General features: G+C 35.1%; 1 protein-coding gene and 1 pseudogene across 4 annotated transcripts; both read right to left on the bottom strand.

Moving 5' to 3' along the window:
• The window catches only part of LOC150110423 (neural-cadherin pseudogene), a 3,242-nt pseudogene extending 2,705 nt beyond the window's left edge, over positions 1-537 (bottom strand).
• An 83,026-nt stretch (positions 538-83,563) lies between these two features.
• Positions 83,564-143,365, bottom strand: PolZ2 (DNA polymerase zeta subunit 2). 4 transcript variants are annotated; one of them, XM_090393699.1, is made up of 8 exons: positions 143,247-143,365; positions 132,184-132,275; positions 124,880-124,998; positions 114,699-114,871; positions 110,114-110,208; positions 98,759-98,838; positions 96,158-96,250; positions 83,564-83,857 (listed from the first exon to the last, which is right to left on the bottom strand). In XM_090393699.1, the coding sequence occupies exons 2-8, from the start codon at positions 132,197-132,199 to the stop codon at positions 83,822-83,824; spliced, it is 612 nt and encodes a 203-aa protein (XP_090249825.1). In that variant the 5' UTR covers positions 132,200-132,275; positions 143,247-143,365; the 3' UTR covers positions 83,564-83,821. The 4 variants fall into 4 exon arrangements, with proteins under 4 accessions (XP_090249825.1, XP_090249832.1, XP_090249842.1 ...); XM_090393706.1 differs by having other exon boundaries at positions 143,159-143,254; XM_090393716.1 differs by lacking the exon at positions 143,247-143,365 and adding an exon at positions 142,479-142,910.
• Between the last annotated feature and the right edge of the window lie 814 nt (positions 143,366-144,179).

Below are 144,179 nucleotides of genomic sequence, written 5' to 3'. Positions count from 1 at the left end.
GTCGTTAATATTTGTTATTTCCACTTTGAAAGAGCATGCTTCTTCTAAAGGTGGGGTGCCTCTATCTCATAAACTATCCGTCGATGAGTCTTGACTGAAGAAGGGGGTTGTAATAATAATAATAGTAATAATTTGTTAACTTTACTATGTATTTGTTACTGTAAAAGTAACGCCAGCAAACAAATCATCCATCATCTTATTCACGATCAAATACCTTATTGGTTTTCATTCCTTCAGTTACTTCAACTAGAAATTTTGTTCCTTTTTATTATGCTATTGGACAATAGAATATCATACTTATCCATTGTGACCTTTATCTTAATCTGTTGCTTAAACCTTATTCCACTCGAAGACCCCTCTTCTACTTGAGGTGCACTCTTCAAACACGGGTTTATTATCATTGACATCAGTTATGACCACCAATGCTGTACTAAGAGCTGTGATCATTCCATTTCTGCTTAATGCTTCATCAGGAGCACTCACATTCAGTTCATATTTATCTTTGTCAAGTTGAACAGGGCCGCATATTAAATTCAAAACATTTCAGACTCAGTTCCAGCCAAAAAAATAAACAATAAATAAAATAAAATAAAAATAAAAATAAAAATTGTTTCCATCTTTACCACTAGAAATTACCGTTGCTACTAAATTCTAAAAATAACACTATCCCTCGATAAGTCTTGACTCAAGGAGGGGATTGAAATAATAATAATAATTTGTTAACTTTCTTACATCTATACACTCTTTATCTTATTTATAAATGCAGTTGTAACAAATAATTTAAATTAAATATTGAGTACATTGCGTTTATTTATATAATCTCCATTACTAAAGTTATTATAAACTTATAACTTAAATTATTATTTTAAAGCAGTCATTATTAGGCAGAGAGGCATTAATGTTAAAATTAACATTAATACTAATGCAGAGATTTAATCATTATTAAATATAATATAATATTATTAACAATTAAGGATTAATTATATTTAATAATTATTATATAGAAGATGAAATTAGTAAAGTTTAATTACTAATTATATTTCCAGAAACCTACTCACTTTATGTCGCATTACGATAGGCTAAAACCAGCTTCTCCTTTTGAACTCCTGCTTTGGTGTATTCGAACATAAGCATTACTAATGGTCAACAATGCTATTAATAGGGAACAAATACACTTATTTTTTTATCTGAAAGATTAAAGAAACAACTGATTGTTTTATAACAATACATTTTAATCCTATGTAATAATCAATGCTGTCAGTGAAAAATCTGTAATAGCTGAAAAATTATATTCGAACAGAACAGCCCCTTAATTGCAAATATTATTTTTACTTTCGTATTTTCAACATTTACAAGCAATAACGTTTCGTTTCACCTGCATTTTTTTTCTATTTCATCCCCTAGCCGAAATTTCTCAACTGTAATCTACCCAATTGTATTAATCATGAAAAAATATATATATAATGATATTCTTTATTTGCTAAAAAATCACCTAATATGAACCTAAAGTCTATAATTTCCTTGAAAAAAAAAACATTTATTTTTTTTTCAATTTAAGAGGTCTGAATTGGCTTCTTGAACATATCTGATCTCTACAGAAGGGTTTCGAATTTTATAAGTAAATAATAATAAGTAATATTATTTAATAAGTAAATAAATAAATAAAGTACTAAAATCTCTTAGACCGTCCAAGATATAAATGTATTATGGTGGGATGCAATTAACCTGTAATGGTGAGAGCTAAAATTTTATTTATTTATTTAAAAAAAAAAAACATATTGGTTCTGCTCGAATCAAAGTTTACACTGCTAATTCAGGACAATAAATATTTTATATACGACAGTGACCTTTAAAGTACTGCATCTGGTGGAAGAGCTGAAAGAATGTTGCAAACACGTTAGGACGTCGGCAAAAGTATTAGTAGTAGTACCTCAGGCGTGTGTGTGTGTGTGTGTGTGTGTGGTTCATAAGCCTGGTGCAATTACAAATGACTGAAGGAAGACAAGATAGTCTTATGGTTGCACGTGGATAGTACTGAAATAAAGACTGCAAATTGCAATTCAAAAAATGGTTAAGACCAGAATTCGGAAGTGGGGAGAAATAATTGTCATTATAGACATTCTGAACATTGCAGAGACATTTGACAAAATTTTGCACGTAGATTAGGGTGGTCGGAAGTGAGCAATAAGATAGTAGCATGGATAACAGGATAGCATTCTTACGGAAAGTGGAGTAGTTACCATAGTTTGAAATCACAGAGTAGAAGTTAAAGAAACTATTTGTGTTCACCATTTCTTAGTTTGCAGTTTAAATATTTTTTTTTTTATTTGTTATGGTGCCGTAGCCATCCCTGCTATCAAGGCCTCACCTAGCATCCAATGACTCAATACCTCAACACCTAGCATCGCCCCACTCCATGTTATTTTAAAAAAAGGTTTTAATTAAGCCTCTCAGACACAGGATAATTAAGGCGTCTCAACGGTGGTAACTTTGGTAGCTCAGTCGTTATCGACAATGCTCTTTGGTTAGAAAGATCTGTTTGCGAATACCGTGTAGGATGCGAAAAGCCTTTATAAGGTTTCTTCATTGAGAGGTGAGTTAGTCAGTTAAGTGAGGAGACGGAATTTTATTCTCTTAGATACTTGGATTTTTTCACTTGCGAAACAAGCAAAGGAGCTAGTAAAACACAAAATTAACAGATATAATACGCTGCTCTCATAACTCTAGTTTATTCGGCCAATTTCAGACATAACAATGTCTGGAATCTCGTTGAACTTTTACAACACATTAAAATAGCGAAATGGATCGATTAGCTTGTATATACAGAAGTCTGACAAGTTTATTACAGGGAAAAGTTACAGCAGTTTGTTTTCCAAACGAACTTTCGAATGCGAAGGACATTTGCTGATTTGACAAAAACTAGAGCCTACAAAGGAGTAGCACATATTTTAGTTACATAATGAACATTAAACTTATTATATACTTTTGATTAATTAAATATTTTACATATAAAATCACAAATTATATACCCCTATTTATATATTTGATTATATGCAGTTAGTTCTATATGTCATCGTAGAATATTTTGATTTACATTTATATTTTAATACAAATTAAAAATTATAGATGTTTTAGCAAAAAGTAAATTCTATTAATAAAACAAAAAAAAATTAATAAACATTTCTCAATTGTTTCCTAGAAATCTCAGTCACCGTCTAATATTTGTTCAAATACTAATTCAAAAGAAAAAAAAAATTCTGCATCCGCTGATGAGTCTAAAACACGGGAAGGAGGACAAAGTACGGCTCCCTTGGCCGGATTCGACTCACGACCTATTATTATATTGTCCGTGAGCTAAGAATAGTTTTTAAGTTAATGTCGTGACAGAATCGTGAAATTATCATTTCCATAGCGTTAATGTGACACAAATCATGTTTATTTGCTCGCATACGTCGCGCTCTCGTTACCGCGTGCAGCCACCGATGCTGCTCGCACTCACTTTGTACGTATCACGGGTTTAGGTCGGTGAATATTAGTACACGTCAAAAAAAAAAAAAAAAAAATCGCCAACGCCTTGTATTCTGTTATAGGTGTAGGCAAGCTACATCATGTTTGTACCAATATTCGTCGTGTTGAAAGTCATTTTCGAAAACGAAATATTATAATCACGTGACACCTCCAAGGACTCATCGCGGGAGGACACTCTACTCCTCTGCTACACACATCTCACTGTCATTCCTACTACTTAATTCTTCAAATACACACAATGCTGCTACTACTACTATCAACACCATCTGCCATAACAATAAACCAAAATTGCGTGTGTTCTCATAGCCACTTTGCCTGTATGCAGATCTTCATTGGAATGAAAAAAATCCCGTTTTTCATTCCAGTTGTGCTATGGAGGCGGTATGTAGATATGTAAAATCTCGTTACAGATCAGCCTTATCTCAGGAGTATTTGCAGTCAATAATCACGGAGAAAATATATAACTTCTACATTTCTGCAATTTAAGCGCCTCCTTAGAACAATTGCCGCGCGTCTGCACCGAATGACGCTAGTGGCGGCTCTAACAGGACTAAGGAGTGTTTTTGTTTTTCTCAGACTTCATTCCTGTTCTTATGTTCTCCCATTCTTGACAAGAACTTTATGTGGGCTTTTTCATTTGAAGAAGAGTTAGCCGATCTCATGCATAGTTTTTTCTCCCGGAAACTCGAGTTTTTCATCCCGCGTACAAGCAGGAAAATCGGCCTTCAGAACACACGCAATTTACAGACAAAAAATACTGTTGGTGGTGGTGATGGGCTGTTGATGGTAGTTATGTGTAGTATGATAATTAATTAGCATAGGAGACGGTTAAATTTGTGTGTAGCGGAGTGCAGCAGAGTTGCCCCACGCGAAGAGCCCTTGGACTCTTTGGAGGTGTTACGTAATAATAATAATAATAATAATAATAATAATAATAATAATAATATTATTATTATTATTATTATTATTATTATTATTATTATTATTATTAGTCTTCACCATTAGAAAGTCTTCACCATTAGAAATATGCTGTACAAAAATAAGAAAAGGTTTCAGCGCCATTTTGTCCGAAATAATTGCAAACAATGCGGGCACGCACACGAGGCAAATACAGTCATCCCTCGATTTACGACCATTCCAGTTACGTCCTTTCGAAGATACGTCCGTGATCCCATACGGGAATAAATAACATTTTCGGCTATACTTTTGAACAAGACGCAAGCGAGCCTAAGGTAATCCCTCGGCAGTCGGAATGTATCTTCATCAGTTCCTCTATTGATTTTCTGTTTGAGAAATGGGTTATTTGTGTATTTATCGTTAAATATTTCTGGATGTTTTGTGAAACATGGCTCCTACACGCACAATCAAAAAACCTAGTGAAGAATCACAGAAAAAGGGGCGAGCAGTTAATTTTCAAACGAAGTTGCAAAATATGGAAAAGCCACTTGCATCAAGGATAGAGGACCTGAACCAAAAGCGCATACCTTAGTGCCTTAGTGGTTATGTCCATAACCACTAAGGCACTAATTGTTGAAGGAGAAAGCAGGGCCCGATTGCGACGTCGAATTCAACGCGTCTTCTGGTTGATTCATGAGATTCGATAAGAGTTTTGCGCTGCACAGTGTGAAAATGGATGGTGAATCTGCTAGTGCAGATGAGAAGCCTGCCAAAGAGTTTGTGGAGAAATTGGATAAAATTATCACGGAGGAAAATTATTTGTCACAGCAAATATTTAATATGGATGGACCTCCTTCATTTTTTCGTAAAAAAATTCCCTAGCGGACATTCATTCGCAAAAAGCGAAAATCTATGCCTGGTTTTAAAGCTCTTAAAGCCCGTATTACGATTCTCTTAGGGGGGGGGGGGGTAATGTGGCTGGATATAAACTGAAACCATTTGTGAAACGGCACAGTGAGAATTCACGAGCCTTCACAAACATTAGGAAGCATATTCTTCCAGTTAATTATCGGAAAAATAAGAAGTCGTGGGTGACTCAAAAATTGTTTGAGGATGCTTGAGAATTTTCCATTTCACTCACATAACAACTGTTATGTGAGTGAAATGGAAAGCTATTGTATGAAAGAAAATGCAATTCTGGAAAAGATTCAATATTTATCATGCTATTAAAAATATTATTGTGGTTTGGGACGAAGTGACCTCAATGTATGAGTGGCATATGGAAAAAGACATTAAAATAGTTTGGGCACGATTTTGGAAGTTTGTAATTGTGGTCCTAGCAAACAATCTGAATGTCGAAGTTATGACGACATAATTCAACTCATAGAAAGTTTCCCTGAAGAGTTGAAACGAAAAATTGGGGGAACAACCTGTTGAAAAGAAGAAAAATGAGAAAATGAAGAGAAAAAAGGGAAAAGAGAAACAGGAAGAGGTAGTTAACACTTTCATTGCCAAGCTGAAAATTGGAATTTCGTGTGGTGGCCAAATTTTTTTTAATTTTTTAATTTAGTTAGCGATGTCCACGCGATAACGCGTGATCGGCCGTTTGGTGAGAGCTCGCGTCGCGCGATATCGCGTGATTGGCGATGAACGTGTTAAACAATTCACAGTGAAGGGTCTTGCAGAAATGTTCTCTGCAGTTACCGATGTTCTCAAATGGTTGAAGACATGGACCCCAATGTTGAATGCTACTTATTAATAGATGTATTTGCTTGCTATAAACAAATTGATGATGAAAAGACGAAGAGGAATAAGCAAAGCACATTGGGCATTTTCATCAAAAAACAAAGGTTACACCAGAAGACTAACAGCCTTATTGTTCACACAGGGAAGGTAATGAAGATATGATTGTGGAGGAAGATTTGGGTGATTATTCTCCTGTTTTATAGAGACAGTAACACACAGTACAATTTTATAATAAGGTTTAAAAATTAAAATGACAGTATACTTATTACTGCTAAGTCCCTAACCCCTATAACTCTGTTGATTTAATGTATCAACTTACGTCCGACTCGACTTACATCCTGCCGGATGGAACGGAACCAGGACGTAAGTCGAGGGATGACTGTACACTATAAAGCAATAAAGAAATTACAGCAAATTAAGAAATTATAATTTGAATTATAATCAGAGCTATTTTAGTGTATTTTCATGACAATGGTAACCAAAATACCTAACAAATCCATTCTGGATTAGAATAAAATTTCTTTGATCAATAAACGCTATTCTAGCCATCAAAAAGTGTAAAAAAAAATAGTATGTTGGTATGAATTATGAAAATCCACCAGTCATACCTGTCAGTACAAGAGACTAACAATGATACAATTAACACATTATGTAATGGTTTACTGCGCATGCGCATACCAAACTCATTATTAAAATAGATGAATCTATACATTTGATTAGAACAATACATTGACTTCTCGGCGAAATAGTTCAACAACAACAACAATAATAATAATAATAATCACTGGTCATAGCAGTTGCATATGATACAAGTGTGGATGGAGTTAATGCTTCAACTTTTCTTTCTGTTTCCGTAGGTGCGCTGCTGTAAAAAATAAGTTCGATGTTCTAAAGGAAACCTAACTCCAAAACAATAGCTGGTAGCCGACTAACTCAGTTTGTATGTTTAAAATAATAATAATAAAAAAATAAAATAAAAACATCAGCTTGTGAGTCATATACTAACTATCTCTGGGACCAGATAGAAGCGATAAATGTAACAAAAAATTCTAATTCCATCCCATCTCCAACAGATCCGCTTGTACTTATTCATATTCAAAGTTTTTTGCATGTTAATTCCACATACGAAAGGGTAAATACCTATAGCAGATTAGTGATCGAAAAGTGAGTTAAGCGGTAGGTAACCTGGAAGCCGTGCTCAAGAGATTTTTTTTCTCTTTTCTAGGGACTGTCTCAAGATGCGTCATGCTTACAATAATCACTCCTCTCTCTCTCTCTCTCTTTCTCTCTCTCTCTTACTTTCTTTTCCTTTTACTATCATTACTACTACCACTACTACTACTAATAATAATTTTTTGATTGCTAATATTTATATTGATTGCTAAAATATTTTCACATACAATAAACATCTTGTGTGACATTGCAATTTATAATTTTACAGAATTCAGCACAAAATGCTACATTTTCTACATTGGATTTCAATTAAAATTTTTAATAATACTTTTTGCCTCTATATTATGTATTTACAACACATGTTCTTTTCTTCTAATATTAACAATAAAGATTACACAGAATTTTTGAATACAGAATATACAGAATGATAATAATAATAATAATTTTTTAACATTTTATTGTCTCAGATAAATTGCATACATGGATACAGTAATAATTATATATACACTTGTATATATATATAATATTTATAACACATTTTACAATTGTGAATAATAGATGCAAGTTCAAGTTAATAATATTTTTAAATAATAATTTTTTTTTCATTTTATTGTCTCAGATAAATTGCATACATGGATACAGTAATAATTATATATACACTTGTATATATATATAATATTTATAACACATTTTACAATTGTGAATAATAGATGCAAGTTCAAGTTAATAATATTTTTAAATAATAATTTTTTTTTCTTTTTTTAATTCAATCCTTTTTTTTTCCTTTTTTTCTGTATATTCTTTCTTTGGGAGGCATTTCTGATTTCTTCCTCGAAGCTTAGCGGAGCTTATCTGAGGACGGTGGTTTCATGGTTATGTTTCTATACTGGTCGCAAGCCAGGTGTTGATTTTACTGTTTGTTGGTACGTGCTTGGAAGACTTCGACTGCTATTACAGTTTAACTTTTTTTTTCTTTTCTTTTGCAAGTAGGGTTGGATTTAGACTTGCATGATGTGTTTGTTTGTTTGTGTTCTTGTAGTGATGGTTTTTGAGACGGGGGTTTGTCATAGTGTGTGTGTGTGTGTGTGTGTGTGTGTGTGTGTGTGTGTGTGTGTGTGTGTGTGTGTGTGTGTGTGTGTGTGTGTGTGTGTGTGTGTGTGTGTGTGTGTGTGTGTGTGTGTGTGTGTGTGTGTGTGTGAGAGAGAGAGAGAGAGAGAGAGAGAGAGAGAGAGAGAGAAACAGGATTTGCTCTAATTTTCATTCTCGCTATAATATTTATATAGCGCCTGTTTCAGCTCTCTGTATGTTCCTAGGTTGCTGTCGTCGAACGGCAGTTTGTTTATCATGTCAGGTACGTAGAAGTTTTAGTTGGCTTTGCCGTAGTGATTGTTGTACTTCTATGTTATGTAGTTTGTTGACTGTGGTCTAGTTATGTGATATGTTGTTCTGGTTACTTTATAGGTTGGGCTGTAGTAATGCTTTAACGTGACTGTAGCGGCATAAGTGTTTCACCTTAAATATTTTGTGTTGTGTCTGTGCTTCCTGCATAAGTGTGGGTTGTTCCCAGAATATCAGTTTTACCATTTTATCTCGCAACCATTGTAACCTGTTAAGTCTGTAGTCTGCGCAGAATGCGTATGATGTGATTGCATATCTTAAAATGTTTTCACATAATGCTTTATAGATTAGTATTTTTATGTGGGTTGGGGCAATGTATTTTAAGCTGTATAGTTTGCTTGCTATTATCCTAAGCTTGGTATGTAGGTAGTTTGTATGGCTATTCCAACTTTGATCAGCATCGAAGTGAAGTCCGAGATAGCGTGTTGTTTTCACCTGTGTGATGGTTGTGATTTTAGGTTCTGCGCTTTGAGTATAGGAGGATGAATGTCGGATATTGAGATATTTAGTTTCTATGGGCTGGGTTTGGGGTTTTTTGAATATCATTAGCTTTGTTTTTTTACAGGGTTTATATATATGCCGTTTTCGGTTAACCAATTAGTGATTTGAGTGATGTTGTGTTGCATATTTGTGTAAGCGATATTTGCGTTGTTGTGAATGGGTGTCGTATGCATACTGGAAGATTTTACTTTTTAGAGGAAGGTGGCTTATATCGTGTGTGTGTGTATGTTAAATAGAATGAGAGATAGGACAGGTCCTTGCGGTACTCCACAGGTTACCTGTACCTCTTTGCTGTACGCTGATCCTATACGTGTGGTGTGCTTTCTGTTTTTCATGTAGGCTTTAAACCACTGGAGTAGATGACCTCCAATTCCGATATGCGTTAGTTTCATTAACAAGGTTTTATGTGTTAGTGTGTCAAATGCTTTTGTTAGATCAATGAATACCACTGATGTTATTCTGGTGAGACCAATAATAATAATAATAATAATAATAATAATAATAATAATAATAATAATAGGCGCACTTTTCTCTTCACGAAAGATAAGGATAAGGGTGCAGACCCAAGTAACTATCGTCCAATAACATGCCTACCAACTATGCTTAAGCTGTTCACTGCAATCATAGCAAATTTCATATACCACTACTTATCAGATAATCAGATTTATCCGATTGAACAAAAAGGCAATTTTCAAAAATCTAGAGGAACAAAAGACCAGATCCTTATTAATAAAATGATTCTCAGAAACTCAAAAAGAAGAAAAACTAATTTAAACATGGCATGGATAGACTACCAGAAAGCACTCGATTCCCTCCCACACTCCTGGATCCTAAAATTACTAAAAACATTTGCAATTAGCAAAAACATATGTTCTTTTCTGGCTACTGCTATGAAATCATGGAAAACAACATTGATAGTAAATAATGAAGGATTCGGAGATATCAACATTAAACGTGGAATTTTCCAAGGTGATTCCTTGTCACCATTGCTCTTCAACATTTCTTTGATACCTTTGTCTATGATTCTGAAGAAAACAAAACTTGGATATGAAATTCCCAAATGTAATATTAAAATTTCCCATCTGTTGTATATGAATGACTTGAAGCTACATGGAAAATCGGCCCAGCAAATAGATTCTTTATTGAACCAGTTCGTATTTTCAGTCAGGACATCAAAATGGAATTTGGTTTAGATAAATGCGTAATTTTATCTATTAAACGAGGAAAAATTAATGACACTAGCAATTTTAATTTTGATCAAGAGAAATATATAAAAGCAATTTCAGCTGACGCACACTATAAATACCTAGGAATATTAGAAGCCAATGATATTCTCCACTGGAAAGTTAAACAACAGGCAGCATCAGAATACATTAAAAGAGTTAGAAATATTCTGAAAACAAAACTAAATGGAATAAACACAATTAGAGCAATGAATTCTTGGCCTATACCATAGATCCGATACACAGATGGCATAATAAATTGGAAAAAAGAAGATCCAGACAAACTAGACCGCAAAACTAGAAAACTAATGACTATGCATCATGCATTGCATTCACGAAGTGATGTTGACCGGTTGTACCTACCAAGGAGAATAGGTGGACGGGGTCTGCTGCATGTGAATCAGAGTGTGGAAGAAGAAGAAATTGGTTTAAGAAATTACATCGACAATAGCTCTGAGCCAATTCTTCAAGCAATTACACAAGAGGGCCTTATAAAAGCAACAGGAAACAAATCCGATTACAAAAAGGAACAACAAAATATCCGATATATGCGCTGGAAAAATAAACCCTTGCATGGCCAATTTCTTCGAGATACAGAGGACAAAAATTGATGTGAACAAGACATGACAATGGCTACAACACGAATACATTAAAAAAGAAACAGAAGGATTTATTCTAGCAGCTCAAGAACAGGCATTAAGAAGCTCAAGAACTAATGCAATCAAAGCAAAAATTTTCGACATCAATAATGACAGCAAATGCAGATTATGCGATCAGAAAGATGATACTGTAGAACATCTAATCAGTGCCTCCAGCAAAATAGCTCACACGAAGTATAAATACCGCCATGATCAAGTGGCCAAAATAGTTCATTGGCATGTATGCAAAAAATATGGCTTTCCTACTTCTGATAACTGGTGGCAGCATAAAATAGAGACTGTATTGGAAAACGAAACAGCAAAAATTCTCTGGGACTTTAGAATACAAACTGATCGGCATTTGGAACACAATTATCGAACATCGACAGGTTTGGATTATCGATATTGCAGTACCCAATGATTACAACATTAACAACAAAGAACTGGAAAAAATTACTAAATATCGAGATCTGGCAATCTAAGTTGGCCGACTGTGACTTAAACACACCAAAGTCATCCCAATAGTTATCGGTGCACTTGGTGCCACTTCAAAGAAGCTGTCCAACTATTTACAGCAATTAAACATCAATGACCTCATATGACCTACAAAAACAGCATTACTTAGAACAGCCCATATTTTAAGACGCTACCTGACGGACTATTCTTAGATTCTTGGGTAGAATCTGAATGGTTCTGTATCACCAGTCAAATTTTTATTTATATGATATCTTGTTTTGACTGTGTATCAATTATGTGAATAAAATAATAATAATAATAATCGCTTGTTATGATCCAAATCATCCACTGACACCACATAATCAATGTCACAGCTGAACAGTACCCAATCAAAGACTGCCATAATTTCTGCATCTGTGTCATCCGGTAGCCATTTCCAATTTTGTTTCACTGCCCACCATTCGAAAGAGACAGAAGGTTTATACGGCTTATACTTATCACATACCTCAGAACGAAGATCCTTAAGGAAGTCTTATATTATTTCGTTGAAAGTGATGCGGAAACGAAATAAGTCCGTGTGTAGAGAAGATGGGGAAAGTTCGAACCCTTCTGCACATCCTTAGAAATTAACGGAGACAACGCAAATCTAAAGTACGACAGGGGGACAAATGAGAAGGGGGGGGAAGAATACGCTTAATAATTGCTGCCACATTCCCTGGTGAACTTGGTGGTAGAAGACCCAGGTGGAAAAGAACAAATTGCTTGGCCCGCACGTCTGCTCCGAACGACGCTAGCGGCGGCTCTAATAGGACTTAAGGAGTGTTTTTGTTTTTCTCCAAGACTTCATTTCCTGTTCTTATGTTCTCCCATGATAATTCTCTCTCCTCCAGCCAAAGCCTGATTCTGCCTTCCAAACATAGTTTGCGGGAATAAGAGAAAAGCGCATTAAAATTCAGCCTTAAATTGGTCGCTATCAACAAATGTAAGATCGCAGGTTTTACGCCTAACCCGAATAATCAGCAGTCTAGCACACACTTTAAATCGCTCACTTCCTCCAGGTAGAGGTCCCGCATGGAACATTAGCGGATCAGGGAGGTGACGAGGCGGTAATTGAAACTCTTTTGTGAAATGATAAAAAAAAAGAAGAAGCAATAAGAAAAGAACTATCGAACAATCTTGGCAACCTTTCAGCATTTCCAGATGTGTCCTGCATGTCTGGTGAGACCAAACGAACGATCATCGCATGATTGATATTGCTGGCCATCTTAATGGGCAAAAGCGTACAGAAAGAAAAATAAGCCAGGCGTGTAGTGGTGGTGTAATTTTACATATAAAAACAATGGGATTTTTTTTCTTTTTTCCTTTTCATACATATTAAATTCTTGTCGTCATATATTTGACTGGATTAAGTCAAGACAGCAGTTATGAATCGCTCTTCTTGTAGAGAAAGCAAGATGAGTATCGATTTCAATATAAATATACAACGCGCGGTAACATACACCCCGCCCCCCCACTGCGCACGAGAGGCAGCAAGATCTATAGCAAATAAACGCCGCGTGTGGTATCAGTAATATACAAGTATGACTTCGCTTGTAGTTTAAGCAATAATTTTCTATATTATTTATGAATCGTCGCTTTAATATTACAATTAGATCACAGTAGAATTAGTAGTAGTGTTTAACCCTTCAATGCTGGAGTACGTTTTTTTTTTTTTTTTTTTTTTTTTTTTTTTTAATGAAGAATGAGTATGATTATGTGTGATGTATTTATACTTAAACTTGTAGGTGATTGATGTTTACCATCTTATCTATTATGTTAAATACGCAGTGGGTCAGCAATGTTCTTTTTTTATTCTAAAAAAAGTATCCCTCCCGAAAACAACTCTTTAAAATAAGAAATATGTTTAGAATTTACAGTTAAATCTTTAAAGAGTAGTGAATAATTGTGCTTTATTATCGATGAATATACAGTATAACAGACTTGGAAATTAAACACTTCATTTGTGTAGCCAACCTTGTTGCCAGAGCTAATAGCATCTCCTCTCCACAGCCGACAGGTGGTAGGTTCGAATCACACTGTGGATTGGATGTTCGTGAAATTCTTCGACCAGTGTCGAAGACTTTTGTCAGTGTGCTTAAGACTACTGGTCTGCTTACTAGAAGTCGGAAGAGCTTAAAAAAAACGTTATTTGGTCTCGAGAGCAGGATCCCGGATTATCTTACCCTTACTCCATCCACGGTACTAAATAACTACTCCTATGCTATAGAAGTAACTATTGGTTTTATGCCAACCGCAATCAGTCAGTGCTAAGACGATGGTGGTTTCCCATTAATGATAAAAAAAAATGAACAGAAATGCCGTTATGTTTTTAATCAGAGTCTAGCTGATGTAAAGGTGGGATCTATTACATCATCCCACTGGATTCATGAGCAGTACGCGGATCATTTGAAATGATCCTTGTACATTCCCGTATTTGACCTTTTATAGACATGACAATACTACCATAATTTTACACTTTTTACCGTTAGTGTCTACTTGGATTTGTTACCGAAACTTTTATTTTATTTTATTTTATTTTACAAGCAGGATATTAATGATGGTGAGACATTATGAAAACATTAAAACCGTTTCATTAGTACTGAACACGAACGAATTTCTGATATAAAAAGACATAGCAGAAGCTAAAATACAAAAGCTTAATTCTTTTCGGTTGCTACTTATCATCATATGAAGTAATTTTTCATCCCTAAACGTGACAACTCTCAAAAGAGATAATTCGAATTGCTGAATCATATATGGGCTACCATACAGAATTCTGTTACGTCGTTAAACATGACTAGTTATTCAGCTGAACATATGTTATTGTTCATCACTGATATTTAAAAGGTCATCTAATAGAATTAAACTATCCGAGGTATAAGTAATCTATTCGCATCTCGAGCGATAGCGATAACAGAGGAGGTTAGGGATCATTTGGAAAAGTTGCATATCCTTGTATACCCGTATTTAAGAAATACGGTAAATTACAATATTCACGTAATGCAGTTCGCTATTTAATATTTAATAAATAATGCAAACTACTACATTATCAGAAGAGAAATCTGTGTAGCTCAGTGAAGACAGGTGATGAGCTTTACCGCTCCAAAAAGCATGAAAGATATGGTAAATTTAGTAATATCCTATAATATTCATGGATTATAAGACCTCTTTAGAACCAAGATGAGAATAAGAATTAAGCGTGTGACGTGATAATTGCTTTTGGTGACTAAAAGGGTAATCACGGCAATCGGTTGATGATGCACTTGATGCGTTACTATTTAAAATATTCTCCCTTTAAAATATTTGCGTTTTCCGCTCTTGCCAACGCTGACTGCTCTGCTTCAGAAGGTTCTGCAATTAAGGAATTCCCGTGAGAGATTTTCTCGAGGTCTCGTCCGTCGAAACACGTGTAATACTTAGCTCCGAAAATCGTTAACAACCCCAAGTCAAAAAGCGACACCACGAGAAATACAAGCAAACGCTTGTGGTGAAACGCCTACCTACACACACATATAAAAGTCTCTTGGTTGTCGTCGTTGTTTTAATCCTAAATATATGTATCATGTTTACGTTCTATCTGCTACGAAAGCACCATGGGAAAATGCAATCAGATCGCAACAACATCGCCTACTTACCGACCCAAGAGAATCAAAACGTTTCATAAAATTAAGAGCAAATTGCCCCGATATCGGCGCTTACACTGCGATCAGCTAAATGCATCCGCTGTATAAGCAGCATTTACTTCCCACTAGGGAGTGCTTTATTTATTTATTGACGTGTTTCTAGTAAACAAAGTTGAAACAGCTCATAGCAGTGAAAGCATCATAAAAGTCGCGAATGCAATAGCACAACTGAAAATATATTTAATTCGCGAGTTGTATAATGGCGAACACCCTCTACTTGCTTGTTGCGCTTGCATAAAGTTCCATCTATCGAACTCTATGCAAGATTCATAGCTACAGCGCCTCCTTAGGACATGCCTAAGGAGACGCTAAGTTAAAAATCACTGGATTTCAGAATCTAGATTCAAATCCAGTTTTTTTTTTGTTGTTGTTAAAAAAATGAAATATTACAAACATAAGTAGGGAGTATAATACTCATATGACAGTGAAGCAATGGTAAGTCAAATTCCACCGTAGTAGTGAGTTTGAAGATAATCCACGATTCTTTAATATTAGATAGATGATAAAGCATTCGGTACATTTCCAGTGTTGTTGGTGAGAAGTTGTTAATCACATTGTAGTCAACGTACTGGAAATGTACAAATTCTCGCGCCTTATTCTGGGGACCGTAGCTTTAATGTTATCGAATATCACCCTCACTTGATCGTGTTCCTCAAACTATCGATTGGTTGGTATCCCTTCTGCCTCGGATAATGACATCTGCACCGGAAAATTTAACTGACATGCAGGATGCTCGCTTCTTCCCCGAACAGGCAATCATTCAGTGATTTCAATGTAATCATTTATATAAGATACAAACCTTCATTCACTCCTCATATTGTGCGTTGGCTGATGGCCTTAGTTTTCTTTATCTTAAAAATAAACAGTCAGTCCTGAGCAATAGATAGCAAGGGGGGTACTACACAAAATGGTTAAATACAATATTGATTTATTACCGTATCTGGATTCTCCAACTTAAAGAATCATTGAAAAAAGATCTTGAACATCACTTCTGCTGTTTATTCTTGTTCCTCCCTTCTGGAAGTTTTTCATATTTCTAAAATATGAAAAACAACCGCTCAGAAAATGACAACCAGTCATGGATAAATAAATGAAATACCTTCATATCGTCATAGTCTCTCTGTTGTGTAGGAATTTTTCAAGGAATTTTTTTGACTTTTACACAACGTGTTTTTGTTTCATGACATAAAAATCAAAGGTAATATAATGACCACTACAATTTCATTATTATTTTATAATTTAATAACATCGATTTATTGATTGATTTTTGTTTGGTGTGTTAACTGATAGTTATTTTAATTTCGGAATACATAATAGCGAAAGATTTGAAACATGGAGGACCATGCTTGATCACCAGATCTTATTTCATCCTATATTTTTTCTCTGGGACATTCTAAAGAATGCAGTTTACGCTGTCGGACAATGCAGCAACCGAAACAGAAAACTGTTCATACTTGTTCAAGAATTACTGCGGATTTGCGTCTAAAGATATGCTATTCTGTGGTGAGAAGAGTTGATAATGTGCATTAATATGAATGGACAGCACTTGGAACAATTTTTAATCAGCCTTTGGTTTGTTGTGTGTATAGCTTGGCATATATATCAATATTCTGCTAATAAACCTTTTCTGCTTGAATGTCGATTCTCTGACTTATGCTTCTGGATCACCCTGTTTACATTTATTATTATTATTATTATTATTATTATTATTATTATTATTATTATTATTATTATTATTATTTTCATCATCATCATTGTGGAGTGACCTCTTGCGATGGTACAACGAAGGACTCATCATCACCACACAACTCAGCTTTCATACTATTCAATCGCCATCTGTTATACTATTTGATACCATACATACATACATACATACATAACAGTCCAAAATAATAATACCAATATTAGTATTTTCGGATGTTTTTGGTGTGTTTTTTCTCCGATTTGTTTAGGTTACTATGAAATGGCATAATCTCAACTCAAATGGTTTTGAAAAAAACAGACAGTCAAGTAGAAAATTCTCTAACAAAATGTAGAAATATTTCGCAACTAAAAGAATGGTTACGAAATGTGGCTGTGAATGAATAAATTAGGACTTCTGTCCGCAAATAAAAAATAAGGGGAGTGGGGGGGGGGATTGTAATTTAAGTCGAAGTTAAAAATAATTTATTATTATTATTATGTGTTCAGTTTGTATGTCGGGTAAAAAAAAGAGCAGTTTGTAAACTACAAGACATTCCGTTATTTAGAAATCTGGTTTATAAACTTGGATTCGGTTCTATTTTCATTCGTGTTTTGTCTTTGGTTTCAACTATCATAGAAATCAATAATCGCTCGTGCTGCCTAAGACAAGGGAGAGCTAATTTAAATTAAACTAATGTACATAAAGCAGCAGTCAAATTTGTGGGAAAGTAATTATTTAGTTTTAAAAAATCGCGTCCAACTTAAGTGGCCGGAAAATAAATTCTCAAAAAGAGCAAAATGAAAACGATAAGGGAAGAAGAACGAAAGACAAATCAAATATAAAATACCTTCCGGAAGAAATAAGGAATCATCGCTAGTGCTGCTTTGGACTAAGAAGAGATGAAAGAAACCGCATAAAGTCATAAAAAGAGTAATCATGAACTAATGAGATTCATATCAGACATCACAAGGTAAAGAAAGAATAAAAAAAAAGGAAAGAAACACCGATTTAATCCGTGAAATCGTACGGAAGATGGGAAGTCGGAGAGAGAAATATGCTTACTGGTGAGGAATATGGCAGGCATGTTTTCTTTCGTGTAGAATAAATTAAAAGACGGTACACACAGGACTGTAATGCAAACAGGAGATCTTTAACTACATTGAAAATATGGAACTGAAGAAATATTTCTCAGAAGCGTAAGACAAAAACACGTTAAACTCGGAAAGATTCCAAAATTCGGGTTGTTTAACACGAAAAACTCCACTGAATAAATAACGTAAATAAATGCCTACTTAGAATTCATAAAATATGGAGCAGACGAAATTAAAACTCGACTAGTAGATATATGGGATGTTTGCTGTGAAGGTAAAAAGGCAAACGTTCACATTAGCTAAAGCAATAAAATGCTAATTTTTTAAAAATAAATAAAGGAAAAAATTTTCAGAATGTAGCGTTATGAATCCAGGATGTGGATATTGGGTTAGTGCTGAGATTGAACTAATGTTTTTTCCTAATTTTCTAAGCTAACTTAGTTAGCCTTTGGCTTGAATCATGGATATGTTTATCATCATATGTGACTGAAAAAAAATGTGGAATATAAATTAAAGCATATGTTTGCTCGCTTCATACGGGAAAAGCGGAAGAATATATTAAAGAGCTATGAGAATTGTGGGAGGAAAAAAGTTGAACATGCAATCACATCTCAGAAAATTTAATTACATTCTCCTTCAGAAATATGTCAAACGGTTAAGGTAGAAGTTGGATAATCTGTAAACTTGCTCACATATAAAACAAAACAGGAAATAAATATTATCATAGGACTGCCTAATTCTAGATACGATGCAGTTATGATTCCAACTGCATTGTGAATCTTTCACAGTGTATTAGGTTAAAAACGTTATTAACAGAAACCTTTCAAAAGGACTTTTTTCTCTCGAAAACGCGGGTTTTTCATCCTGCCTATAGGCAACTCGGTCACAGAATTCACACAATTTACAGACAAAAAAAAAAACTATTGGTGGTCAGTAGGTGGCGTTGTGTGTTGTTGATAGCAATTAGTGCGTAGAAAATTATTAAGAACTAGAGATGGTGGGTTGTGGAGCGTTGTGTTCTTCCGCGATGAATAATTGGACATTATGGAGATGTTACGTAATAATAACAATAATAATAAACAAGTAATTGAAAACATAATCTACTTAAGCATTCGTGTCGAATATCTGAAATTCATCGAATGAATAAAAATTAAAATAAAAATCGATTGCAAACAAAAGAAATATCGCGAAAATAAAATGTTTAAATAATAAGGGAGATAAAGCAGGCGTTAAAAAAATCTACTTGATTGGTGGACTTCAATAAAAGTAAGAAAACAGCAAAGAGGAACGCGATTTAAGACTTTTGATTCCAAAGATGCCAATAAAATCATCTCTGTCCTTGTTCATAAGCGTATTTAATTTAATTATGATAAGGATTCCACCAGATGTTCCTTCCCATGACGTATTCTCCACCGCTTGTTTCATACTTTTTGCTTTTTACGTACATCATCACGTATATCGCATGCCTACTTCTATCGCTTTTTTGTTGTTGCTTACATAGTATTATTGGAAATATGATTTTTATTTCCAGTTTCCATCCAACAACATATCGGAAAACCTACTCTCTGAAAGCCGATAAGTAATCATTTGTTATTTTTATTTTATTATTATTTTTTGTCTTTGTTTTTCTCCTTTATGTGACAATCAGTTCTAAAATACAAGGAAAACATTCGAAAATTGAAAAGATCATTCTCCCTTTTTGTAAGATCCCAAACTCCCTGCACTGCAAGTATAAACTGACGAGTAATAAAATGTAACGCGTCATCTGCCAATGTTTCTTTATTGTACAACGCTCTCGCCCATAGAGTCATAATTAATTTGCCACGTGTCTTTCATTTGACACTTAGACGCCGATACTATAAGCAAGAGTTAAAAGCCTGCTATTCAACAAGATGAACACGTGGTAACACGTGGCACTATAGCAACCACTGATGAAATATGCAACGAAACTTTGTATTAAGCTAATGACAAACTGTAGTAGCACATAGGAAAAAATTGCACGTATGATTTAGCAACAGCTGTAGAAAACTAAACTGGGCAAACAAAGTCTGCTGAAAAAAACATAATAATGTCATCAACATACTGCAGACTGGAACAGTATATGATCGCTTTAATTAGTTCTGGGTTATGTCTGAATTTTAAAGCATGTTAATTCAGTCTTTAGGTGTAGCGAATGACAGTGTTCTCTCAAAAACGAATATTAATTATTAGTGTTCGCTAGGTGTTTATGTTTTATTATTAACTAAATAATGAACGTTGCTGTCAAACAAACCTGGCCGATGCAGAGAAATGTAAATCCTTTTTTTTTTTTTTTTGCGATGGCATGTTAGACATTTCCCGATCAGTATAGGAGGAGCTAACGCGCTGTTCCAATACGCCTCGACCTAGGTCACTTTAGCCGTTAAAGAAGAGCAAACACAGAGGAGATATTCTGCGACGTAGCTAATGAACCTAATCACCTATAATGAAGCTGTCTTATCTTGAAGAGGCTCTCGAAAGAGAGACAGACAGACAGACAGATGAGGATGCGTAGCGGAGGGCAGAAACACTGACCCACACCTCCTTAACTTGTTGCTGAATGCTGTAGGCAACAGATGTTGTCCTTCGATGCGCGTTTGCTACATCTGCCGTAATTACAACAGCGGGGGAGAAGACAGGAAAGGCGCAAGGGGGAGGAATGGCCTCCCTCTCTCTCTCTCTCTCTCTCTCTCTCTCTCTCTCTCTCTGTCATTCCCTTAACGGCTCATAATTAAACAGTTGTTGAAGATCGATTTGCTATTAGGCACATGCACGCCCCCTGCGGGGGGCCCTTTTGTGTCAATTTAATATGAACTGCGAATTAGCATTTTTCTAGCCGTTTATTGATTCCATCTGTGACGATGGTGCCTGCAAACTTAATTAAAATCCACTTGAAAAGTTTCAGAGTGACGCTTGAATTTTTAATTCGGACTGAAACTCTTCGATTAGTAGAATTAGAGTTTTGATGATTAAGTAAACGGGACTTTAATGCTTCAGAATGTATAAATGGGAAGGTAGTTGAGGATACATTACACAGCGTATACGTAACTAATCGTATTCGTACATTGTTTGAGGTATTTGCATAAATTAGGATGCGGTCAACCTGAATGTAACAATGTCTTTGATAATTACTGTCTAATTAAACCATTTTCTCGAGAGATTGTCTCAAAAGTATCTCCATTAACGAACAATAGATCAATTAAATCAATCCGATCCCTTCATTGAGTTCATATTCGTTCACCATGAACCCACTACAAAATAGAATTCTTGTCAGATATGCACGCAAACTCGCTGAACTCCAAGCTAAATTTCGTACAGTTATCGAACAAAAGATCGAGATACGTTTTGGTTGATAAGACCCGGGATCGAATCCGTAGTAATGAGGATTCGAATCCAGATCTGTATAATTAAACAGGAATAAGAAGGATATTTCAAACGAAAGTGAATTGGCTAGTCTAGTATATAAGTGCCAGTTTTTCTCCTCCTTGAAACTCGTGTTTCCGACGTTCATAAAACAGACAAACCAACCACAGAACACTTCACAGACATAATACACTCCTCTCATAGTATATGATGCTTTGGTATTCCTAAGCAATCTAACCAATCAACAGGACGAAGAAATGTTTATTGGGTTTGTAGTCATGTATATATGATTTATTCATAATCTTTGGATGATATTTAGAAGATAAGTCTTTGAAAATATTTTCACTTTATTTTCCTTTCAATTAGTTGATCTCCTTAATGTTTACTTGACAAAAGTGTAGATGAACATTTGTAACAATCATTAATAATAGAGAAATCAAAATATCAAAATCACTGTTGTTCTGATTTAAAAAAATCGAAATATGTGCTAGAAGAAATGCAAAACTTTTGTTTTCGTTGACGCCTCTGTGATTTTCTTATTATTTTATTTTATGTTATCTCCAGGAGATAAAGAGCTAATAAAGTTTGTTCCCCGGCAACTCAAATCGTATTTTTTTCTCCACAGACTAGCCTGTAAACGCAGGAAAAACAGAAGAATGTAGGTCATGCTATGATAGGATTACGTGTCCTAATCTTTACACACTTAGTTAAAAAAAATCCTTAAATCCTTAGTCAAAAAATGAGATATTTAACTAAGAACTAAGAAGATTTTTTTTTACTATTATAAGCGCGTTAAGTGAAAAATAATGCTGGTGTTGAAGATTTATCTAAAAACAGTAAGTTTACTTAAGCGAACGTTAAATGGAAAAAGCAATGCACGGAGCTCCATTTGATCAAAGTAATAAGACACGTGGGTTAATCTATGACTGAGTAAAATGTTCAGATGAAGATCGGAAGAGGGCACGCGTTTGTCCTCTCTTCTCTGATTTCTCAATATATTGTCAACATATTGTCCACGAATACTGGAGCACAGTGATATTCTTGCGATTCCCAGTATTCTGGTGTGCTCCATTCTTCAAGGAGAATTGAGTTGTTTAGCATGAAGGCTGATAAATGCGTAATTCTTACAGAGCAGTTTGGAGATGGTTCAAATTTCGAATCTTCTTAATTTTGAGATTAACGTATAGCGATTGGGTTGATGTATGGTGTGTCCGTGAAACACAATTAGTTGGTTGGCTGTTCTGGAAGTATTTTTGCACGCGTAGAGTCCGGCTTATACTGTCACTAGTTTATCTCCTGTATTCGTTTTGGCACACTGCTTCGATGAGATCCTACATTTGAAATTAACATAGACTTCACGATTTTCCGTTTGACTAATGAGATAATGAAGTTATCAATGGAAAGATAGAATCTTTAAGGAAACCAATATAGCGTAAATAATGGCACTTGCGGCATAATAGCAAACACATTGACACAAACAGTTAATAGCACTTTGTGAAACAAGACATTTCAAACGGAATCTAAAAGATCATCTTCAGCGAAATGAAAGTTCAAATAGGTAAAATAATAACAAACAGTTTCAAATAATACGCAATATTTGAAACAAACTCAAACGAAAAGATTCTATGTTTCGTTGCACCTACCATTGACTTCCAGGGTGGCTAAAGATGAAAGCATTTCTATCATCCTCTTTGGTCAGTAGTAAGAAATGTAAGAGCCCTTCGACTAAGCTATTTGTTAAAGTAATAATTAAAAGCACGCTAAGGCAACAATGGTAGATCAGCAAAAGTTACTAAGGCAGAACTTTGGCAAAGGCATCAATAAAAAAGCTAACAATGCAATAAAACTCTATTATTAATGCCTAAAGTTAACAATCTCAGATCGATACACCGGTGGGCTATTATTAATGCGTAAAGTCACTTGAAGTCAACAATGAACCAAACGTTAAATAATTTTATAAATTATCCAGACAACAATTACCCTTTTTCACGCGGAGGGGAGTGGACTGTCAACCTAACGCGCCAGCTACGTAATTAGGCTGAACACTATAGTAAGGTTGGAGATAAATGGGATTTTTTTCCATTGCTTAGTCGAAAAATCATCTTGCCCGAGGAGGTTTTCTGGTGCATCTAGAATGGAAGGCAGGACAGTCGTTAATTTTATAAATAGTAAAGGTGTCAGGATATATCACGGCTACTGATTAACATTTAATTACAAAACATTTTTTTTTCTTCTACAATTAATCATTGGGACACATTTATAACATCGATATGCAGAAACACGAAAATAACGAAGTTGGGAACAAAAGAACGCGTTCTAGTGAGCTTTCATGCCTTTTTTTCCTCGTCTTTTCTATCATTTTCTCAGTCACTTGGGGCTGCCAGCTGTATTGTTTGACGCATCTCTGGACAAAGTGTTACTTCCAGTAAGCGGACACGACAATTGTCGATAATCGAAACTACAAAAGAGTTAAAAAGGTCAAAATGGTTATCGGCATCGGAGAAAAAAAAAAAGAAAACTTTTGAAAGGTTAAACATAGCGTAAATTCTAATTGCAGAACTGCTTATGGTAATACACAATATAAAATGTTTAATCTGTCCAGAACTGATACACCGACAATTGTAAAACAAGCAATCTCATCTCCCTTCGAAAATAATTTCAATAATCTGTCAGAATAATTTAAATCGAATTATTCAAATTTGGAAAAGCAAAAAAGCAAATGAATTAGAGAGGTACGTGTGTTCGTTTAACGGATATTGAAATCTGAAGTTGAGTTCGTTTAAGTTGAAATCATTTGGTGTTAAGTATAGAGAATTGAATAACTTATTTAAAATAAAATTAATTATAAAAATAAACCCCTATTACATAAAATGGTTGCTCAAATCAATGGAAACAAACCTACAAACCTACAATAGAAGAGTTTAGTTTTCTTAGTCTTCTAAATTCAGGTGAAATATCGTCCTGTATTTAGAAACACTGATCACGTAAATTTAGGGAAGCACATGATTTGCTTATCGAAGTATCTTTTACGCTACTGTTACAGGATGGAGCATTAATTTTGCGTAGAATATGGCTAAGTTTCATGCAGAACTAAGGGATGGTGAACATTAAATTCTCCGAATACTAGTAAACACTAATGCTTGGAGATTTGATGTGAATTAGTAAGCAAGCCTGCATCTACCAGAGGGACAATATACACAAATCCACTGGCCTCTTCGGTGCATTACCTAATATACAAACCACTTAAGCGTTGACGAGAGAGTTTAGAAGGCTTCGTTTTCTAATGCTCTTTGGCTAACGAAAGAGTAATGGATATTTGATATCATCTCTTTGAATATACAAATCACTTAATTTTATAATGAAAAATTGTAGCGAATTGTTTATTCTGTTAGATATCCATATGCATCCTTAGAAAAGGCCTGAGTTCGATTCTCGTCATGATGAGAAGAATCTTGGACTGGTTTTCTCTTTCAGTCGTTTCCGACAGCAAATGACTTTGTAGGCTTTGCCCACAAAGTATTCCTGGTGAGATTTTTACAGGATAGTTCACCATTGCTTTTCCAACCCCCTCAATTTTATCCGGACTCGGAACCGGCATATGGCTGGGACGTATTCATGACTGTAATCTATGTGTGTTCATGGGGCCGGTTTACCTGTTCTGGAGGGATGAAAAACCCGAGTTTCCGGTTGAAAAACCCTCTACCCCCGTATGAGATGACTAGTTAACTCATCTTTAGTTGAAAGAGACCAAATAAAGATTACTCACGTCACTGACGGGAATCGAACCCAGGTCTTTCCGAGCAAAGGGCTTCGTCTGTACTGACTGAGCTACGGAGGCTCTAAGAAGAATCTTTATAAAAGTTTTTTTCAAATGAAGGTGAATTAGCCAACTCATAAGGAAGCAGCAGGATTTCTTTTTCCTAAAACTCGGGCATTTTTGTCAACAAAATCGGCAAGAGAAGCATGCAACGAACAGACAAAAAATACTATGTAAGTTGGTAGATGGAGATGGTGGATCGTGTAGTGTGGAGTGTGGACTGTGAAGTAGGATTCATTTAAGCAATGAATCCTACTTCATAGAGGCGTGAGTATAATGAAAATAATAACTGCAAAATCGAGCGAGATTCATGGGAAAGAAATTTTTCTTTCCCATGAATCTTTGAATTCATGAATGAATTTTGAATTTATTTTTGAAAATAAGTTTTGAGTCTATTTCGAAATAATAATATTAAAAATATTTAAAGTCATTAGTTACTAATTGTAAACGTTATAGTAAAAACCACGTACAGGAAATGGTGTAGATGAATTAATATATATCGTTATCTGTAAGAAGGAAAACCTGTAAAAAAGGAATCATACATGACATACAATGTCATGTATGATTGCCAAGTAGATAAAAAGAAAAAAATAGAAGCTACAGGACATCCCGAAAGAAAAGAATACGATGAAGGGCGTTCCAAACAAAACGGACAAATGAAATGAAATAGGAATAAGTGAAGAAGCTAATTCGTGAAGTAAGCGGGAATGTCTGAGTGTTGACGAGTATGCGATCTGCTTCTGCTGGATTACAGGGAAGAAGAGAAATTATGGTGGCTACCAGTTAAGTAGATTAGATTACATGAGAATTTCTGTTTAATAAAAAGCATAAGGCAGGAACAGAACATTTGTGAAAAAGTGTTTGGATTTTGATCTGTGAAAGAGAAGTCATTTATTAATCGGACTGCGTATTAAATTAAAAGCATTTTTAAGGTTTTGAGTACGTCATCCCAAATGTGATAATAGGACGATTTGGGATTTCCGTGAGACGATTTGGTGGAAACTGTGCAGGTGTGAAGCTCGGTTATGAACAAAAGAGAACATGTTCTTTGAAGTCTAAGGAAGAAATGATTCACGTTATGTGTGTTTGTGCTAGGAAAGGAAAAATTGCAAGTCAGTCAAATAGTACCATAACAAGAATGATGAAGGATTCTATATTTTATTTGTTTAACATATTTTTGTATAGCTGAAGAGATTTGTTTTCTGTGGGAGAAGTGGAAAATATTCACAGAGGATTAGGCTACTACTTTTTAAATCGTTCGGTATATGAAAAACATTTCTTCAATACATTAAGCACAAAGTGAGGAAGTTTATTAAAACACAAAGATCTAATTTTATGTGAGAATGAAACTTAATTGAAAAATGAAAATTAAGTGTATCTTATTATTCACAACATTTACAAGCTATTTTTAGAGCAGATATATATCAGATATTTCTCCTCTGTTATAGAAAAATGTATCAAATACTCATAAGAGACTGGCGATTAAATGTGAGCATAAAACATTTCCCAGACGTGGCATCATCTGCTAATCAATTAGCAACTTACTACATATATACATACGAAAATATAGATCACCTTCTTCTAGTCAAATGCTGAATCGTCATGTATTTTATACTGGAATAAATAAATATAGGTGAGTGAAATGATGACCGGTGGCTGTCAGACGTCAATGAATAGCGGCATATCGCCTTAGAACGAAAACTTGATTTTTAAGTTACTATAAAAGAATCCATCATATTTCACACTACGACTCGTTTATATAAAGTGGAGAGATTTCTTGTCGCAGCGTGTTTTCCACAGTCAAACCGAATTCTGATGCGTGTCAGCACCTTAAAATCCGGATATATTCCTTTATCTTCTTATTTTATACATCGTATATCTTATAAATTACTATGTGCATTTCCTCACAACAACAAATTCATATTAATTTCTAAGTAATCGAGTTCTTCCCCTTCCCCCCCCCACACACACATACAAAAGAAGGAACTTGTTTTGATAAATAAGAAGAGATAAAATCGCTGACATGTAACTGTAGCGATTTTTTTACAATTAATAGTCTTTTTTGTGTACATGTGTATTGATATACAAATGGAAAGAAGCGAGAGTTTTTACAGTTCTTTGCCAACCCTTCTACGGACTTCATATTCACTTGTCTACAAATCTTTGGCTGTCACATCTTCAAAAGCAAAGAAAACGGGAAACCATTGAAGACGTCCAAAATACACATATAAAAGAGTTCTCCTTTCTACGAAGTCCCCAACTAGAAAGTGACAAATCCTTTAGAAGATATCCACAGGATCCATTATGGATTACTCCAACCAACTGTAAGTCAAACATTCCGAGCACAGGTAAGTTACAACTTCTCAAAGCACATTTCCAACGCATACAATACGTCAATGGTGTGCGTTACTTAGGTCTGTCAATATGTAGGAAGTTTGTTAGACCTAACTGATCGGGGAGAAAACGATCTCCTGTAAAACAAGATTAATTCCTTTAGCATCGTTGAAATTCGGGAGCATTAGTGAAATAAACTATTTTCATTTCCAAATTGTTATTTTAAATTGTAGTTTAAATTGTTGCCATCAAAGTGAAGGAAGAATTATCCGTAAATTAGAAAGGAAAATATCAAAATAATTAACAAATTACTATTTATATAGAAACTAGGACATAAACCTTGAATATCACAGAATTTATCTGTCGATACACGCATTTCATGATATGAATTCTACTTAATGTAAGTAAGGAAATGATTCTAATAGAATTCATAAAATGGTCAGTTCCCAATAGCATTCTTTTATGGGAACCTCACTCGTTATGACAGTAATTGAACCTAGAGCCGTGTTTGGAATAATCTACTGTATATAGTTGATTTGTATACATCAACTATATATAATATAGTTGATGTAATATATAATTTTATGCCGTTTCAAAATTAATTTTTACCACTCAAAACTTTATCTAGTCTAGAGTGGAATTGTCGGAGTTTTAATGGTGGGCTGAGAATTCTTTGAGGATAAGATGAAAAATATAATTTTTTTTTTTTTGGAAAAGGAGGATAGAATATGATGGAACGATATTAGGGGTGGGAGTAACGGGGTGTGAGCTGTTTCGACAGTGCGTTGTCTTCGGAGCGCGTGGGAAAAGTGGAGGCTATGTCATGTCGGCTTGATGTTTTTGTCTTGGATGTATCTGTGCTGTTTGAGAAAAGCTCTGATATTATTAAAAAAAGAACCCGAATATAACGATCACAAAAGCAGACAAAGGCGACAAAGTAGTCATCGTAAACCAAACGGATTACCACAACAAAATAACAGCTATTTTAAATAACCAAAACACTTACCAAAAAGTCCTAAATGACCTCACCATAAAACAAATTAACAACACCCTACACGTTGTAAAAAACTAAAACAAGATAAATAAAAAAAAATGAAAAACATAACAGCCCGCGCCACACGTACTCCATACATATTCGGACAAATTAAAACCCACAAAGAGGGTTACGCCCAATAGAAAAACATCACCACATCACCCTTATCGAAATTCGTAATAAAACTACTTAAACCTTTACTAACCAAGTCAAAATCAATGATAAAAAACACTAACGATCTATTTCAAAAAATAAAAAAACTAACTCTATCCCACGATGATGTCTTCGCTTCACTGGAAGCAAAGTCGCTATACACCAACGTAGACGTCCCCAGAACTTTAGACATCGTACACATATTACTCACAGAAGACCACACCCTAGGATCACGAACAAAACTAACACCCAAGCAATCTCGTAATCCTGATAAAACTAATAATCTCGGCAAACTTCTTTAAATTTAACAATAACATTCATATACAGATTTTCGGACTCCCTATTGGCCAAAATATTAGCGAACAACTAGCTGAATTATTTCTGTCACATATAGAATCACACCTACTCAACCGTTCCTTCCCAATCCCTCGAAATCACCTTTTATGGCCGATACGTGGACGATATCCTATGCATTGGAGAACCAACATGCATCACCACTTTACAAGCGTCCCTTAACGACTTCAGCAACAGACTAAAGTTCACTATAGAAAGAAATCATGAAAAATCCATAAATTTCCTTAAAACCCTGACGTAAATTTATAAATGCATACAAATTTTCGACTACACATAATTATCTCAACATAGACATAAAGAAATTAATACAGATTTTTAAAAACCGAAATTACTCAACACAGCTAATAAATTACGCCAACAAAACAGCAAAAAACCCGTCAAAACAATTCAACAACCAAAACAAGCTTCCCAGCACAAAAAAATCATCAAACTGCCATACATCCAGAACACATACAAAGCCTAAACATACATTTTTAAACACACTGACTATAAGTTGGTGTTCACCACGAACCAAGAATTGGCAACACTTCTGAAACCTACAAAATCTCACACATACAAAGAAATACTACAATACCACAATGTAGTTTACAAATTTCCGTGTCAACAAGACTGTGATGTCACCTACACAGATTCCACGATCAGATCTTAAGTAGCAAGACTACAAGAATACTTCCGTGACTGCAACATAGCATTCCAGAACCTTTTAACAATAAGAAACGTAATAACCAAAAAAAAAAAAAAAAAACAGAATACAAAATACAGGAAAAGCAGAAATAGCGTTCCACGCCCTTGAACAGAAACATACCCCACAAATCGACAAAGCCGTAATAATAGACATAACGAAACAATGATTAGAATATCGGAAACGACAGCCATAAAATGCGACAAAAACTCAATAAACGTTCACCGATCCTCTGACAGCTGGAAACTCCAAAACATGAAAATTAGGTCACGACTCTGACCAATAGAAAACAAGACATACACCCAAGACAAAAACACCAAGCCAACATGACATAGCCTCCACTTTTCCCATGAGTTCCGAAGACGACGCACTGTCGAAACGGCTCACACCCCGTTACTCCCACCCTAATCTTGTTCCATCATATTCTATCCTTCTCCTTTCCCAAAAAAATTTATATTTTTCACTTTCTTCCCAAAGAATTCTCAGCCACCCTTAAAACCCTGATTTTAAAATTCGCATACCTCTTGCCTCACCCGCAATTCTCCCACATCTCTCTATCTCCACCCCCCCCCATTTCCTTTCAGTCATAACTCAGCAGTAATACAAATATATATTGCCATACGCCGCTTAATAAGACAACCAGGAACATCCTTCTAAGTATCTAAGATATATCCAAAATTATTCTTCCCATATATTCTTCAAGTATTAAAAAGCCAATGACATTATAAAAAAGGAGTACTCCTAAACAAAAATAGGCAAAAAAACCATAAAAATTAATATTTATTTAGAGGATTAACATGGGAATTTTTCCGAAAAATAATACCTATAGTAACAGTTTAATATTATCAGTGAGAGACTTCTCTGGTCATTGAACGGTCGAAAAAATGCTACAGTTTTTTTGTTTTACATGGTGAGATTTCAGTTTAATACGATTTAAGAACAAAAAATAAATGTGTGTTGTATTAAAAAGCTATGCAAGTGTCTACTGTCCATTGTTAGGTTTTTTTTTTATCCATTGGTAGCGTACAGCTTTTTTTTATCCATTGGTAGCGTACAGCTTTTTTTTATCCATTGGTAGCGTACAGCTATTGAGTATGTCAAGCCAGTTGTTATTCGACTGTTACGGTTCGCAATTTACAGACACAGGCAATACACTGGCCTCACAGGTTGAGTTGCTTTGACCGTAAATACAAAACTATCTGAGGTACGGTACACGCAGTGGTATCAGTCTACCAGACATGTGCGTGCAAGATTCACAGCAGTAAATTTTCGATTTACAGTAGTAAATTCGTACTAAAATCTTCGATTTAGAGTAATAAGTTCTACCGCATTATTTATTAACATAAACTGTTTGAAAACAAATATAAAACAATTGCTCAAACATCGCTATACTGTACGGTATCTGTAATTAATTGTTGGTATAAAAGTATTTGTTTTGTTTTAAAGCACGTTTTAATGTCCTTAAATGTTTGCTGTGTATCTATAAAAATGAAGTGTTATTTTAAAAAAAACGAATTAAATAGTTAATTTGTTACAGAACCTATCCCCTCATTTTCTATACAAAAACAGTCTCGATTTACACGATTGTCATTAACACGGTACTCCTTTGCAGATCCAATCTAACGTATAAATCGAGGGCTGTATGTATATATATAATATAACTTTCTTGTTAAGAAAACATCAAAGAACTAATCTAGATGACTTCAATATAATATCCACAATGAAAAATCATTTTGAAAGCAGATCCGGCTTATATAACACTTATCACTTATTCTAAACATCCTTTGTATTTAATCTGAAATAATCAAAAAAAAAAAACAGTAGAGTACCCTTCTTCACTCTGGCCAATCAAGTCGTTCAGTTGTGTAATATTTACGTTGAATTCCATCAGAAAGGTTTCCCATCTCAACACTGAAGTCACCTTATAGAGAGAATCCATGAGGAATCTGGAAAAATGGCTTCACATCTTTTGTCCATGAACTTCATGTTGAAAATAACGATCCAAATGAAATAAAAATGAACCAGAATTTCAATATGATTTAAAATCATTGCAACAAATGTTTATATCCCTCGTTGAAGGTCTCATATGTGCAGTAACCTCGTATATTATCCTAACAAATAGGGCCAACAATACATTTCTGGTCCGTGCGATTAGCCTAGTGGCTATGTGCTTCGCAACCATATGCCTGGGGGAAGGAGTGTCCTAGGTTCAATTCCCGTCAACGACGTCAGGAGCTTAAGGATCTTCCTCAGCCATAGCCAAGTTAGCCTGTATTGTGCGTGGACAGCAGGGTTTTTCCACCAGTATATTTGGGTTTTTCATCCTTAAAGCAGGCAACGGGAAACTACCTTGCTCATAGTCATTTCCCTGGATGGTGGCGTATATATATAGCTTCCCCTAAACAGCCGACAAGCTATAACCACAACAATAACAACAATACATTTCTGAGTAATTAATTACAATTTGTCTCTCTACAAGTGGATGTATCCATTGAGGGTTAAATCACAGAAATATACGTAGACAACAAATCATCATCATGAGAAACCTGTATGGAATAGTCAAGTATGTGAATTTGTCATAAAGTTTTCCAGTAACGAACCGACGAATAACGTATTTCCATAACGAACTTTTCATTTCCCCGAATATATAATGAGTTTATAAGTATTACAAATAAGTTTTCAATAGAGCAAAATAAATTCGCTTAATTGTGAGAGCTCCATGAAGCTGAGCAACACTTCACATCATCAGGCTTATATAATCATCATGCTGAAAGATCCCCCTTCACTTTCACTGATAATTCCCGTGTTGCCAGCCTGTTATCTTCACGAGGGAACTATTACAAATTATACTAATGATTGTTATCGGACTACACTTAGCAATCTTTAGGGAAATGATTTTCATGTTAAATGTCTTACGTAGGAGCTGTGAGATTTCAACAGCTTTAAGATAGACTCCTATGGTAATAAATGGAGCTCAAATTATATAAAATTTACATTTTTAGTATTCAAAAAAGGAGGGTTTTTTAATAGAAATAGGAGATAGTATGAATCCATCCCCTTTTTTTTTCATGAGTATTTTTACGCGACACTAATTTGTTGTTATTGTTAGCGTATATCGACTTGCATATATCAATTCCAATCGGACAAAGCATTGATTGTGATTCTGTGTTGATTACGCAAATGAAGTGATAATACGACCTCTAGTGGCAGGATATTCATAAAAACATAAAATATTAATAAAATATATTTTCATTTCATAAATCTTTTCGCAGATTCAGAAACGATTTGGAAAGACGTAGAATATAGACAGACCAATAATTGTATGCAAAATTTCCTTAAGAAAACGAAACTAAAATAAAACGTTTGGTCGGCTGTTTTCGTCGAAACTTGAATTCGGTGTTGTAAATCACATAGATGTAAACCTTATACGCATAAACTGTTTCTTTAACATAATATAATGGGGAAAAGATACAACAGAGTGATGCGCTAAGACTGAAATCAACGATGCTAGTTGATAGGAACTTATCTTTAAAATCACGCGTAAATATTTACTCGTAGTTTGCAGTCATTCTACGTCAATCCCTAATATCCTTGACCTGTCTGAACTCATTCCGTATCTCCATCATCTTACTTTCTAGAGACAAGAGTGATAAACGATTTGTAGCTGCCTCACCAGAAACACAGAAATCACTCAACTCACCATTGAGCACTATTCACACACACACACACACACACACACACACACACACACACACACACACACACACACACACACACACACACACACACACACACACACACACACACACACACACACAGTCTTCTTCTCTTGTCATAATATATTTGTAAATAAACTAGAGCAGTCCTTTCATATAACGCGCGCATGCGTGATTGTAATGAAAAGTAACTTATGACAGCTTACTTTTTTTTTTAAATATAACCCTGGTAAGGTCCGCTTTAATTTTAACGCCATTGTTCCTTCTCGTTTCTTGCCTTGCGGTTATCCCTTGCGAAGGATTACCTATCATGACAACTGGACTTTTATCCTCTTACTACAAATGAAGCAGCAAAACAAAGATTTTCCCTCCCATCACCTGGCACTCGGAAATAAATGCAACAGCCAAGGACACAATAAACAGGAGATATTTTATTTCTACGTTAATGTGGTAGCTCAATGAAATATCCCATCTTCCCCAGAACTGCTCTCGCACAAAAGTAGACTAATTAACGCTTCAGTAATCAATACCATCATTTCCCAAGAAAAATAAACTGCCATATTCGCGACAAAAGAAACACAATGCCCTTCTGGGAGAATATTTGATAGCATTTGCCAAAATTATGCACTCAAAAATATCAATGATATCTCCTGGTAGCAGGAACCGTACGATTGTATTTCATCCACTCCTCATAGCCATAGATAGTGCTGCAGAAGCGAACTGACATCGGTCCTTATCACTCCCATGTAGCTCCAATAGTACTTACACCAACTAAATTAACGATATCAAACGATTCCCTTGAAATCCTTCATCAATTTCTAGGATTCTTGACAAAATACTTCTCGGTTACTAGAAACAGACGCACGCTGTATCAGCAGCCACGAAACAGCGTGAATTTGCGCACATCAGAAGTGTCCGAAGACGAGCATTAATGCACTTTCCAAACAATGATGAGCTAAATTGCATTGCCAAAGATCATCAGTACCAACATAAATGGAATAATCCACACCTTCTGCTTATCTCTTTTATCACGGTGCTTTCACTGTCATGAAGAGGATCGCATCAGAAAGAACTATCCCGATATTTCCATTGACACAAGATCATCCACTTCAATCCAGAGGACATTCATCAGAAACAGACCGGCCGGTAGGGAAAATCAAGGCAATGTTGCTTTTGAGAGAAATCAAATTATAGGGGCAAATGAACCAAACGCGCTATCAAAATCGGAAACATTCAAACCTCTACAAGAAAAGTAAGTACGACTGCACTGATAGATGCCATTAAATGAAGAAAGAAGCATCTATATGAATGAAACCGTACAATACAATACAACAAAATGAATTCTGTACACTACATGCAAATGGCAATCCTCCAAACGAGGATGAACTTGAACACTAAAAATGGGAAAATTCCCAGAAACAACAATTACACTCGTCAACCAAAACTCTTATTAACTCAGGTTGCTGCCGAAGCAAAATAATTTATAATATCAGCTGACTTCATCAGTGAAGGAAATTGTGAGGAGGAAATAATACATGTCATGACAACCTAGAAGATGAAGATAAACCAGAACTCCCCTCCCCCTCCCTACTGAGGACCTTTTTTACCACCAAACAACTATCGTCCCTCATACAGAAAGCACAGGGTTCTAATCATAAATTAGTAATAGCCGTCAAATACACCACAAGAATCTCCGAACTCGTATTGCAGTTCTAGGGCATACACTCACTTACACTAAACTAAAAACTGGCGGACTGGAAACAAAATGCCAGGATCAATGTTAAAATCCAAATCAAAAATTTCCAAATCCCTTTAATCCATGTTGTTTTTGCATTTCAGTTCTATTCAAAGCGGATGTTCCTCTATCCTCTGCAATAAGCTCGTTCTTCATCTGGTACATGGCATCATGATCTATTCTTTCTGCAGGAAACAAACATCAATGCAGCACACAAACTGGCAGCAAAGTTGACAACTTACTTTGCGATTTCCATCATTCAGCACAACGATACGATGAAACAGAAGTCAACTTAAGACTATCAGTTTCCCCCTTTCTCTAAACACGAACTCATCGCAGACGTTCTTGGACATGCACTATACTCGTACGTCTTCTTTGAGACACCAGACTAGAATACTCTTCGTGGATTTAATATCTAAGTACTAGCCTAACTGGATAATCTGGCATTAGAAATGTTGGAATTCATACAATTCTGGCTTTACAAATTGATTAAGAAGCAGTGTCGGCTTATGGCTTGAAATCGTGAGGGTGCTGCAACTTTCGAAATATACAAACACACTGTAAGTACAATGTATACATGTTGGGATAAAATATCAAAATTATGGTAAAAATTTTTAAAAAAATTAAACAAAAAAATATTTTTTATTGTCGATAAAATTATACAGTTTAGTATAATTCAAAATTACTTAAAAATAAAACCCATTAGCATAACCCCAATAATGTTCTAAAATAAAAAATATAACAAATATTTTGTCTTTAATTGTAATGTCCAAATATTTAAAGAGACTAAGTAAACACGATAAGCACTAGGAACACTCTACTACTGGCGCAAACTGCATATAAACAACAGTGGAACTGCGGGAGGGATAGTGCCAGATTACGCTAATAGCTCGTATCTCAATATGACGTGCATATGCTTGCGCGCGTAGCAATATGACACTGTGGTAAACACAATGCTGATGGCGTCCTTCGCCCTCCTGAGTGCTACAAGATGGATTTTTATTATTTTTTATACAAAATAAAAGAATTGCATAGGATTGTTGATGATAAAATTAAATATTACAAGCAAATATAAATAAATTAATAAATATATTTATATATCAAGAAAAATCAGGGTGCTGCAGTTTCGCAGTGCCTATGCACGAGCCGCCCCTGTTAAGAAGTTAAAATCATGTTCGAACACTTCAGCTACACTCTTTTGATCCAAAATTATACAAGATAAATTGTATTGAACACTGCACTCCTTAATGAAACAATTAAAGAAATAAATAATAAAGAACTTATTGATATCTTTCAGTGTTAATAACCAGAACAAAAGTCCTACACCTAGAGTTCAGCTAGTACAGCAGCTAAATTGGCATCTCTATTCATCAGGACTGGACAGATATTACATCTCTAAATACGCTGTTCCTCTGGTCAGAAACATATCCCTTCTTACATCTCAGATCATGACATCATTAAACTACATCTCTTATTATCCCTTTAATGCATCCAAACCAGAAATCGCTAATTGGATCTTCACTAACTCCCTTCAGAAAAATCAAGAATATGTAGTAAATGTTCAGAATTTTGATAACTAATAGCACTCAATCAAAAGAAACAAATAACAGAACCATTGAAAATATAATATTCCAACCTGAAATCTGAACTGAAAACGTTCACACACACACACACACACACACACACACACACACACACACACACACACACACACACACACACACACACACACACACACACAGTGTCGGGTGAGGTCAAGGAACGTCTACCCACAGCAGTCCAGGACCTCATGGACCTCATTACATGCCTACAGGAAGACTGGTTTGAATTTTCCATTGATCGTATCCCATATCATATGCTTGTGTAAAGTATGCCCATAGGAATGCTGCAGTCATCGCAGGGAAAGGAGGTTCTACATCTTATTAAGGTGGGCTCTATGGCTGGTTGTTTCTCACACTATGATGTCCGTTGACTTCTTTCCAAGAAGTATATATATATATATATATATACGCAAGGGCCTATGAGTTGTGGAAATATTTTCTGAAAATGAAAGCTGTGCCGAACAAAGCGGCCTTTTGCAGCTGCCCAATTTTTAATAAATCTAACTCGAGTGCTTCTAGATGTTTTTTCAATGTTTGAGGGATGGCGCCTAAAGCACCTATTTTATGGGAACAACTTTTGTTTTCTTTTGCCAGATTCGTTCAACTTCGATTTGCAAATCGCGATATTTTGTAATTTTTTCATTTTCTTTGTTGTCAATCCGACTATCTCCTGGTACTGATATTTCGATAAACGTAACACCCTTGTTTTCACTTTTTTCAACCACTGTGATATCGGGTGTGTTGCATTCCAAGCTTTTGTCAGTCTGGATTTTGAAATCCCAGAGTATTTTAGCTTTTTCATTCTCAACCACTTTCTGGTGAACTTTATGCTTCCAATAGTCTTTAGATACTTCAAACCCATACTTTTAACATAAATGCCAGTGGATTATCTTAGCTACGTTATCATGCCTTTTACGGTACTCAATTTGTACGATTTTGCTGCATCCACTTATAATGTTCTTTGCACAATCTACATTTACTGATATATATATATATATATATATATATATATATATATATATATATATATATATATATATATATATATATATATATATATATATATATATATATATATATATATATATATATAGTATACATACAGGTTGTTCGGGATAAATTTGACAGTTTCGTAAGGAAAAAGAAAATCTTTGTATCTATTAAATTTAATGAATTGACAAAAAAACATTACAGGCAGAGTTAATTACAATACTATCAACAAGATTTACTCAAAATAACCACCATTAGCATCGATCACAGCTTCAATTCTGCTTCGGAACCTCGAACAAGCTGATGCTACAGTCTCCCTGGGAAGGGCCGCAAAAACTGTTTTAATTTTATCCATTAACTGGGCTTTTGTATTACTGGAAGTGCGATTGGTGTCTTTTTCAACTGCGCCCCATACAAAATAATCCATGGGGTTAAGGTCTGGGGAGTTTGGAGGCCAAACATTTGGACTGGTGAAGTCGTAGAAATTTTCAGACAACCATTTTTGACTTTTCCCAGAGGTGTGGCAAGGGGCCGAATCCTGCTGCCATACATACGGCCTACCATTGGCTACCCTTGTTATCCAGGGCTTGACTACAGTTAGCAACTCCACGAACAAAGCCCGAATTCCAATGCCAGGGTTCTTCAACACCTGTTCCTGCAGATTTGCGAGGAATTCTGCTGTACGAACGCAATCAGATCGTCTGCTAGGGATCTTTCTTCTTGCTACATCCTCGTAGTCACCATTGCAAGTCTCTAGTTCATGCCTGATTGTTTTTACTGTATTCAGGGAGCATTGGGCAGCAGTCGTAATATCCTTATTTTGATGGCGGGCACGAATTATCATGATACAAGTTATTCTCTTCCATGATTCAGGTGGGTTCCAGCTATCCATCCTTTCTGACATCTTGTATATGAATGAAGAAAGGTCCAAACTTTTAAATGAAGAGAAGTGTGTGTTAATACATGTAACTTACGGAAAAATATAATTAATTATAAATATGTCAAATTTATCCCGAACACCCTGTATATACATACAATATCTACCAATAATTGTCCGGACACTTTAGCGATTTACAATTGATACCTTGCTGGTATCAATGGTCCACCAATGGATGGACATACTTGATGCTGATATCGGGTATGTCCATGTTTGGCTTTGATCATCTCCTACACCCTATGAAAGAGGCTTTCCACTAATGTGCTGGAGACATCAGGTGGAATTTGTCTCCATTCCTCCATCCAAGCAGTACTGAGTTCAGCGACAGATCAAGGAGGTGCTGCTCTGGACCTCAATCGCCACTCCAATTCGTCCCACAGGTGTTCGATGAGATCGAGATCAGGACTCTGCGCAGATTAGGGCAGTCGTCTAACACCCATCTCTTCATACCATTCCATAACAGCTGCAGCTTTGTGACATAGGGCATTGTCGTCTTGATAGTAACACCGGTCCGTTCCATAAAAACTCCGCAGTGTAGGCAGCACCTGATTATGAAAAATATCAAGGTACTGAGCTGCTTTCATGGAACCATGGACAACGACCAGCGGTCCTTCTCCAAACCAGCTGAATGCACCCTCACACCATTACTCCTCCACCACCAAACTTTATTGTGGGTACAACACACTTTGGTAACAAGCGTTCATCAGGCTGCCCCCCCCCTCCTCCCCCCCAAACACACACCCTGCCATCAGACTGGAAACAGGTGAACCTTAATTCATCGCTCCAGACTACCGTTTTCCTCTGGTCAATTGTCCAGTTCACACGCTCTTTGACCAGGCCGGAAGAGCCGCCTTGTTCGTTTTTGTGATTTTCGGCTTGTGTGCCGTTGCTCTTCCGTGGAAACTCAGTAAATGGAATTCTTTTCGTACAGTATTAGTGCTTGGCATGGTGTTACTGACGCTCTGAAACTTATCATGGATGGTCTGTGCCTATTGTAGCCGGTTTTTGCTTGCCACCCGGTTTAAAATCCTCTTGTTCATCGCAGTCATTTTCGGCGGCCGCCCTGGATGTTTTTCCTGTAATGATAACAGAATGTCTCCATTTGTTGATCACGTCGCCAACTGTTCATTTTGGATGCTCCAGTTGAGCGGCGATGGCACATAGGAACGTGCCACCAACATGAGCACGTTCCATGTTCCTACAGCCTACGACGACACCTCTCTCGATGTCACTGAGTTCACGTCGTGTTGCTATACCACCTGTATTCAACTGCTACGATGAAATACTGCTTCCTGCTATCTGTAACACCGGTTTTTATGTTATTAACAAACCTGGAATGCCCCATAACTTCAAATAACAGGGTTGTCCGGACAATTATCAGTAGATTGTGTGTGTATGTGTGTGTGGGGGGGGGGGGGGATCCTTATATAGAACAGACGTAGCCCATGCACGAGAAGTCGAAATTTGATTTTAGAGCAAAAGCAACAAGTAGCTCCTCAAATAGTTGTCAAAAAAAAAAAAAAAACTGTGAGCAGATGCTCATAAAACTAGAAAACTCTTTCATAAACACTAAAATACTATAACAGAAGAATATAATAATTGCATTTTCTACATTTGATATACTTCTATTATACAGAATACATCATTGCTAACAAATCCTTAATATTTACTGCTTTTTGAAGTTACTGAGATCAGTTTCTGAATTTCAACACGAATATATTTGGATTAATAAGTCTCTGTAATAGCACTTCCCATTGGAAGAAAGCTGATAAGAGTTTCTTTAGTTTCTTTAGATCTTTAGTTTCCTTGTGCGACAATACACAAGATCGCAATATAACGACAGCAACGCCATCTCACGCCAAAATACAGCAACTAAAATAGGAGCTGGACAGACATCATCAGATATCCCCGTGCAAGTTATCGATCTGTCACCTTCGATTGCAAGCGGTGTCCAGTTCAACGGCCGGGTGTATTTCCTTTCCCCCAGGAGTAAAGTGAAGCCAACGTCGAGAAATTGTTAATTGGTCATTATCTCCTTTAAAGAGGGAGCCTCTGTTGCTTGCCGTAAAATATGACAGTGCAGAGAGGACAAAGTTTTAATGAAAAACCCACTCACTGAGAGAAAGAAAGAAAAAACAACAAAAAGACCAAAGCTGGGATAAAAAATCTTAGAACTCTGTCGATGCACTGGATAAATGAACTTTAATCGGAACGTATCGGCAGGAAGTAGATTAATTGGAGGAAAACTAGCGGCAACACTTTTTTTAATCGCTAAAAAACTAAGTTCCAATTAACTGCAATTGTTAGCCAACAAAGTTGCCTTTTGTTAGTTGACTTCTCGCAGCTGTTGATCTAAAGAGAATAAATTAATTATTCTACTAAGGAGATTATCAAATTATAAACAAGCGTGTATAACTGCTAATATAAACGCTAATATAAATCTTTAATTCATATCTCAGGACCGCTGTAACGCAATGCTACTCCCCCCACCCCTCCTCACCAAATGAATCCTCTGACTTTTTTGAAGAAAAAACCTTGGGGTTTAATATGGTTAATTTATACGACGAAAGTAATTCAGACAAAATTAATAAAATACGTGATCAAGTATCGAGAATTTTTTTTAAATTTCTTTTTCAAATCATGGTAGTTGACATTTGTAAAAATGAAAGCAGGCGTATGAAAAGGTAAATACACCAACACGCAGAAAAGCAACAAATATAAATATATTATTAATCATATACGCCAATAAAATCAAATGAAGTTTGTCCGAGTTTTAAAAACATTGTCCTTATTATGAGAGAGAGTAACATTTGGCGCGAGTTTCCATAGTAACTACTTAAGAGCTAACTCAATACACTCTTCTATTGTACAGTAATTATGTTGAACTAAAGTGCTTAAAGGTCAATAACAATGTACTGATCTTCTATTTTAAATAAAACCTCTGTTACCTTTCTAAATAATCCCGTTATTGTTTAGAGACACTTCTTGATTTCAAAAGATATAAGGGCCTCATTATAGATCCAAAAGGATCTTTCTCAGAAGACTCAGTGACATGAGCTTCCTTACATAATACTAGGTTCCTAGCTTTAAAAAAAAAAGGGGGGGGGAATCAAACTCTTCTCATCTCCAGACAGATTCTATAAGATCTGACAGATGAAGAAACCAAAATCCCAGACAAGTAAAGGTATTAGTAACCGTCCTTCAACACTTTGCTAACTATGGAAAGAAAAGTTTAATTGCTGATAGAAAGCACGTACAAACATGTTCGAAATGATATACGAGTATCGTTACCCTCCCAAACGCTATTTTACACTTCGCGTGTAAGTGTCGTTTGGCAGAGCATACAGGGTCTAAATTAGAACCGCTGATCTCTCTTATAGGCCATAAAATTTACGGAATGCGTTAGTAGAATCCATTTTCCTGCAATTCGAGGGATGTCTCAGAAGTTTAGCGGCAAATGTATCCTTCATGTAACCTTCAAATTACTATTACATTCACACAATCAGTGCATAAAATGAACACAAGACGATTAAAAGTAGTTCAATTTTCTGAAGCCCACAATATTTAGAAAATATTCATTTACATATTGTAAGCTATCTAGTAAGCTTTCTTTTGATTTGACACAATGTGATGCATAAGTACCATACAACTTGGTACTTTATTTGGTTATAGAAATTTTTGTGATTACATAGCTTTCCAAAGACTAATTCTGCCGAAGAAGGAATTTACAAGTTTTACAAGTTCAGTTTTCATGAGTGGAGAGAGAAAGAAAGAAACTTTACCTAAGGCTTCTTTTTCAGCTAATTGCAGACTAAGTTCATCTTTGGCCAAGACAAGTACAGTTTCTCTCGAGGATGAAATCCGTGTTTTTAATTATATAACTCAGGGATAAAAAAAGCAACCGTACCATATACATGAGTATACATAAATAAATACTAGTTAGGATTGGGAGCATCGCCTCGTATCATGTACGTCGTAGGAATCCACTCAGCCTCGGTGAGTGGTAAGAGATCGAGATCAGCTTCCTACCCAAAGACTGCTTACTCCCTTTAGTAAGTGAAATCGTTACAGCATTATCTTTTTTGGAGGCTTCAACGCTCTGAAGATCGGTCACTCCACACACACACACACACACACACACACACACACACACACACACACACACACACACACACACACACACACACCAATCATCCATCTCATTCACGGTCTACCCCTTCCTCTTTTTCCAGGGACTTTACCTTCTATTAGTGTTCTGAGAAGTCCTCCTTGCATCCTTTCAATGTATCCAAAATATTTTAACTTTCTTCTGTCAATATCCTTAAGAAGTCTTAAAGTTCTACAGATCTTTTCTAGCACCCATTCGTTTGTACGCGTTTCAGTATGATATCCTCGACAGCCTTCGGTAACTCCACATCTCAAAAGCAGTTATCCTTTTCTCATCTGACTTCTTTAGGTTCCAAGTCTCACATCCATAAGTCGCTGTTGGGAAAACAACTGCATCCAAAATCCTCAACTTTGTTCCCATGGAGATAGATCCATCCTTCCAGATTTTAGACAAGTCTCTGACTGTTGTTTTTTTCCATTCCGAATCTTCTTCTGACGTCTTCTGAACACCAATTCTTCACAATAACAATGGATCCCAGGTATTCAAACTTGCTGACTTCCTCAATTCTTTCTCCATTAAGGTACACTTGTTTCTCAAGAGCTTCCCTGTTTGTATTTCCTTTGAGAACCATGATTTTTGTCTTGATAGGATTGAGCTGATTTTCTCTGTTATTACGAATCTTGTTAAAATTGTCAAGAATTTGGCCTAGTTCTTACTTGTAAAGGAGTACATCATCAGCATACCTCAAATTACTGATCAATCTACCACCTATCCTAACTCCTGTCTTAAGCTTATCCAGTGCTTCACGCATGATGTCCTCTGCACACTTATTCTTACCATGGCTTCTTGCTTCCTGTACAAGTTGGCTATCGATCTGATAGTGTGTTGAGGAAAACCCATTCTTTTCATTACTTATTACAGTTTCACATGCTGAACATAGTCAAGAGCTTTAGAGTAGTCGAAGAAACACATTACCAGAGGGAGTCTAAATTCTTTATATTTTTCTATCTGTCTACGGCAAAGAATCTGATCTCTGGTGCCCTTACCTTTCCTAAAAACCTGCTTGTTCCTTTGGCCTCAATCCTATTTAATATGATCTTCAATAAAATGTTGCTTTGCTTTGCTTGCATGAGATATTAAACTAATAGTTCTATAGTTCTTGCAAGCTTGCATATCTTTCTTCTTATGTAGTGGTATGAAGACAGACTTCTTCCAATTTCTGGGCCATGATCCTTACATAAAATTCACTAAAATTAAATACAGTGAATGCTATTTGCGTAATATAAATCTCTTTTGTTATTCTCGTAATTCGAATGAGCCTATAGCACTGAGTATGGATACATTCCATTTCTTCTGATAGTATTACAGCAAATATATCTGATATTAGTCCATTTGCAATTTCAACAATACAATTGAGAACAAATGCTCGTTAGTGATTTTGCTATTAACCGATTTGTATGCTTTGGCGTGTTTTTTTTATCCTACTATGTGTGTGTGTGTGTGTGTGTGTGTAGGAACTACATCTTATCTGTCATCCTGTATGCTACTTCCGAAAACACTGCTTTGCTACTGACACATTTCTTTTATCTCGATTATTTTACTTATTTTACAAACATAAATTGAGTGCTGTTCATCCGTGTAGATCTGAATTATAAGTTAATTTTTATTCCTTTGACTCCTGCATGAAAGAGGAACAGAATTCTTACAAACTACCTTTCTTGAAAAGAATACGATTATTCTCATTATCTTTTGTCTTAAAAGCTCTCACAGCAAATAATGGTAACATATGTAAATGTTTAAATGGTGCATTGCCTGATAAAACTATACGCTAAACGAATGTTCCTTTGAATGACAGAAAAAAAAAATTGAATGTGATAGCAAAATGTTTGAAAGCAAACTCAAGGTCTTAAATGATCAACCTACACGTAAAAGAATGGAAGAAAGAAATCTATTCTTTTAAGTAAACGAAGAGTCGTTTTATAATCAAATTACTATTGATTTTTGTCCACCTGAGTTTCACCTTAAGCAAATGAACATGAAAATCTATTGTACAACGTCAAGCTAAACGGAAACACGAATCGGTAATGTTCTTCTGAATATCCTGTTCTATACCTAGTAAGTTAATAATGATGAATGTTACAAACCGATTTCTAATATCACAAAGCATTACGTGGTGACATTTTTTGCTTTATTAATAGCGAACCGACTTTTGTTAGTTTGAAAATTCAGATGCTAGGTATTACTCTAGAAAGCATGCAGTCGAATGTTTAATAAATTCAATCTAAGAAAAATCTAGAAGAAAGAAACCACCGAAGTAGTAGCAACACCTGATTTTTTTTTTCATTATTCTTCGATGACTATCCAGACATCCCTTTTTATTACTATATTTCCTAGGCTCCTCGCCAAAGTCTTTTCAAGAGCTTCTATAACTATATGATCTATTGACTTGGGTATGATTAATTGTATTGGTTACTTAAATTATACGTGTTCCTCCCTATCGTGTGCTGGTTAAGTTCACTTTAAAAAATAAATAAATAAAAATGAATATATGCGCATATTAAAAAAAAAAAAAAACGCTTTTACTTAGCTAAACTTAATTTGCTATCCATCACCCGTGAACTCGATTAAAATTCAGAACGGCAGCTTATAAGAAACGGTTGCTAAGCAACCAAGTTTGTTTCTTGTATTGTTTAGCTTTTGAAAAATGAAACAAGGAAACTTTAGCAATCTGAGAATAAACGTAACTGAAATGAACATAAAATAGCAATAAACGCTGTTTGACAAGTCACGCGACTTGCTTCACGCGTAACTAATTGCCCACGTTTTTCGTGATTTCTTGCACGCAACAACATGCTTTTGTAGATTAAATCTGTGATGCTTGGTCAGTTGCTTTAGATTAAATTTCTATTTCCTTTAAAAGGTAAATACATAAAAATGCGTCTAATTATATGATTTTGATGCAATTCATTGACGTTGCAAGAAAATCTTATTATCTTTTGGTGCTTTGCTGGATATTGTAGCATGACTAGGGAAGTAAGAATCGCATCCACAGCTCATGAAGTGCAAATGAGTGACCATCAGAGAAGACACTTAATCTATTTAACGAAACAAAAAATAAATAAATAAAATAAATAACGTAAATTTTCTTAAAAAGGGTGTGTGGTGTGTGTATGTGTGTGTTTCTTTCCGAAAAATGTAGGTTTTCACTTCCGAAGAATACCGAAATCCATGGAGAATGGACTTACCTCTACGCTGTAACTTCTTTTACGCAATGTATAATTATAAATAGGAACAAAAAAAAAAGACTTCTAAAACGCCACGAAACAATTGACACACACAGTTATGATTACAACAAGGAGAGAACAATCTCAGCTATGAAATATAAATATATGCATAAGACTGGCAATTATTGAGGAAATGCCAGTACATGAATATCATGCATGGATTATATTTTAGTGCTTAGTCACTATTTCGCTTTACTGCGTAGTAAGAGTATTGTAGACGAAGCTAGTCTGTGAGTTGTATGATTAGTATGTGATTAGGAATGATATTACCAGCAAACGTTGAGAAAACAGTAAAGCTAAACATATAGAACCCTTTTAAATTCCAAACAAGAAAAAAGAGAATAAAATATTGTCAGGAACCATTAATTTGCAGGTCCAGTTGGCCGAGTGGAGCATCCACAACCAGTAAGTTGTGGTACGAATCCCAATGCAGGTTTGGATGTTGTGTGAATGTTGTGTTAGGTAGGAAACGAATTTCATTACCCAGAGTGAGGACTTGCTTATTGGAGGCCTGAAGGGGCTTGAAAAGTTTCCATATTTGGGTTTCTTGAGCAAGGTTTCCGAGGTATCTAACCTTTAGTCATATCAATGAAACTAAAGTAAGATTGCAACGTTTCGTCGGTAGAATTCACACGCGCACACATGTGAACAAGATTTCGTGTGTCTGTACAATGCGAGGTAGAGGAAGGCACGTGAAACTACGCTCCGACTTCCACCTTGATCATTCTACTGTATATCTACGGGTTTGTTTTTTAATCAGCCTGCGTGCATACGGTGCGAAGAACCCGAATTCCCTGAGGGGAAAAGAAAGAAACAAAAAAATGTCATCTGTGTGAGAAACTAATATTTAATCTGCAATAGCTAATCCGCCTTCGACTGATAAACCTTATAAAGGTTCCTCATCTCATCGACTGAATTCGAACTCCGGCCTTTCGAAACGAAAGGTAAACATTTCGATGTTCTGTCGAGTTAGTTATTAAAGCACTTAATGCAATGGGATACGCAAGAAAGTAAAAAAGTCTTGAAGTTGTTAATGTTATGATGATACATCCAAACAATAAGTGCAGTAAACTGAGATTTATATCGTCTTCTAGAATGATGCAGCCACTTGGAGCTTTCGTAGTTCAATCTGTATAGACGAAATCCTGTGGTCAAGAAGATCTAGGTTCGATACATGTCTTGGGCCCAAGGAACCATTATCAGATCTTTTCGATTAAAGATGAGTTAGTCTGTCTCATATGGTCGGGATGTTTTTTTTTTTCTCCTGGAAATTTGAATTATTGATCTGGAAAAGCAGTCCAGTGCACGTATATTTGCTTAGTTGGATAAATTTGAGGATAACCCTTGCATTTTCCGTTTCTCAGACGTGTCAAGTAGTCAATCAAGAGAAATCTGTTTACAAACCGAACAGTAATTTCGGTCCAAATTCGCTAACTGGCAGGGAAATGACGAAGCGTAGAAATGCATATAACATTAATTTACGAATAACAGACCCAAGATTATGAAAAAGAATGGAAGAGATGAACTTTTTTTTCGTATCGTGATTGGGGACTAAACGTGGATTTCGTACACAAACATCGAGTCAAAACAACAATCAGTGCATTCATTATCCCCGAAAGCAAAAAAATTCAGTCACCGTCAAGGGATCTTCGTCGTTGATTTTCTTCAGCGATGAACCACAATTAATTTTCGCGTTCACTCTTTCCACCAAATCATCTCACTTGGCAGACCACTGCGCTCTTCATTGTGAACATTGTTGCGCCCTTCTTTAAACAAACGACGCCATTGCCTAATTTTACTATCACTCATTACGTTAAGTCCGTAAACCTTACACAGTCGTCGGTGAATTTCTGCAGCACTGTAGTTTTTCCGACAACAAAATCCTTATCACATCACGAACCTCGCAAGTGAAGGGATTTTTTGTTTATCACAGCACTCATAAAATATTCGCAGAAGACAACAAACGATAATGGAACAAAAGTAAAATAGTCAACAGCTAGCTAATGAGTCACTCTATGCTACGACGCATGCGTGGTGATAAATTCTGAATAGAACTTACCTCCATAATTCCAAGTCAACATACTTCCTCACTACAGGTAAAGTACATCGAGGACAGGTTCGTATATTAAAGTAATTTAGAATTTAATAAGAGATGCGTTCCTCTAGAGCAGGGGTTCCCAACATTTTTGTTTCCTAGAGCACATTCTAAAATACTGATACGGCGACGGGCACCATCTATTTTTTCAAGCAAATTTTTTGAATTCTTTTGTTAAATGAATACATACAAAGTTTACATTACAATCAAATGTTTTATTACTTAAAAGTTTACATTATATAAAAATTTAAATATATATATGTAAGTTAGTGTGATCTTTGGCAATGCATTTCATTGGCCAGTGCTTCATAATTAGAAGAATATGGTGATATTCCAGTTCTTAAACTGGAATGAACAACTTCGAATGCGCGTCTACTTTACATTGTATGCGTTTAATACTCGTCATGTGTCATTAACGCATGCGTCATATAGCATGCCATGAATTGTTGCGTGATTATTTCAAACTATACGGCACACGGTTGAACAGCGGCGGGCATACACAAATTGGTCGACGGGCGCCATGGTGCCCGCGGGCATAGGATTGGGAACCCCCTGCTCTAGAGTATCGTGTAAAGCGAAGACATAAGTAAAAACAATATCCCCTAAGAAATGATGTAAAGCGTAAATTTAATTCATAATTTTACAGCGACATGAATATGCTAAATATCAGGCGTTTGTGGCTTATTATAGACAAACTGGAAGATCTGCTTTTATTCGTCGCGAAGAGAATAAGTATTACATGAAACATCATGAGCTTGAATAGTGTGGACTTATTGAATATGCCATCGCCACCAAGCACAACGTTCACTAGAATAAGATAAGAATCCCTCATAAAAGCCTGTTTGTTATAGAACGTCTTCATAAACTTGTGAAACGTTGTTCCATTGTTCTGACCTAAATGAATCCAATGATCTACGTTTATCGCCCTTACGGGAGATGGTACTTTTTAAATCATCCGATCTTTCCTAACTTTTAATTATTTATAAATATATTTTAGTTAGGAAAATATTGACCATTTTGGACTAGCTACTAAGGCGGTACTTTTTAGAATTTATCTTTATTGTTTAATTGCTGTTCAATTTTTGTGCTGAAGATTCCTATGAAACACAGGCAAAAAATTTTACAAATAAACATCAAAATGTTCCACGTTTCATTTTTGTGTTTTATTCTTTGTGTTAGGCAATTCTTAAAGTCACGTGTAATATACATGCTGCATACCGTGTATAAGAGTGTGATGAAGAAAAAGAAAATGCGGACTATATGATAGAAATTATTATAAATAAAGCTCTTTCCCAATAAAAGTACATTTAATGGAAAGAGCAGTACTGAGATTTGTTTGTCTTAGTAGTTAACAAAGGAAACATGCGACTGATGGAGTTATCAGGATAAAAAAGCACGTGTGGAGTCATCTCATTTTCATTTTCACCTAAATGATCGTCATGTAAGTTTGGTAAAGTGTTTGGCGAAAGCTTATGTTGTTTTTCTTTTTGATTTGTAAAGCTCAATATAGCAAGAAATAGCATCAAACTGGCCTCTTCGGAGCTGGCGACTCTTTCTTCTTGGCTGCTTGCGGGTAGCATGTCCGACACATGGCTTCCTATTATACCGTCCAGTTTTGTTAATCAGCTTGATACGTGTGTGTGTGTGTGTGTGTGTGTGTGTGTGTGTGTGTGTGTGTGTGTGTGTGTGTGTGTGTGTGTGTGTGTGTGTGTGTGTGTGTGTGTGTGTGTGTGTGTGCGTGCGTGCGTGCGTGCGCGCGCGCGCACCTTCTCGCCTCATAAAACCAACCACCTATGTAAAACTAACTAACAATCCTAGTGCATTTATTGGATAAAATTGGATAATATTGGATAAAAGACTTCCTGAATGGGAAGTATGAGAACAGAATGTAAGTCCGTAGATGATAAGCAAATATAGGTGGTTGACTACAATTGCTATTACAAACAAATATGGAGCAGTCCATTGTCAGCTGTTTAGAACTGCGTAATAATAAAATGAATGGATTGCTTCGGTTATATACCTCATGTTTCTGATATAAAAGCAAGATTCGTAACCTAGCATTAAGTTGAAATACTCGTAACTGCACGGATAAAACATTTCGATTTGCGATCTGTGTGTGTATTTTGCGTGGTGCAAAAGTTATTCTACCTTTAGACTATAATGCCGATAAAAACAGCATCGCTATGCGTTACTATAATCAAAAGCTGATCTCTGAGGCGATTTTGTATATATTGCCTTTCTAATCTTATTGTATATTTTAAGGTTTCATAGGCTAGGCGATCGTTTCCGGTGATATTTGGCATCGTCAAATAGGTAAGTGCATTGTATATAGCAGGCGACGTTATAGCACTCATGTCGTTAAGTATACAACCAATTTCTAAACGTACAAAGCCATATAGAATTCTGGTGAGAAAAAACCGGACTCAGATCCCGACTAGGACGAGGAAACATTTGAAGGCTTTTCAGCTGAAGGTACGTTATCTAATGCTAATACTGTTTTTGAAGCCCTAAGGCACCATCTTAATCAGACAGATGTATGCCTATCTCTAGGGAAGTGATTGGGAAGTGATTGCTGTTAATTTATAATTTTTTTAAGTTAATTCTACATCTATATCTACTTCTATGAACAATAGTAGCGTTTCTTCCTACTTGTACAGCTGCGACCGAGCCACGTGATATTATACGCATGCTGCTGTTACCAGTTCTTCTTCTTTCTCCCTGAATGAAGTTCATGACATAACGAGCGAAATACAGTATATAAGAGTAATATATTCTATTTAGTTTTCTCTTATATGTGGGAATCCGTTATTTAAAACATTACACTGAGCTAATGTCATTATGGAGGAGGATGTGGTTTTCCTTCCTTCTGGAAACTTGAATTCTCCTTTGCGCTAGCATAAAAGGAAAAGCGATCGAGAAAAAATGTTCAGTTGGAAGTAATACACTGATCTAGTCGCCTTCTCTGTTGCGACCGTAATTTGAACATTTGATATATTGTGAACGCACAAAGATTTTGCTTGATGAAGAATCAAACTGACCTCGAAACAGCTGTCTCGTCAGTAAAAGTCTAGTACTTGTGAGTCTTCGTAACAGTAATGCATACGAAAAGCAACTTATGAGTGTCAGCGATACATGTGTCGTTTTATCGCTCAGTGAGAGGGAAATAGAAACTTCCATTTCTTTAAAGTTTTTTGTTTCTTTAGATTGGTATTGAATGCTGGTGAGATATGAGTATCATCAAGCAAGAAGTCTTCATAAATTCTCAGAAATATTTCAAAGATGAAAAAGCATATGTCGATACAAGTTTCGCACAGAATCACATGTATTTGATTTTTATTGTGCTACTTATATCTTTCGTAGCTGTAAAAATAAATACAGTTGCAGAAAATGCTAGACAGTGCATCTTAATAGGATAAGAAATAAAACAAAAATTGGAAAATAAAGTGGCCGTTTCTCGATTGATAGCTGTTGCTTTAACCATTCATGCTGCATCCATTGTTACAGTGTGCAAGGGTTGTTTATCGTACCTAGTTCCGTTCATATATCATTAAAGCTGTTTGAAACCAAATTCAATCAAAGTAAATTGCTAAATTCCTTCTCATATTTTTCAGATATTCTGAAATCTTCTAGCACACTGTCTCGTACAGATGGCGATATATTTATATAATGGTTCGATACTGAAAGTAATATAAATAAACTCATATGACTTCTTTTTTAAATAACAAGATTCCGGTGGATATACTTTAAAATTATTTGAAGTGAAGCATACGGTTGGCCATCTGTCGAATAACTGTGTGTATATCACACGAAAAGGAAACTCAAAAGGCTCTTGTCAGGCAACAAGAAAAAGAAATAAAAAAGCAGGTTGTTGGTACATTCTTTTCGATTTATGAATGCCTTTTGGATCTCCATTTGCTGCAAACTCGCATTGTTCTGGCAGCTGCGATGCATGTGGCTTAGCGTCTTGGGAGATTGGAAGGTCAAAGGGAAGGAGCAGAGAAAGAGTGGGTATTCTTTTCAGTAAACAACATTTCGTATAAATTGATTCACACTTTTTGGTGCCATTATATAAAAGAAATGTGGTTCGAGTTATTTTTGATATTCCAAAAATATATTTAAAAAAATTGTGAGTTAAATTTATGTCTTGAGTCGAGGGTTATCAAATCAATTCTTTATTTACTGAACTTAAATAAGCAGATAAAAACTACGAAATACATATTTCTTAGTTTTTATTTCTCAGTGTCAAATGTTATAGATTTTATTCATTATAAATAACATATAAGGCGTTTAAAAAAAATCGTAATCAATGCGTTCTCATTTGATTTCGATTACGTTGGTAATTTCAGTAAAGACGAACACTGAAAAGTATATTGAATGCGATCTATACCAAAAAAAGGAATAATTCAGTCAATTCTAAATGATTGGAACAAAGCTCTTTTATTATCAAGGTTGGAACAAAGCTTGTTTTTTTATTTTAAAACAGCTATTAAAACAGAGCTGAGTTTTCCAAAGCACTCTTTTTTTTTTTTTTCAAGTACATTTCACAACCTGTGCAGTGCATATTTGGAGTGTGATCAAAATTAAAGTATCTCTCTTTAAAGTCTAGTGGAGCGCCACTAAGTGATCCAAATGCTGTGGGACTTTGCAGGAATACGTTGTACGTCATACAGAAGCGATATCTGAAAGAGAAAAAAGTAGTTCCAAAATTCGCCACCAGGGGCGTTGTATGCTGTATCGAATGTAGATGTAGTAATTTTTTCAGTGCGCATAAGAATGGGGAAAAGCGACACGAACATAAATAACACATTTGTATTCACTTTCATTATGCATTCACGGGCTGTACTGTTCAATGTGCTACCCTTCCTGGCAGTGCCGTAAGGAGGACGTGGCGAAAGAGGCGCCCACCACGGGGGCAACTAGGTTTGGGGCGCAAAACGTAAAAAATAAAAATAAATAAATAGATATAAAAGTCCGATATATTATACTGATATTTTTAAATTTTCCGACAACACGCCACTTTAGACACATAAATTCTGCAACTCATTTTGATGGGGTTAATAGTAACTATTTAACATATTGCGTTTAGTAAAATTTAACTTGTTACATTTACATTTTTCAAAATTTTTGTCATTTTTTGGTTAGGGGGCGCAAGTTAGACACTTGCCACAGGCGCTTCATATTCTCGTTACTGTACTGCTTCCTGGTATACCACAAACTACATGCTTTGCACATTGTGTTCAATGGCAGAACGCAGCTGGTCAAGACTGATGTTGCGCACATGCTGCGTTATGTGTCTTTCAGCGCTGGCAAGTTATCAGGATGATCACGATAAATCCTGTTTTTGAAAAATCCCCAGAGCCAGAAGTCACAGGGGGTCACATCAGGAGACCAAGGCGGCCATACAATGGTAACCGCATGGCTGATCACTCTGGCTTCGGTGAAATGTTTTCGAAGAACCTCCAATGTGTGGAGGGACGCCATCCTGCATGAAAATGACTGAACCTGACACAACAAAATAATTTTTATCATATCGCGATACGTCTCGGAAGGAGGAACTGAAGAACACTGAAGAAACCAACGCTATTATTCATGGTCTGCCACAACGGCACTAGCACATTCATTCACTTGTTGTGAGCTGATTGGTTTGCGACCTCACCCAGGTCTAATTTCCAACGATCGCGTTTTGGTATTTAGGATTAAAATTAAATATATTTAGTTATTTCAAGTGCATTTCGAACTGGGCCATTTTTATTGGCAAAATTTAACAAAACGATTCAAAAATAAATATATTATAAATGGTAATAAATAAACTCTCTACAGTATATAAAACAAAAATGACTGAGTTCAATTACTGTAATAATTATTGGTCTCCCTAAATAACAATTTTATTGCGAATCGTATCATATTTTAGGCCTGACTAGGAAACAGGACGGTGGTGAACAGGGGCGGCTCGTGCATAGGCACTACGGAACTGCAACACCCGCAATTTTTCTCAATATATAAATATATTTATTAATTTATTTATATTTGCTTGTAATATTTAATTTTATCATCAACAATCCTATAAAATTCTTTTATTTTGATAAAAAAATAATAAAAATCCATCTTGTAGCACTTAGGGGGGGGGGGGGGCAAAGGACGCTAGGAGCACTGTGTTTACCACAGTGTCATATTGCTGCGTGCGCAAGCCTATGCACGTCATAGTGAGATGCGAGCTATTAGCGTAATGCGACACTGTCTGTCGCACAGTTCCAATGTTGCATGTAAACAACAGTTCCAATGTTGCATGTAAACAACAGTTCCACTGTTGTTTATATGCAACAGTGCCACCAATAATTGCGTCAGTACTCGAGTGTTCGTAGTACTTATCGTGTTTACTCCGTCTCTTTAAATATTTGGACATTACAATTAAAGACATAACATTTGTTATAGTTTTTATTTTAGAACATTATTGGGGTTATGATAATGAATTTTATTTTTAAGTAATTTTGAATTACACCAAAAAATGTATAATTTTATCGATAATAAACAATATTTTGGAAGTGCTTTCCGAATATTTATATAGCATGAGGGAAGCAGCAGCCACCATTCGATGCAAGTGCCTCGCTTTTGTCGCTGACATTCGGGATGTTATTGTGTCTAGTTGGCCCAGAATACCTGAGGAAACCCTCCTTGGTGTAATGAAATCAAGGCCAGGAAGGATCAATACGCTACTAAATAGGTGGTCATAACGTTTTGGCTGATGAGTGTAAACGTTTGTGGTATTATAAAGAGACTGTTAGTTTCTGCGGTAGTTTTGGACATTCGATAGCATAAAAACACATTTTTAGCATAAAATGTTGTAAATGTTAAGGTGTGCTATACAAAGATGTAAACATAATTTTAAAACGAAAAGAAAGCTAGTTTTACCATTCCACTCCCCCTCCAAAAAAAAATTAATTAATCACTTCCGTAGTGCAGTTGAAAGAACGACGGACGGTACGTTGCGCCCTTTGGTTGGAAAAGGCCTAAGTTCGATTCTCGTCATGACAAGAGAAATTTATATATATGTATTTTTTTCTTCAATTGAAGGCGCGTTAGCCGATCTCATACAAAGATAGCAGGAGTTTTGCTCCCGGAAACTCGGGTTTTTAATCCCACGTATAGGAAAATCGGCCATGATTTCCCTATACGTGGATCACCCCAATTTACAGGCAAAAATACTAGTAGTAGTAGTGGGCTGTAGATGGCGTCGTGTATGGTAATATGATGGTAATAGCGGTTTGCATAGTGATGATGATAATTTATGATTTTAATGGCGCAAGTACAGCAAAGGTCATACTGCGCCATATCAAAAGATATAGCAGTCTACAAGGTAAGAAAATCAGAAACATCCATGCCCAAGGAGGGATTCCAACCCGCGACCTGTTGGTCGGAGAGGGAGTACGCTAACCACTCGGCCAACCAGGCTGGCGTTTGTGAAACGTTTGTGGCGTTTGAAAAATTAATAAAAATTAATACTGAGAGTAGCAGACATCTAGATTGGAGAGATAGAATCCTCATATTTAATCTTTACAAGCTTCAAGAAGCCCTAATAGAAACAGCCAGCAATAAAACAAAAAACCGCAATAGCAAGAATACGTAGAGGTGTAAGGCAGGGATGCTCTCTTTCACTCATAAATTAATAGAAACAGGAATTAAGATAAATGGAATTGATATTAACTGGCTATTGTTCGTGGATGATATAGCAGTTACAGCTGATAATGAAAACAAACTGAAAGCCACCCTGACAAAGATGGGAGAAATTTTCACACAATACAGCCTAAAAATTAATTATAAGAAAACAAAATTATTAATTACAAATAAAGCATTCAATGAAAATAAACCTGGAAATAAATAATAACCTAATACAACAGGTATCCTCTTTTAAATATATTGGAAGTCTTATCACAGAAGATGGAAGAAACCAAGCAGATATTAAAGTACGAATAATCCTAGCCAAAAAAACATTCTACAACAGAAGAAACATTTTTACCAGTAAATGACTTAGCATCCAGCTGAAAAAAAAAAAAAAAGGAAACATGCACATGGGGTATTGCATGTATGGTTGTGAGGTCTTATATGGTGTGAGGCCTGGACTCTAACAAAACAAGACATGAAAAAGTTGGAGGCATTTCAACTTTGGTGCTGGAGAAAGATGATGAAAATTAGTTGGACAGAAAGGAAAAGTAATGAAGAAGTTCTAAATATAGTTCATAAAGAGAGGTCATTAATGAAACACATCAATAAGAGAAGAAAAAGCCTAATTGGCATCATTTGAGGCATGGGGGACTGATTACAGAAATAATGGAGTAGTCATTGGAGATTTGAGGCATGGGGGACTCATTACAGAAATAATGGAGGGGACTGTAGAAGCAAAGAGACCACGAGGCAGACCAAGAATTTCATATATAAATAACATAATGATACTAACTGGCGCTCGGAGTTATGAGGAGATAAAGAGGAGATCACAGAACAGGATATTGTGATGTGCTGCTATAAATCTTCGGATTGAAGCACCAAAGAAGAAGAGAAGAAGCAGACATCAGCTAGACATATACATTAAGACTCGCAGGTTATTCTTTCATAGAAAGAAATAATTCAAAAAAAGTCAAAATACAGACGAATATTTGAGATGTTGTCGCTGTTTGGAATCATATATTTATTTATTTATAAAATTAAAATTTAACTGACTAGAACCCGAGAAAGTATAACAAAAACCTTTAATAAATCACGAATAGTTTCATCGGTGTTCCAACTTCTTCAGGTGAGTAAGAAAGATAAAGAGGAGATCACAGAACAGGATGTTGTGATACAGACGAATATTTGAGATGTTGTCGCTGTTTGGAATCATATATTTATTTATTTATTTATTTATTTATAAAATTATAAATTTGGTGCTTCTTTGGTGTTTCAATCCGAAGATTGAAGCACCAAAGAAGAGAAGAAGCAAACTTTTCTTACTCACCTGAAGAAGTCGGAACACCGATGAAATTAGTCGTGATTTATTAAAGTTTTTTGTTATAATTTTTCGGGTTCTAGTCATATATATATATATATATATATCGCAGTTATGCTAATATCTGAGCAGCTGACTGTATTAGTAAACGCGATAAACTGCTATATGTAAAATCAAAAAAAAAAATAATAAATATGTAAAATCAACACTGTTATTCTCTATCCTGTAAAAAAAAGGGCAAAAAAAATTAAATATAAATTTTCTTTATAAATTACTGCATCACTCAGCAATAATTTATGAACTAAGTGACTTATGTCCCAAGTACTTAATAAAATCATGAAATTCATTCCGAAAAACAGAAAAATTATATCCAAATTGAGTTAAAATGCGACAAAATAAATTACAATAAGCGTCTGCCTGGGAATTTTATGTCAAATAAGAAAAGCATCGGTATTGTCACGAATATTATTTCTTTTCCTGTCGTATTTCTTTATACACTGCTCACCTACATCAATATTACATCAACATGCCAGAAGGGCTCATAAAAATACAAATTTACTTTCCTGGGAAATATACATACTATCTCCATGGCAACCAGCTTCTCTGACATCCATATCATTGTCATTGCAACTAGTGCATAGATGTTATACAGAGAAAGGCTCTTAGTTCGAAATCACCAACCGCTGTTGAACGTGTCACCTTCGCAGTTCGTAATGACGTCATCTAAGAACTATCGTTCTGATCTTTGTGGGATATGTATACCTTCGAAGACATAACGTGCGAATAGTCACCGGATGATTGCCATAGCAATCAACCAGCATGTATCGTGAGTGGTAATGCTGCACACTTACTGATATGTAAAGAATTCTATACCTCAAGTCATAAAAAACATGATTATTTAAATAATTTATTTATTTAAAAAAATGTACAACAGCAGAAAAGCGGTGCAAATACAGAATGATCTTGCTACAACTAAAAGCAATTAGTAAGAAAAGTAGAAACATGTTTCTACATGTTTCTCTAACATGTTGTTTGCTTACATGTTGTTTCTACTAACAACATTTAAGCAAAATGAGTGGATCCTTGTGTTTGATCTCACGTAATTTTAGCATACTCTTTGCTAAAACGAAACCGGAATTAGAATATGGGAAATGCTAACAAGATTAACCCTGACCATTAGTTGATCAATGTGAATTAAATAGTTTTAAAAGCTTCAAACTTCATAATTATAAAGTCCAGTGACAGCTCGTGGCTTGAAATCGTGGGGGTACTGCAACTTTCGAAATATACATACACACTGTAAGTACAGTGTATACGTGTTTGGATAAAATATCAAAATTATGGTAAAAATTAAAAAAAAAAATTAACATGAAAAAATATTGTTTATTATCGATAAAATTATACAGTTTGGTATAATTCAAAATTACTTAAAAATAAAATATATTCTTCTTGTTATATTTCGAGAGAAAAGGTCAATATCCTGTTATAAAAACTATAACAAACTATATGTCTAATTGTAATGTCCAGATATTTAAAGAGTCGTAGTAAACACGATAAGCACTACGAACACTCTACTACTGGCGCAAACTGCATATAAACAACAATAAAATTGCGCGACAGACAATGCCACATTACGCTAATAGCTCGCATTTCACTATGACGTGCATCTTGCGCACGTAGCAACATGGCACTGTGGTAAACACAGTGCTGCTAGCGTCCTTCGCCCTCCTGACGTCATAAAAAACATGATTATTTAAATAATTTATTTATTTAAAAAAATGTACAACAGCAGAAAAGCGGTGCAAATACAGAATGATCTTGCTACAACTAAAAGCAATTAGTAAGAAAAGTAGAAACATGTTTCTACATGTTTCTCTAAGGTATAGAATTCTTTACATATCAGTAAGTGTGCAGCATTACCACTCACAATACATGCTGGTTGATTGCTATGGCAATCATCCGGTGACTATTCGCACGTTATGTCTTCGAAGGTATACACTCACGATACATGCTGGTTGATTGCTATGGCAATCATCCGGTGACTATTCGCACGTTATGTCTTCGAAGGTATATGCTACAAGATGGATTTTTATTATTTTTTTTTTTACAAAATAAGAGAATTTTATAGGATTGTTGATGATAAAAGTAAATATTACAAGCAAATATAAATAAATTAATAAATATATTTATATATCGAGAAAAATTGGGGATGCATAGGCACTGCAGTTCCTATGCACGAGCTGCCCCTGATAAAGTCAAACATAAAGCGTACCGCAAACATAAGATGGTGTCCAAAAGCTGAGGGTGAGCTACATTTTTACCTGTTTTCATGAAAATATTCATGATTATAGCCAAATGTGGACATAAATTTATTGCCAGAATATTCATAAATTATATTACACAAAAATGTGGTATAAATTTCACACAAATGAAATTAGAATACGTTTTTGGCAAAAGTTACAAATTTCCTAAAGATGTAGTTAAGGAATTAACGTACAGCGCTTACAGAAAACTATAAGAAAAGACATTTCAGTACTTCTATATGTCCACCCGGAAGTGTCATGCAGCTCTCCCAACGTCCTACCATGCTTGGCACCAAGTGATTCAGGAGTCTTGAAGCAAATTGGCCCACTCTTCCTTCAGAGCAACGATAAAGTTTTGATTGTTTTCTGGAGGGAAATTGAATTTCGAGAAGCAATGCTTCTCCCTATTGCATCGCAGGTTGAGATATGCGGAGAGAGCTGGCCACTCGATTCGATTAAAATCCTCGGTCTCCAGAAATATCTCCACTGCTCGTGTACAATGTGGCTGTCATTCATAAAAATGAATTCTTCGCCTACAGCACCACGGAACAATCGAACATGACGTTGAAGAACTTTGCAATATCGTTCACTAGTCATAGTCCTTTATTCCAGCACTTTTATCTCGGTGCGTCCATTAAGCATAATTTCTCCCCCACATTAAGCCCTCTACACTGTCGTATCTATCGCTTTCAAGAACATCCTCGCGATGGTAAGCAGTACCACTTTCACGCCAGATCAAGTGCCGTCTAAAATCGGAGGAAAGGCTAAAACGACTCTTATCTGCAAAAGAGTACATTAGTCCATTGGTCTCCTGTCCATTTTTATGGATACAACTGAAAACGTGCTCTACGATGAGCTGTGGATAAAAGGACGCAGACTATAGGCCTACCTGTCGCCAACGTCTTGCCAGTTTGATGAGATATCCCTGTGCTTGAATGGAGCCGACTTACGTGCTGACCTTCCTTGGTGCGTCGATTGTGTTTTGCTGTTATAACCAAAAATCTGTCTCCGTGGTAAAGCATGAACACAGATGCAAACTCTCTAGTAAGATCAGTAGTTCTGAGGCCTTCTTCAATCTTTCCAATAATTCTTCCTCGTGTATTCATCCTGATGATGTCTTTGAGACAGGTGGTGTCTGAAAAGTTCTCGGCTTCAACCATAAATGACAACACTATCGTTAAGATTTTTTTTCTAAGTTGTACATCATAAGCATCCATGTGAAATTGCAAGTCATTCTGTCAAATAGTTTTATACGGTTGTCGGAAGTCAAAGTGTTGTCTGTATCCCTTGAAATGGCAAAAATTGAGTATCGCTTCCTTTGTTAAAGAAGGTTTAAAAGAAATTCATTCGAAGTTCATAAAAGTTTATGGGCACTCTTCGCCTTCGTTTTTAACAGTTTAGAAATGGACTGCCGAGTTTAAACGTGGCCGTACCAGCCTTGAAGATGATCCACATGAAGGAAGTCTCCCAAAAGTGTAACAACACCAGAAATCATTGATCAAGTGCACATTATGATATTGGATTCGCTTAATCTTGTTGGAGTTTAAGCTGCAAATAATAACTTAGAAATGATAAATTTTTTTGGAATAATTCAAAAAGTAGTTAATTTTTTTGTTTTTTCAACTCGAAAATGGGGAAAAATAACATCTACATTAAAAATAACTTTAAAAGGTCATAATGATACACACGATGGTGTTCTAAATTAAATTGTGTATCTGTACTAAAAACACAATTTAAAGAGGTATTAAATCTTATTACTGAAATATCATACGATCCATCTTTTGGTGCAGATATTATTAGTGGTGCAAAAGGACTTTTGTTTCATCTTAAGTCTTATAAAATTTGTTTTATGTTGTTTATGTGGGAAAAAATATTGATATAGATAAATACAGTAAATTTACAACTGTAAACAAGAGACCAAGATATTGTCGAACATCACTTCTTTTGAACGAATTAGTAAATTATTTTAAAGATTTTAGAAACAATGGTTTTCAAGCGATTAGCATGGAGTGCCAGCAAAGGTGTCAAGAGCTACATATTGAACCTAGAATGACTGAAGACCGTTTTGAGAGCATTCATACAATATCATGGCCCCTTCTTTTTCATAACGGGAAAAGGCTTAGTTTCATTAATAAAATCTTCCAAAGTTAATGAATCAAATATTGATATATTTGATTCATTAACTTTAGAAGACTTGACAAAAGCTATCAAAGATTGTTGCGTTAAATATGATGAATTAGATGCTTTATGCTTAATAAATGAGTTAGAGTGTTTTAAAAATCAAGCACAAGTCTTATTTACTGATTTGGAAAATATGTATCACTTGGAAATTTTGCAGGGCATTGTAAATTACGAATTATGTGAATCATTATCTTACCCTAGCATACTAATATTATTACGTTTAATACTTACTTTACTGGTAACATTGCTTCAGGAGAACGGAGTTTTAGTAAATTAAAAATTATAAAAAATATTTAAGATCAAAAATGAGTCAGGAACGTCTGACAATTTAAGTATTTTATCAATAGAATCTGAAATGTTTTGTGAAGCAAATTTCGACAATGCAATTGATACTTTTGCTCAAATAAAAGTTCGTCAAAATGAGTTATTGTGTTGAAATAAAAAAGTATAAAAATATCTGAGTTTTTTTTTTTTTTTTTTTTTTTTTTTTTTTTTTTTTTTAGAACGGCGCAATTTTCTTTCCTGGCCATAGGCGCCAAAATTCCTCACTACATCTCTGATATTTTGCATGAAGAATTGCAAATGAAAAAGCTTTGCGAAAGATGGGTGCCGTGCAGATCAAAAACGCACTCGCATGAAAATCTCTGAACAATGCTTGGAGTGGAGCGTTTTAACAAGAATAAAACTGACTTTGTGCGTCGATTTATTACTATGGATGAGACTTAGATTCACCAGTACACACCAGAATAGAAACAACAGTCAATTAAAATTAGTGGACAAAACCGTTTGTTCAGCGCCAAAGAAGAAAGGGTCATGGCATCGGTGTTTTGGGATGCTAAAGGCATTTTGTTTATTAATTATCTTGAAAAGAGTAAAATAATAACCGGGGAATATTATTCTGATCTTTTAACCAGACTAGACGAAAACATTCGTGAGAAAAGACGCAGTTTGCAGAAGAAAAAATCATCTTTCATCAGGACAATGTATCTGCCCAGCAAGGTGTTTAGGCAATGGGAAAATTAAGGGATCTGCACTATGAGTTGTTGGAGCATCCACCCTATTCCCCAGATTTGGCTCCCTGTGACTTCCATCTCTTCCTCAAAACTAAAACTCTTCCCTATTGGTCAGCGTTTTTCTTCGAATCAAGAGGTGATTGCAGCTGTAGAGGGGTATTTTGCAGATCTTGCTGAGAACCACTGCAGGGACAGGATAATGGAGCTGGAGCATCGCTGAAATAAATGTATTAGTCTTAAGGGTGATTATGTTGAAAAATAAAAACAATTTCGAAATATAAATTCGTTTTTTCATTGTTAGGCCGAGAACCTTTCAGAAGACGTGTATAATTTATAGTCTAACCAAGTGAATAAACTTCCAACATCTTTCTCTAATCCAGAGTAATTTAATAAAAAGTGTGACACCTTTTGGCAACTGGTATAGGAAAATATGACTTCTGCATTACTTCAACCTAGGTATCACCTCTGGGTGTGGCTCCCACTGAAGAGACCTCAATAGAGGTAGAAACCAGTCCCATAATGCATAGCATTATACATGTCCACAACGAGATGTGCTTTTTATTATGGGATACTAAGGCAAATGATGTGAAGTCAGTCCACCCTTGCCACGAGTTGCCCCAGTCCTGAAGATACTTCAGGCGCAAACTTTGTTTACTTACACTTGGATAAAGGATTAAACTAAATATATAATTTATAGTCTAACCAAGTGAAGAAAGTTCCAATGTTCAAACATTTTTCGTGTGCGAGATATATGCAAAAGGTTTTAATGTATTTTTTCATAAGTAAAATCAGGGGTGCAAGTTATATGCGAGGACAAGTTATATTCGAGTAAATACGGTAAGCGTTTCGCAGACAAGTTGACATCCTTCTGCTGCTTCCACTGCCCAGCTGACTTCAATAATGAGTTACAATGCATAAATATTTTTCTCACTACCGGTTTTTTTTTTTTCAAACCAACATCATTAAAATCAATTTAATAATATAATAATCAATTTTATACTAAATAATATTATAAATTTATATATAAATAAATATTATAAGTAAAATAAAATATTATTTATAAAATTATAATTAATTATTTATAAAATTATAATTAATTATTTATAAAATTATAAATAATTATATATAAAATATTATAAATAAATATATATATTATAAATTAATTAAATTAGATTAATTTCCTATTAATTTTCCCCTATTAAAAACTGCCTGGCACGTCAGCAAGTGATTGCTGACGTACCAGGCAGTTTTTAATAGAGGAAAATTAATAGTGCCAAAAATTTATCGATTGATAAATTTTTGGCACCCGCCTCCACGTCAGTAACCCGATTTGCAAATTTGACACTTGCACATAAAAAGGTTCGCCACCACTGGTCTATATGTATTTTTTCCGGTTCGACTCGTCGATGGGAATACTTCAAAAGACACAAGTAATTTTACACTCAAACCAGTCTATCATACATGATGGAGAGTCGAATTAAAGCCCTATTAAAGCCCCTAAGATATAATTTCTCCGATGTTTGCGAAGCACTGCAAGAAATATCTCAAGATGATAGTTTATGTGGATTAAGTGGAAATACCATGAAATTAGACGCTAGTAGTCTTCTTAAAACTTTAAGGAAGTTCAAATTTATCGCATCCTTAGTAATGTGGTATAATATACTTTTTGAAATAAACTTTACAAGTAAACAACTTCAGAATACAAGCCTTGATTAAATGGTGCCATAAATTGTATTAATGATACAAAGAGTTTCTTAATGAAAATCCGAAATGAGGATGAATTTGGAAAGATGTTAACAGATGCGGAAAAAATCGCCGAGGTCTTAGGTGTGACGCCTAATTCTGAACAAGAAACAGTTAGACTTAGAGAAAAAAAAAGAAACAATTTGTGTATGAAGCAGAGGATGAATTCGTAACAGATTTTAAACAAAAATTTAACGTAGATTTTTATTTTTCAATTATTGATAACGCAATTGCATCTGTTGATGAAAAATTCAAGCACGTTTCTACAATTAACGAAAAGTTTGGTTTTCTTTTAAATATATATGAATTTCGAAAAATTACTTCAGCAGAACTGCTTAAAAAATGTTTGTTATTGGAAAATTATTTAACACATGATAATTCTAGAGATATTGACGGAACAGATTTATGTAGTGAATTACAAATAATAGCAAGACGAATTCCAGAAAAGACTTCCTCATTAGATGTCCTGTCATACATATGCAAAAGTAATTTAGAAAATAGTGTTCCGAATGTGTTTATTGCTCTGAGAATTTTTTCGACATTGCCAGTATCAGTAGCAAGTTCAGAGAGGAGTTTCTCGAAATTAAAACTTACAAAAACGTACACTCGCTCTATGATGGCTCAGGAACGACTCATTGGTCTAGCAATAATATCTATAGAGCATGAAATTGCATCTACTATCAATATAGATGAATTAATTCAAAACTTTGCCAAAGCAAAAGTCCTAAATGTTAATTTTTCATAATTTTTTATTTAAGATGTAATAATTTTCTTGCTATACAGATATTAGGAGTAATCATATATGTAGACAAATATATTGGTTTTGATTAATAAATATTTATATAAACATTTATATATAAATGTTCATAATGATATTATTTTTTATAAATATCCACATGTGTAGATGTACGAGTGCTTGTGTGAGTATGACAAAATATATATACAGCAATCTCTCGATTAGTGCGCTTAATGCATTCTTTAAAACAGGCGCATTATTCGAAAACGCACTAATCGAATATAATAACTTATGGGAAAAAGCATAATTCGTTCCTCAAATTTCTTTTTTGAACCTTATTTTTTTATAAAATAATTAAGGTATGTTTCAGGGCCTAGTTAAAGTAAAATCATGAAGCTGAAAGACTATAAAACATATTCAGAATATAAATTTTATTATTCTACTTCTTAACAAAGAATTGAGCTAACGTAGTTTGGCGGTATTTTTTTTTTTTATTTTTTTTTTTATATACAAACGACGGTATGGCCCTATTGCGTCTTCTACTCTTCTGCAAATTTTACTGCTTCTCTATTCATCAGGGCCAGCCTCTGCATTGCTGCTTAAAAACTTCGCTTGTACGAAAATATTATACACCGCCGATTGTTATAATCCGCTTGCAGGCAATTTTTATGACCGATCATAAACAGCGGTATTCTCTTTCCCAAATGTTGAAAGGTTTCGATGTGCGAAAATTAACGATACACAAATGTTATTAGGCGTTCTGGGTCCGAGCTTTTCGACATATTCTCGAATATTATTCTCCTCAGAATATTTCCACTATAAAATATTTATTCATAAAAAATGCTTAGAAAACTAAAATGACAAATTCCAGGACTTCTCGCGGAACACAGTTTGGGAAACCCTGGTATACATAGTGTACAAGGAAGTAGTGTAGTATGACATTAAAAATAACTTGGGAAAATGTTTTAAATCGGTAACTAAATTATTTCATTTTTATGCGTAACTATTTTAAAATAGTTAGGCATAAAAACGTATAGACAGAAAAATTTTTAAATCTGTAACATTTATTTTTCAGATGTATATAGGCGCACTAATCGTTTAGGTATCGAAAAAAATGACGCACTAATTACTACATAAAGACATTGTATAGGGGCGCCTAAATTTTCTTTGCCTAGGGGCGTCAGATACTCTCGCACGGGCCCTGAGTAATGCCATATATGCACCACTCAGGCACTCAGGTAAATTCATCAACTTACATATATTCAGACTTATGCATATCAGCCTGAAAGGACTATGGAAAAAAATTTGAGTTAATAAAAATTTTCCTTACATATGTATGCATGTTATTCACATACCACCTAACAGTGTCCAGTGGTCATCTGAAAGGCATAGTCTATGCAGTGCATCCATGTGCCTTCTACTACTGAACGGTAGTAAGGCCAGCCTGGTTGGCCAAAGTGGTTAGTGTACCCATTCTCCATCCAACAGATCTCAGATTTGAATCCCGCTGTGAGCATGGATGGTGTTTGTGATTGTCTTACCTTGTGTACTGCTATAACCATTGATATGGCGCAGTATCGCCTTTGCTGTCCTTGCACCATTAAAACCATAAATCATCATCATCATCATCACCAATGAACACGGATGTGCTGTGCATTTGTATTCTTCATCATCAATTTCCTGATATGTATCCCCTGCCAAGGGGGTGTCCAGTTACTATGACAGCACTACCTGATTAAATTTACATTATTACTCTCTTATCAACAATTTTCTTCCAAGTCAGTCCATTACTTGTGAGCATTCCAATATTGTCATATTTAACATTTCTTCTAAGCCACTTCTGACTGAATCAATCCACCTAGACCTTGGTCTTCTGTGGGTCTCTTTCCTGCCATCCTAGTATCAACACCTGTTTTGTTAGCCTTTCCTCACCCATTCTATTTAAGTGGCCACAGCACCTTAGATTAGCTTTGCTGACCCATTCTGAAAAGATAATAACGTCAAATTATTTTCTAATATCTTCATTTTTAATATGATTCCGCCATTGATGCCATCGTTCACTCCTTTAATTTTTCTCAGAACCATCATATCTGTGGTCTCTAGTCTTTGATCAAGTGCTTTATTTCTAACCCAATTCTCAGATCCCCAACTTAAAACTGGCTTGAACAGTGTCTTGTATACTGCTAGTATACTGGTATTTTCGCTAATATCTCTCTTATTCCATATAATTTTATTCGGCTGACTATTCACTATACCATCTGTTTATTCTGTTGTATATTTCCAGATCTAGCCTGCCATCTTCACTAAAAACTGTGCCTAAATAACTGATATAGTATTTGACTTGTTCTATTGACTCTCCATTCATAATGTATATATGTATATAATAGTTTGTCTTTTTATTGCTGATTTGAAGGCCAATTTTCTTATAGCTGTTATTAGGCTGAACCATACGTACCGTTTTTTTTTTTTTTCATATTTCCCGGTCGTTTTAATAAAAATGTCAATTTTGTCGCGTTTTTAATAAAAACAATAAATATACTTTAATATTGGTCTATAATAAATTATTATTCACAACCTATAATCGTATATCAATATCATGGATACCAGTAATTTGTATAACCATGGAGTCGCATTGTTCAATACTAAATATCGAATCTGCAGTGATTCATTCAGAGAAAATAAAAAAATGCATGTTGTCAACACTTGCATGTCTCAGATGAGGCGTCTGTTATGCTACAGAGTTCTACTGCTGTCCAATTGAGATTGAATATTTTGCAGTGAAAGTATATAAATACTTCGATATATACACAAGTCAGAATTGAAGAACTGAAAAACTTTTGTGACTTTCCAGGAAACAATTATGCTAAATTGTTAGATCATGAAAACCCAAGCTTTTTGTCCAAGCTTTGGATCCATCAATTGACAAAATTTTAAGCATGTCTGATGGGCTTCGTTCTTATTTTCTTTCTCAAGAAAAATGCCCTGTTATGTTGCGAAAATTGTTTGAAGATACCTGATTGAAATCCGGGTTGTCATTTGCAAGAGATCAAGTGTCCACGTTCCAAACATACATTAGCTTAATTGAAAAAGATAATATTTCAGCTACAGATGTAGCCATGAATATTGAAAATCTTGTAAGCAATTTCGAGTCTAGAAACGTGAAGTGTTTTGTAACTACTGATCTCAAAAACAAATGAAAATGTTAGTAGATTCAGGAGAAATTAATGAGGCTACGTTTTTTGATGTCGTTGAGAACTTCTATGAAACCAGTTTAGAATATGTTAACAAGTGGAAGTGCAGTTTAGGAAACACTGAGGTTCAAGTGGGTGTTACTAAGAAAGACACATGAATGGAAAAAATACAGGACAGCCTGCACAAACTCATCACACGCACAGAAACAGAAACTCTTGTATTCAAGCAGTGGACCCTCATAAAATCTATAATTGTGAGGCAATTGGATATATGGAATAAAGAAAACATTCCTGTATCTGATAGATGAGCACAGAATTTTCTAAAATTAGCAAAAAATGCCTTTTGTAATGTTCATCCACCATCCATATTTAAGGCCCACCTTTCTAATTGTGTTGTGGGGGAAGCAGCTGCAAGAGGGCCTTCCAATGGTGATGATCCTCCATCACCAAGCTCAGGTGTTCTGGTTGGACTCCCAGACGTGTCCACTCAAGGTTTTGGATATAGTCTATCTAGCGAGTCCTTTGCCTTCCGCGTGGCCTTCCACCCTCTGGCTTGACAAAGAGGACCTGCTGGGGAAGCCTCTCTTGTGGCGCTCTGACCAGGTACCCGTTATGATCGTAACTGTGATCTCTCAACACGAAGAAGCAGCGGTTGAGTATTGAGGGTTTCCCGAATTGCAGAGCTTCTGACCCTAACGAGTCTTGTCAGCTCCGCAACCCCTCGAAGGAACCTCATTTCAGCCGCTTGGATTCGAGTCCACATTATTTCGGTCATTACCCAGCTCTCATGACCATAGGTGAGGATGGGGGACATAGACTGTATTGAAGACAGCCAGCTTTGCCTTCTTGCTTAACTCCTGCTTCAATACTACCGAACGGTCAAGCTCCGGCAATATTGCGCTTCCTGAGCAAATTCTAGTATCTAGTTTTTTCTACGTCCCACTTTCCATCACTCGTGAATATGGACCAAAGGTATTTAAACTTCTCCACCTGCCTCAATGGGACTCCACTCACATATAGAGTGCACTGGGATGGTTGTCTTGAGACCACAAATGTTTCTTTTTTGGCCACTGATCTTCATCCTGGCTTCTGCACAAACAGCTACAAACCGATCCAGGGTTCGCTGGAGGTCATCTTTGGCAGAACTAAGCAGAACTAGGTCATCTACAAAAAGCAGCTGTCCAATGCTACATCTTCCAATTCTGACAAACTCACTGCCTCGGCTGTGCTTATCAATCCAGTCCATAAATATTATGAAAAGGAGGGGGTGACAGAACACACCCTTGGCAGAGACAAAGGAGACTGAAAGGTTCAGACTTTGTGATGTTTACCCTGACACAAAACTCTGGTAAAAACTTTTGTAATATTGTAGAGTTTATTCTTTGTCTTCCGAGAAGTGCAGCACCTGTTGAGAGAATATTTGCTGTTATGAGCAGCATGTGGTCAAAGGAGAAATCTAGATTAAATGTTGAGACAAAGGGCTATGTTAGCTGTAAGATAAAATTGTGTCATGGAGTGTGAGAAGTTTTATGTGTTGAAAGGCCAAAATTTTCTGCATAAGATCACTTCATCAGAAAATTATTCATGGTACCATCAGGGTGAAATACAATCCCCTTCTTCATCTCTAAATTTTTTGTATGGGTTCTGTCACTGAAGAATAATGGTAAGTTCAATGTGTATGTAATATAACTTTTTCATGAACACAGAATATTACATAACTTCCTTCCCGTTTTTGACATCCCAACGTCCCGTTTTTGTCTCAAGGAAATATGGTCAGCCTAGCTGTTATTCCATTTAGTTAGAGAATCCTGGAGACTTGCACTAGATGTTTAGGAGTACATCATCATCATCATCATCTGCATAAAGCAAAGAATTTAAGTTTGACATCTCCAATCCTAATATTAGACCTAATGCCACTTTGTTTCATAATGTGATCCATACAGATGATGAATAAGAGTGGAGATAGTGTACATCCTTGTGTTATCCCTTATATTACATCAAACCTTCTTCCTATATTTCCTCAATTCCAACTGCTCCCTGACAACTTAAATATAGACTATGTATTGCTCTGTATTATGTTCCATTCACACCATACAGCTGAATTGTTTTGAAGAGCTTTCCTCTGGGCACCTTGTTGTATGCCCTTTCCAGATCTACAAAACTTAAGTACAGATTTTTTGTCATATTCGTAAGATTTCTCAACTTTTGTCTTAAAGTGAAAAACTGATCTTAACAACCTCTATTTGGTCTGGACCCAGCTTGTTCTCCAAGATTCTCTTCCACAATCTTTCTCGACCTCTTTTCAAGTAAGCTTGAATAAATCTTACCTGGAACATTTAGTAGGGAAAATCCTCTGTAATTCTCCCATTCAGCTTTATTCCCTTTTTTTATAGATGGGTACCACAAGAGCTTTACTCCAATCATCAGGAATTCGATCTTCTGACCAGGCACTCTGAATTATGCAGTACAGCCACTGCAAAACGTTTATACCTCTATACTTAAGGCTTTTTTAATCGGTGAATAGTGTGACTTCTGTAGAGATTTGTGCTAGGTTGTTTTTCTGTAATACAAGTATCCTTCATTGGTTGTTTTTGGTGTTAGTTGTTTCTATATTGTATATTTTTGGTTACTGAGAAGGCGGGATCGGAATCGGACGCATAGCGGTGGAAGAGAAGAAGATAATATGTTTTCATTATTTAGATATTTAGTATCCTTAAATGTTTTATACTTACTTATACTTATTTAGCGTTTAGTTGTATTAGTTCCTCGACACTAATTTGAATAATGGCGGCAACTCTAATTGCAAATGGCTTATCACCAAGTCCTCCCCCATTTAATGACTCCATTTTGCATGACATAAGGGATTTTGTGGCATGCGGGACCTGTGGAATGTATGAGGTCCTGGCGGTTGTACATGTGGCAATATGCAAGCAACGAGAGGAACTTGGTGAGTTAGAGATGGCTATAACTGCCCTTGCTGAGACTATACCTGACCTCATTGAGTCAGAGGTGGGAGATTCTCCATGTAGAGAGACGAGTGGTATGATAGAGGGCGAGAATAGCGAGGGATATATGAATGAAAAAATGAGAGTGGGAGAGTGTGGAAAGGTTGAATGATTGTGAAGTTTTCGGAGATGGTCTCAATTGGGAGGATGAATGGCAAACAAGAGTAACTGACTTGCATGCAGAGATAGATGAGCTGAAAGAGCAGGTGGAATGTCTCGGGAATGAGATGAGAAGTATGAAAGATGAGATTAGGCGAATGGAAGAGATGAATGCAAGACGAATCAGAGTAGGAGTGAGAAAGGGTTATGGGAATGATAGAAGATAGAATAGGAACAGTAGAAGAAAGGGAATGAGAGAATTGTGGGAATGGTAGAAGAGGAGAGAATAGGAACAGTAGAAGAAAGGGAATGAGTGGGAGAATTGTGGGAATGGTAGAAGAGGAGAGAATAGGAACAGTAGGAGAGAGGGAATGAGAGAATTATGGAAATGGTAGAGGAGGAGAGAATATGAACAGCAGAAGAGAAGGAATGAGAGAGTTGTGGGAATCACAGAAGAGGAGAGAATGGAAACAATAGGAGAGAGAGAGGGGAATGAGAAGAATGCGAGGGAGTGCTGGAACAGGGATAGAGTGATGTCAGGAAAGCAGGTAAGTGGGGGAACACAGAGAGAAAGTATTAGAGAGAGTGAGGGATGCAGGTGAGCAATTGAGGAACAGGGTAGTAAGAGGTGTGATGTATAGGGACTCGAACCATGGTGTGCAAGTTAGGATGCGTGAGGAGTGTTTGCCCGAAGGAACGATAGAAAGAGTGGTTATGACAATTAAGGGGGGTAAAAAGGTGAATGAGATAATTGTGATGATAGGGGCGAATGACTTGAGAGGCAATGTAAATCGGGCGTCAAGAGATGAGATTCTTGCTTGAGGTTGTACAAAAGAAAATGAAGAGAGGAAAGATAGTGTGCGTGTTGCCTAGGTACGATAGTGACGAGCTGAGCAGAAGAGCAGTAATATTGAGTAGTATAACAGCTAGAATGTGTCAGAAGAGAGGATTGGAATATGTGGATGCTTGGAGGGCGTTTGAGGACAGAAAAGAATTGTATGCAGGAGACCGCTTGCATTTTAATGAGGAAGGACGTAGGTATCTGGAGAGATTGCTGTTTACTGAACGAGTCAGGGTGTCAATGCATGGAAACTAGAATACCCAGGGTGGATGGCAGCAGGGGTGGCCTCTTGTGGGTATGGGTGCTTGGGAGAAGGGGATTGACATCAGGTGACGCTGAGCAGAGTGGAGTCTAGAGGGGATAATGCTAGGTATAGAAACAGTGGCATTTTTATGATTTATACTAATGCCAGGAGTATCCAGAATAAAGGTGAGGAATTGGTGGTGCTGATAGTATCAACCTAGCCAAAGATTATTGGGATCACTGAGACGTGGTTGAGAGAAGAGAATATAATAACAGGAATAGAAGTAGCAGGGTACAGCATTTTTCGGCAAGATAGGAAGGGAAAGCGTGATGGTGGAGTACTGCTTATGATAAGTGACGACTTATGTCTTCTAAGAGTGGAGGCTTTGGAAGGCAGTGACAATAATGATTTTGAAAGCATATGGTGTGAGGTAGAGGTAGACAAGACAGGATATTTAGTGGGGTATTGCTACAAACCAAGAAGTTTAGACAGCTGACCTTGGCAAGTGCAAGAAGAATGATTGTTATGGGAGATTTAAACTATAGCAGTATAAACTGGGGAGATGAAAATGCATGTAGCTATAAGAGAATGGAATTTCTAGAATTCTTGAGGGACAAATGTCTTAGGTAATAGAGGGAACAAGAAGTTCAAGAATTTTGGATTTGGTCAAAGCATCAGAAGAGTTGATAATAACTGAGATGACCTCTCTCCCACCTGTTGGAGAGAGTGGCCATGTGGTTTTGACTTGGAAGCTGAATATACATGCAAGTAACAAAGAGACGGGAACATATATGGAATTATAAAGCAGGTGATTATAATAATCTTAGACATCAACTTGGGAAAGTTCCATGGAGGGTGGAATTGGAAGGGCAGGATATTATTAGTGCTTGGGAAATTGTGAAGGAATATTTGTTAGCAGCAATAGTAAACTGTATTCCACGAGTGAAGAAGGGGACACAATTTGGTGTAAAGTGGATGACAAACAATATCAGACAGGAACTGGAGGTGAAAAAGAGGTTATGGAAGAGATATAAGGGGGGCTGGAGAGCAGATGCGTAAAGAATATAAGACTCAGGCCAGGAGAGTGACTAGTATGGTAAGGAAGGCAAAACTGGAATATGAGAAGAGATTGGCCCAAGATCCAAAGAAAATCCTAGAGAATTTTTTAGCTATGTGGCAGGTTCGGAGTTTAGATGTGCAAGAGAGTGCATTCCAAATACTGAGTACTCTGGATGTCAGTTAAGCTGTGGGACTGGATGGGATTTCACCACGAATTTTGCAACAATGTGCTAAAGAACTGACAGCTCTGTTGACCTGGTTTTTCAATGAAAGTCTGGCTATGGGAAAGGTGTCCAAGGAATGGAAGGGAGGTAGTAGACTGGAAGTGTCTAATTATAGGCTAGTTTGTGTGTCATCAGTAGTTGTTAAGATCTTGGATAAATTAGTGAGGGACTGTATACAGCAGTGGGCAGATGAGGGTAATGTTATCTGTGAGAGTCAACATGGATTTCTTAAAGGGCGTTCTTGTTTTAGTAATATTCTAGCCTTTTATAGTAAAGCTACAAGAGCAGTTGATGAGGGAAAGGTGTATACTGCCATTTTCTTGGATTTAGCAAAGGCATTTGACAGGGTATCACATGATAAGCTGATATTTAAGTTGCAACACATGGGTATAGATGTCAGGTTGGTTAACTGGATTCAGGATTGATTGTCCGATAGGTATTAAAGAGTTGTGTATGGTGGGGCAGTATCAAGGAGGCAGAAGGTTACAAGTGGGGTCCCACAGGGCTCAGTAATGGGACCTATATTGTTTAACCTTTATATCAATGACACTGTCAGTGGATATTCAGGTGTTTGCAGATGATGTGAAGCTAGGAAAGATTATTAGTAATAATGCAGATGTAGTAGCCCTGCAAGAGGATTTAAATAAACTAGACAGATGGGCAAATGAATGGGGGTTTGGTTTAATGCAGCAAAATGTAAGATTTTGAGCTTTTGGACACTTCATATTCTATTGGAGGAAGTACTGAAAGAAGTAGGGGAGACAAGAGATCTGGGGTTGATGATTGATAGAAACCAGAAATTCAGGGGATATATTGCAAAGGTAGTGAAGGTAACACAGAAGATTGCTTCAATACTGAGAATGAAGCTGACCAGAGATAAAAGAGTTATCATTCCATTGTATAAGACCTTGATCAGACCACACTTAGACTATTGTTCTCAAATTTGGTCCCCAGGATTTGAAAGGGATAAATTAACTGTGGAAAGGGTACAGAGGCAGATAACAAAGAAAGTTTCAGGACTGTACAATGCTAGTTATGAGGATCGGCTGAGGGAATGTGGACTGCAGAATTTGGTAGACAGAAGGAGAGGTGAACATGATTTCAGACTTTTAAACTGTTGAGAGGTGGTTATAGGGTTGACACTGGGGGAGTTCTTTCACTTGGTTGAACGGGAAGGAGTGATGACGAGGAGCCATCTCTGGAAGTTATGAAAGGAAGCTGTGAGCAAAAGGATGAGGAGTGGTTTCTTTGCATGGAGGGTGGTTGAACCATGGAATGAATTGTCTGATAGTGTTGAGAGCGAGAACAATCAAGGAGTGATATAATAGACTTTGTGTTTCCTAGGAAGGAACCTCCAGCAATGAGTCTTTTGATTCCATGGAGGCCTGAATAATAATAATAATACTTAAGTACTTCTGGTGAAATATCATCTACTCCAGCTGTGTTTCCATATTTCAAGTTTTCCTCTTGAAACTTTTCTAGCATGGTTCCAGTCACTGCTTGGTTTGCTTAACAGTCTTTCAAAGTAATTACTCATCTAGGATTTCCTTATCTTCAGTTTTCATGTCACCTATATCATCTTTGATTCATTTTACAGTACTCTTTCCTCCATTTCTAAGCTTCTTAAATAGCCTCCAGAACATTTTGCTGCCTTACTGATATTTTCCATACTCTTACCAGTCTTCCTATGCCTTTGGTTAAGCTACTTGTACACTTAGCTCTCTTACAGTTTGCTCTGTATTCTTTTAGGACATCTGCTGACTTATTTGCTATGAATCTTTGGCATGCTTTCTTCTTTTCCAGGGCTGCTTCTTTAACTTCTTGTGTCCATCATGGTTTTCATAGTTTTCTATCTTTGCAGACAACTTCACCAAATGCTTTCCTAGTTGAATCAATGTCTTCTTTAGAGTTTGCCACTGAGACTCCAGGGTTAGGTTCTTGTTTTCAATGTGTTTTTTTTTTTTTTTTCAATAATGATTGTATAGTAGAGTTTACAACTTACCTGTAAAAGCTGCTCAACTTAAATTCTCTTTAAAACTTTCTTACACAGTGTTCTTTTCAATGTGATATCCAATTTTATCCTGCTTAGTACTAAGTCACTTCCGATTTCAAATCCTCTGTACATGCTTGTATCCCGAACCAGCATGATGGTATCACTATTAACAATGATGTTGTCAATGAGGCTTTTCTTATTTCTTGTGTCTTCTTTCCATATGTACTTGTGCACATCTTTATGTTGAAACATGGTGTCAATAATGACTAGTCTGTGTTCTGAGCAGAAGTCCAGTACATAGTTACCATTATTATTAGCTTTGCCCTTTTCTCCAAATTTTTCAAAATATTCCTATATGCCTGGTGGGATTCAATTACATCAAACTTTGTATGAATACAAAATTCAGCAGGGAGGTGCAGAATTTTATATTCAAAATTGTGGAAGGAAACTCTGAGAGGAAGAATCTGGGTTCAGACCAAACAGTTAAGGAAAAGGCTCTGTATTTAAATTTTGTTGATCTGGAAATGATATATGACAAGGTACCTGTTCAAAACTACAATTTTATATGTAAAAAGGACATTATATTAAGCAATACATAGTCTATATTTGAGTTGTATATGTCAGCAGTTAGAATTGGAGGAGTTACAGGATGACAATGATGTGAGACAAGGGTGTGCATTACCCCCGCTTTTATTTGTTATCTACGTGGATTACATTACAAATGAAAGTGACTTTAAACCAGATATCAAAACTGGAGATGTTAATATCAGCTGTTTACATCATGCAGATGATGTTACACTCCTAAATAAATCCAGTACATATCTGTAGGATAACTAAACGGAATAACTGCTGTAAAATTTGGTATGAAAAGCAGCAATAAAAAGACCATGAAAATAAGCATAAACATCGAAAACCTCAACTTCACCTTGAATGGAGAATGAACCTATAGAACAAGTAAAACATTTCAGTTAATTTAGGCACAATTTTTGGTGATGATAGCAAATGAAATATGGAAATAGACAACAGAATTAACAAAGCTGGTATGATAGGAAGTCAATTGAATAAATTTAAATGAAATAAAAGAGAAAATAATCAAACCAATTAAATTAGCTGTGTTAAAACGAATTTTAACTTATGGATCTGAGATCTGTATCAGATATAAAACACTTGATCAAAGTGTTTTATATCTGATAAATCACAAATATGAGAGTTCTGAGAAAGATTAAGAGAGTAAACAGATGATATCAGTGGAGTATAAATATTAAAAACAAGGATATTAGGAAGGAAACCTACACTGTTGGCATTCAAGAATGTATCAGAGCTAATTTCTGATGGATTAGCCACTTAAACAGAATGGAAGAAGAAAGGTTACCAAAACAAGTATTTTTTTTCCCCAAGATGATAGGAAACAGTCTCAGAGGAAGATTTAGATCTAGATGAATTGTTACAGTAAAAAATGCATACCAAAATATATGGTCTGATAATAATATTAGAGTCATAACAGATTCATTTGGAAGAAAAACTGTAGGAAGTTAATAATTATGTAATCTTTTCATGTAATATTATCATAATGTCCTTTACCCCATGCCCGAGGGCACATATCAGGAATTTCATGATGATGATCGATAAGGATTGCCTCTTTACAAGGCTTTAATACCTCATTTCAAACAAATATGTGCAGACTTGGTCCCCTGATTTCTGAGATGATGCAAATATATGGTGGGGGACAAAGGGACTGTTAAAGAAGAGTAACATGCTACGCCTAGAAACTCTTGAAAGTTTCCAGGTCTCCAACATATCTGAAAAGGTCTTACAGAATACCAGTAGATAGAATTTATAGAGGATGGAGAGAGGATGAGAGGACATCAATGAAAGCTGAGAATGAATGCAGTCTAGAAAGGAGTAAGAACTAGAAATTACTCTCATAGAATGGTGTGTGACCGGAATGGCTTGCCTTTAGTGGTAATGAGTGCAGATGGTGTGAATGAATTCAAAAGAGAAAGTATGGTAGGTAGTGTGAGTGATATGTGGCCTTCCTCAAAAGAGTTCCTGACTCCCTGGAGGTATCCTGTAATATTATTATTAAATAATAATGGTAATTATTACAACAGTAATATCTGGCAACTAATACCACAGGACCAAGCTTACATTCACCTCAATGGTTCTTCATAATTATCCTTGTAACTCAGCATATGACCTTTTCTGAGTAGAATATTCACATACTCAGCCACTTCCTGACAGCATAGCATGATTTGTCATCAGTTAGAAATAGCACAGTCACATCCTTAACTGAAACTTTCTCAGAGCCAACATTCTAGGAGAATGAGTTCTCACTATCATGTGCTGCTTGAGGAATTTGTCTCCCAATAGCTAATTCAACTTCTTTCTTACCATGAGAGTTCACTGCTTTGCAATCAATGCTTGTATATATATATTTTATAAAAAAGATTGAATGACTAGAACCGAGAGAAATGAAAACAAAGTTTATTAGTACTAGCACAATTAGTTTCAGCTTGTATCAGCCTTCGTCAGGTGCACATTAAAAAAGAAATAACCAGTAAACAGAGGAAATAACTGTAAACAACACAGAAAGTTAGTGTACATGTATTTCAACATTAAAACGTTGAAGTCTGCGCATTCAAAACTGTTCCCTCGTTGTTTTCATTGCTGGGCATATGCATGCGTATAGCATCTCATGAACGCTAGTATTTGACTGCAGCACAATGACATGTCTCTGAAAGGTTGTAACTCAGGTTGTTGAGATGTACGGTGGTGTTGAGAATGATTTCCTTTGATTCTATTATCTTCCTTTCTAATTCATCATAGAATAAAAGGTTGATGAATTAGAAAGGAAGATAATAGAATCAAAGGAAATCATTCTCAACCTCCTACATCTCAATAACAACCTGAGTTACAACTTTTCAGACTGTCATTGTGCTGCGGTCAAATATTGGCATTCACGAGATGCTATATGCATGCCCAACAATGAAGCCAACGAGGGAACAATTTTGAATGCACAGACTTCAACGTTTCAACATTGAAATACATATACACTAGCTTTCTGTGCTGTTTACAGTTATTTCCTTTATGTTTACTGTTTTTTTTTTGTTTGTTTGTTTAATGTGCACCTGACGAGGGCTGATACAAGCAAAACTAGTTGTGCTAGTACTAATAAACTTTGTTTTCATTTCTCTCGGTTCTAGTCAATTCAATCTTTTTATAAAAATGTATAACAACCAACTAAATCAATCTTCATATATATATATATATATATATATATATATATATATTGGAGTTCATATTTACTCGGTTAATAATGTTATGAATATTAATATGGTTTAAATGATTATAACACCGAGATTAAAAAAGAATAAGGTTTAATCATGAGACACTACTAGTTTTGTTGAAAAAATCAACTTCCTCAGGTGTGCAATACAGAGAATTATATAAAAAATAACAGAAACATTGTAAAATAACAACAACAGATCTAATGTAAAAAACTGAAGTACAGTTTAAAAAAGAATACGTGCTGAAATTCCAATTGAAGTAAGCTACGTGCGTGAGCTATCGCGAGTGCGCCAATATTGGACAGTAGAGATGTGCACATCAGATAAATTGTAGCTGAGGCTGTTATTCGTATGGGTTGAATTGAGGAATATTTCTTTAGATTCAAGTATCCTTCTCTCGAGTTCATCATAACAAGTATGTATATTGGACGTTTGAGACCAGTCTATGAGATGTTGGTAGCCTTTGTTGGAGTTTATAGAGAAGAGGATGTGGCTTGAGAGAGCGCTGGCTCGGGTCCTATTGTAGGATATGTCTCTTTTGTGTTCTTCAAAACGTAAAAGCGCAGATTTAGCAGTCTGACCGTAGTATTTTTTGCCACATTCACAAATGATCTTGTAAACTTCTGGATACTGAAGAGGGAGATGTTTTGTTAACAATGTTTCTGTTATTTTTTATATAATTCTCTGTATTGGACACCTGAGGAAGTTGATTTTTTCAACGAAACTAGTAGTGTCTCATGATTAAACCTTATTCTTTTTTAATCTCGGTGTTATAGTCATTTAAACCATATTAATATGCATATACATATATATATATATATATAAAGTTAACCATAATAATTATACATGTGACATAACATCCATTAGGCTAATTTTAGCAATGCACTTCATTTTGACCAGCAATTGATCCACTGGGTCTGTAACAATATTACCAACATTGCATTCACAGCCTTCTACCTTGAAAAGATTCATATCCTCTGATATCATCAGCAGCACAACTCCTGCTCCTATCATATCTGTCCTCCCTAAAAAGTACTGTACCTTTTTACACTCAACTTCAGTTAGTATATCTGCCTCCAGAAACCAGGTCTTACTAATTTGTCTAAAATCTGCATCCACAATGTATTCATGAAGACAGCAAATTTAATCCCTTTTGTTTCCTATACTAATAGCATTTGTGTACAGACATAAGTTACCTCAAGTCATCTTTGTGTATTTACCTGCATAACCTTGGTTCAGTTGGACAAACTGCAGATCTTTATTCATATCTTAGTTCCTTGGTTATGAAGATATTTTTACGAATACCTAATAAGATCAAACCTGGAAAGCACACAAATGTCCTTCCATCATACTCACCTACCTTACTATACCACTTGTATCACTGCAACAATTACGTAACTTATTTTAATGGTATTACAACACCCAATGATTTAAATTATTATAAATTATATTTTGCTGAATTTCAAACCAGCATCTTCAGAGCACACTACATGTTACAGTTAACATGTGATGATGAGTAAGTGAAACAATTCAAATTGTAATAGATGACAAAAGATCTAAAGTGCTAATTTGGCACCCTATAATGTTGTAAAAAAGAAGTGTTACAGCTATGTAGGAGTTGATCTCAAGATAACAGTCTCCAAAATTTTTGCAACCATACTTGTTATGGTTATTCTCATACTTGTTCCCAAAAATTTGGAAACAGCCTATTAGATTACATAATTTAGTTACTCTTAAGAGTAGATACTCACTTCCTCCCAGTGTAATCTAGTTTCCCTGAATTTTCATATTAGATGATATAATAAGTAATTTCTCTACACCCCGATATCAAATACACTCAAGTGCAACCAATCCCTTTTAAATAAATCCATTCTTCCACCATACTTACTTCACACATTCAAAGACTTGCAACCATTCCTTGTACATAACTGCTATCACATCCCTTCTCCTTACTTCACAATTATCATATCTTGGTAACAAATTAATGATTTTCCATCACTCACTCATTCATCACTCTCCTTCAGCAATCCCTTCATACTGTCTCTCATATTATATTTATTACTAGTTAAACCATTTGTACCTACAAAAACCACCAATGTCTGTTACTTTTCTTCTGTTTGTCTATAGCATTTCTTGCAGTTTTTGATTTTCACTCTTGAAAAACTCAAAACAGTAATGCAGTCATTAACAGCATGTTTTATAGATGAATCACCATGGTTTATGAATCTTGGGAAGACCATATAATCTAGGTGGATGAGCACAAAGAATTTTTAACTTTTCCTTGAATTCTTTGTCCCAAATGAAAATATTATGAATCAATTTATTGACTTTATTAACTTGGCTAGAAGTTGTGTCAGATGAGAGAGGATGATAAGTGTTGTGCTGAGACTGCTAACGAAGTTTATCTTCAATTAGACATGATTCTTTTCAAAGCAAAACTACCACCTTCTAATCTAACTCCAACAGAATTCAAAACACTTAATTCTCTAAAAAAGAATAATAATTTTATCCTTACTCAGGCAGACAAAGGCAAAGCGGTAGTCATACAAGATAAGAAAGAATATTTTAGAAAGATTTCCTTAATACTATGTGATTTCTCTACTTATCATCCCCTCTCATTTGATCCAACTACTACACAAGTTAGTCAAGTCAATGAATTGATTGATAATATTTCCAGTGAGACAAAGCATTAAAGAAAAAACTAAAAAATTTTCATGCTCAACTGCCCAGATTATATGGTCTTCCAAGATTCATATTCCAGGTATTCCATTAAGACTGGTAGTAGATTGTATCGGCTGTCCCACATATAAAGTTTGTAAATACTTATCTACCTTATTGCTTAATTTACTGGAAAATCTACTTCTCACATCAAGAACTCTCTATATCTTAAAACAAAAGTTTGTAATCTATATTCAGAACCTTCAGATGCTTTATTTAAGTTTCGATATAATATCTCTTTTCACAAACATTCCTTTGACAGATACTATTAATTAATTTACTTAAACAAGATTTTCCTTCTGATATCATCAAACTGGTTGACTTTGTAATCCACCTAGTTATTTCAGTGTACAAGACAAATTATACCAAAAAGTTAAAGGAATAGTCATGGGTAGCTGCTATCTCTCCTACTCTTGCAAATTACTACAAGGAGCATTTTGAAGAGTGTCTCCTTAAAGACATTTCTCCTAAACTTACAGTATGGTGCAGAATGTACATATATGTTTGCAGTATGGAAAGGTTTAAAACTATTCATTTCAAAAAAATAAACATGATTCATATGAGAATTCAGGTAAATCATATTTATTTACTTTAGAAGAAAGAAAAAAAACAATCAACTAGCTTTTTTAGATATTTTAACTCTTTGTCAACCAGATGATAGTTGACAATTTCTGTTTTTTTTGAAAAGAAACTCATATCGATTATTATATCCATCCTAATTTTCATCATTCTGTTCAAAAGATTGAAACTATTAAAACCTGTCACATCATACTCATAATATTTGTTTCACTGAAGACCTTTTACAACAAGAATTTAATTACATCAAATCTGTTTTTATGAAAAATGGCTTTAACAAATCTTTTATTAAGAAAGACTATTAACAGCTTCAGAAAACCAAGATCTCCTGAAGACATCACTCGCATTCCATTCCCTAATATTAAAGGGATTTCTAAATGTATTTGTAGTATCCTTTTGTTCTGTCAGGAAGATTTCCCCACTCAACCTTCCAGGTGTTTATCAGATCCCATGCTCTTGTGGTTTTTTTACTTTACAGTCATCTGTTGTGTAATTCAATTCAATAACCATAGTTTTTTTGGAAAAAATTAACTTTTTACATACAGGTAGATATTCCTTATAGACTGTTTATATAAAAAGAGTTGTGAGACCTTTCTACACTAATCTAACTTACACAGATCTGATGGCCTCAAGTTCCCTTTATGGAAAATATTATTAGATAATTTTTATGCAAATTCCTGGTTATTATATTATTGAATTTTTTTTTAATTAATTGAGAATTTTACTGACCATTTGTTGTCTTATTAATGCTTTAATAGCAACTTTTGAAAATGATTCTTTAATTGTAATTTTATATTGTGTTCCATTATTAAAGTACTGAGGATGCCTATAATACACAGAAAATTCAGCTAATAAATTTATTTCACTTAAGTTTGGCTTTCTGTCTTCAATTTTTCTAAATATGTCAACTTAAGTAGTGATATTAAAGCAGGATATAGCCTCGATTACTGATACAGATGCATGTGAACTGCTGCTGAGAAAAAAAAAGTATTAAATAGCTAAAAATAATATCTCTTTTCACTATTACAAAATCCAGGATATCACATTTTTTGTAGTTGTTGTGACAACACAGCAAAGAAATAATACTAAACTTGAAGCTGTTTTATGGTACAATTTAATAAAATTCTAATATACAGAATGCTGCAGTATAAAAATAGAATATACAAAATGTTCTAATATAAAGATCATACTACAGAACAGTGTTCTAATAATCTGTGTATTTTCAACTCTGATATTTCAGCTTGAATTATCAAGTGAATAAAGAAAAAATAAACATGCAGTAGTCTATTTACATCAGATGTGAACAAGCTGACAAAACGGACTGTCCTAAATACTGGCTTCACCCAAAGTCCTTTCATTTATTTTCCTTTTCAATGACATACATTTGCATCTGTAAGAGCATAATAACATGTCTATATATACATATATACACACACACACACACACACACACACACACACACACGAGATGTGATCAAATATTATTCAATATTTTACTGATAAACTATTACAATTAAAAATTAGTTAAACTTATTTCCTTCAAAATAATCATTCTGTTCTTAAAACTACTATTCTCAGATTTGCTTTAACTTCTGAACTGTTCCCAGAATGTTTTCTTTGGGATGTTCTTCACTATGTTTAACCACGCTACCGGCCAAGATGTCTATAGACGTCAAGGTTATCATGGTTGTGAAGTGCATATTAAAATTGTAATACCATTGATATTACATTGAAATATATGATGGATACGAAGCGTATGAGGATGCATATTTGATCCATAATGGCTGGTAAGGTGGTTAATTTTATAGCATCTACATCAAGCTGCACATCTGTTTAAATTATGGGAACAAGTAGCAATTGCAATCACATCAGCAGAATAATCTGGCACAGGAAGTAACAAAAAGCATTTGTATCTTGGCAAAATTTGGTTTGAAGTCTAAATGCACCATTACAAAATCCACTTTTGCAAATGCCATATTTGCTGCTATCATAATTACGGTATTAATAAATGTTAATTCAACTGTTGACTGAGACTATCACCAGCAAGAATAAATTCACTGGCATCCATTACAAATTTACATCACATTTTTGGACACATTTGTTGTATATTCCATTGGGAAGTTGTCAAAGTAAATTGGCATTAAATTTTGATTTACGAATACCACTCACAAAAGGATGTAAAAATCTATAGTACAGTGGTAGGCTATGAATTAGATAAGCCAGGAACCTTGCTCTAGAGATCAAATGAAGTTTTCAAGCTGCTTCAGGCTTCTAATAATCAGTGCAGTGGTTGTTTTCATATCTTATCTCTAGTCAATTAGTCGTTTATGAATAGTTTTTTTTCTACCTCAGCTCTCAGGTCCCTAATTTAAAAGTGGATTGAAAAATATCTTGTATATAGCAACATTTAACAATTTGAATAATTTCACTCTTACTCCACATAAATGTATAATTGACTCCCTATCACACTTTGCTTAATCTGTTTACCTATTTGATTTGTCATCTTCACTGAAGATTGTGTCTAAATAGCTGAAATATTTTCTTATTCTATAGGTTTCCCCCATCAGGATGCAGCTACCTATACCTCCTTCAAATTCTAACTGCTGATTTACAGCTTAAATATAGAAATGTATTGCTCTGTATAACATAATTCCATTTACTCCAAAAAAAAAAAAAAAAAAAATGGTGCATTATGAACAGCTTTTCCTCTTGGTACGTAGCTGTATGCCTTTTCCAGATCTATAAAAACTTAAATAAAGATTCTTGTTATATTCCTATAATTTCTCAACTATCTGTCTTAAAGTAAAAATCTTGACTACCAATATTTGGCCTACACCTTGTTTTTTTACTCAATGTTTCTCTTCCACAGCTTTTCTTAGCCTATTTAAGTATGACAAGCACAAATCTTTCCTGGAACACTCACAAATAAGGAAATTCTTCTGTAATTCTCACAGTGTATCACCTCCTCACTTTTTTTATTTTATTTATTTATTTATAGATAGGCTATGAATCCATGCTTTACTCACAGAAATGCAGTGAAAAAAGTAGTTGAACAAAAATGATGGGAAATCTTCTGTAACAATATACAGAAGATAAAAATCACAAAGCTGGCAAAATGGTCTAGAAACTATGAAAAAAGCTCAGAAATGGAGGAAAGAGTACTGTAAAAGGAATCAGAAATGATAAAAGGTCACATGAAAACTGGAGATAAAGATAATCTAGTTGTATGGAATAAGTCTTAATGATTGTTAAGTGACACAAGTGGCAATAGTGGTGGAAAACATTCAAGGCGAATGCAATCAGTAGTACTTTTCTACCTCAAGTATTGATATGTACTCCTGATTGCATTCATCTTGAATATTTCCTACCACTGTTCTGCAACTTATAGTTTCATTTAAAGATTTTTCAAAGTAATTATTCCAAACACCTAGAATATCTTAATTTTCAATTTTAATGCTACCTTTACCACCACTGATTCCTTTTGCAGCATTCCTCCTCTATTTCTAAGCATTTTCAATAACCTCCAGAATATTCTGCCATGTTTGTATTATTTATCTTCTTCTTTATTTTTGTCTTCACATGACTTTTGTTTAGCTACTTTTACATGCTGCTTCACTTTTTTTAAATTTTTCTCTGTATTCTCTCTGAGCACATGTTGGCTTACTGGTAACTTTCAATATGCTTTTCTCTTTTTTATGACAACCTCTTTAACCTCTTTAGTCCATCATGAAGTTCTGATTTCTCTGTCCTTGCAGACAACTTCACACATGGCTCAGTGGCTGAATGAATATTTTTTAGAGACTGCCACTACAAGGTTTAATTGTTATTTTAAAACTATCATTCTTTCTTAAATAACACTTGTACATTTGGATCCACAGATTACCAGTCAAAGCTGCTCAAATTTAATTATTGTAAAAACTTTCTTACATAATTTTCTTTTCAATATGTAATTCATTTTTATCATGCTCAAAAGAAAATGGTGATCACTTCTTATTTGAAATCCCCTGTATCCTTTTGTCTTGAACCAGCATGTAACACAATAAATTAGACTTTTTTCTTATGTCTTCTCTCTCTCTCTCTCTATGTGATTTTTTTGTATAGTGAGATTTGTAGAAATTCCATAATTATAAAATCATATGTGTATTATAGTAAAAATTATATGTTATACAAATATTTCATCTTGTGTATCATAAGACACCATCAGTGTGAGGAATTTGAACAAAAGAAACAGCATGGTGAATGCATTACATTAGAATTCCTCTATACATGCAATGGCATATCTGCTAGGTTAAAATCACTATCGGGTTCAAAATATTAATAAAATAAAATTAAGATAAAACAGAATAAAATAAAGTAAAATAAAAAGAAAGTAGAACCTACTTAATACAATTGAGGATAACAATTTCCAAACTTTAGGGATAGTAAGACAGTCGTTATGATTAAGGTTCAGTTGATAAAGTAGGGCCTGAACAGTTTCTTTAAATAAACGTTCATAAATAAACACAGATCTATATAACAGTTTGGTGTTTTCCCACTGGATCCCATGGCTAATAATTTCACCTCCATACTGTGCCAGATTTGTGAGGTTTGATAAGCCAGATATGTCTTGATGTTGAGAAATATATTTAACTGATCTTCCTGTTTGTCCATAGTAAGACAAGTTGCATGATACTTGGTTATGCACCAGTAAGAATTGTTGATGAACGTTTGTTCTTTGGAAAAGGTAAGAAAATGTGAATTTGATTGATAGGTTTGAAGGAAGCAATGAGTTTGGAATTTTTCATAATCTTTGCCACACATTCAGAGACATACACACCGTTGATGTAAGGTATGGGAATAATACAGAGTTCTTTGTCTTCCTTTGGATAACAAAGGAGGGCTGTTAATTATTTTTTGTGTTGCTGTTGAATCCATTTAGTAGAGCTGCTTGTTTGAGTTTCCAGTTTCAATGGATATAATCCAACAATAATACAAAAAATAATTAACAACCTCCCAGACAGTATTCAAGTGAAAAAAAAACAGATAAAAAACCCACAAGACTCTTACTTACATCAAGAGCATTTCCGAATGTGTGGTAAAGATTATGAAAAAATAAACACTCATTCAAAACCAATCAACCAAATTCACAATCTGTTGCCATCTCCAAACAACAAACTTTCACTATTGATACCTTATGTATACTAAGTACCATGTTCATGTAACTCATCTTACTGTGGACAAACAGAAAGATCAGACAATAAACATATTTCCAAACATCAAGACCATATACAACTTATCAAACTTTACAAACCAGGCCTGACACAACATGGAGTAAAATGCAATCATGGGATCCAATGGGAAGACAACAAACTATTACACGGATCTATATTTAAATATAAATGTTTATTCAAAGAAAGTGCTGAAGCTCTACTTCATCGAATGAACCTTAATCATAATGACTGCCTTACCATACCCAAAGTTTGGAAATTGTTATCCTCAACTGTATTAAATAGCCATTGTTTTATTTTAATTTTATTGATAATATTTTCAGCCCAATAGTGTTTTTAACCTGACAAACATGATGTATCGTCATCACTTGTTCATTGGACATCCACAGATGCCATATGGTCACTCTAATGCTCAGTGATATGTCACACCACTCCTTGCCATGTAGCCCTGTTATATGTTTTTCTGAAAGCTCACTCCACACACACACCATCCATTCCATTGATGGTCTACCCCTTCCTCTTTTTCAAAGAATTTTATCTTCTATTATTGTTCTGAGAAGTCCTCCTTCCATCCTTTTAATGTGTCCAAAATATTTTAACTTTCTTTTAACTATTGGAAAAACAACTGCTTCCAATGTTTCCAAATATTTTAACTTTCTTTTAACTATTGGAAGCAGTCGTTTTTCAAATAGGTTTTTGAAAAAATGCTACTGGAATTTTCCAATAGTTGCTTTTCCCACAGAGATAGATCCATCCTTCCTTTTTTTATACAAGTCTCTGACTATTGTTTTAGCCATTCTTATTCTTCTTCTGAACAGCAATTCTTCATATTAATAATGAATCCCAGGTACTCAAACTTGCAGACTCCTCAAATCTTTCTCCATTAACACTTTAAGTCCTAGACCTACTGGAACTTAAAGAACCCTGACCATTTTTAGCTTTATTTAAAAAATTGCGGTGCAGTATTTCTATGGAATATCCAAATACTTATATTTTGTCTTTTAGTTAGCATCTCTGACAAATAATTGGAACAAAAATTTTAGTTATACAAGTGGTGTGGGCTCCAGAAACGAGTTGCAAGAAATCAAGGTTTTTGAAAAAATTAAAAGTTAATTTTTTTATTAGTTTCTACTTATATTTACTTCTTTAGTGTTCAAAATTCAACAAATTCAGTCAAAATATTGCTTAGATGTTACATAAATAATGAAAATTATAAATAAAATTAATGTGTGTTATTATTATAATGAAAATATAATTTTACATAGAGGTGTACATCACTATAATTATCCCATCGGCCACAAAAATCGAGCGGTAAATTATTGAATTAGGCCATTCAGTTTTTGAAATGCAAGGCATATTAAATAACATTATATATATACATTTTGGGTAATATTCATTTATTTTTTAGTATTACTAGAAATATGTTGTAAAATAATGAAATATGGAGTTTAATACATCAATGCATGTGCCTTTCTGTGGCACATGCATTGATGCACAATGTATCTTTCTGTGGCAATCATCAAAACACACTCCTAGACAAAGTGGGACGTCACACTGCTTGCAGTATACAGTTGTGTACTTTCTTTCCTGTCCTACAGATGTTTGTTTTACTTTTTCTGCACACACTTTGCAGAAAAAGTGTGTGCAGAGCATTTCCTCTGTCCTCTTATTCCCTTACTTCCTGGAGTGACAGGAATCACATGTGGAAAATGATTTCTTCTAATAAGATGTCCACTTTCATGAGGAGCTGATATCACAAGACCTTAACTACTGCTTCAACATATTGTTGTAGTCGGATATTCCTGTGGACTTTGTTATATAATATATATGAGTTCACTATTGTGAGATCCAGGATATGGATGAACAGTGTCTTCCACCATTTCAAATGATGGCGATGGAAGAAGTAATATGACACAACTGATCACTACGATCCACTTCAACTTTGATGCAGCCGATGGGTAGGCATTACGATATACTAATATAAATTCCCTTTTTTATTGATAAAAGTCAACCATCCTCATGGATAACGAAGCTGAAGGTTCACTACGGTACAGTCCGATAAATTAGTCAAATTTTTAGCTTTCTAATATTTTTAAACCACTGAGAAGGAAGGGCTGGGTGAGCTAAAATTTTGAGCTCACCCAGTATCTAGCAGCTGTGATTGGTTATTGTGTCAACCAATTCAATTGAATGTTGTCACTTGTAATGAGTTGAGCGATTACTATATCCAATGGCTTTATTACAAACAGCTGTTACACGTTTTCTGGAAATGAAAATTTGAAAGTGGATGTTAGGAGGAAAAAAACTAAATGTTTCTCTTGCTATGTAGTATAGCATCTGTTGAGGTTGCAAAGTTTTTTAACGGTACAGAGACATTTTTATTCTAGTCTTCGGAAACAACAAACAGCAAAAAAAAATCTATTCCTGAACAAAAATGAATATTCTGTGTATTATAAGACGTTGCTGATCTACAACAAAATACCAGCATATATGAGATTGAAAAGACAGAAGAACAGCTGATACTAAAAAAATAAAAATATTGAAAAAGAGAGCCAAAAGGCTTCACTTTGGCGATGCAAAATTATTCAAATTAAGTGGATAATGAATCCAACATTATTTCAAAGCTGAATAGAGAAACTATAAAGTTTTGGTAGTTCCAGGCGTAAGTAAACCTTTCATGACAGGGCAACTCATAGTAAAGGTCTCCACCTTAAAGGTCACTATCCTTAATATTACCCATAACGTAAAACACATCTCCTAGGAGATGTGTTTCACGTTATGATGTTATACATTATGGGGGGGGGGTCAACTTTTTTTAAAAAATTAAAAAAAAAAAACTGATGAATGTAGGATTCTTGAAAGAGCGAATAATTCCAATAATGATCGGATGTTATGTATACTGAGTCTCTGTAAACAAAAGAAATTTCTTGAAAAAAAAACAGAGCAAAATATACACAAACCAGAGAAATACACATAACATGGGCACAAATTTTATGAAATGATTTGCTGCTCCATCAAATGATATTTATTCCTGCCATTTTCTGTCTCCTCGTAAGTTTTTTTTTAATTATACCATCATAAATTCACTTATTCATGTCTAGACTTTATAGGATCATGCTAATTGCTCTACCCAGCAACTTATAGGGCACACATATCACAAATGTTAATTATTAATAATTTGTTTACCATTAATGAAAATATTTCTACTCACACTTATTCTTTCTTTTCATTTCCTATTCTAACATGTCTTATAAATGATGGTTCACATATTTTCATCTTTGAGTATTTCAAATATACCAACCAACTATAGCATCCTCCTTAATTGTTGTTTTCTAATAAATCTTAAAACAAAGAGATTGTTCCCCCACTCTATGCAGAAGTATTCACAGTTATCCTGCAATTAATTGCATTGGACCAATTAAGATAAGCACTCTCAAAACTTTCATACATCGATAAAAATGCAATCATATGGTCATGGGCGTCTGCAGAGGGAGGGGGGGGCAAACAGGGAACACTCCCCCCCACCGGGAGTTCCCTGTTTGTAAAATTCCACAAATTATAATCATAAAAGTGATTGAGATATGTATACTTATGTCTTATAACCAGTCAAATTATAGTCAAAGCTTACATATAACCTTATATGTAAGCTCTGTCTATCTTAAAATTTTATTATGAGTTGGCCTGTTTCGGCCCATGGTGGGGGTAGCCATAGAATATGTGTTTTATTGCAGCAATAAAACACGTGTTCCTGTTTTTGGTTCATCTTTTTCTGATTCGTGAACCGTGAGACCAGTTCGTTTGCCGTGTCTAGTGAGTCACTGAGCGAAGTGTAAATTGATAGTGAAACAAATTTAGACAGAAAAATACATTTTTAAAAGGTAAGTGTATATAATTTAATATTATTTTACTTGTTAGTTTTGTTTTTTTGCTTTTAAACTGAAATTCACATCGATAAATAATGACATCAAAAAATGCTAAAAGATGCTAAAATTGATGTAATTATTTAATTAAATCAATAATTCTAAAAATTTATTGATGTAATTATTTGTCTCCGAGCCCCCCCCCCCCCCCCCAATCTGGAAAATTTTCTGCGGACACACGCCCCTGCATACGGTCAAATTGACGTGAAATTTGTAGAGCGTTGTATAACTCACATGACAGCACACCCAACTGAAATGGGCATGCCACACCACTGGATTTTAGTAATAAGGGTAGGGGTAGTGGCCCTTCCCACAATGCACAGCATTATACATGTCTGTAAGGATATGTGCATTGCATTATGGGATACTAAGGCAACTGATGTGAAGTCATTAGCCGCTATATACAAGTAGCCCAGTCGTGAAGTGACTTCACATGCAACCTTTGTTTGCTTACACTTGGATAAAGGATGAAACCAAGAATATAATTTCTTGTCATCTTTAATTTATAATTTAGATTTATCAAATAAATGAACATACTGAATTACATTATACTTGCAAAGAAATTATATTCTTGTTTAATCCTTTTACCCAAGTGTAAGCAAACAAACATTTTTATGTCAAGTAGATTCACAACTAGGAAGCTACTAGTATTTAGAGGCTGCTAACTTCATATCAATCACCTCAGTATCCATAATACAAAGCACACTTCCTTTCAGATACAGAGGTAGCAGAGTTTTTCATCCAGGAAGCTCTGCTTTTTCATCCCACAAAACAGGAAAAACTAGCCATTAGAACACAATTAACAGACATAATACACTAGCCTCATAGCCCGAGATACTTCAGTCGTAAATCTAAATCAACCTACTTCCTTTGAGACATGTATAGGATATGCATTACGAGGAGTCACAGCTCAGACCAAGAAAGGTCACCTCAAGAAAGGTCAAAAGAGTAAAGGGGTGTTCATCATATGCCTAGAGTAGTTAGTATAGGGTGCAAGAGAGCCTGATAGTATTAGAAGAAAGAAAAGACAGATAGATAGATAAGAGATAGAGAAAAAAAAAAAAGCCTGAGCTCTTTCATAACATTTTATAGGCTGCATAAATTGGAGAATATGGTACTGAATTATAAAATATCAGCGTGGATAAGAGGATGGCTGACTGACAGATATCAAAAAGTGGTATATGGGGGATGCGAGTCTGTAAAATTTAAGGTAACCAGTGATGTACCACAAGGACAGTCTTTGATCCACTGTTATTCAATATGTATAATTAATGACATTGGAAAGGATTTGACAGGTGATGAAGCTATTTGCTGATGATGCAAAGATAGGTAGGGCAATTAGGAATGTGGCTAGTCATGCACTTTGGCATGATTAGATATCCAATGTATTATATTGGTGGGATTATGCTAGAAGAAACCGATCAAGCTAGGGATCTTGGAGTGTTAGTATATAGGAAGTTGAAGTTCAGGGACCATGTAGCAAAGATTGCAAATACAACTCAAAAGATAATCACAATGCTGAAACGAACTTTGACATGTAAATATAAGGATGTCATTTTTCCTCTTTGCAAGGTCTTGATAAGACCTCACTTGGACTATTGTGCATTCCCTTATGATTCTGATACAGTGGAGAGTGTTAAAAATCACATCAGAATTGTGGAATACTGATTATGAAGACAAATTGAGAATTTGTAGACTGCAGACACAAGCAAACAGAAGAAAAAGGGGTGATATGATTGAAACTTACAAACTACTGAAAGGGTCGTACAGATTTCAGTTGATGGGAATATTTTATTTTATAAAGGGTGGGGAAAGTAGAAGAGGGTATCCTTGGAAGCTGAGAACAAATGCTACAAATAACGGATTAAGATCTAGAAGTTTCTCTCAGAGAGAATTGGAATGGATTGCCGATGGATGTTGTGTGTGTAAGCAGTGTGAATGAATTCAAGAACAAGTATGATAGCTATGCATGTAGTATGTGGGCTCCCTTGATCAGTCCGACTTCCCGGAGGTCTCTCTTAATGATAATAATGATAATAGCCAAAGACTATCATTTTTCCTTTTTCACCAGTCTTATGCAGATGAACAACCAAAAGACCAATTGAAACTAAAGTGCAAAGATGACTGATATCCAGGTCGTTAGCCTTATCTGAGTTAACTGTCTTGAGTTGGCCTTCTCTGCCTGGGATTGCTTTCCCATCATCCCTGCAATTGATCATAGGACCACACTGAACTAAGAGGATGGAACCATTTAAAAAACCTCTTATAGTAATTACTAAAATACAAGGGAAAGGCTATTTTCTCAGAGGAGCATAAATGTTACAGCAGCATTGTAACAAGTGTATAACACTTCATGACGAATATGTAGAAAGTGTAAGTTACATGGTTCTACCTCAGTTTCCTTCGTAGTGATTATCAGAACTTTCCAGCCACTCTTGTAGACAGAATTTTATCTCCCCCTGGTCTACACCACCTAGCCAAAAATTTGACATCTCTTAGAATGCTTCTTTCTAAATACAAAAAGTATCTGACAGAACAATAAAATTTCCACAATACAATATTGTAAAGCATTTATATGTCATATTGCTGATTTTCTAATCCATGTTCCTTCCAAGTCTCCCTTAAATGGTATTTTAATTCATTAATTATAAAAATAAAAATTCTCTTCCCATTGCTGACAGGCAGCAGGTACTGCAACAACAAAAAAAAAGAACCTGTTCTGTTCAAAATAAATGGAATGCCAAACATATTACATAATCTGTTCCAAATATGCAGGGCAAGAGAGCAGCTGTAGAATGCATATTCCTGTTTCCATTCAGTAACAGATGTCACAGATTGGATCTCCAATGTCCAAGTACCTCCATTTGATGGTATTGACTGAAGGCGACCACATGCAATTCTCTATTATGTTGGAGGTTTAATGGATTTTTTACAACACTCAGAAAGAATTAAATTAGAATTTAATACTCCTATATTTCGTCCTAGTGACTAGGACATCTACGGGGATTACAAAAACAATTAATGTAACATGCACACAAAAACTTACAATACTAAGCCCAACCACGTCACCCACGTGGTTGGGCTTAGTATTGTAAGTTTTTGTGTGCATGTTACATTAAATGTTTTTGTAATAGTGTCACCCACGTGGTTGGGCTTAGTATTGTAAGTTTTTGTGTGCATGTTACATTAATTGTTTTTGTAATCCCCGTAGATGTCCTAGTGACTAGGACGAAATATAGGAGTATTAAATTCTAATTTAATTCTTTCTGAGTGTTGTAAAAAATCCATTAAACCTCCAACATAATGTCCTCACAGCACTTAAGCCTCTACACAAGAATGCAATTCTCTAAGCAAGATCCCACTGTAAGAGTATCCTTGGAAATTCAGTAGGTTATGAAACAAAGTGTTGTTTTCAAGTGTGGAAGTTTGTGATGAAAGAGTTCAAGATTTCTTTATACCACATTTTACTTTTAATGGAAAGAATGTCAATGCCAGCATGTTGTAGCAATCTTAGAGTTGAGCACAGAATAGTATTCGGGAACAACCTCTACTTTTGGGCTTTTATAATCATTTACTCCAAACAGGGAATGAATGAAAGAAGAGAAAGTACCAGAGATCTGCACATATGTGATTGGTCTGCAACATTTTATGGATTTTTGAAGATATACTGTTTAAATAGCAGAATTTTAAGACTGGAAGCCTGAAGCCTCCGTGAACCCTCCATGATTCTTTGATAGTTGAAGAAATTCCTTTTTAACTTCTTGGTATCAGTTGGACCAAAAAAATTGTACAGGCTTACTATATAATTGCTTTTCTTCAGTTTCTGTGATGTCTGTAACATTTATTATATACAACTGAGCAAGGAAGATTATGGTTTTAAGGACTATGACTTTAGAGGAAAAAGAAAGTGGCTCAATCTTCTAAGGTTTCAAGTTTCAATGTTTTTGTATATAAGGTCTTGTTGAATTGATAATATTGGGTAAGTGGAGAAGGGAATTCCAAGTATAGTGAGGGATTCTCTCTTTGAGGTTTTCTTAAGGTCTCATCAATGGGATTCAAACCCAAAAAATTAATAAGACTAAATTAATATATTTTCCATATACCAGTAAAAAAAAAAAAAACAAGTGTATCATCTTATTATTAAAATACTCTGGATTGGAGGTTGTGAAAAGAGTTTTTACTTGTTAATAAATTACCAGTAAATTATACTTGCAAAGAAATTATATTCTTAACTAATCCTTTATCCAAGCGTAAAAAAAACAAAGTTTGCATATGAAGTATCTTTGTGACTAGGCTACTTAAATACAGTCTGTTAATTCACGTCAATTACCTCAGTATCCCATAATGCAAAGCACACTTCCTTTTGAAGTAGGCTTTACATTATGAGACAACTGATGTGAGGTTAACAGTCTCCACATACAAGTAGCTAGTCACGAAGATAATTCAGGTGCAAACTTTGTTTGCTTACACCTGGATAAAATACAAGAATATAATTTCTTAATAAATTACTTTGTAATCAGGTGAAAAAGTTTCTAGAACATAACATAAAAGTCTTTAATCATACCTTACACAAAGGGGTATCCATTGTTTTCAATGGAGAAATTGAAGATGTATTAACTTGTACATGATGATGCTCTGCTTCTATCCATGGAAAATTCTGAAAATTGTTAAGAATATAAAATATTGTCATGTCAAAATATATTACAAAACTCAGATTTTTAAAAACATTTTCAATAAGTAAAATACAGTTGCCTGAATATAAGCTTAAATATTTTAGAATTTTTCTAATGAACATTATCAAAAGTATGTTAATAAAAACACTCTAGATATCTTGTGGGAACTACTTTATACTTATCTCTATGAGATGGCATCTGATCCAACCTGCATACTGGTTCAGTGAACATGTTCTTCCCCACCCCCCTACACACACACACCCATATGCCACATGGTAGCATATATTTAATAGATCCTCAGAAGTGATGTTATTCCAAAATAGATTATTGTAGTCTTTCAATGGGAAAAAAAACTGACATAAAAAATTCTGAAAGTTTGTTGACACCATTTAAAAAACAAAGAATATACTCTTCAAATTATTAGTTCACATCATTTATGAGTTCAACAGCTATGATTTAATCCAAAACAATGTTCCAATACTTTCAATAAATGAAATTTTAAAGCTTAAATAATATTGTTTTTGAAAGACTTGCTACTTGACTGTGTCAAATGAACATACTTAATTCTCATCCTTTCCCCCTTCACTCATATATACACACACATAACACATAGAGAAAATAATTACTTTTGAACATATTTTGCACAGTGATATGCAAATTATGTACACAGATAAGAAAATATTAAAATTAAGAGTATTAAATAACTATCCACTTGATTACTGAACGAGGACTGAATTCATTACAAATACCATCAATTAGCCAGTGCTACTGAGGTAAAGAAAAATAAAACAAATGAGATTCCTCTAAATAATTAGATGATTTACTGATTTATTCATGAAGGAAAGTGGAAGCTGCTCTAGCATATTGTCTATGAAGAATTTAAAAATCTCCTATTCATGACCTTATGCTATAATTTTGTTAAAAAAAAAAACACGTAATTTAATCCTCTCTCCTCTCCCTCACTAACCCAAATTTACAGATTTTGCTACAGTGAACAAATCTTTTTGTAGACAAGACTTTTGCAAAATTCATATGTGCAATGCTCATGATCCTGCATCACTGACTATAAAGTTTTAAACAGAATAAAAATTCATATCATACTGAAAAGAAAATAAATAATGCATTATGAAAAATTTGAAAAGAAGCAACAATTGTCTGAACTTTGTGTATTAAAAATTGGAAGCATAATGACAACTCTCAAAAGACTTGTAGACCCAATATACAAATATTACTGGGGAAAATGTGAAAGAATTTGAAAACAAAACCACATCTCAGAGACTGAATGAAAAAAGCATAAGAAAATACTGTGGATGCATGGGATTATTTAAAAATACAGAAAAGTCAGAACTTTAAAAAATACAGAAAGCAAAGAAGAATTCTTTTTAGAGCAATTTCTTTTACATGAAAAAGAAATCTAAGAAGTTCATGGCCAGCAGATCAGCATATACCTTTTAGAGAATATATATAAGCTAACCTATGTGAAAATGTTGATATGTTGACCTTTTTTGCAATTTGGATCTCCTCATTTCAACTCCATGTTTAATTTCACAACATTAATTCAGTCAACCCAACAAGAATTAAATTTACTCTGGAAAGAGAAGATAATAGAAGAATTACCACAGACCGCCTAATAGTAAGTTTTCAGTATATGGAAAGATATACTAATGCTTCTCATCAATCATCCATCTCAGAAGTCAAACATTATCAAAATGTTAATGCTCATCATCATCAAATTCCTGCCATGTACCCTCAAGGGGTCCATGAACGCACGGATCTACAGTCAAAAATATATAATTAGAAGCCAATGCTTCATGAACAAATCTTATGATCCATAAATTCTCTTCTAAAAACTGAACTGGTTTTTATTAAAATTACTTCCTTCTCTAATGGTTATGACTCGGATATCATCACAAAATTAATAAGCAACTATTGCCTTCATTCCTAGTTCTTCTCAAGAAGAAATCTCCAAAGACTCCTTTCCAAAAGGTTCATCTGAAAAGTTCACGAGACTTTTCAGGACCTTCAATTCTGTTCATGATGAATTTGTTCTGTAGCTGATTTTTCCCTGTTCCCTCTGATTCCCTGACAAAACGTCTACAAATATGCTATGCTAAAAAAAAATTCCCAACAGCAAACTATCCTACAGTCAACTCTCACTATAACTTGGAGGAACCACAGGTATGATTTGTAATAACAGATAGTTTCTTATAATGAATTTCTTTTAGCATCACATTGTACCTGCTGAGCTATGTTTTTAACCTTTCACTAATTTATAATAATTTGTCATAACTATCTCTGCTATAGTGATTTAACTGTAAAAAACTATTCTTTGGTCCTTATCTGCTATAATGAGAGTCAAATGCATTTATGGATATTTTTTATGATTCAAAGGATTAAAAGAAGAGTAAGAGGATAATTCAATGCCAAACTCAAATTATGGAATTCAATAATCAAATACTATCTTTCTTGATTTCATATGCAAATATTCCTACCTGAAATTCAGGATCATCTCCCAGAGTTATATTGACAGCAGCTGATTCCTTTGTATGAATTTGTAATGCAAATGTACAGTCTAAAAAATACATGTAGTTTTAATCAACAACAAGAAGGTAATATCATTATGAATTTATTTTAAAAAGAAAAACTAGGTTTGAACTCAATTTTCCTCGAAGGTTCCAGTAAGCTAAGATTTATCTACATTTTTATACTGTATATATCTGCACAGAATAAACTTTGTGTATTAAAAAGTTGGAAGCATAATAGAATTCATAATGACTACACCTTTTTTCAATAAAGATCCAAGAAGCTATTTTTCCGGCGACATAAATTAAGTTAAGGGGATAATAAATCCTGTGTTATTTTACAGCCGGGTACGAAAATCGAGAGATCGAAATCTAAGAGTTTCATGCCAAAGAACTATTGGCGAGTCCAAGCGTAAGTCCTCAATAAAGGTCAAAACCGGTACGGGTAGTGACCTCTCCTCATAATGTAAAACAGTAATACATCTCCTAGGAGGTGCGTTTTACATTATGAGAAAATATTAAGGATAGGGGCAGAGCTTGCTCCACCTTTGACACCAGTTGCCATAGTGTTGTACTACCCAAGTGATGACTTATGCTTGGACTCGCCAATAGTTCTTCGGCATGAAACTCTTAGATTTCGATCTCCGATTTTCGTACTCAGCTGTAAAATAATATGAGATTTATTATCCCCTTATCACCTTTTTTCTTTAATTTTTTTCCCCTCACCATATCCATGTTATCACCTGAGAATGCCTCAAGTTAGTCCTATCATAATTTTTGGGAAACTCACTGGATGGCTTATTGACAATGACAATTCCCATGTTTGTTCAAATACATTTTCAGACAATATGCCTTTAGAGAAGAAAATATCCAAGTGAGTAAGAGGGGTGTGTGTGTGTGTGTGTGGATTTTATGGTTTCAATCCATAAAACATTTAGGAATTTGTAACACAGCCCACAGAGAAGGCCAGAAAACCTTGCTGTGTAAATAAAATAATTTTTCATAGACATTTTAGGTCTCCAATCAACAAAATGTTCATGTCACATCAGGTAGTGCAGATCATCTATCATCTAAAGGTGTTTCCCAAAGGATCCACACTACAATGGAATTTGAATCCACAGCTTATATGTGGCAAAGTGAAAATGTGTTCCAATCAATTACCAAGACTGCAAGCTGTTACCTCTACTTAAGACTGGTTAATAAGGTTTAGATGAAAAGGACTAGAAAACTCCTCAGATTTTAGAATGGAATTTATGAACAGCCATCCATACAAAAATATGCTGTTCACATAATTATAACTTTAACTATACTTAGGTTTTCATAAATCTATGAATTATCATTTCTGTAGATGATTTCTGTATCTTCTCTGAATTAGAGAAGTGCAATGATATAAATAATGGGCACATGCAAGATTTCCCTAAATTTAGAAATAATTCTTCTCAATCTGTCTCATTAGAAGATCTAAATTTTATCTATATAATAATGAGGATTCAAAAAAAATAATAATAAATAATAATAATAATAAATAAATACAATACTGTATGGAGGCCAGATTGACTCCAACAAAATATTAACAGACTTAATACTTCATCATTTAATTTATTTGAACATTATTAACATAGTGTAATAGGAGAGAATGAAAAAAAAATATATATATATATGAATGAGAAAATAATAGTTGATAATGTGGAAGGCGTGAGTGACTGTGAAAGCTTAGGAGATGGTTTTGTTTGGGAGAGTGAATTTAGATTAAGAGTGACTGACCTGCAGAGGGAGATAGATGAGCTGAAAGAGGAGGTGGAATGTCTTGTGAATGAGAGCAGAAGTATGAAAGATAAGATTAGGAGAATGGAAGAGATAAATGCAAGCCGAATCAGAGTAGGGGAGAGAGAGAGAATTTTGGGAGCGTTAGAAGAGGAGAGAAAGGAAACAGTAGAAGGGAGGGAATGAGTGAGAGGAAGGGGGGGGGGTGCCAGAAGAGGAGAGAATGGAAACAGTAGAAGAGAGGGAATGAGAAAGGGATATGGAAGTGCTAGAAGTGGAGAAAATGGAAACAGTAGGAGAGAGGGAATGAGAGAGAGATATGGAAGTGCTAGAAGAGGAGAGAATGGAAAACAGCAGGAGAGATGGAATGAGAGAGAGAGGTATGGGAATGCTAGAAGAGGAGAGGATGGAAACAGTAGGAGAGACGGAATGAGAGAGGGATATGGAAGTGCTAGAAGTGGAGAAAATGGAAACAGTAGGAGAGAGGGAATGAGAGAGAGAGAGATGTATGGGAGTGCTAGAAGAGGAGAGAATGGAAAAGTAGGAGAGAGAGGTATGGGAATGCTAGAAGAGAGAATATCAGTAGAGGAGAGGGAATGAGAGAGACCTATGGGAATGAAAGAAGAGGAGAGAATGGAAACAATAGGAGAGAGGGAATGGTAAGAGGTATAATGTATGGCGACTCAATGATCCGTGGTGTTCAAGATAGGATGTGTGAGGAGTGTTTGCCAAGAAGAACAATAGAAAGGGTGGCAATTAAGAGAGGTGAAAGGGTGGATGAGATGATTGTGATGGTAGGAACAAATCACTTGAGTGGTAATGTAAGTTGGGCAGCAAGAGATATGAGATTTTTGCTTGAGGTTGTACGGAAGAAGACAGAGAGAGGAAAAATAGTGTGCGTGTTGCCTAGGTATGATGAGCTGAGCAGAAGAGCGGTGATATTGAATGGCATAATAGCGAGAATGTGTGACAAGAGAGGACTGGTATATGTGGATGCTTGGAGTGCGTTTGAGGAAAGAAAGGAATTGTATGCGAGAGACCGCTTACATTTGAATGAAGAAGGACGCAGGCATCTGGAGAGATTGCTGTTCTGAAAAAGTCAGTGTGTCCAAGGGAGAATGGTAGAAGGGGTGGCCTCTTGTGGGAATGGGTATGTGGGAGAAGGGGGGGGGGACGACATCAGGTAACACTGAGCCCAGTGGAGTCTAGAGGGGATAATGCTGGGTATAGAAACAATGGCATTTATATGCTACATACTAATGCCAGGAGTATCCAAAATAAGGGAGAGGAATTGGTGGCGCAGATAGCATCAGCCTGGACAAAAATTATTGGGATCACTGACACGTGGTTGACAGAAGAGGATATAATAACAGGAATAGAAGTCGCCGGGAACAGCATTTTTCAGCAGGATAGGAAGGGTAAGCTTGGTGGTGGAGTACTGCTTATGATACGTGACAACCTATGTCCTCTAAGAGTGGAGACTTTGGAAGGCAGTGACACTAATGATTTTGAAAGCATATGGTATGAGGTAGAGGTGGGTAAGACAGGATATTTAGTGGGGTATTGCTACAAACCCAGGAGTACAGAGGGTGGGGACCAGGAAATATTTAGACAGTTGAGTTTTGGCAAGTGCAAGAAGAATGATTGTTATGAGAGATTTTAACTACAGTAGTATAAACTGGGAAGAGAAAGATGCATGTAGCAATAAGGGAATGGAATTTCTAGAATTCTTGAGGGACAAATGTCTCAGGCAACATGTAATAGAGTGAACAAGAGGTTCAAGAGTTTTGGATTTGGTCATAGCATCAGAGGAGTTGATAATAACTGAGATGACATCTCTCCAACCAGTTGGAGAGAGTGACCATATGGTTTTGACTTGGAAAATGAATAGACATGCAGGAGTATCAAAGAGATGGGAACATATGTGGAATTATAAGGCAGGTGATTATAATAGTCTAAGACGTCAACTTCGGGAAGTTTCGTGGAGGGAGGAATTGGAAGGCCAGGATATCATTGGTGCATGGGAAATTGTGAAAGAATATTTGTTAGCAGCAATGGTAAGTTGTATACCATGAGTGAAGATGAGGACACAATTTGGAGTAAAGTAGATGACAAACAATATTAAACAGGAATTGCATGCAAAAAAGAGGCTATGGAAGAGATATAAGGAGACAGGTGAAGAGAAGATGCATGAAGAATATAAGACACAGGCCAGAAGAGTGACTAGTGTGGTAAGGAAAGCGAAACTGGAATATGAGAGGAGACTGGCCGTAAGATCCAAAGAAAATCCTAGGGAATTTTTTGGCTATGTGGCCAGTAGGAAGAGAAATGACTGTGAAAGAATGATATTGTGGGATAAAAATGGGAATAGAGTGACTGATGCAGAGGACATAGTGGAATTGTTCAATGAACACTTTATTGGAGTAGTTCATCCTAGAGGAGTCAGTTTTAATGCTAGAGGGATAGGGCTGGTTCGAGGTTTAGAGGTACAGGAGAGTGTGTTTCAGATATTGAGTACTCTAGATGTCAGTAAAGCTTTGGGACTGGATGGTATTTCACCACGAGTTTTGAGAGAATGTGCTAGAGAACTGAGAGTGCCTTTAACCTGGCTTTTCAATGAAAGTCTGGCTGCGGGAAAGGTGCCCAGGGAATGGAAGGAAGGTAAGATAGCGCCATTGCATAAGGGTGGTAACAGACTGGAAGTATCTAATTATAGGCCAGTCTGTGTGTCATCAGTAGTTGTTAAGATCATGGAGAAAGTAGTGAGGGACCGTATACAGCATTGGGCAGATGAGGGTAATGTTATCTGTGAGAGTCGACATGGATTTGTGAAAGGGCACTCTTGTTTTAGCAATATAGCCTTTTATAATAAAGTTACAAGAACATTAGATGAGGGAAAGGCATCTCTTCTTCTTCTACGCGTTATTCCCGCTTCCTATGCAGGGTCCGCGTGTTACTTAGATGCGACTTCTTGTTAGTACTACTCCCAACCGACCCGTCGCCTGGTCTGCCGCTGGGGGGGGGGAGATTTATTTTTGACTTTAGAGGCGTATGTTCAAAGGGCCGGTTTGCCTGTTTGCGGGATGAAAAATGCCAGATAAACTGGCGGAAAAAACCCTACAGATGAGGGAAAGGCATATACTGCAATTTTCTTAGACTTAGCAAAGGCATTTGACAGGGTGCCACATGATAAGCTGATATTTAAGTTGCAGCAAATGGGTCTGGATGTCAGATTGGTCAACTGGATTCAGGATTGGCTGTCTGATAGGTATCAGAAAGTTGTGTATGGTGGAGCAGTTTCAAGGAGGCAGAGGGTTACAAGTGGGGTCCCACAGGGCTCAGTACTAGGACCTATATTGTTTAACCTTTATATCAATGACATTGCCAGTGGATTGCAAGGGGATATTCAGTTGTTTGTGGATGATGCAAAGCTGGGAAGGATTATTAGTAATAGTGCAGATGTGGTAGCCCTGCAAGAGGATATGAATAAGCTAGATAGATGGGCAAATGAATGGGGGTTGTCAGTTTAATGCAGCAAAATGTAAGGTCTTGAAGTTTGGGAAACATTGATGGGATGCTGCATTCTCTATGGGAGGAGTTATACTGGAGGAAGTAGGGGAGACAAGAGATCTGGGGTTGATGATTGATAGAAACCTGAAATTTAGGGAACATATTGCAAAGGTGGTGAAGGTAACACAGAGGATTGCTGCAATTATGAGAAGGACACTGACCTGCAAAGATAAAAGGGTTATCATTCCGTTGTATAAGTCTCTGATCAGACCATACTTAGACTATTGTTCTCAGATTTGGTCCCCAGGATTTGAAGTGGATAAATTAACTGTGGAAAGGATACAAAGACAGATGATAAAGATGGTTTCAGGACTGTACAAGGATAGTTATGAGGATCGACTGAGGGTATGTTGACTGCAGAGTTTGGTGGATAGAAGAAGGAGAGGTGATATGATTCAGACTTTTCAACTGTTGAGAGGTGGTTACAGGGTTGACACTGGGGAGTTCTTTAGCTTGGTTGAACAGCAGGAAGGAGTGATGACAAGAGGCCATCCCTGGAAGTTACGAAAGGAAACTGTGAGCAAGAGAGTGAGGAGTGGTTTTTTTTGTGTGGAGGGTGGTTGAACCGTGGAATGCACTGCCTGATCGAGTGGTGAGAGCGAGAACGGTCAATGAGTTTAAGGAGTGGTATGATAGACTTTGTGTTTCTTAAGGGGAACCTCCCCTCGATGAATCTTGACAGACTTTATGTTCTTAGGAAGGACCTCCCATGATAAGTCTTTTGACTACATGGAGGCCTGAATAATAATAATAACAATAATAATAATATTTTTAAATAAAATTTATAGAACTAGTAACCCCCCAATAGAATGGAAAAAAGCAATTGTGATTCCTATCTTTAAAAAAGGTAATAGAGATGACCCTAAAAACTACAGAGGTATAAGCATACTAAATTCTTGTTACAAAATATACAGCAGAATTTTAAATAGCAAACTAATGAAATTCTGAAAACTTTATTTTAGAAGTACAGAATGGGTTTAGAAAAGGACGATCATGTATAGACCCAGCCTTTTGCCTAAAATTAATAATAGAGAAAAGAAGAGAATACAATTTAGAAACACATATTGCATTTATTGACTTTGAAAAAGCATTTGACAAAGCATTTCATTTAACATATTAAATGAAAGACAAATACCAAATAATATCCTAAAAGCTATCATAAGTATATATGAAAATAATCAAATACAAATAAGATTAAATCATGAGCTATCATATACGAGAGAGATAAACCAAAGGGTCTGACAGGGATGTCCCCCTCTCAGCAACTCTTTTTAATATTTACCTAACTGAAATAATAATAAAATGGAAAAAAAATTTTCCATCAAGGTATTAAACTTTCTCCTACTGTGAACTTAAACACTCTCCTTTTTGCCAATGACCAAATAATAATAATAACAAATTCTGAAGATAACTTACAGAAAGCTATTTTAGATCTAAATGAGATAGCCAAAGATTATGTTAATATCAACAGAAAAATCAAAAACTATGGCCTTTAAAGGACAAGATCCAGCAAGAACTAAGATAGTAATAGATAACAAGATCTTAGAACAGGTGAATTCATTTAACTACCTAGGATGTATGATCACATATGAAAACGAAGATTAAATGTAAAAATTACAAAATATTAAAAAATAACAGGTGTAATTAATTCTATATTTAAACCAAACCTAGTTCAAAAACAAACCAGACTAAAAGTATACAATACATTAGCCCTACCAGTCTTATTGTATGGAAGTGATATCTGGACAATAAAACAAAAAGACATGAAGATTAATAACAGCAGAAATGAAGTTTATGAGAAAAACTGCAAAGTATACTCTATTTGATCACAAAAGAAACAAAGAAATTATGAAAGAATTAAACCAAGAATCAGTAATAGAAAAAATTAAAAAATATAAACATAAATGGAACATGTTCAAAGTATGAAAATAGAAAGTTTACAAAAACAAGCCTTAAAGTACAAACCATTAGGAAAAAAGAAAACCAGGAGTCCTCTTAAAAGATTCAATGATGACTTCTAAGACCGGAGCAGGCCACGTTAGGCCTAAATCCTTGATACACATGATGATGATGATGTTGTGACTTAAACATTTTAAAAAATTAGGGGCAGTACCATTTCTATTGCTTGAAAAATGTTTTCTGCAAGTAAGAAAAAGGAAAGTTAATCAAAACAAATTATGAAAATATATTTGCTGACACCAATTACTTTTCTGAAACAAACTACCACAGAAAGTCCTGACTGCAGCCTTATAGGCACAACAGTATGCTACAGAAAATTCAGTGCAGACTATCCATTACAATGAACTATTCCAATGGTACCTATGAGTTTGCTATAGTGACAGCTGACTAATTAATCCTTGCGATTTCTTAATTCCTGACCTGAATTATTTTACAATGCTTTTTAACACATTAAAACTAGATAAGTACCAGATCGACATAATAAGAGTGACTGAAACAAAAAAAAGACAAAAATTGGTGAGCTTTTTTTTGAGCAATAAATACAAAATGTTATAATCGAGGAAAAGAAGGGGTAGCCATAGTATTCAACACTAAATATGAGGATAATCTTCGTGAATGGCAGGCAGTCTCAAGTAGAGTGATGTGCAAATATCAGAATGGGGAACTGGACAATGAGACTTATTTGAGCCTATGGTACCACAGAAGGTTCTACTAAGGTAGAAGTGGAGGAATATTTTGAGTCTTTAGAGAAAGCAACTGACACAATGAAAGAGGAAAAGTTGGTCCTTGTTGGGGATCTAAATAGCAGACATACAAAAATATTTTGGGAAAATTTGGAGAAAAGAGCAAAGCTAATAATAATGGCAAATATCTGTTGGATTTCTGCTCATGGACTGGTTATTACTAACACCATGTTCCAACATAAATATGTGCACAAATTCACATGGAGAGAAGAGGCAAGGAAAAAGAAAAGTCTCTTTGACTATGTTATTGTTGATAATGATGTTTTCTCCTTGGTGCAGGACACCAGAATGTACAGAGGATTTGAAATTGGAAGTGATCACTATTTAGTCTTCAGCAGGATAAAATTGAATTTCATATTGAAAAGAATGACATGTAAGAAAGTTTTAAAGCGAATAAAAGTTGAGTAGCTCTCAGATGTGAACAGACTAAAATACACAAAGATTATTGAAAAAAAAAAAAAAAAAATGAAAGACTTTGAGAACAGGAACCAAACCTTGGAGATTCAGTGGCAAGCCTTGAAGAAAACCCTGACTGATTGAGCCAGAGAGGCATGTGGTGAGGTTGTCTGCAAGGATAGAAAAATCAGAACTCCATGGTGGACACAGGAAGTTAAAGAGACAGTGAAGGAACAGAAGAAAGCATATCAAAAGTTCCTGGCAAATAAATTAGCTTATGCTCTTAGAGAATACAGAGACAAATGTAAGAAAGCTAAACACTTTGTAAAACTAGCTGAACAAAAGTCATAGGAGGACTTTGGCAAGAACATAGAAAATAAATATCAAAAAGGTGGCAAAATAATATTCTGGAAGTTGTTGAAGAAGTTTAGAAATGGAGGAAAGAGTGCTGTAAAAGGAGTTAGAGATGATAAAGGTGACATGAAAATGGGAGAAAAAGATATCCTGGAAGTATGGAGTAATTACTTTGAAAAATTGATAAATGAAACAAGCAGTGATAGCACAGTGGTAAAAAACACTCAACAGTCATACAGTCAGGAATACATATCCATATTTGAAGTAGAAAATGCCATCAAAGGCTTGAAATGTGGAAAGCCAGCAGCAGTAGATGATATATGCGATCAGAAATGCTGAAGTATGGAGGTATAAAAGTCTTACAGTGGCTCACTGCATAGTTCAGAAAGCCTGGACAGAGGAATGAATTCCCGATGATTGGAGCAGAGCTCTCATAGTACCCATATATAAAAAGGGAAATAAAACTGAATGTGAGAATTACAGAGGTATTTCCCTACTGAGTGTTCCTGGTAAGATTTATGTCAGTATACCTGAGAGACAGTTGAGAAGAATTGTGGATGAAAAGCTTGGTGAAGAACAAGCTGGATTCAGGCTAAACAGAGGCTGTCAGGATCAGATCTTCACTTCATGACAAATAGCGGAGAAATTATGGAAATATAACAAAGATCTGTATTTAAGTTTTGTCGATCTGGAAAAGGCATATGACAAGGTGCCAAGAGAGAAGCTATTCAATACGCTACAGTTATATGGTGTCAATGGGGCATTATATCAAGCAATACTTAGTCTTTATTTGAGTTTTAAGTCAGCAGTTAGAATTGAAGGAAGTACAGGAAGATAGTTCAATGTTAAATCTGGTGTGAGACAAGGATGTACATTATCCCCTCTGTTATTCATTATCTATATGGATCACATTATGAAGGAAAGTGGTATTAAACATGATATCAGAATTGGAGATGTTAATGCCAGCTCTTTGCTTTATGCTGACGATGTTATACTTCTAAATAAATCCGCTACAAGTTTGCAAGATTCCCTGACTAAATTGAATAACTGTTGTAATAGATATGGTATGAAGGTCAGCATTAAAAAGACAAAGACAATGAAAATAGGCAGAATCATTGAAAATGTCAACTGTGTTGTGAACAGGGAACCTGTGGAACAAGTAAAACATTTCAGCTACTTAGGCACGATTTTTAGTGAAGATGGTAAATTAAATATGGAAATAGACAACAGAATCAACAAAGCTGGTATGGTAGAAATTCAACTGAATAAATTCATATGGAATAAGAGAGAAATTAGTCGAAACACTAAATTAGCTGTATACAAGACAGTGTTCAAACCAGTTTTAACTTATGGATCTGAGAGCTGGGTCAGAAGTAAAACACTTGACCAAAGACTAGAGACCACAGATATGAGAGTCCTGAGAAAGATTCGAGGTGTGAACAGATGGCATCAATGGCAATATCATATTAAAAATGAGGATATTAGGAAAGAACTTGACATTGTCAGCATCCAGGAATGCGTTAGCAGAGCTAATCTCAGGTGGTATGGTCACTTAAATAGAATGGGAGAGGAAAGATTAGCAAAACAAGTGTTCTCTGCCAGGTTGGCAGGAAAACGACCCAGAGGAAGACCAAGATATAGGTGGACTGATACAGTACAAAGTGCCTTAGACAATAGAAATATAAGATCTGATAATGTTGGAGTCTTGACAAGTAACAGACTGATTTGGAGGAAAATTGTAGATAGGAAGTTAGTAATGATGTAATTTTTTCATATAGTACTGTCATATCTTGTACACCCCTTGAGGGTACATGGCAGGAATTTGATGATGATGATGATGATAATGATGTAAATTTTTCATGTAGTACTATCATATCCTATACACTCCCTTGAGGGTACATGACAGGAATTTGATGATGATGATGGATCTGAGAGCTGGGTCAGAATTAAGACACTTGACCAAAGACTAGAGACCACAGATATGAGAGCCCTGAGAAAGATTAGAGGCGTGAACAGATATCATCCATGGCAATACCATATTAAAAACGAGAATATTAGGAAAGAACATAACATTGTCAGCATTCAGGAATGCGTTAGTAGAGTTAATCTCAGGTGGTATGTCACTTAAACAGAATGGGAGAGGAAAGATCAGCAAAACAAGTGTTCTCTGCCAGGTTGGCAGGAAAAAGACCCAGAGGAAAGGAAGACCAAAATATAGGTGGATTGATACGGTATAATGTGCCTTAGATGATAGAAATATAAGATCTGATAATGTTGGAGTCTTGACAAGTAACAGACTGATTCGGAGGAAAATTGTAGATGGGAAGTTAGTTATGATGTAAATTTTTCATGTAGTACTATCATATCCTGTACACCCCTTGAGAGTATATATCAGGAATTTGATGATGGTGGTGCTTTTTAAAACATTTGGTTATACATTAATTAAGATGCAAAAAATTGATCTTGTAAAAAACGTTGTCCACATTAGTAACTTTTGTTCTAGTAATTTAAAGAAATAAATGTCAGAGACATTCCTTACCTGATGGATTGGATTTCAAAACACCATCGACTGTGTTAATTTTTAAGCAAAAAGCACGAAGAGCCATTTCAACATCCAATAAATATGATTCACCACTGGAGAAAAAAAAAGTAAATATGTTATATAATATTAAATTTATTTTAAATTAAATCAAATATTGCAATTACATAAAAATAATAAAAAATTAAGGATGCTTAGTTTTACAAATTGCATTCTAAACAGATACTGCAACCTCTCCAAAAACTTTCATTTATTTTATTGTACATAAAATTTATCAAGGTGCAAGGGAAGTTATCAGAATCACACTTAATTATATAAGGTACCCAAATCCTATGTCCATAGTTTGGTACTACTGTAATGCATGAACTCAAATTGATTTTTTTAAAGAGAGGATTTCTAGAAAATAACTATTCTTTAAGACCAAATGATTCCCCCCACCCTGTCAAAAAAAAAAAAAAAAAAAAAAAAAAAACTACAGAATTCTTCCAATCACAGATGAATTTTAAACCATTTTAATCTAGACTTCCACTAGTGCTATAATTTTTGATATTTTTGAAGGAGACTATCCATGGATACTACAACATTAAAATTTCAGTGGCTTGTTACATCCATGTTTTGCTAATTACTGGTGAATACTGTGTAAACTGTGTTACTATACCATGACCTTACTGCTCTATTTGTCTAATTTTTTTTTTCTCTTATGTCTGCTTGTGCCAGTATTCCAACCAGTATTGGATGGAATGAAAACAAATATTACAAAATGCATTGTTTGTACTACAATGAGGCCAGTAACATGAGACCATTAGGAAGCCAAGTAGCAATTTAAACACCACCAATGGAGTGTGGAGTTTGCAAGCTAAAAGTATATGTAAAATAACATATATAAAAAATACAGTTAAACATAAGAAATACAAATACGTTAAAATAATATTATGAAAATGGAATTAAAAATTTTGTACTGCTGTTATTAACATATAATGTTTTATTTTTTAATTTAATTCTCTGTGTAAGAAATAAGAACTACTATGCATAAGAAATACATATACCTTAAAATGATATAACGAAAGGAGAATTAAAATTTTGCATTGTTGTTATTAATATGTAAACATTTTATTTTTTAATTTAATTCTTGCATTATATTATTTTTCAATACAAACATGTATTTTTCATGCATAACTATTTTTCACTTTTCAAGTATTTTTTTTTGCATATAGTTGTAGCATGTGAACTGTATACTCCATTGAACTGTTTTTAATTTATTTTATATATATTTACAATATATAATTCATTGGATTCCTAATAAGGAATTCAATGAATAAATATAACTAACTATACACTGTGTGCTCAACTTTGATAATGCTACAGATACCTACTTTCAAAATATAAGTGTTTTAATAATAAATACTTTCTTTTCTTATGTAAATTAAGTTATGATGAACTGATTAAATATGTATATATGTCAGGATTAATAATCACATAAGTTATCCATTTATTTGTTTCATAAAATGTCTGTTATGCTTTGTTTGCCATGAAAATGCAATGTAAAAAATACTTGGTCATGAAAACAGAGCAAATGCATGTAGCATTCAACCTTAAATATATTAAATTATATATATATATATATATATATATATATATATATATATATATATATATACAGGGTGTTCGGGATAAATTTGACAGTTTCGTAAGGAAAAAGAAAATCTTCTTTGTATCTATTAAATTTAATGAATTGACAAAAAAACATTACAGGCAGAGTTAATTACAATACTATCAACAAGATTTACTCAAAATAACCACCATTAGCATCGATCACAGCTTCAATTCTGCTTCGGAACCTCGAACAAGCTGATGCTACAGTCTCCCTGGGAAGGGCCGCAAAAACTGTTTTAATTTTATCCATTAACTGGGCTTTTGTATTACTGGAAGTGCGATTGGTGTCTTTTTCAACTGCGCCCCATACAAAATAATCCATGGGGTTAAGGTCTGGGGAGTTTGGAGGCCAAACATTTGGACTGGTGAAGTCGTAGAAATTTTCAGACAACCATTTTTGACTTTTCCCAGAGGTGTGGCAAGGGGCCGAATCCTGCTGCCATACATACGGCCTACCATTGGCTACCCTTGTTATCCAGGGCTTGACTACAGTTAGCAACTCCACGAACAAAGCCCGAATTCCAATGCCAGGGTTCTTCAACACCTGTTCCTGCAGATTTGCGAGGAATTCTGCTGTACGAACGCAATCAGATCGTCTGCTAGGGATCTTTCTTCTTGCTACATCCTCGTAGTCACCATTGCAAGTCTCTAGTTCATGCCTGATTGTTTTTACTGTATTCAGGGAGCATTGGGCAGCAGTCGTAATATCCTTATTTTGATGGCGGGCACGAATCATCATGATACAAGTTATTCTCTTCCATGATTCAGGTGGGTTCCAGCTATCCATCCTTTCTGACATCTTGTATATGAATGAAGAAGGGTCCAAACTTTTAAATGAAGAGAAGTGTGTGTTAATACATGTAACTTACGGAAAAATATAATTAATTATAAATATGTCAAATTTATCCCGAACACCCTGTATATATGATATCGTTATTTCAAATAAGAAGTACAGCTATGATATTGAAAGTTTATTTTTCACTTGGTTAGAGTATAATAAATTTAGTTTAATCCTTTATCCAAGTGTGAGCAAACAAAGTTTGCGCCTGAAAGTATCTTCAGGACTGGGGTAAGGTGGTACAACACCAGGACACTCCTTGCAAAGGTGTGGCAAGCTACCAACACTCTTATCTCAGTATCTCCCATAATGCAAAACAAATCTCCTTGCAGATATGTCTAATGTTATGCATTAAGGGAAGGGCCACAAGGGAAGGCTCCCACTGAAGAGACCTCAATAAAGGTCGAAACTAGCCTGGGTTGTGGCCCATCCCTTAATGCATAACTTTAGACATATCTGCAAGGAGATGTGTTTTGCATTATGGGAGATACTGAGATAGGAGTGTTGGTAGCTTGCTCCACCTTTGCAAGGAGTGCCCTGGTGTTGCACCACCTTACCCCAGTTCTGAAGATACTTTCAGGCGCAAACTTTGTTTGCTCACACTTGGATAAAGGATTAAACTAAATTTATTATACTCTAACCAAGTGAAAAATAAACTTTCAACATCTTTCTCTAAATCCAGAGTAATTTATTAAAAAAAGGGTGGCACACCATTTGGCAACTCCTATAGGTAGAGATGACCTGCTAATGCTTCTGCCTGGTATCTCCACTTGGGCCTGGCTCCCACTGAAGAGACCTCAATAAAGGTCGAAACTAGTCTGGGTTGTGGCCCTTTCCTTAATGCATAACATTAGACATATCCGCAAGGAGATGTGTTTTGCATTATGGGAGATACTGAGATAGGATTGTTGGTAGCTTGCTCTGCCTTTGCAAGGAGTTCTCTGGTGTTGTACCACCTTACCCCAGTCCTGAAGATACTAAATTTATTATACAGCTATATTTAGTTTAAACTAAATTTATTATACAGCTATCATAATTTACAGTAATCAAATTACATAATTAGTCATTTCTATCAGATGGCTCTGCACAGCAAGTTCCATTACAGTCATTATAATGTACAATTATAGCAAGATTAAGATACTTCTAGCACACTTTCAAAAACCTGTTATATGGGACTATCGTTTCCAATGATCTATCTTTCTATTTAATTAATCTATCTATTTATTGATCTATAATTGATCTATCGCAAGATATATAAGAGAATCGCAAAACTTTAGTATAACTTGAGATAATTAAAAAAAAGTGTGTGTGTGTGTGTGTGTGTGTGTGTGTGTGTGTGTGTGTGTGTGTGTGTGTGTGTGTGTGTGTGTGTGTGTGTGTGTGTGTGTGTGTGTGTGTGTGTGTGTGTGAGTGAGTGAGTGAGTGAGTGAGTGAGAATTCCTAATACTCATCTTTTGGTAAATCAAGTCCTCAATTAGCTAGTAAACTAAAATACAAATAAAAGTTAAATGGTATAGACCTATTCTGATAACAGATCATGTCAAAACAGGTTATGTGGCTCATCCACTTTAAAACACAATTATTTAAAATAATGCAAACTGTAACACTTCCACTAGTGCTTTAATTTTTGATATTTTTGAAGGAGACTATCATGGATACTACAACGTTAAAATTTCAGTGGCTTGTTGTATCCATGTTTTGCTAATTACTGGTGAAATCTGTGTAAAAAGTAATGCACTTTAATGAATTAATTACTAGTTTCATTATTTAAGAAGTTCACAACAATGTTATAAGAAACTAATAATTAATTTATTAAATCACATTACTTTTTATGTGGTTTCGCCAGTAATTAACAAATACCATGGATACTATTACCTCACCAAATACCACACACACACACATACTTTTTTTTTTGCTTTTTTTTTTTGAATTTCCAAAAGATCTTCAGTGTTCTTAACATTATTACAAATATTGTTAAATAATTTACTTTTTTTTAATAATTCAATACTGTACTACTAAATACACTTCTATTAATTAAATGCATGAACATAATCTAAAAGACAAAAACATTTTATCCTACAGAGCAGGACTCACGTGAACTCTTCAGCTTCAGGCAGCGTTACCTCAAACACGAATTGTTCTACTGGATGCTCCAAATGATCAAGAATAACGACTGCAACTTTTTCTATTTCTTTGCTCAAAATGAGCTTATGAATGGCAAAAATGCAATTACCAATATAGGTTTGAATTAAAGGATGAACTGCCATCTGAAAAATAATATAAAAGTTGATTTGCCTTTTGTAGTGAGCTGAAAAATACTCACTCTTCATGATAATCTTGTTTCTACTTTATATCTTCCTTTATTCCATTAAATTTTCTATATATCTAATTAAAAATTAAAAATAAAAATTCAGAACTACAAGGCCATCTGAGGAATTATGTCATATTGCTTATTCAATTTTTATTAATCACATCGCCATCAATATGGATAAAATACATCATTCCTCTACTTTGTATCCATCATATATTTCAATGTAATATCAACAGTAATACAATTTTAATATGCACTTTGCATCCATGGTAACCTTGACATGTATACACGTCATGGCTGGTCGGGTGGTTAAATTTATTTCTACTGCTTTTATTTTAACACTCATAAAGGCTAACTCTAGCAGGCTGAACATGTTAACAACTGATAAACAGAATCATGAAAATGTATTTATATGATATCAAGAGATTAACTAAGAAAAATAACAGGAAGATGTTAAAATGATTTCTGGGGGGGGGGCATGATCACCCCTTCTCAAATAAGAGGAGGAGAACATCTATCAGCAGATTCAAACAGGAAATTAAAAAAAAATACTAATAAACAAAAAAAAAAACACAAAGATCACTCTTTCATCCCCTTGAGGGATAATGGATTCCTCAAATAGTATTAATTTATATAACTTTGCACTTACTGAACTATGAACTATTAAGCATATAATAAAAATCTGAAGTTCTATGAAAACAGATCATCCAAATAATAAAGTCGCACTGCTGATTTGAAAAATAAAATAAATAAATAAATAAATAAATGCAGAGTTGAATAAATTCCCATAATTCACAGAAATTTTTAGAAAAGGAAATATAAAAAAAAGAGTATTTATTCTGTAGACAGCTCCTGGTATTGAGACCACATTTAAAGATAAATAACAAGTTACAAAAATACAACTCTACTAGTTTCATAAGTCTGACGACTTATGAAACTAGTAGGGTTGTCAGGAGGTATTAAGAAGGTATTAGAATCAAGGTAGATGTTAAAATAGAAATGCTAAACCACAGAAACTTACATATTCAGAATGTATTTATTATTTATTGTTTTTTTTAAATGAAAGCCTTTATTCCCTGTTCCATTCAAATCATTCCTTACTACCAAAAACAGTAGACCACATACCTCCTTTTGGTGGTTTGCCAGAAAAACATCAGAAAAATCTTAAAAAAGCATGTATAACCACAAGTATCTGGTACTGATGAAATATATCAGTACTCAGTTAGGCATCAAATTTCTGAACACACATCGTATATTGTCTCAACAAGCTTTCATATATTCATTTGCCTGTATTCATCCTATTCAAAAAAAAGAGGTAAATGTCTGCCATCAAAATTCCTATTCCCATCAATCAAGCCAAGGTCTCTCAAAAATAATGGAGAATGTCATTAATTGGCAATCTCCAGTATGGAGTCTGAATTCTCCATACTACCAATCTGGATACAAATCATGTGAAGGTTTGAAAACTTCTATAGGCATTCTTGACATTTCCAAGGCACTTAGCACAATATGACTCAGATCTCTACCTGACAAACTATGTCTCTTTAGGTCACTGTATGTCATGGGTGTGTGTGTGTGGGGGGGGGATCTTGCTATTCATATTTCATTACCGATGCTGGAGTGCTTCAGGGATCAGTATTTTCTTCATTCTAAACAGAAATTACCTCTAACTTTTAACACTTAACTCATCCTAAATCCTATCCACCAATCTGAAAGAGATGATGTCATTCCTCTTTACATTCAACAAACCTTATAGCTAAAATATTACAAAAGATATTCTATTAAAAAAAGGCACTAAAATACTGATCTCACCATTCCTCAGTTGGGTGAAGAAAATCTTGTCAACTTCAATGCTAAAACATAGTTCTGTCTGCTCTATTTTTGAGCAAGCCACTCAACAATGGTTGAGTGCCCAACTTACAAAAATATTTTTTTCTTTATCTCCCCCTTACATTTGATAATACAAAGATCTGATTTCTTTTCTTGAGTCAACTTATGAGGGTGGTCTGAAAAGTTCTCAGCCTCAACCATAGATGGCAACACTATCGGCAAGATTTTTTTTTTTTCAAAGTTGGTACATCTGTCATAAGCATCCATGTGAAATTGCAAGTCATTCTATTAAGTAGTTTATTTTATACAGCTGTCTGAACCAAAAATGTTGGCTGTATCTCTCTTGAAATGGATAAAATTGAGTATCGTGTAGTTATAAAATTCTTTGTAAAAGAAGGTGTTTAATACTAATAGAAATTCATTCGAAGTTCATAAAAGTTTATGGGCACTCATCTCCTTCGTTTTCGACAATTAAGAAATGGGCTGCAGAATTTAAATGTAGCCTTAGCAGCCTTGAAGATGATCCACGTGAAGGAGGTCCAAAAAGTGTAACGACACCAGAAATCATTGATCAAGTGGTATTGGATGACCGGTGAGTCAGAGTGTGTGAAATTGCTGAGACTATAGGCATTTCAAAAGAACGTGTAGGATATATTTTGCATGAAGAATTGCAAATGAAAAAGGTTTGCGCAAGATGGGTGTTGCACTTGCTCACAGCAGATCAAAAACGCACTCGCATGAAAATCTCTGAACAGTGCGTGGAGTGTTTTAACAAGAATAAAACTGATTTTGTGCAGTGATTTATTACTACGGATGAGACTTGGATTCACCATTACACACCAGAATCCAAACAGCAGTCAAAACAGTGGACAGAAGCCAGTTGTTCAGTGCCAAAGAAGACAAAGTCGGTTCCATCAGCAGGAAAAGTCATGGCATCAGTGTTTTGGGATCTAAAGGCATTTGGTTTATTAATTATCTTAAAAAGGGTAAAACAATAACCAGGGAATATTATTTCGATCTTTTAACCAGATTAGATGAAAAAATTCATGAGAAAAGATCCAGTTTGCAGAAGAAAAAAATCATCTTTCATCAGGACAATGAACCTGCCCACAAAGGTGTTTTGGCAATGGGAAAATTAAGGGATCTGCACTATGAATTGTTGGAACATCCACCCTATTCCCCAGATTTGGCTCCTTCTGACTTCTATCTCTTCCCAAAACTAAAACTCTTCCTTGCTGGTCAGAGTTTTTCTTCGAATCAAGAGGTGATTGCAGCTGTAGAGGGGTATTTTGCAGATCTTACTGAGAACCACTACAGGGACGGGATAATGGAGCTGGAGCATCGCTGGAATAAATGTATTAGTCTTAAGGGAGATTATGTTGAAAAATAAAAATAATTTTGAAATTATAAATTCGTTTTTTCATTGTTAGGTCGAGAACTTTTCAGACTACCCTCGTATATCTTCAGCCTTTTCTGGCAAAACACATCACATCCTTAGCCTTTTCAACATATTAAATAGCTACTTAACTGGACAACACTAACCTTACTCTCTCAATGTATCTTAACTTTAGGATAATATTCTCGTATGTTGCTGAAGCAGACAATCTGATAAATCAATGACCATTCCCATTCACCTTCATCAATTATTGCTTCCCCAGTTTTGCATCATTAGCAAACAATTAAATATCCTCCCTTAAATCTTTCCCTATATCATTAATATATAAATTAAAGAATAGTGTCCCTAGTACAGAACCCTTAGGTACTTACCAGTCAACCTCGTTCTCCTAGATTCCACTCCATTCTCTGGTGTCTGTCTCTCAACCACCCTCCTATCCATGCTACTAGCTTCATATCTATTGTCATTTGCTCCAACTTTTGTAGTTTTCCATATGGTATTCAGTCAAATGCCTTTGTATCATCCAGAAGTATTCATGGTGTAGCCATTTCCATTATCTATATAAAACATTAGTGAATTACTAAGGCAGGATTAACTTTTACAAAGCCATCGTGCCCACCATAAGAGTACTGCATTCCCATCTGCCCACTGCTGGATTTTATTTTTAACTTTTCCAGTACTTTAACCACCACTCCTGAGTCATCAATTGGTGTGTAATTTGCTACTTCTACCTTGGAACTTGAAACTATCTTATCCTCTTTCCACTCCCTTGGAACCGTGCCACAGCTGATACTTTAGACTGAATAATTACATCAGTGGCACTGCCATTCCATCCAATATCAATATATTCACAGTGATATTTTTCAACATGCCAAGCACCTCCAATTTGTCTATCTCAATTCTGACATTAGACTCAGACTCTCTGTCACATCAGTAACTGTAAAATCTCCACCTAGAATGTACATTTTTGCAAAATGATCAATCAACAACTCAACTATTTCTTTGGCTTCTGCTACCTTTCTACTATCACCTTTGATTAAAGTCATCCTTCCATAATCATCTTCCTCTTACTTGCTACATAACAAAAAAAAACACTCTTTTGGATTTCATTTGGCCTGCTTAGCTAATTTTCTCTCAAAATCAGATTTGGTTTTCTTACCATATTAAGTAACCATTCTCTTTCTTGCATTTTGTAGTGCTCATGAGTATGCTGATTACCTTTATCTTTATATTCCCTCCACAATGTTTTCTTTTTTTGCAGCTTTTCTTTATACTTCTGACTGTGGGTATGCAGTTCAATACTTCTTCTCTCAAACAATCCCTGTCCACTTCCCATGCATTTACTGACATTTTCTTGTAGCTTCTCAAGCTAATTCTACTCCAAGATACCTCCTAAGTCTGTCATAATTACCAGCTTTATAGTTCAACATAAACCCTTTCTTGGACATAGAATTCCACATGTTTAGCAACCTCCCAGAACAAGACTGCATGGTCACTCTCCCTGATTGCAAGCAGAGAGTGTCTGCCTTGGTTATGGATACATCTTCTTATGCTATTGCCAGATGCAGCATTCTCAAGCCCCTGGTCCTCCCTACTAGTGACATGCTGTTTCAGGTAATTATCCCTTAGCAACTATATAAATTCTACTTCCATCTTAGCATGCCCCCCCCCTTTCCTCACTCCAATCTATATCCCCATAATTGAGGCTTCCATAATAATTGCTCAGCCTGCACTCACTGTGCTAATCTGCTGATGTATGACATCCACATTTTCTCGTGGACTCCTGGTCTATAGCAGCAACCAACAATATACTTTGTCTAATTTTATTGTTGGTTGCTGCAATAGACCAGAATTGCCTCAAATGAACTGCCTCCCCCTTTAACTTCTCATTTTTCTTGGATGAAGTTTGTACCATCAGAAATACCCAAGCTCCTCCTATTCCCTCTATCCTCCCTGAAAATACAATACCCTTTACATTCTATTCCTGTAACTATATTATTTTCTGTCAACTAGGTCTCACTAATGCCTATAATTTTTGATAAAGTCGAGCTGACCAATGCCATAAACTTCTCTCTTTTATTTCTGATACTGGCATTCATGTACATGCATTTCAACATCTCCTTAGATCAACAATTACCATTGTATAATGTCATTACCAACTCATTCAGATTTGAAACCTGCAAAACTGCATTCACCATTGCATAATAATTTCTGTGTACACACTCATTTGTCTCAGATGTGGCTGAACTCTCACTAGACTACATCCCCCTTCTCCCAATACATCTAATTTCCCTGAGTTTGTACTTCTAACCTCTCACTAAACAACATCACACTCTCTCTCTCTCTCTCCAAAAATCAAACCATTTAAATGCAGTCCATCATATACAAATCCTTTCATCTATCAAATTCGCTCCATACAATTATAAACTGCACACCATTCCTCATGATTAAGGTTCTCATTGACCCATTCAAATCATGGCTCTTCTTCTCAATTCACTCCTATCATACTGAGATAACAGACTCAAAATCCTTACTTTCTTGCTTTTCTTTTTTGCTTTTATCCATAACTCTTTCATATCCTCTCTCATTGCATATCCCTCACCTTTCAAATCATTTATGCCAGCTAAAGCAATCAATTCTTTCACTTTTTCTCCTCTACAAACTAATAGCTTCACTAACATTCTTCATCTTTGCACTTGGGAAACAAACATACTTTCGCATTAAGTACACCTCTTATCATTGATTTTCCATGCAATATATTCTCTTTACTCCCAGTTTCTCACACTTTCTTTTCTCATTTACTTTTTCTTTCATTCTCCTTCCTGATGCACCACACGACAATGATTTCCCCAGTTGCTATAGTTCACAATTTGTTTTGTGAAGGACACTGCATAACTGCACTATTTCACTCCTAACTGTCACCTTATTATCTACATTACCTTCAACCACTTCTTTTATGCTCTCATTCATATTTCGCACATTATCGTTCACTCCTTCCACATTCTCTATAACACTTTCACTATCTTGCCTTACATCATTAATACTAGTTGCTTCAATCTCCTGCTTTCCACACAGTTCACATTTCTTGCACACATGAAGAACATTTCCAACATATTCTCTCTCCCTCTCTCTCTCTGCTCTCACTTTTGTACCATAAACAATTCACTCTTGGTAATGAGTACATAGACCACACACTACAACGTACTTATCAATTATGAAGGCATTAACACCTGATGGTAAAATTGGAGATGCTAATCTCAGTTCATTACTTTATGCAAACGGGCATTATACTTCTAAATAAATTCAGTACAAGTTTACAGGATTCACTAACTAAACTGAATAACTACTATTTTAAATTTGATATGAAAATCAGCAATAAAAAAGACAAATACTGTGAATATACAGGAGCACTGAGAATATCAACTGCATCCTGAAACAACTAAAGCATTTCAGCTATTTACAGGCACAATTTTTAGTGAAGATGGCAAATTAAATATGAAAATAGACAACATATTTACCAAGGCTAGTATAGTAGGAATAAACTCAGATGAATAAACTTTCATGAAATAAGAGAGAAATCAGTTAGACCACTTCCTTCCTTCCTCTGCGCATTTATCCTGCTTCCAATGCAGGGTCTGCATGTTACATAGATACGACTTTGTTAGTACAACCGGCCTGTTGCTTAGCCTGCCACTGGGGATGGGGAATGTATTTTTTGACTATAGCAGCATGTGTTCACAGGCCGGTTTGCCTGTTCTGAGGGTTGAAAAACCCTCTACCTCTGTATGAGACTGGCTAACTCACCTTTCATTGAAAGAGACCAGATAAAGATTCCTCATGTCACTGACGGGAATCGAACCCAGGTCTTTCTGATCAAAGGGCAATCTACACAACTGAGCTACAGAGGCTCTAAATCGGTCAGACCACTAAACTAGCTATATACAAGACAGTGTTAAAATCAATTTTAACTAATGTATCTGAGAACTGGGTTAGAAATAAAACAAGTGATCAAAGACTGGAGACCACAGATATGAGGGTTCTAAGAAAAATTAGGTGAGTCAACAGATGGCAGCAACAGCAGAATCATATTAAAAATGAGGATATGAAGAAGGAACTTGACAATGTCAGCATTCAGGAATGTGTGAGCAGAATTTATCTTAAGTGGTATCACATAAACAGAATAGGATTGGAAAGGTTAACAAAACAATTATTTGTTGCCAGGATGGCTGGAAAAAGATCCAGAGGAACAAAAAGATCTGGTGGATTATTACAGCAAGATGTACCTTACAAGAGCAAAATATAACATCTGACATTAACAGTCCTGACAGATAACATATTAATTTAGAGGAAAATTATTGGCAGAAAGTTAGTATTGATGTATACTTTCATGTAGTACAATCATAACATCCTGCACACCCCAAGGATACAGGATGTTATAATTGCACTACATGAAAGTATACATCAATACTAATAAAATTCCTCCTATGTATTAGGAGGAATTTTATTATATATATAAAACTGTTTCTGTTTTATGATACAGAAAATGGCCATGGAGAGGATAGTTTGGCAAAAAAGTTTGGAAGAGGTCAAGGCTTACTCAGAACTGAAATACTGCTAATAATGACTGACATATTAAAAATGACATACACAGTATATATACAGTAAGCGTAAGTTCTGTCCATCTGAACTGTAATGTCAACCTATCTCCTGCAGCTATATGAAAAGTGATTTAGATAGCTGCAAGGAGATTCAGTATTACATAGGGATAATGACTGCCTTTTTACAATTAATGGATGAAATAAATTCTCCTTGATTGAAATATTTTAATAAACATAAAAACTTTTTGCTATCTTCACATATGGAAGTATGTAAATAATAGGAGATAATTTATACTATGTATCGGGAGGGAAGAGGGGGGATGGAGAGAAACTGCCATGTTAACACACTTACTTTAATTAAAATAAAATAACACTGGACATTTCGACCTTTATATCAAGTTAATCTCATGCATATATATACACAGGAGCACAAGTTATATTGTAATACACTACACTGACAAAGCAGGTATGCCAGTCAACAGTTGATGCTAGCCTGACCTCTGGGAAGGGGAAGTAATAATTAAATACATAAATATACTTTAATATCAGTGAAATCACATCAATGGCTAGCAGCTACAGCTTAGTTAACGACAGTCCTGTTATTTTTAATGGTGTGAGGACTACTGGTTTTTTTTTATCAATTTCTATTATTTTTTTCTGTTTTCTGTATCCAAAATATAACTTTATTTATGTTTGGAAAATTGCTGCACCATTCTATTTTTTCTAATATTCCTTGAATATTTTCTGGAAACATTGGTAATATCTTCCCTCAAGTTTCTATCCTTAACTGTTTACTATAATACTTATTATAGTAATAATACACCAAGACTCATAGTACTATCCAACACAAAAATTCAAAAACTAAGGGTCATTACCATTCTTAAAAATAGACCTCTAGAAATTGCACTAATCATCAGGACTCTGAAAAATGAGCTTCAAATAATTAGCAAAATGATTATAAAAATTGGCTACAACAGAAAAACAATCCATAAAATCCTTCACAAAAATATAAACAAATATAAAGATTACAATAAGGCCATAGCCATATTGTTTTGTTGGTGGTTTAAATGTGGCTTTTGTGTTGTATTTTTGCACTATTCTGTTGATTTTCTTCTATTCTCTGAATATCTTTATTCAGAGAATATCAGAAGAAAATAGAATAGTGTTTATATTCAGAGAATATCAGAAGAAAATAGGCAGAATAGTACAAAAATACAACACAAAAGCCACATATAAACCACTAACAAAATTTAAAATATACTCAGTTCCTTTATAAGAGTTCCTTCACTTGTTCATCTAGGTGTATACCAGATCTGATGCACATGTAACTTACCTTACATAGGTGAAACAGAACATACAATCCCCCCCCTCCCTCAAAAAAAGAACACAAATAACACATTAATTTCCTTCATTACAGAAAATCAGGCCATTCTGGTCACACATTTCAAAGATACCACAGAAATGATTGGAAAGGTACCCAGTTATTATACAACTTATACAAAACTTGGTATGAACACAAATTCAAAAAAGCCTGTGAGATGCTAATCCATCAAACCAATCTCAACAAGAATGATAGCTTAACAGTCCCAAGAATTTGGATGGCTCATTACAGCTAGAAAAAGAACTCAACAGTTTTCCAAACATAAATAAGCTACATACTGGACACAAAAACCAGGAAAAATAGAAAAGGTTATTCAACCAGTGGTCCTCAAACGATAAACAGAATTTAAAAATAACAGGATTAAAGGAAACTAAACCTTAACCAGCAGACAATGATTTAATTTCACTGATATACACAATATATTTATGTATTCAATTATTATTACTTTCTCCCCCCCCCCTTCCCTCACTAGCAGTCAGGCTTGGTTAACCATTTATCTATAAATGATTGACCAAGCAGTTATACTGCAACTCATTGTAGTACTCTAATGTAGTTTGTGTCGCAGTGTGTGTGTGTGTGTGTACTTGCCTACATACATTACTGAAGATAACCTTGATATAAAGGTCAAAACATTGAGTGTTATTTTATTCTAATTAAAGTACATGCTCTAACACAGAAGTCTGTCTACAATAATCCTATACCATGAATGATGATGATTATGTTACTATGAAAGAAACAAAGAAGAGATAATATGCATACCTGAACAGGAATATTGTACTTTTTCCTTTTCTCAAAGATGTTTGATGGGTAGATATTTCGAGCATACAAAATATTATGTACAGCTACTTCAAAGAATTCACTCAAAACATCAGCCACAACTGCAAAGAAAAAGCAGCAGATTACAGCCTATTTGCATATGAATAAAAACATAATCAGAGAATAATAAAAACATATGCAAAAAAAAGTCAAAATCAAGCCAAAACTTCATTAAAAAAAAAAAATGTTCAATTTTAATTTTTTTTTTCAAGACCACTAAATGAAATCAACTATAAGTTGGGTTTTTCTTCTGTTCATGTCTCAAAACAAACAAAGTAAAATTCTGCAACTGTAGATCCTTAAGTACAATAGAACAGTTTCCAAGACAGGAGTTAAATTAATCTTTAGAAAAATAAATATCCTAGGTCTGTCCTGATAATCATTTGACAGTCTCTGGTTGTAAGTATTAAAACAACTGACATCTTTTGATGGCTTTTAAAATACTCATTAATATTCAAGGTCAAAGTTCAACTTTAAATCTCATCTAAAATTTTCTGAAATGAACTCTTTGTGTCTGCAGAAAATTGTAAAAGTATATGACACCAGCCTCCTTCCCAATAATCGACATATTAGTAAAACCAAATGGCCTACATATGTCATTAGACACGATGCCGATTATGTGATATGCCAGCAGTGTGCAAAATACTAGAAACGATTATGCAGATAAATTGAAAATCTCAAATGTCAAAAAAGATAAATGAAGTAAAAAAACAACAAAACGTGCACAAAAATCAATTATTTTTGTTGTGTGGATTTTTTAATGTCATCAACATTAATTTAATGTCATCAACATTTTTTAATGTCATGAAATACCCCAGATGGGAACTTCTTATACACTCACACAGTTCACAATTAGTATGAATCTGACAAGTCTTCCCTTTCCGGATACTCTAATACACTGTTGGTGATATGTCCATGGATCTTCAAATAATCACCCTTCACAAAAAACAGATATTATCAAAAGCCTCATGCACCAAGCATGCACAATTTGTTCTTATGCTCTATCACTTAATGGATATAATGACACCACAATACAGATACACAATAAGTCTGATGTTAAAAGGATCCGCATACTCTACCTTAAAGGAACCTTACCAGAACATATAGCAAGGACTCTCTACAAATATAATCTCTGTATACCTTTTATAATTTTCTACTTTACTTTACTTATATAATTTTGCATCACCAAACTGAAGTCTTTTGGCTCTTTATTTTAGTAAATAATCTGTATACTATTTTCAAACCAGCAAGGAAGTTATTTTCTTTCTTACCACCTATCAAGGATAAATTATCATGTTGTTTATCAAATACCATGCTCTTGTCATCTTTGCTACTTTGGACAGACTGACAGTTCTGCTGAGATTAGAATCCAAGAACATCAAGATTATATAATCTTGAAGTTTCAGGCCTCGCTTCTTATGCCATCAACACTAGACACAGTTCAGTGGACTAAAATAAAGATGTTGCACTTCAATAAGTTTAAATTTGATTGTCTATTTCTTGAAATGCTTGAAGCCTTATGCCACCATCCTAATCTTAATCAAACAGATGGTATGTCTTTCTCTAAGTTTTGGGAGGTGATTGCTATTGTTTATAATTTTTTTTTAAATTACATAACTATACTTTCCCAGAACTCTAATCATGTTATCTCCTACTCGTACAGCTGTGACTGAGACATGTGGAAGAACGCACATGCTACGTGACTCTTTCTTGTGTTCATAATTTACATTATGTTTTAGCCAATTCTGCTTTCTCCCTGAATGATGCTCATGCATATTGACAAAATATATATAGGAGTATTAATAAATTCTAGTTTTCTTTTACATCATGAAGCTGCTATTTAAAATCCTATACTATGCTTAAAGCATCTGTCATTCTCATGCTATACTATCACTGATTCGTTCCTATCTCTTTATCCTGCATTTCTGTTGTCTAACTCTCTCTCAAACTACTCTCATCATTCTACTTGCCTGTTCTTCCACATTGCTTCTTACTACCTCAGATCTCTGTCATCATTCTTCCTTTCAGCAACAGCTTCTCTAGTTCACTCGCTTCGTACCCATGCATATGAGACAAGTTTATTATTCTTATACAATTGCACTCATCCCTCAAACTCAACCCACACATTCACAAAGTATACTCCTTAGAAGAAAAGAGTGTACATCTAGTCTGCTATTCATGATCTTTTCTTGGCATCTCAACTCATCACTGTTATATCTAGACAACACACTACACCTTTCCTACCACACCATCTTTCACTCTCGTCAAGCTACTAATATGTATTCTCACATTCTTCTGCCCAACTAAGTCATTTATAGCTGCAATTCCCACTACCAACTCAATTGCTTGCTTACACCTCAGATCCAAATCCTCACACTCAATAATATTCAACAGTAAGAAAGTATTCTTTGTCAGGAGTTAGAAAAAATCCAGTTTCTTGAATAATGACAATGCAAACTGTGATATATTTATGCCAAGGAAAAAGAGATTAAGTTCATGTCAAAGAAGTGGAAAATACCTGGTCCAGAAATAAGACATGGGATGAGAGTAAAAGTTTTTTCATTTGGCACAAAGTAATTTAGTAACTTTAATATAATAGGTAATTTTAATGATTTTATTCATGGCCATTCCTCACTGAACAACAACAGTTATTTCATTATTATTATTATTACCCTAACACAGCATGGAGTCAAAGACTCATTTAGGAGGTCCCATTGTCATACACACACATACACACAGCTCATCACACTGCCCCTTACACAAATTAAAATTCTCTGCAGACACTATACTCTCAGGCAGTGCATTGCAATCATTCACAACTCTCCATGCAAAAAACCTACTTCTCACTAACTTGCTCACACCAGCTTATACAGCTTTTAGGGATGACCTCTTGTTCTCCCCCAATCTTCCACCATTTTATGAAAACCTCTTAATGTTAATCCTACACCTTATAGGATTAACATTGGTGGGATATAACCCTACCAACTTATACATCTCTATCATATCACCACTCTTCCTCGTATCCACTAGAGTCTGTAAATTGCATCTTCTCAACCCTTCCTCATATTCAACATCCCAGAGATCAGAAACTATTTTGATCAATTGCTTCTGGACCATCTCCAGCATCTCTTCATCCTTTTGAAAACCAGTTGACCAAATCTCTGCACAGTAGTCCATATGTGGCATAATCAGAGCCTTCTACAATGAAAGCAGAATCTCCTTACACAAGTCAGTGTCCTCTGCATCATTCCCAGAATTCAGTGTGATGTCCTCACAATATTGGCAATGTGTCCTCTAAAATTTAGATCCTTATCCACCATCACTCCAAGATCTCTTATTTTCTCTGCCTCCAACAATATATTTCCTTCTTCTTCAAGTGTCATCCCCTAGAAGGAGGTTGGCAACCATGTTGCAGAACCTTTTTCTTTCTTTTGCTGCTCTGGAACATTTATGGTAATTCAAGCCAGTCCAGTCCTTAATGTCTTCAAACCACATTCTTCTGGGTCTACGTCTACCTCTTTTTCCATCCAATTTCCCTTCTAATATTAATTTCTGAATGCCTTCTTGTCTAGTTAGATGTCCAAAATATTTAAGTTTTCGGTCTTTAATTATTTTCATTAATGTTCTTTTCATTTTTGCTTTCTTTAAAACATCTTCGTTTTTCATTTTCTCTGTCCATGGTATTTTCAACATTCTTATGATGGTCCACATTTCGAAAGCTTCTAATTTTTCTCTGCTTCTTTATTTAGTGTCCAAGTTTCACTGTTGTAGAGAAGGCTTGACCAGATATAGCATTTTAGTAATCTTTTTCTTGTGTCTATATTAATGTCTCTGGGTGTTAGAACAGTTTTCATATCAGTAAAGGCTTTTCTTGCTATCTCTATTCTTCTTTTTATTTCTTTAAGGGAATTTCCTCTGTCTGTAAACATTTGTCCCAAATATATAAAAGACTGAACCTGTTCAATTTTCTTTTTGTTAACAGTTATGTTCAGTTTCTTATTTATTGGTTCTTTTGATATAATCATGCACTTTGTTTTCTTTAAGTTAATAATTAGTCCCATGTCTAAGCTTCTGTTGTAAATTTCTGTGAATAAGTTTTGAAGATCATGTTCAGATTCAGCTATAAGAACTGTGTCATCTGCATATCTGAGGTTCCTACCTCTGACTTTTACACCCTTCAATTCTGAAATATTTTTAAAACCTTGCTCACTATATATATTGTACAGTAAGGGTGATAAGACACATCCTTGCCTTACTCCTTTATTGATTTCAAAGTTGCCAGAATATGTATTTTTATATCTTATTGAGGCCATTTGATTCCAGTATATATTTGTAATTATACGTAGATCTTTTCCTTTTAACCCATTATTCTGTAGGATATTTGTATTAATTCTGTATTATATATTCTGTATTAATTTCTTGTGATCTATTGAATCAAATGCTTTGGTGTAATCAATAAAACAAAGATATATGCTTTTCTGGTTGTCAAGGCTTCTTTCACATAATGTTTTCAAATTGAAGATTCCTTCTCTTGTACCTTTGTCTTTTTGAAAACCTGATTCAGTGTCTTCTATTTCTACTGACAAAGTGCCTTTTATTCTTTCTAGGATTATTCTCAGTTTTGTAACATGGCTTGTTAAACTTATTAGTCTATATTCTGTACATTCAAAAGTTCTTGGAATTTTGGGAATAGTGACAAAGATGGATTTCCTTAGATCATCAGGGATGTATCATAGATGTCACACACCTAATAACCTTTAGGTCATTAAGTGTGTTTTCATTTATTTTCTTTAACAATTCAATAGGGTATATGATCAGAGCCTGGTGTTTTACCTGTTTTCATTTGACTTAGAGCATATTCTATTTCTTCATATGTAATTGGTTCACCATCCATATTTTGTATATCTGGTGCATCTGTGCGATCAGAGTCAAACAGTTCTTTTCCATATTCTTTCCTTCTTTTTATGATATCTTGCGTCTCTAGTAGTATTTTCCATTTTGATCTTTTATACAAGGATTATGGTTGAAATTTTTCTTTTTATTTGTCAGAGCTTGGATTGATTTATGCATTTCTTTATTATTGTGTTTCTTGTCCAATTCCTCTATTTCTTTACATTTTTCATTTAGCCACTTGTCTTTAGCCTTCCTGCATTCATTTTTTATAATTTTACTGAGTATTCTATACTTTTGTGTACTTTTTTCTTCTTTCATTCATAAGTTCTAGTATTGATTCAGTCATGCAGGGTTTTTTCTTATTGTATTTAATTTTTGGGATAACCTCGTTAGCTGTCTTATATATTGCACTTCTAAAATTTGACCACCTGTTTTCAATTTCCTCTGTGTTACAAAGTATATTGTCTTCTGTTTTATATCCTACATGATCTAATTTCTTCCTAATTTCTGAGTTAAACACCATTATGTTGTCAGGTATATTCAGAGCTGTGAAGTCAAGTCTTTCAGTATGATTGTTTTTAGAAATGTTTTTTAGTTTAATTTTTAAAGTGGACACAACAGGGTTATGGTTTGAACCTATATCAGCACCTGGGTATGTTTTTATGTTGGTTATATTATTTTTGTATCTATTATTTATCATTATGAAATCTATTTGGTTTCTTATAGAGTTATCTGGGCTTGTCCAAGTATATAGTCTGTGCTTTGGATGTTGAAAGAAGTATTCATTACACGCAAGTTGTCTTGAATGCAGAATTGTATCAATCTCTCACCTCTTTCATTTCTGTCTCCTAGTCCAAATTTTCCAACAACTGGATTTTCTTCCCCTTCTCCAACCTTTGCATTCAAGTCACCCATCACTATGAGTATCTCATTTGATTTTATATATTCTATAGATTTTTGTAAGTTATTATAAAAATCTTCTATTTCTTCATCATTGTGAGTCATCGTAGGGGCATAAACTTAGATAATTATGATGTTAAAAGGCTTTGCTACACGGGCAGCACTCAAATCATGGCTCAATCTATTTCTCCCTTTCAATTTGATATTATTTAAGGCAGAAAATAGAGTTTCACAAGAATATGTAGAAGAGAAAATTGCTAGAAGAGCTTTAGCAAAGATTTTAAGAGCATGAAAGTTTTCAGGAAGGCTATTATTCCACACGCTTAGAATTTCACAATCTGCTGAATTTTTACGTGCGGTATCATGCAGACATTCCCGCTCAAGTTCTTCTAATTCATTTCTAAGAGCAATAAACTTTCTTTTTCCAGATAGGATTACACTGGAAGTCAGCTAGTTGCCTTTCTAGATCTTTTAAATCCAGCTACTCAAAGCCATCTAATTTAAGATCCATGAATTCTGTTTCATCAGGATACTTTATGAAGTGGATTGTTTGTTCCAACATTCGAAATTGCTCAAATCCAGAAGAAAACTGCTCAGTTACTGACTTTAGAACTTCGATAGATTAGTTGATATGTTGTGTTGTTCATGATTTTTGGGGCTGGTTTCGTTAAAAAAAAAAATTCACTCTTGGGAAATTGTTACTTTTCAAATCACGCTGAAATATTTTGAGTTTATTCTCAAAGCCGAAAACTATCTTTGCCTTAACTGAGAGCGATCTTACACAATTTATTGCAGTTTTTTCATCAGAATACCAATATTTTTCAACATCCAAGATGTGTCACCTGAAACCCTCAAGTGTGTCAGTGCTGAAATGTGTGTCATTGGTTCGCCATCACTGCTCTACATCATGTACATGCAGTCTGCATGTCACTGTTGAATATACTGGTTACTGTTCTTGTTGTTTAATCTGAAGGTCATACTGAAGATGCCTGAAAATTTTATACTAATAAAAATATATACATAAGGTAAATCTGTTTTTATGTTATTAATTATCATGTCTTACATTCCTATATGTCAAATGATATTTGCTCTGGTTATATATTCTTTGTAAATGGGTATTAATACATTGTAAAGTTAAAGTGCATAGCATATTTTCCATGTCTAAAGACTTAGGAAATTGAATGAGTTGTTTTGAATCACAGTTCCAAAGTAACTGAGGCCAGATTACTGTGTCTATTAATTGCACATGTTCTTCTAGCTAGTATGCTTGTGAATTGCATAATGAAAAAACCTCAAGTTTCCAGGAGAAAAAGTCCTATCTCCATATAAAACTGGCTAATTAATTAGGATATGTTTATTATATAATCACCCAACATTAAACTGCAGTTTATTTTAACCATATTCAGTTAACAAGTCTAGTTTTATAATCAAAATAAACACCTAATATTATTTACCGTTAATGGCTTCCATTTTCAGTGACCTGAAAAGGTTTTTTTCCAATTACATTTTAACAAACAGATTTATACATCCTTTCTGTCCAAAGCATCTGAAACAAAGAATTCCAAATTAAACCTTTTTTACATAATGAAAATTGTTTACAGAAAAGCAATGCTAAACAGAATTAATATTTTTCAGCTGCAGATCTCAAACACTTAATATTTACCCTTTATTAAATGATCTTCTCCAGTATTATAGGATACTATCTCAAACATTTTTCTATATTTATAGAAAATCCAAGCTTTTTGAAATAAGAAATTTTCTGAAATTAAGTTGGAGTTTTTTTTTTTTTTTAAATATTTATTAGTGGCTTCTTTCTGCTTTCACTGTTGTGGCAACAGAATCATCACAAACATATATATACAAACAAAATGAATCCAACAATATAACTACTGGTGGCTCAGCAAATATGAACAGCTAATCACTACATTCATTAATTATTAATTTGCTTAAATATTCACCCAAATTTTTCATTATAAAGTCACTCTTACTGAAATATATTTTTAAGTAAAATTACTTATTTTCATGAATAATGCTAAATGAACTACCAAATCATTTCTGTTCTTAAAAAGTTGCCATGTTCGTGAAGACAACTCCTGCATAAAAAGCTTTCAATAACAAAAAAAAAAAAAAAAAAAGCAGGTCTGTGGTGGAGGGTTCCCCCCCCCCCCGACTGGTTATTCAGTATATATTAATCTAGAAAGTGTAAATATCATTGGATAATTTTGCTATTATGTTCAGAAAGCTCTTTTTGTGTAAGGTAAGTAATTTTGTTATCTGAGCCTGTGAATGCAGATTAAGAATTATGACTATAGATGAGATTTTTATCTAGACAGCTATATCTAGTGTCTAGAAAAGGTTTCTGGTGGCATCTATTCATTTTGTAAAGGTGGTCAGAACAAATTAATTATATCTATATCTAAATTTCCTATCAGCAGTTCAAGTTTTTCATTAGTTCCCATATTATGAAAGTATTAAGAAAGAATAGATTATGACATTGGTATATCAGCTAGAAAGTAAGTGTCATATAGGTGCTATACATGTCATATATATGACATGTATAGCTTTCTATATGACAGATGCTATATGACTTTCTATATGACAGATGCTATATGACTTTCTATATGACAGATGCTATACATGTCATATAGAAAGCAAAACCAAGCAGTAGATTTTACAAAAACTGAAGATAAAATCTCAAAATGTTCATAAAATAATTTGCAAACAGAAGCAAAGAAAAAACAAATGGTCTGTGTAATTTATCTTGCCAAGTAAAAAAAGCTGCACAAAGCCTGATACCACAAAGTCAAATAGTTTGTGGTTTCTTTGCAAAGCCTTTACTGATAAGTTTAGATTTCGTTAGTGAAAACATATTCATCATTTATGACAAAGTTTACATAGTCAAACAACCTAACAAAAACAACCAAAACTCATTGCTGAGATGGAAAGGAGCATGGCTTATGAACTTCAATGCCAACAAAATGTGCCCCATCTGCAGAACAGTTTGAAGTATCATGCACAAATGCAAATTAACCAGAGAATACACAAATAAATAATACATAAATAAAACTATTAGTATGAAGTAGATGCTGAATGCAGATAAAGGATTAAGTCATGCAGAAGATGGATTGTGTGGCTGTGGACTTCCCATCCCACGGGACGTCCACAGGCTGTATTTTATAATAATAAAACACAGCACGGGCTTATTTCTCTCAAGAAAGATTTCACTTGCTTTAAACTTTAAATATGAAGTTCATTTCTCTTCATTGGCTGACTAAACTCTAGCCTTTCATGCCACAAACAAACAAACATCTCAGGCTCTTTGGGCACAAAAAATCTGGGTGTTAAGACATCTCTACAAAGATGTCTTAATGGTCAGTGAGACATGGTTGGCAGAGAATAATATATTGATTGGAAGAGAATGAAGATAAAGTATTTCAAGAAAAAGAAAAAAACATCCTTGCTTACCTCGCACCATGCAAGTTCAAAGCCTTTATCATTAGTGCTTGAAGTTCTGCATGGAAGGGAATTTTAGTTATTCAGTGGTATAGGCCAAGAAACGTAGAGGGAGATGATTCGAAAATTCTGGCCGAGTGGTTAGCATACTTGCTTTCCAACCAAGGCTGCAGATTCGAACCCCACTATGGGCATGGATGTTTGTGATTGTCTTCAGGTGGAAGATAAATTTCATTCTCCAGTGTGAGACCATTGCTTTGATAATTGAAAGCATAAAGTGGCTTGAAAAAGTTCCATGTTTGGTTGCTAGAGAGACTATTCAAAAAAAATTAATTAAAAATGTATAAATTTATAAAATTATTTCTTCCATAGGCTTTTTTTTATATTGCTCCCATCTACGAAAGGTTATATGCAAACCTATATATAAAAAAAAAAAAAACCTACAGAAGAAATAATTAGAAGCAGGAAATTGCATGTGTGAGTAAGAACAATGATTCCTGAAGCTGCTTAAAGTAACTCCTACACATGTGGTTGAGGAGGCAACACTGATTTCATACGGAAGTAGCAGGATTTTTTTATTCCAGACATTCAGGTTTTTTCATCCTGCATAGAGGTAAACTGGCTGTGAAAACACATGCAATTTACAGACAAAAATATACACTAGTGACCAAAAACCAAGGATGAACTACATTTTTACCTGTATATGAAAAAATTTTCATGACTATAACCAAATATAGACCTCACACTTGGTTACCTCACACCATGCAGGTTCAAAGCCTTTATCATTAGTGGTTGAAGTTCTGCATGGAGTTCCTGAAGTTCTTCCAATAAATTGATGTCCACATCAATTTATTGGAAGCATACTAATAAATTACACGAAAAATGTGTTATAAATTTTTTATAAATTAAACTGCAATACATTTTTGGCAAAAGTTTCAAATTTCCTAAACATGTAGTTAAGGAATTAACGTACAGTGCTTAAAGAAAACTATGCAGAGAGACATTTCGGTATGGAATATGTCCAACCCAAACTACAATGCAGCTCACAACTTCGTACCATGCTTATCACCAAGTGATTCAGGAGTTCTTGAGGAAAACTGGACCACTCCTCCTTCAGACCAAGGATAAGGCCTTGTTTGATTTTTTAGAGAGCAATTTCAAGCAATAATGCATCTTCTTATTGCAACCCTGTGCTCTACAGAGTTGAGATCTGGGGAGCATGCTAGCTATTCAATTTGATTAAAATCCTCAGTCTCTATGTTGAAAATAATAATTCATTTTTATGGATACATCCATAAAAATGAATTATTCTTATACAGCACCACAGAACAAATCGAACATGACATTGAAGAACTTCGTTGCAATATCATTCGCAAGCACTTGTAGCTCAGTGTGTGCATTAAGCATAATGCTTCCCGCACACTATAACTCCAGCACCACCATATCTATCCCTTTCAAGAACGTTCTCACGATGGTAAGCAGTACCACTTTCACTTCCAGATAACACTTCCAGATGAAGTGTTATCTAGAATTGGAGGAAAAACTAAAATGACTCTCATCTGTAAAGAGTACATTAACCCATTGGTGCCTCGTTCGATTTTTATGGATACAACACCACTAAAAATGTGTTCTAGATGAGCTGTGAATAAAGGGACATAGCTTACAGGCCTTTGCTATATAGGCCTACTTATCACAGATGTCTTGCCACATTTTGTTGAGATATCTGCATACCTGCATACTCAACAAACTTGGAAATAAAGCCAACTTGTAAGCCGACCTGCTGTGGTGTGGGCAATCATGTTTTATTTTATAACTAAAAATCTGTCTTCATGCTCAATGGCTGAGGACAACCTTTAGCAAATGTATGGAATATGTTCCATTGGTTTGAAATTGCTGCCCAGATTCTGGATACAACATGTGAGATTCCAAATTCTCTGGCAACATCTGCAATTCTGTGGCCTCCTTCAAGCTTTCCAATAATTCTTCCATGCGTGAAATCATCTAGATGATGTCTTTTGAGACATTACAAGACATCAAAATTTGCAGCTTTATTCCTTCACGAAAAGAGTTTCCTTCAAACATAATTCACTTAGCGCAGCCTCTTGCCTTTTATCTTGTTGAGTACTATCATGTGACCCCTTTGCATGCAATTGTAAAATTTGAATGTGTACCCACTTTCTGCTCTTAATCATCAGTTATACAAATTGTCACAAGCTGATTCATCTGAATTTGCAGTTATAATCTTCAGAAATAGTGTTCTTCTTTAGGTTTTGGACACCAGTGTACTATTCATAGTAGAGGTGAGTGACAGATGGCATTTTATGTTGATGGTAGTAGTAGTGTCGTTGTTTAGTTGGAGGATTAAGTAGAGCAGATGAGTTGTGAAATAGTGTGCCCTCCCATGATGAGTCCTTGGACTCCTTGGTGGTGTCGTGTAATAATAATAATATATGGTGATAACACGAAATTGCCACAATGCCTTCAGATGGTAGAGCGATCATACAATGTTGACATGAGAAGCGGCTAGATAGATGCAAGCTTCACTAAACAAATGTTTGTAGAATTGCAGAGAGCAGGAGACTATCGCAAACTAAGAAAACAGACTGGTGCCTGCCATTGCATGATCATTTGAAGAGGAGTGATTTCAACAGTGCCTGAAACTTTACTCACAATGAGTGCTGGTAGAAATATCAGATTTCATTTCGAAAATTTTGAGGACAAAGAATGAATCATGGAATTATGAAGGAACCTAAAGAAAAAGAGAATTATGAAGGTATAAATAACAGTACTCTTCAGCAGCACAAGGTGCATATGACAGTTAAATGTCATGAGGTAAAATTGGATGAGATAGTAAAACAAAATTTTACAGAATTCTACAGGTTAGTAGTAAAATAACAGATGAATATAAATTATTATTATTATTATTATGTGACACCTCCAGGGAGTCAGTCCAAAGACTGATCGAGGGAGGGCACCTACTCTACAACTGTTTCCACAACTCAATCCACCAACTACAACAAACCATAACTACACCAACAACATCTACCACCCACCATCACTAGTATTTTCACAGAAAATCACAAACATCCATGCCCATGGCAAGATTCAAACCCACAGCCTTTTGGCTGGAGTGCGGATACGCTAAACACTCGACCAACCAGGCCGGCATATAGAAGACTTTATAGTCAGAATATAGAAGACTTTAGTTGCTGGATGCTTACCCTGAAGTTACAATGGATATGAAAGTTAAATTAAAGACCTTACAATGGCCTCTCAGGCCTTAGTGAAAGCTGCTGAAAGGATGAGCTTTATTTTAGTAGTCAAGTAGTGATTGTAAATGAATGATTGTGGAGCTCTGTGTGCTTGAAACAGACATTTCTTTTATATTTAATAGGAAAGAGGGGCTAGCGTCAGAACCGTAGTAGAAGAGTTTAGGCAAGAGTTAGTGAAAATTAAAAGTGAAAGGAAACATCTATAGCAAATGAGAATGAGGAAGTTAACATAACAAAAAAAAAAAAAAAGCATCAAAGGATAATAGTATATCATTATATGGGAACTTGATCATTAGAGATGTGATGACTAATAGAGTACACAAAACATGCTTTCCAGATGGAACATTGAAACAAATAACTAATACTTTGCAGAGGAGAAATGACTTAGTTGGGGAAAAAAAAGAATGCTGCCAGAGACTTGAAGAAGTTGTTGCAGAAGATAAAGGGTGTTGCTGGAAAATCACTGTGTTGCCCAGATATCATAACAGTGAACTGAGAAGAAGAGCAGAAATAATGAATAGCAAGATGGCTGAATGGTGTGAGGCAAATGGGGTTCAGTTTGTAAATCTGTAAAGTGAATTTGAAGGAATTAATAACACCAAACAATTTTATCAAAAGATGTTTTATTAACTGCTTCTATTTTGCTGAATTTCAAATCAGCATCATCAGAGTGCAACACAGCTTGTATACGCAACATTGAATAAGTGAAACAATATAATTCTAATGGACAAAAGATCTAAAGTCCTATTTTGGTGCCCTCTAATGTAAAAAAAAAAACATTACAGCTATGTGGGAGTTACTCTTAAGATAACAGTCTCCCAAATTTTTGGCAAATTAATGCAACCATCAGGTTAGGAGAATTCTTCAAAGCCATGGCTGACTCAAAAATAATCTTTCAGATCTGTAACGACTTCTAAACAGCACATTCATTTTCTTCCATCTAATCCTGTGTGAAAGGGTGTCCAAAGCATGTCTGTCAGTCCTGACTTGCCATAATAATAGTAGTGAATGTATTTTTTATGTTCTTCCAGGCAGATGTTAACTGATCATCCTGTTTGCCCATAGTAGGCCAAGTCACAGGGAACTTCAAACACTCCAAGGTGTGCTAGAGGGTAAAGTTTATCGTTAGGCAAGCATCATGTTAAACTAACAAGAGTTGCTGGTTTAACATAACGTTTCATCAGTACTTTTGCTATCTTTTCTGATGCACCTCTGACATAGGGAATAGAAATGGTAATGTTGTGTCCCTGTGTATTAGGGAGGGAGGGGTAATGCAGTATTTTATCTATTTTGTTTGAATTGTAGCCATTGGCCAAGAGAGAGAGAGAGAGGTGTGTGTGTGTGTGTGTGTGTGTGTGTGTGTGTGTGTGTGTGTGTGTGTGTGTGTGTGTGTGTGTTGGCTTTCTGTAAATGGAAAAAGATAGTGATCCATCTGAAAGGCAGGTGACTAATGTGTCAAGGAGAGAGAGAGAGAGAGAGAGAGTGTGTGTGTGTGTGTTGGCTTTCTGTAAATGGAAAAAGATAGTGATCCATCTGAAAGGCAGGTGAATAATGTGTCAAGAAATGGTAAACAGTTATTAGATTCTTTTTCTACCATGAAGTGGATTTTGGGGTGTTGGCTGTTTAGGTAGGTGACAAAAGCATCCAAAGTGTCTTGTCGATGGGACCAAATCACAAACATCATCTACATAGTGTAACCACACTAGTAGCTTGTATATAGGTTTTGATTTGTCTATCTTGTCCATGGGGCCAAATGGCCCCATGGACAAGATTGGATTGATGAACAGCATTTATTATAATGGTCAGCATGGATCTATAAAGGATAGGTCTTGTTTTAACAATTTATTTGCATTTTATGATAAGGTAATGAGTGTCTTAGATTAGGGAGAATCATATACAGTCATATATATATTCTTGGACTGTGAAAAAAGTGTTCAATAGATTAACACATGAAAAGTTGGTGTATAAACTAGAGGATGGGAATGAATAGGATATTGGTTAGATAGATTTGTCACTGGCTCTCTGAATGATACCAGCAAATTGTGTATGATGGAGGAGTAAGTCAAAAAGTATCCAGTGGTATGGCCCAAGGTGATCTGTTCTTGGGCTCCTGCTGTTTAACTTGTTTGTAAATGATATATATATCATGTGGACTGTCTGGGAAGCTTCTGTTGTTTGCTGATGATGCAAATTTGGGGAGAATTATAAGTAGCATTGCTGATATTAATTCCCTTCAGGAAGATCTGAGTAGACTTTTGACTTAGACAAAGGAGTGGGCTTGTAGTTTTAATATTAATAAGTGCATTTTGGAGTGCAGAAATATAAGAATGTGTACTATATTGATGGAGCTGTACTGCAGGAAATGCATGAGATTAGAAATTTGGAAGTGATGATTTTGTGATGATTTAATATTGTCGCTGATGATGTCTCAGTGACATCATCAGTGACATCACTCCTATAATATATAATATTATAGGAGTGATGATGTCTTAGTGACTGAGATGAAATATAGGAGTGATTAAATGGGTTATTTAATTATTCATATGTGTCATATTTCTTCCATTAAACCCCATAATGAGTTCCAACTAATGTAAGTCTAAACAGTCAAAAGTATGGAGATGAAGTATCCCAAAGAAGGAAAGTCATGGTGAGCTGCAGGGATCTGTATTGAGGCCATTGTGGTTCAACTTGCATATTAATGATACTGGGATGGATTTAACTGGTAATATGCAACTAATTTAACAAATGGAAGAAAATACAATAAATTAAACAGCAAAACTAACTGTTTAGATATGCAACTGTTTGCAAATGATGAAAAATTGGGGAAAAAGAACAATTCAGAGAATATATACTTGGTGGGGAAACTTTGAGAGAGGAAGAGGAGATGAGAGATCTGGGAGTGGTGCCACACAAATTCAGGGGTTACATTGCACAATTTGTGAAGTCATCACACGGGGTAACGGCACTGATGTGGAGGACCTTGACATGTATAAGGCCTTCTTCAGGCCTCACATAGATTACTGTGTCATGATGATGAGGATATGTTAGAAAGGGTCCAGAGAAGATTCATAAAGGTGGTAACTGGTCTTTGGAATGTGAAGTATGAAGAAAGATTGAAAGAATTTAATTTGCAAAGCCTCATAAATAAGAGGAAGGATATGAATCAGTCATATTATTATTATTGTTGTTGTTGTTGTTACATGACACCTCCCGGGAGTCCAAAGACTCATCAAGGGAGGGTACCTACTCTACACCTCTCTATCTCCACCACTCAATCCACCAACTACAACAAACCACAACTACACCAACGCCATCTACCACCCACAAGCACCACTAGTATTTTCACAGACAATCACAAACATCCACGCCCACAGCGGAATTCGAACCTGCAGCCTTTTGGCTGGAGAGTGGATACGCTAGCCACTCGGCCAACCAGGCCAGCAATATAAGTTAGTCAGAGGTTGTTACCAGGTTGATATGGAAGAAATTGTTCACCGAATGTGGGAGGGGGATAAAAGAATAGGCCATCCCTGGAAACTGCATAAGGAGAATGTGAGCAAAGAAGTGAATAGCAGGTTCTTTGCATTGAGAATGGCTAATGAGTGGAATGCATTGCTCAAGTATGTTGTGGATGCAGACCCACTGAATGAGCTTTGTGTGCAATATTGTGTGCCTCCAGCGATAAGTTTCTAACTCCATGGAGGTCAGATGTTAATAATAATAATATGTTCAATAAATAAATTATCAGTGTATTTCAACTCAAGAGGTTGGAAATAACATTGAATAACAGTGGGAAAGAAGAGGAGATACTGAAGTTCATATGTGTGAAATCTGAAATTTAAAGTAAGCTTGATGTTAACAAGGCTGTGGAATGTGAAATTGATAAGATATTGCTACATATATTAAGGAAATGTGCAAAGTGGGCTGTGTCCTACACTTGGTTGTTCAACCAGTCACACAACAGGAAACAGTCCCAGAAATATGAAAGAATGGAAAAATGTCATTGCATAAGGGAAAATACAAATTATTTCAGTTCAAATTATGGGCCATGTTAATGTGCCAGGTATGGAGGTAAAGATGTAAGAGACTGATTATAAGAAAAAAATACATTGAGTTTCTTTGGCCATATTAATACAAAAAAAATAAAACCGACTAGTTTCACTGCATGTCTCTGTGGTTAGACGAGTGGTCACGCGCTCCGCAACCATATGCCTGGGAAAGGAGTGTCCTGCGCTTGATTCTCGTCACCGACGTGAGAAGCTAAGGATCTTTCTCAGACATAGCCAAGTTAGCCAGTCTTAGGCATGGACTGCAGGATTTTTCTCCCCAGTTTATCTAGGGTTTTCCTCTGGCAAAGCAGGCAAACCGGTCTTAAGAACACAATGCTTCACAGACAATTACACAACTAGCCCCACCTTGTAGTGAGCTATGAAACCCAAAGATGGCAGGCCAAGGTCCTACTGGGGCTGTAGTGCCAAAGAAGAACATGGAATATAAATCAAATTTATATTCCATATAAAAACATGGAATATAAGCCCAATGCATTCCTTCTTATAATTTGATTTACTGGTAGAAAATGTACATATTCATCATGTAAGATATTGGTTTGTCGTCATCATCATTCCATTAGAGATGGAGTGATGATGACGACAGACATCTTTTTAGAGCTGTATGGAAGAGGGACACAGAAGTACTAGTACATAAGTAACTAAAGCTTAGGAAAAACAATGCAAAATTTGTAAAAGCTACTGAGAAAACTGCTGCTATAATGAGACACAAAGATGTGTGCAGTACATTTCATTGTTAACCAGTAATAAAGGATATTGCATTTCATTCACCAAACAAACAAAAGAAACTAAAACTTTTTTTTTTAAATTAATATATACTAAACTTCATTTACACTGCACAAACAAATAAAAAAAAAGGGGGGGAAATGTCAACTTTTGAGGTTATTGAGAAAATATACCATATACAAAGATGAAATCAAGTTACGAGATCTTTATTTTTAAGTTAAAGTTAATTACTTGAAGATAAGCACTTAATTACTTGAAACAAGATCAAGTTTTCTCCATCTTTCAGTTTTAGAGAATGAGGCATCACTTGCAAAGACAGACTTAAACCTATCAGCCTTTTTTTTTGGGGGGGGGGGTATTAAGTTTTGCCTGGGCACACTGTATATGTAGATCGATGATAAGAAGAGGAATGAGAAGAACAGAGAGATGATAGTTCCACCACATATGATACTAATCAGGTCACATCTGGATTTCTGCACACACAAATCTGGTTAAATGGATGATAAAGAAATACATATACAGATAAGCGGTAAAACTTGAATGTTTAGTATAAGTCAGATTAAAGGAATATTTTCCGCATAGCTTCTATATGCAAGTGATAGCTGAGACGTGAAACTTGTGAGAGGAGCCCATTCATAGGCTAATGCATAGCGTAAAAGATGGGAGAAAAAATGGTCATCCCTTGAAAATGCATGCGAGTCACATGAGGAAAAAAGTGATATTTTTATTTATTTATTTATTGTGCACAGCAAGTTGTGAATGAGTGGAATGCAATGCATAGTAGTTCGTGATTGTTTCAACACCGAATTCGAAAAATGAGTCACGTTTTATGGACGATTTAAAAGATATTTCAAGTTTGGGGGAAATGATATTCCCTATAAACGAAAGCTCCAGATCCGAAAATAACTTACTTCTGTTTAACCTTCTAATTTATCCTACGAAAATAAGCTAATCAAACACTACCCTTCAGAAAAGAACTAGATGTTCCTAATAACATACCTTACAACGACAAGCATTTAATTGACAATTTAAGAACTTCATCAATTTGCCGATAGGTATAAGGTTACTGGCTGGATGGGTGAGGCAAAAATGCTTTTCTTGTTCCCCTTTATCTGTGTAGTAATACAATGGATGAGATATTATTGAACTTTCTGCTCTCCCTCTTGGGGTCTGAAATTAACTATGTTCGGTTTGTAGTAGAATTGATTTTGATCTTTTATATTTGCAGTGTATTTCTTCACTGTAGTTGCTAGCTTGCTTGATCATGGATTTGAGTGCAGGGTTGCTTTGGAAAAGTTTTTTGGCTAAATCATGGAGATCAGAAGAGATGTAAGGGATCTTTACTTCTCGATGGATCAGGGAATTTCTTATGTACCATGGAGCATCCAGGATCATTCTTAGGCTCTTATTCTGGATTCTTTGTAGTTTCTGTATGTTCGTTTTTGAGGAATGACTCCATGCTGGAGAAGCGTAGGTGATAACTGGGCATTACAGTTTTGTATAGAGTTAGCTTGTTTCGTATATCTAATTTGCTTTTGCGGTTGATCAGGAAGTAGAGTTGTGCAATTAATTTGGATGTTTTCACTCCTGTTAGTTTGATGTGGTTGCTAAATAGGAGTTTGTTAACAGTTTCACTCCGAGATATGTGACTTCTTTCTCCCATGGGATCTTGACTTCGTTGAGCTGAATGTCATCCTTGCTGGTGACTTTTCTTCTGGAGAGTAGTATAACCGAGCTTTTTAGGGGGTTTACCTGGATCCTCCAGTCTGTTAACCAAGTTTCTAGTGCACTGATACTGCCTTGCAGCCTTCTAATTGCCATTTGAGGGCAGAGAGATCTTGATAGTATCGCAGTGTCATCTGCATGTAGTGCTATGATGATGTTTCTCGGATTTGGGGGGGGGGGTATCAGCTGCATAGATCAAGAACATTA

This window comes from Typopeltis vanoorti, chromosome 1 (genome assembly GCF_054136105.1).
Source record: "Typopeltis vanoorti isolate ZY-2024b chromosome 1, IOZ_Tvanoo_1.0, whole genome shotgun sequence".
Classification (NCBI taxonomy): Eukaryota; Metazoa; Arthropoda; class Arachnida; order Uropygi; family Thelyphonidae; genus Typopeltis; species Typopeltis vanoorti.
This window is presented reverse-complemented; position numbering and strand designations above follow the sequence as displayed.

Excerpts from the sequence above, each read along its gene's own strand:
- PolZ2 (XM_090393699.1), bottom strand. Across the intron at positions 96,251-98,758 it reads GAGATGATCCTGAATTTCAG|AATTTTCCATGGATAGAAGC; the intron begins GTAGGAATATTT and ends AACAATTTTCAG. Across the intron at positions 83,858-96,157 it reads TGGATACCCCTTTGTGTAAG|ATGCAAATGTATGTCATTGA; the intron begins GTATGATTAAAG and ends ATGCTCTTACAG.